The sequence below is a fragment of the Ammospiza nelsoni genome, chromosome 14 (genome assembly GCF_027579445.1).
Source record: "Ammospiza nelsoni isolate bAmmNel1 chromosome 14, bAmmNel1.pri, whole genome shotgun sequence".
NCBI classification, from domain to species: Eukaryota; Metazoa; Chordata; class Aves; order Passeriformes; family Passerellidae; genus Ammospiza; species Ammospiza nelsoni.
The window spans coordinates 15,666,525-15,781,933 of NC_080646.1; the positions used below are offsets into that span (position 1 = coordinate 15,666,525).

The following is a 115,409-nucleotide window of genomic DNA, read 5'->3' on the forward strand; positions in this document are numbered from 1 at the left end:
TAACGAGCTTGTAGGAGTTATGATTAAAAACAGGCTCTGGAGACGTGAGCAGCCCTGAATAACTGGGAACTTTCTTCTTACAGGCTTGAAGCTGTTCTCCTAAGCTTCATTTGCAGTCTGGCATGACAGAAGTTCCTTTCTTTAATAATTTCAGTGTGGAAGCTTTACCACTTGACTTTTGTGAAGTTATAATAAACTTACTAGTGCATGGGTAAATTCCTATGAACAGAGACTAGAACTGGTCCAGGGTGTTAGTTTTATGGCTCATTGTTGAAAGTGCAAAGGCCAAATTGCATTTTGTGAGTCCTCTTGGATTTAAAAGCCTTCAAATCTAGGCAGTAAAGGATTTGGAGTGAATTTATTGGCGAAAAGCCTTGGAGTTGTCTCCTGCTTTTTTTTTTTCATTGCTGAGATTAAGCTCCTTTGGGAACATGGATGTTGAATAATGCCATGGCAGCCAACAGTGTTATCCAATTTTTGTGTAAAAAGTAATGAATTCACATGCACACACACACTCCTAGATGAGGTGATGGAAGCAGAGTAGAGTTACTGTATTGTGTTGCATCCACAAAAATTAAGTTTCGTGATGTCTGAGTGTTAAATGGTTCCTTAGCAGAATGGGGTCCTGAAAGCTTCAGGTGGCTGCTCTCTGCACACAGGAGGGAGGGACTTCTATAGGCAAAGGTGCCTAAAAAACCAAAGGACAACGGAGCGCCTGAGGGTTACATAAATGGTTTGTTGATTAATTGATAGCATATGGATGTCTGAAAAAGGCCCCAGGGATTTCACAGATATTGTCTTCCCAATTCAAGTCAAAGTGACACTATCTGTGGCTCAGTTCAGTTGCTCAAGCGGGGACAGAGCCTGGCTCACAGTTACCTGTATCAGTGGGCAAGCAGAAACTTCCCCTGACTCTTCTGTGTTCTAAGCAACACTTTTGTCACTTGGGCTGGAAACCCTCTGTGGTTCTAAGCACTGACTGGTGACAAACCTGGCCCACCTCCATCTGGATGGCTGCTGATTGACCACTGGATGCATAAGCACCAACCCCCATCTGCTGTCTTGCACATCCCTGTGCCCTACAAGCCAAACTCCTGAGCTCTGCAGGATGATGGTGATGGCCAAAGGACTTCTGACCGTAGAAATGAATGCATGAGGGAACTTTCCTTGTGAGTGTACTACATCCTGCTGTTTATGTTTGAGAGCATTTCTCCACACAAAGGCAGCACAATACAGCCAGCTAAGAAGGTGAAAAGTCTTCCTCCTTGAAAGCTTTGCCTTGCCATTGTCTGAACAGTCCTTGAATGGATACAGTACAAGTGAGTATTCAGTATTATGCCTAAACATAACTTTCCACAGCTGTTTTAGATATCCTCTGTATCCAAGACATCTGCACAAAGCAGGCTCTTCAGGGGAGCTGTACCTTTCTTTGGAAGGACAGCAGGAGATCAGGGACAAAGCCTGAGGACATCACAACTGGGGTGGCTGTGACTGGGCAAGTGACTGCCAGCCCCTGTCCCTGCAGGCTTGGGACTGAGCACTGCCCAGGCCATGCAGATAAGCAACTGCTACAGGGAGACAAAGAAAGGGTTCTAGGGGTATCTGCAGCAACGTGGCACATGGGGAACATCTCACAACAACGAGTGGGACGCTAGGATCCAGTGGCCATGTTCTCTGCCCTAAGGCAAGAAGAGTTCAATTCAGGATTTTCCTTTGATTTTCTATACTTTATTCTTAAGCTGCTTTCATAAAACATTTATTGTTTTTCTTCAGGAAAAATAAACATTCTAACCAGTAAACAGATCAGACAGTGAAGCTGGAATCAAAATAATCCACAGTGGGAGACTCAAAATACGAAAAAAATTCTCAGCAGGAATGTGACACCGCATTGAATAGTTCAGTTCACAGATATCTGTCTCACCAGCTCTTTTTGTGTGGATCAGAGCTATCCCACTGCGTGCTGTATGCTCTGAAGACCTAGTGCTGCTTTAGCTCAAGTGATCATTTCTTGCACACCTGAGTGCAAAGGGAACATTTCTGCTAACAGGAAGCCCCAAATCCCACATGGCTACAGAATCCAGTCTTTGAATATTTTTAAAATACATGCTCTCTGAGCACTGCCATGTCAGAATTGGGACAATCTGATGCTCTGCCGATGTGATTTGTGGCAAGCACACAGTTCTTTGGCCATGGTCTCAGAACAAAGAGGAACAAGGCAGTTAAACTCTTACAAGCTTGAGTAAGATTTGCCATTAGAATTTGCTGTACAGTCACACACTGCAACCAGAAAAGGAGATGGTGAGGCTTGAAATGGTTTCTGCAACAGACAATACCACAGTCTTCTGCCAGATACTGCTCTCTCCTGCAAAAACCAGTGGCTCATGAGGAGAGGCAGTTCAGTTACTCAAGCAGAAAGGATGTGACAGCCTAGGTGACTGTCTGAACTACAGATTCCTTAAAAGCCCTGCAGATAATTATCTCAACATTAATCTTCACAGGATGTTCATGTGGAGCTGGAGGACTGATTTCATCATAAGTCTGATGAGTTCACAGAAAGTTTTCAAGGTGCCGAAGCTTTTGTGTCTAAGTAGCTGCTGGTGGTGGGAGATAAAGGTGCAATTGGAGCTGTAGTGTTCTTACAGAATTGCAGATAGGAACAGCTGTAGTGGGGCAGTGTAAAGGTCCTCTCTCCTCCAGAATTCAGTGCCTAAGACTCTTCCCTGAGGCTTCTGGGAGCCTGCATATCAAAGCTACTCAGAAAGATCTTTTGAGCACTAATACATAGTCCATGTCAGTGCTGAGATTCTGCTGCTTTTAAGATGCTGATGATTGCTGAAGCTATTGCTTTCCATTTCTCTTGCTGTAGCTGGGAGATTTTTTAATTGCTCCATATGTGGAAGTTTGTGTAGACCTGACACTATGCCATAATGATGTGTAGTGAGTCTGGAACATCTAAATAATGATATTAATTTGCATGATCCTCTGTAGGGTGTGCCAGGACATCAGCAATGACTGCAGTGAGAAAGCCTGTCTCTGAAGGAAGCACCTAATAACTCTTTTTGCAGGAGATTTTAACACTGAGCTTAGGCATGTGGCAAGGCTAGAGACTGGGAACATATTGCAGTTATTACAGAGCTTGAAGTCCAAGTTCCTTTTAAGACACGTCACTAGTAATGTGTTTTAATCAGAAGTATTTTAGTGAAGTAAATTGGAAGCATCTGGACCTGACTGGTATCCTGTTCTTTCAAGTGTGATTTACTCCATAATTCTTTTAATGATCTGGATATCAATACTATCTGATGAACAGGAAGAAGAAACAGCAAGAATCTGTAATGTTTTCCATTACAGGTTATACATTTCCAGTACAGGCTATACAGAAATGTTGCTGTTGTTAATTTTGTTGCAGCAACAAAAGAAATCTTTAATACAGGTCACAGGGCAGCTATGGGAATGGTCAGAGTGCTGTAAAAGGATCTTTTTCATGGATAGAGCTTTCTTCCTTGACATTGTTTAAGTAACAAAAGAATTAGTTAATCCACTGGTTTGCTGCCAATGTTTCATTGTGCTGGAACCTAAGAATATACTCCAGGACCTGGGATGGGGGACACCTTGCAATGTTTCTCCTGATCTCATAGTCAGGGTCCCAGGTGGTATGGGCACAAAACTGTGTTTTCAAGAAAGGGAAGGAGGAGGCAAGAGAGGTGTAGTGTGTGTTTGTCTGTGTGAATTAGCCATCATGCCACAGGACCTGATTTTCACACAGCTCTAGTAGCCCTAGCTAACGATGAACCTAGTGCTTGCTTTCTTTATCTTTCAGTTCATTGGAAAGTGACCCATTTTGTTCAAAAGTACCTAGTGCTTGCTTTCTTTATCTTTCAGTTCATTGGAAAGTGACCCATTTTGTTCAAAAGTTACTCACTTCTCCCTGACTGAAAGATAGAGAGATGGCATGACTGAAAGGCCTCCTCCCAGTCTTGAGAAAGTGGGCTGAAATACAATGAGACATGTACAGGTGACACAGTTTTAGTGACAGAAGGAACACTGGACACTCCTGCAGGTAGGGTTAATGGTGCTATAAAATGAATCATTCCATTATTCTCCCAAAGCTTTTTGATTTTGCCGTGGGGGTTGACACTGTGGCACACAAGATTTTCCATGTGAACACAAATAGCTCTTTCCCCTCTCACCAGAGCTAGCACTTAGTGTGTTAGTATGTCAGTGGGGAACTCTCTGCACTGTAATCACAGTCTAATAAATCTCAAATATAATACTTGGAACCATAGAAGGATCTCAGCATAAAGCCCTGTGTCTGTTCCAAGATAGGGAGGAGGAGGAGAGAAAGGGAATTTATAACTTCTTCTATAACTTTTTCCTTCTTGATTTTGTCTGAGAAACAAAATTTAAGAAAGAGTTTGGATACTTTGCCATAATTAAAAGCCTGGGAAGAGCTTCTTTGTAGGCTTTTTAACTTACAAGCATTTGAACAAATTGCTGTATAGCTCCCTAAACTGTTTGACATTTGCTTTTGTTAGGGCAAATTATGGCTACATCTACTTCTGACCCGGATATTTTTTGAAAGAGTAAGTTGCTTTCTACTAAGTTTAAACAATTGGATGTGCTAAATGCTTGTAATAAGTGCAGTGGCCTGTTAAATTAACCCTGAATTTATTCAGAATATGTTAATTTCATGAATACTTTTGAATAAGTAATTATCATTTTGCCTGAAGCCTGTCATTTGGATGCTGCAATAATTAGGGTGCCCATTAGCTGGATTTCATCATTTAATAACACAAAGTAAATACAGAGGGAAATTGAGGAGAGAAAGTTGGTATGTTGAAGAAGAAGATATTGGGATAAGAATTTAAAATTCATTTCTCTATAAACAAGACAGGAGTTAACTGTTAAGTTTCTGGAGCCGATTCAAGAGAGCCGCAGTGCCAGCGTTCCTGTGGCAGGCAGCAGCGTCACAGCTGGGTGGCTGGAGGCAGGGGCAGCCCCTGGGGATGGCAGGGGGCCACCACTCTTTGTCCTGGGCACAGCACCAGCCTCTGATGGCAGCCCCATAACAGCCAGCTGGTGAAGAGAACAGTTCTCGTAGCTGGTCCTAAACAGGAGATCAAGGAAAAGATAAGAATCTACAAACACCACGGTGCTCAGCAGCTGGGAATAGTGGGAATCTCCCCCTCACTCAGCAGTCCTGGAGGCACATAATCACCCTGTCGTACTGCACTCTGGGCAGCAATTTTGAACTTATTCCTATGAAGTTGCATTGTTGCTTTGCAAGAATTTTATTACCATAGTTACCCACATATATGTAAAGGTGCTTTTTAAAATGAAGTTTTCTCTCTGTAGTTTGGACAGAGGTTCCCAGTGGAATCCACTGAGTTTCTGCACTGTCCAGAGTTAAACAGAAGATGGAAGGAGCTAGCTGGCTTTGGAGGGTTATCCATGGCAACAAAATGTGAGAAGGGCTCATGGAGCAACAGGGATGCAATACACAGAGCCAGTGCCTTTCAGCAGCCCAAAACTTGCTTTTGGTCAAGGAAGCAGCTCTTGCTCCTCCTCTGCCCCTGCCTGATCAGAGTCAAGATATGCCTTTCTGCCTGAGTGGAGGAATGAGGCTCAGGAATGGAGGAGATGAGAGGAAGGTGCATGGTCAGGAATTGCAGCCATGAACAGAGGGTGTTTGTGTGGAATACACTTTTAACCCTTCAAAATAGATGCAAGGGTGTCCTTACATTTAAGGGCGTCTTGCACAGCTTTTTCACTGCACCTAGCTGAGGTTTCAGTCCTGCAAGTTTTGTTCAGTGCTGCTCACCTGAAAGGAAGATGGTTCCTTGCTCAAAGCTGCCCAGTACACACACTTCAGCGCTAGGAGATCTCAGTGCAAGGCTGCTCAGGGAAACCATGGGTGTAGGCATAAAGGATTTCTTTCAAAGTCCATTTGGAGAGTGCCAGCTGCATTTCTAACTCTAAAAATAGCAACAGTGCTTTGTCTTATATATGACTTTTAGGGCATAATTTGTCCTATATTGGTATAACTACTGTCTTCTCATGCATAGTGTTGCAAGAATAGCCAGAAGGCATTCAGCCTGCATGAGCCTTCACCAGAGATGTTTTCTCCACAACACATGGCAAAGTCCTCTATTGTTTCTGGGAATCTTTGTAGCTCGAATGCATTATTCTGCTGTCTTGTCTTCCATGTGCATGATAAACTGGGCATTATTGTCTATTGTTTTATGAAACTGTGGCTAAGAAAATGAAATGGCCTTTTATTTTATTTAGGCAGCAAAGTGATTTATGAAAAAACACATCCACTTCCCTGATGGAAAGTCCATGTGTGCTTTAAGCCCCCAAATGGACTGGGCTGAGGCCATGCCTTTGCCATAGTTGTTACCATTGGTATTACTGAGTGCACAGGAGGACAGAGCCCCTCCACTGCCCCCAACTCCACTGTGCTGTATGCTGAACAAAGATGGTTTGAGGCCCTCCTAAGCTTCAGCCTTTGTAAACACTCATACAATAGTCCTGGGGACAGAAAGACACGCTCCTCTTCCCCATGGGGTTCAAATGACCCACACGGAGGTTGTCATCTCTTGAATTTCAGTGGTGAGCTGGAAGGAAAGGAGGGGGATTTAAGCAGCACAGAAAAATCATTCACACAGCCTTGCTTCAGTGCCTCCCCTCTCAGCTCTCCCCGGAGCAAGGCCTCTCCAGAGCCACACCATTTTCACTTCACCAGGTTTTTGGCCTCAGTCTGTGTCTGGGAAACATTGTCCCATCTGTTGGGGTGTGTGTGTCTCAGGCAAGTCTCACTTGCATGAAATGAAGCTGTGCTCAGCTTTATCTGCAGTTACAGCTGGGTGCACCCACCTTAGCTGAGCAGCCACTGGCTGAGGTTGGCTGAGCCTCTTGGCTACATCTGGTGAAAGGTAAATGACTGAAAGGATGAAAACAGGGTTTTTAATTGCCAAGCCACTTAAATCAATAGGGAACTCTGCCTGCTACTACGAGTGGTCTCCATGGACCCCACATGAAAGATGAAGGCAGCTGTGACCGTGCTTCATCACCCTTGCCTCAATCAATAGCTACCAGCTTTTGAGGTCCCAAAAGGTGTGAGTAAATCTCTGCTGCACAAAGTTAGCATTTCCTAGCATATAGCCCATTGTCCTGACTGAAAGGATCTAAAAGCCCTTATTCTGTGAGGGTTAATGACCAGATGTCCCTGCAAGGAACCCCATCAGCCCTGGGCCTCAGTGCCAGAAATTACTACAGCTGATTTCATTTCCCTGTGCATCCATGTTGCAGCTTCAGTGGCAGCATGAAGCATTTCACTGTGGGTGCAGGGATAATCCCAGTGATGTCCTGGGAGAAGACTGGAAAGAGGCTGGTGTTATTCTATTATGTTGCTCAGTCTATGAGAGGATGCTTCAGAGGGATGCAAACTCACATCCTTCCACAGCTGAGGGTGTGGTAGTGCATGGTTCAAATCCATAAGTGTGACACTTTCTCTGCAGCAGTCCCTCTTATGGAGTGAGTGCTTGTGTAAATGTGACAGTGCCAGCAAAGTCTAAATCAGACTGTCCCCTTGTAATAGCAAGGCTTTAATAATGCCTGAACAGGACAATTGCACTGTCTGTGTAAAAACAATAAGGACAAGTTCATGGACTGCTGCAGTAGATGCTTCAGCACCTTTAACAGGAAGGGAATGGGCACTGTAGTTTGGAGAAATAAATAAAGAAAAAGTTGCCTCATAGGGTGTAGGTATATGACACATTTAGGAGACTATTATTGATCCATTGTTCTCAAAGGGCCATTTCAATGTCACCATTGTCACTCAGAAATCTAAGAGTACATTCTTTAACTTAAAAGAGCTCCCTGAGTAGGTGCGTTTCTTGTACTTTTCTTTCACTCTGTCTCATTGTTGATCCCAGAGCTCTGGAGGCTGTGAGGATGCTTCACTTCAAGGAAAACATTCACACTGGTATCCTGCTCTCCACGTGGTGTATTATTGACAGTACAACTGGATAGGGAATTTAGTTAGCACAGTATAACCAGGGTATGTGGTAATTACTGGAGCTTCATTATTAGTCTTTTGGCATGTTTTTAAAGTTACTAATTAAAGCTTTTATCTTCCTTTGCACATTTAGAATTTTGAAAAAATATTCAATACCATTAATAAATCTTTAGTCCTTGTAGCCAGCAGCAGCTTAGCTTTTGGAGAAAGAAAAGCCCTGGAAGTTCCTTCCAGGCTGTTGTGCCTTGCAGGTGAGCCTGTGTGCAAGCACAGATCATTAAGAATTTGCTGCTCTGGGATGGAGGCAGAAATAAACTTACATATGCACCGAATATGGAGCACAGATCAATCCAGCCATGATTCAGTCTGAGTGCAAGATTAGTTTCTTTTGAAATGCCATCAGAAAGCATTTGCTCAAAATGTAGGTCACAGCAACAAAGGCTGTGGGAGGGATTGACTGAAGGCAAAAGGAGTGAAGCTGAAATTGCCTATGTTCAACAGCTGTCTAAGTCTAAGCCAGATGTTTGCAGCATTAAATATTCTGTGGCAACAGAGGTTTGTAGCAATGTAGACCCTATAGTGGGGAAAAATTGAATTGTGCATTTCTATAAGTCCACACAGTGACTTCATAACTCTCTTACTTGTGCTAAAAGTCTCTGCTTCTCTTCATGCTGAAAGTGTGCCAAACACTCATTTTCACAGCTAGCTCATATTAAGTTTTTTCTAGTGCCTCTTTCCTTACCCTGAATAAAATAATTGCTCTTTGAGCTCAGTACCTGAACCAAACATTGAAAGAGATTAAGATGACCAGCCAGTACCTGAACCAAACATTGAAACAGATTAACATGATCAGCAGATGATGGGAAACAGAAAATGCAGCTAGACTCACTCCACATAAACAAATATTTTGAGGTGCACTGCTCAGGCAAACTGATTAGTTTGCCAGCTGTAGGTAGAGCTACAGAGGAAATTAAAAAGGTGGGGTATGCTGACAACTGCAGAGGGAAAGAAACTGCAGCAGGGTACACTGATTCATAATGCAGCAGGGAAAGAATGAGGTTTAGACATGAATCTGCTGGGTTTTAGGATTCTTGCTTCTTTGAGAGACAGTCTGTCTGTGAGACACTTTCTATACTGTCCCGCCAGCAGTGGAGCGGAAACTTCTTTTTTTAACAGGCAGGAGGAGGGGGGAAAGCCCTGCATAAAGCCCAAGCTCCCATAAGTGGAAAATATCATATGTACCTTTTTTAAATCCTTCAGGATGCAGCTGCAGATAATGAAGACAAATGATTCCTTCAAAATAAAGATAATAATGGAAACAGGCTCTGCCTAGAATTCACCTCAGCTTTAGATTCTGATGGCAACAAAGGTAAGAGTATAAAGGAGCCTATTGATACAGTAAGAGCCATAAATAGACAAAAACTGCAAGGATGAAGGGTTACTTAAAATCTCCAAGAGATGTATACAAAAGAGTCTGAGGCAGGAAATCATCACTGAGATCATGAAAGCATGAGCAGTCATGATGAATATCAGAAATACTTTATGACCTACCTTTATTTGCAGATAGAAGGAGTAGCATCTCTAGTGCCCTCTGCAAAATGAGATATTTCAGCAAACAGCATTAAGTGGAAAACAGTAAGAATGTTTTCAGAAACACATTTCTCTTTGTCAAGAAACATCAGTCAGGCCCCAAACTTCTCCTATCAGCAAGGAAGATTTACTATGAAAACTCAGTAGGTTTAGGGTAGTATTTCTACTGAAAAAGCAGCCAATTACAGAAAACATCCCAGTAATTTTGGCACTCAACAGTATTACAACAGACACAGAAAAGTTTGTTCCAAGTTCTCTTCCTGTTTAGATGATGCCATGAGCTTCAGTTGGATGATACAGAAAATGCCTGCATTTGATAAGAGCTTTTTGGCAGCCTGGAGATTCTCCTAATCCCTGAAAGTGATGAAAATGTCTGAGAGAAAGAAATCTAAACTATATGCACTTCTAAAACAGAATACTAGTCACCTTATCAGTTCACACTTAATGCTATCTGATAACACAGCAAGGCTGGAGTGTCTTTTTGTGTTACTTCCTCTGAGTTATAAGAAAATTTGGGACATAATTTAAATTAAACTAAATAGAAAAAAACCCCACATTTTGAGCCAAAAAGGGAACTGAGAAAATTCAAGGATGGGGTGAACCATCTGGGGAAGTAGGAAGCCTGGTTCATTTCTGTGGAACTCCTCACAGCATTCTTGGATGATAAGGCAGGAACCGAGGCCTGGTGAACCCTGAGCTGCAGGGCAGGCCTGCTCTATGTACAAAACATACCAAGCTGTCACTAAGGTCTGGTATAACAAGGCTCTAGGTGTAAGGGACACGCACCATTGGGATAGCTGTACTTAGAGATCAGTGCTGAAGAGCAGCTGGCAGCTTGTATTAATAAGGTTTAATCTGTTATCCAAGGAGAATGTACATATATCACAGGAGCCTGTGACCTCCCAGAGGGAGACCGAGTGCCAACTTCACTAGGATAGTTAGAAATTAGGCCCTTCAAGGCCTCTCCTCTACTGATTAATCATTTTAATCATTTACTTTTGAGAATCTATTTCACACTTGACCTTCAAACCTCAGCCTGCTCCTTTTTAAATTTGCCCTGTTAGCTCTCTTAGACTTTCACACATTTGCAAAGACCCCCAGAGCCACAGTATCACCCATCTTTAGAAAACCTGCCTGTACCAAGCAGTCTCTGACACACTGGGCAGTGCTGTGGAGGCAGAAGGGCTCCTGATGGTCACTGGTACTCTGAGCTCCCTGCCAGGTATCAGATGCTGAGGCCATTGCAGCAGGAGCAGTCTCTGTTCCATGTGCACAGTCCATATTGCAGTGGGCTCTGGGACTGGAGGCAGCAGTACATTTCTGCTAAACAGAAAAATACTGCTACTAAGAGAACAAAGACTTTCAACTGTGATTAAGATTTTATTGCCTGGGTAGTGGGTATCAAAGGGCTTTTTGGCTCTTCTGGAGCCACTTCAGCCCAGTTGGATTAAAATCAGCACAGCTGTTCCCCAACTGACTTTAAAAATGCTTCCAGTAAATGCCACTTCCTGCTGTTGCTGTCCCTCCTTCTGGAAGCTGCATCATCCTGCTTAGCTTAGCTCAAATGCCTGCTCTTCTACTCCCTCCTCCCCCTCCTCTTCCTCCTCCTTCCCTGTGTGTTTCCTTTGGACCCAACAGTCTCCATCCCTATACCTCCTGCACTTCCCAGCAACAACCTTCAGTACAATGATGAGTGGGATGGTGGGGGATACTAATAAGGAAATGGAATTGCTCACAAGAACAAGGGGGCTGTGAGTGTGAGAGATGCCAGGTTACTTCTGCTCTGCTCTCCCCTCTTACACTGGGCTTGGGCACCAGGACTGGATGCTCTCCTTGGCTCTGCCTGCACTGATAGACAGGTGAACTCTGCTGGAGCCAGCAAACCCCCTGTGTGCCAGGGAGCTGCTCAGCAGAGAAAGGACAGCTATTTCCTTGGACATGCCATGTGGAGGTGAAACTTTCAGACAGTGAGGAGAGTCAAACCAGAAATAACAGGTGTTCCTGCTGTGGACAAAGGGGTGCAGAAATCTCTGGCAGCAAAGTAGGGATGAAGAGGGGCAGGAAGACTCTAACTGCACTTGGAAGAGAGTGTAAATTTAAAAGAAAATAGTTCAGAGTGTCTGTGCAGAAGAAGCCAGGCCAGCAGAATTGGAGCAGCTCCTCTTCTGCTAAAGAACTGCAGATGGGTGATCCCAGTGGGATGCTGAACAACAGAGTGACAAAAGTAGGGTTCAGAGTTGTCTAAGCTCCTTTGATATCTCTCTAATGTGCTCCAGCCTAGATTTCACTCCATCCCTAGGATGCAGATGCCATCTGCAGGAGCCACTGGATCCAGCCTCCTACAAGCTCCAATAGCTGTGAAGGGAAGGTCTAATTCTAACAGTCTAGTCTAGGTCTAATAGTCAAAGAGATGACAGAAGAGAGACTCCACCTGCCTCCCTGCCTGCACCCAGGAAGGAAGCACAGCCCCTTTTTGTGAAGAGAACTGCCATGGTGGGTGGCATGAAAACTGCCTCTCTCAGCCAGGGTCCAGGGGTGGGGGAGATCAGTTTGCTCAGGTACCCTGCCTATTTTAAGTGTAAGTTGAAAGTCTCTCCTTGTACAGCTGAGGGCTTCCCACCTCCAGTAAAAGTGTGTTTGACAGTATTTAGGCAGAAAGGTTGGGGTTGTCTGCTCCCACAGCAGATTTCTCTCCCAGTATGCCTCATAGGTCTGTGGGACTCTTACCCAGTGCTGACTTGAGGACCATTTTCTTAGACAGAGGATACAATACCTGGCTCACACTGTTGGCAATTTGTAGGAAGGAGGGGTATGGTTTTGAGTGGTCATTAGCTTCAGGAGTTGGGGATTATCTTGCTAAAAGCCTCAAACACTTCACTATATTAAGAAGTCCTGAGTACACCTCCAACACCTCTCTATCCTTTGGGTCACAATGAATGAGCTCAAAGCACAACTTGCTGCAAGGCACATTCCAGGTCTCCAGAAAACAACCACAGGAAGTGGCTTGTCCTGCTGTGGAGGTTTCAGATGGATGGTTTCCATGGATGACTGAGGACTGTCAGGTGTGGATGAGCTGTCATCATATTAGAAGCAGTTATTAGCAATCAGGAGTTAAAAAGAGTTTTAACACCATCTATACTTCCCTTGTGCACTAGGGAATTGCAGTGCCTGGTGCTGAAGGGTGTTACTTAATTATAGTTCTTGCCAGCTGTCACTAAATCCCCCAAATTTCTTTCTTGTGGATGAATGCAGTGTGCTCCCTGCTGCCATCCCTCCATGAGGGGATGGAGCTCATGGCCTCTGCAGCTGGGATACACCCAACAGTGGTGCCCAGCATTCCACCTCTACTCCAAACCTCGGCCCCCATGTCACCTTCTTCCCTGCAGGTGTGAGAAAAGCCCCTAGTGATACTTGCCTAATGGAGCTTTCTCCTGCAGTGAGTGAGGAAAGAAAGCAATTTGGCTCCCCAGGGCATGTCTGAGCACATGGCAGGTGACCACTACCTTCCTGAGAACGAAAACAATTGTTCCCAGAGGTCAGCAGTGCCTGAGCTTGCAAAAAATCCTGAAGTAAGAAAGCTGAACTGTGCCTCCCATCTCCCTTTCCAGCAGCGTTGGGGAAAGAAGGCAACAGATGCCATCCATTTAAAACAAGCATGTCAGTAACAACCACAGCCTGAACCAAACCAGATGTGATCTCTAGGGCTGTTAAGCCTGATACTGCACAGACTGCTCTAAGAGCTGGGCAGTGTAGCTTGAGGCTCCCCAGTTGCTTGTTGCACTTCCTGAAATGAAGACCTCAGGCTCTCAACTCAGAGTTCAATTGATCTGCCATCAGCACAAAAGAGTCCTTCTTCTTCCTGACATCTCTGGGAAAAGACTTTGCACTCACTTAGACTCTGTTGAGTAACTAGAAAAGGCAAATTTTCAAGCTCCCTAATGACACAGAAGGCCCAACAGTGCTGCAACCTGAAAATAGGTGCCTGGTTTCAGATTAGCAAAGGTTCAGCAAACTATTCCTCTATTCCATGATGTAATTGGAAGTAAGCACGTTTACTGAATTTCACTTTTGGTCCTAATGAACTCTTCACAGCAAGGCTGTTCCCCCAAACACAGTTTCTTCAGGATCCTGTACACAAGCACTTCTCTCACATGTGAAAATCATCTAGAATACCTTTCCTCCACCTGGAGAATAAAATGTACTGAGCTCAAGTAATAAATTTTGAAAAGCAGCTTCCATGATACTTGAACCTGTTCATACATCCAACTTAAGAACAGTTCATGTGCTATCTCTAGATATTCACGAGACAGCATCATCATCTGATTTACTAAGAGTCTGCTGAATGCTAGAGAGGGACTTTTAGAGGGGTGTTAGAGTTGTGTACTTCTGTTTAAATGGCAGCTCTAGTAAAAAAAGACTGATTTTTAAATTTGTGTCAGCATTTTAGTTGAAAAATTATGACAACAACTTGAATTGCCAGCAGTGAATCAATTAGTAAACACCAGTGTGAGATAACAAATAGTCCAGGTATGAGAAATCTAGGTAGTTTTATTTCTTAGTGGAACCTTAGCATGAGTAAGAAACCTGGCTTTTAGTGTCTTTCATGACATGGGCTCAGACAGCACAGACTTGTTGCCATACCCTTGTGTCAAGAAGAAATGCTTTTTCCTCTGGCAAATATGAATCTACTTACTTTGACATAAGGGACAAAAAAGCAAAGCTTACATTCATATTCTTGAAGATAACATGGTAGCACTGAGGATACTGTATTCAAAAAAATTAATTTACAGAAACAAAGATTATATCTCAGACTATGTGGTGTCAAAACTTAATATTCAGTCATGTTCCTACTGAAGTATCCAGTCTGCCATGTTCTCAGTTTACAGCCTAATTCCTGTGGCTTTGCTGCTGTGGCACAAGACACAGGAGAATGTGACCACTTGATTTTCTTCTTACAGATTGTGCAATCTGAATTTTACAAACCCTTTCTTTCAGTTTGTTACTGAAATATGACAAAGTCAAAATATCTTTGTGATCTTTTTAATCAGCTGCCCCAACTTTGATTATGCATAGATTGCTGTGTGTCTTACCCGCTCTGTACCTTCACCTGTGGCTTTTAGACTCAATTGATTGGACTGACCTAAATTTCTTAAGTAAATATTCTAAAGAGGTTTCTCAAATTTTCTTTCTAAACCTCATGTATTCATTCAGTTGGAATAAAACCAGGCTGCTGTGTTATTTTTTCCATCGATGGGTAGTTAGGAACAGTTTTACTCCTTCCTTCTGAAGATCTCTCACTGCCTCACAAGAACAGTGTAAGATTTAGTGCAGCTGAGTTTCAAGTACAGCAGTCATATGGAAGCCAGGATTAGAAGCGATTTTATTCAAAGGGCTGTTTTTCAAACTCCTGAATCAACCTGCTTCTCCTGCAGAGGAATGGATGCTGTGGATGCTGTCTGGTTGTCACTGCTATTGCCTTTCATCTGTCTTTATGGGGAAAACAGAGGAAGACAAAAGAAGGGCACAACTAGAAAAGTGTCTTGCACTGCACTGTGTTCTCTCTGGCTTGCTGTGGAACACAGACCTGAGAGCAATATTTGGCTCAGCTTTTTCCACAGCAAAACTGCCTTCTCTGTTTGAAGCCTGAAATATGGTGAACAGCAGTATTGAAATTCTCTCTATGGAGTGACTGCCTTTCACACAAGTAGCACAACATAATTCCCTCTACTCGCATTCTCTTCTTCACTAAGACTCTGCTTAGCCTGCTTCTGTCAGCTCTAATTACAAACCAGCAATACCCATCCCTGCTTTCTTCTGGATAAGCTCTCCCTTGAATTTGACTTATTTCAGGACATTGGATGCCAGCTGGGAAATGGAAAATACATTCTGGAAACTGCAAAACCATCTTTCTTCCTAGACAGTTACACATTTCCTTAAGGGACTAAATTCTAGAAGAATCACATAAAAAATTAGTAAGCAGAACAGTGCAGTAGCCCAGGTGGTAATAAGCAAAAAGAAAGAAAATGTTCAGTATAAATTGAAAGCCAAACATTGTGTTAAAACCAAATATATATGCAATTTGCTTTCCAAGAATCTGTCTGGTGTGTAGGAAGGGCACAAACCTCTAAATATTTGGGGTTAAAGGATTTTACATGTGAGCAAGAAATACTCCATGCTCCCTAAAATTCCTTTCCCTGGATGTACCTGATACACTGAAGTCAGCCTTCAGCCAGCAAAGGGAGATAACCACCGCTGTTTATTCACTGGCATCCTGAGGACTGAGCCCTGCAAGACTGGGGTGTCTTTGGCAAAGGAAAACGACCAGTGAGTGATGATGCAGCATATCCCTGGAGATGCTTCTTAGTGGAATTTGTCAAGAGACAGAGCTCCAGCATTTGTCTGCCAACACTTCATTTGCTTGTCACCACAGCTGCCAGCACCAGCCCCAGCCACTCCTGCCCGGTTCCCATGGAGCTCTCGTGTGGCCAGCATGAGAGGCAGCCTCGTGTGCTGGGGTCTGGGCCGGGTTCTGTCATGGGAAAGGGCTGCACTGATCCAGCCAGGGTAAGCTACCTCTGAGATGTCACACATGAGTGATCTCTTCAAAGACATTCAGCTTTGGGCACCCTGAACGTGCTTTACACAGCAGAATTTGGGGAGCCCCTCTAGACACATCTTGGCCACATTCTGCACCACCTTCCCACCCATCCCATCTTCCTGCAGTCTGTCAGAGATAGGTCAGGCATCATTGCAACATGGAACAGGAAAAAAGTGGCCAGAGTTAGGGTTGCTCATGTAGTTTTGAGCATAACTATTGCAATCAGTGTGTCAAGTCCCTCTGTCACTATTCAGGAAGGCAGTGGCAGTTTAGGTCAAAAGAGACACAGGCATAAAGGAAAATTGATTGATTAGAGGCTGAGATGGGGACATCTTTTTTGTAATCTTCTTTTCTGCCTGAGCCTGGTGATGAGTTCTGGCTGCATTAGTGTCTAAACCCCAGGTATTATCGATGTCTTACAGCCTGGAGAAATGACTATTGCTTGACTCATTCACCACTGGGAGTGTGGCCTCATGTACTATTGCTGCTGTGCTAAAGATGAAGGCAAAAATAAAATTCCACCATCCAGCAAAGAAAAAACCCTTTTATTTAAGAGAAAGAAAAGAAGAAAGATCACAAAGGAAAAATTATTGTGAAGGAATCTAGCATCAGAGACTAAAAGCAAGAGCCAGGTCAGGCTCAGCTGTAGAAGCCTGAGCACACGTTCCTGCTCTCCAGCTCATGGAGACTTCTAACGGCGTGCCCTGGGACAGCTGTGCTAGCACGAGTTTATTTCCTTAAGGACAACCCTTTGCCTTCGGTGCAGGGCGAGGCAGGAGTGCCATGAGCTGTGCCGTGTTCCGGGCGCTGCTGCTGGGCCTGCAGGGCTCTGCTGGGCGCTGCCCACAGCCCCGGCTGCCCTGCCCTCAGTGCTAGGTGCCCACAGCTCCGGCTGCCCTACCCTTAGTGCCCGCTGCCCTTAGTGCCCGCTGCCCATACCCCCGGCTACCCTGCCCTTAGTGCCCGCTGCCTATAGCCCCGGCTACCCTGCCCTTAGTGCCCGCTGCCCTGCCCTCAGTGCCCGCTGTGGGCAGCGCCCGAGCTGCTAGAGCAGCTGCGGAGGCGCCACGGGGGCTGGGAAAGCCGCGGCCCGGGAAAGAGAAGGTTGTGTGGGAGCTCGCAACGCGTTCCAGTACCTGAAAGGGCCCTACAGGGAAGGTGGGCAGGAGCTATAGTGATGGGACCAGGGGGAATGGGTACAAATTGAAAGGGGGAAATTTAGATGAGATTAGGAGGACATTCTTCACTGTGAGGGTGGTGAGGCACTGGAACAGGCTGTCTGTCCAGTGTATGCCTCATCCCTGAAAGCGTTCAACGTCAGCTCAGATGGAGCTTAAAAAGGGAGCTTATGATCTTTAGCGCCCATTGCACCCCTCAGCCTCTCACGCTGCGCTGGGCTGCGGAGCCCCTGCGCTGGGGGACCGCGCCCGGGGAGGGGTCAGGCCCGGGGAGGGGTCAGGCTCGGCCCCGGGGGTGCCGCCCGGGCCCGGGACCAAGCCGCGCCACCAGGCGGCGCCACCGCGCGGGCCTACGGCCCCGCCCCCAGCATAGCCCCGCCCCCAGAATAACCCCGCCCCTTACAGCACCGGCCCACCATAGCCCCGCCCCCAGCCCGACCTCGCCCTCAGAGTGGCCACGCCCCATCGTGGTCCCGCCCCCGGCGCGTCCTGACCGGCAGCTCCGCCCGCGCGTCCGTCATTGCTATCGCGAGAGCAGAGGCTGCCCGCTCCTGGCTACTTCCGCCCTCTCCGCCAAGCCTCGCGCGATCTCGTGCCCTTTCCTCCCCGGCAGGGTCCTCGCAGTCTCGCGAGCGCGGCGCGGGGTGCAGTCTCGCGAGAGCCGCGCGGGGGCGGGGCGCGGTGCAGTCTCGCGAGAGCCGCGGGCCCGCCGGCGCTCCCCGGCCCGCTCCCTCACGCTGACATGGTCGCCGGCGATGGACCCTCCCAGGACAGGTCGGTCACTGCGGGGACGGGGCCGCCCCGCCCGCCGGGACACCGCGGCCCGGACACCGCCGAGCCCTGTTCGCCGCCGAACGGCACCGTCCCGGGCCGCGGGAGTCCCTCCGGGAAAGAGCGGCCCCGTCCCCGCCCCGCTGTCCGCTCCCTGCCGGGGGTTATTTATTCCGAGCGCCCAATGGTTGCTACGAGCTTTATTTTGGTGTCTTGTTCCCTTGGCGTTGGCTTGGCAGTCAATGCTTTGTGCTTCCTGCTGTATTTAAAGCCGTGTCTCTTATCTGCGCTGGTGTCTTATCCTGTGTGTAGATGGCAGACTGAGACAACAAAGGTCAGGTGTGTTCGGGCTGTGCTGGCGACCTGCATTGACCTACATGTATTTACTATTAGCGATGCTTTTAAAGTTCACCTTAGTCACACATCTGCATCACGAGATGTCTCAATCCGTTTAGAAACCTTTCCGTGTTGCATCTAATTACAGTCTAGAGGAACGTTATTTCTGGCGGAATCAGAAGTAAAATCTCTTTTTGTGAGTCCTCGGTCAGTGCTGGAAGGACCCGTTGTTTTGTGGCTGTAACTTTGTTTGTTTCGTCCCGCAGGAAGCCCTTACCAGCCCGCCATTGAAGCTTTGGAAAGCCACCCAGAGAAAAAGTTTTACAATGTGTCGAAGCTCGGAGGCGCCAAGTATGGTATGATGCTCTGCGGGGGTGGTCGGGCGGTGCCCGCAGCCGCTGCACCTGCGGAGCCGGGACATGCAGCTGGAATTTCTAATGGATGTGTTGGGAGGCTGATGAGATCCCAATTCCTTAGTGCTTTATGGAGTTTGCAGGGGTAATACTTGTAAGCGTTTTTTACTAAGGGAGAAAGTACAGGTGTTTCTGTAGTTTCCAACAGTGTTCCAAATCAGAAGAATTACTCACTTTTGGAAAAAAAAATGAAGTGACAAAAAACTCCTATTTAATGCTTCAAAAATAAATACAGCTTTTCCTGTATTTCTGTGCAGCTTCATGGTGTTGTAGCTTCCCCTCCCCAGCAGCCTCACACCGTGGGTGACTGTTTGCCAGAACATGGCTCCTGCTGCAGGCTGAGTGTTTGTGCTGCTCACGCTGTTGCTTAATCTCAGCCTGTCATTAGTATGCGGTGGCTGTCTGTGCCAGGGGACCTTCCTCGGGGCTCTGTCCAAGTGCCTTTCACAACTTGCACGTGTGGTGGGAGGGGAGTGCACGCAGGGGAGGGAGCTTTGCTGGTGCCAGCTGGAACAGCCTTCAGTCTTGCAGGTAATCAAAGCATGCTGGCATTGTTCTCTCCCTTTGTCTTCATGTTCAACTGGAATACTTACATGGGCTACCAAGTAGCCTTGCTTAGTTATGCCTTCCTTAGTAAAAGATTTGGGCTATTTTTTTCAGTTTTGCAAGGTCTGAATTCTTCTGTATTCACAGAATTCGTAGTATGCTTCTTGAATAAAAAAAAATCAGTGGATATTTCACTTTAAACCCATATTTGACCACAATTATTAACTTCATGTTGTTTAAAGAGAAGAGAGAGAGGGGCACAGTGTGTGCTGAAACTGTGCAACGGCTGTGTGCTCTTGCAAATTTCCCCTGCTTGTAGTAACAAAGTCAGTTTTTCAGATAAGCACACAAGGAGGAAACGGTGCTTCTGCTGGTGGGTTGGTCCAGGGAGGAGCAGTGCCCTGCTAGTAACAAGACCAGGCAGTTCTACAGCAGTTTTGTGAAAAACCTTATGACAGGAGTGAAAATAAAACAACAATATACAACTTTCTGCTAAAATGTGCCACAAAGCTTGCAGCAGCAGTGATTTCCTGAACATATTCTCAGGAGTCTAAACAGGCTACACTAAGAGGGTCTTTGTCTTGCAATAGAAACTTCTGTGCAGAGGCTGGAAGCCTCATGTCAACTTCAAGGTAGAAAAATGCTAAATAACATCTAGACAGTCTGGGACAGCACTGGTAGCAAATTGAGCATCTGGAATTGCTCACTGCATTTGTTGCTAGAACAGTTTGAGTTTTACCTGTCTGGCTGTAATTTGATATTAATTGCCAGCTGATATTAATCAGATTACTAATGTAAATGTTCATTGGTTTAGATATCAGTTTCCTAGTGTTTTACTGGGGAAATGAGAAGAGTTCAGAAGGATTTAGGGCAGACTCTAATGTGGAGATTCAGACCAGGCTCTTGCTGGGGCTGGAGCTCATGTGGGGAAACTTCCATGGTGAAGCTGTGGCGGTGTGGGAGGACAGAGATGGCACTGCCTGCCGTGATGCTGTGCTTACCCTGTGAGCTGCTTTCCCCTTGTGCCCAGCCCCGTGTCCCTTCCTGCAGCCTGGGGCATTGCTGAGCCTGGCCTCCCTGGGCTGCAGTGCCCAGGAGGTGCCAGCCCTGCCCAGCCCTGCCCACAGCCCCTGAGGCTCAGGCAGTGCCAGGGGGCCCTGTAGTCTCATTGCTGGAGCTGTCCTGCTCCCTGGAAGCCCCAAACTGCAGATGGGAGCTGCTGGTGCCTCATGGAGAGAAGCAGCTGCTTCTCCAGAGCTGGTGCTAAGCAGCCCCTGCCTGGGGCAGTGAGATTTGTAACCCACAAAGCAAACAAGTTCTTCTCTGGGAATCTGGCTTTTAAATCAAGGGAGTGGTGGCATGAAGGTTCATGAGACCTTTTGGATGACATCTTCATACTCAAATAGTTTATTAAGTTTATTCAAATCTTAAAATAGTGGTTTGTCTAATTAGACAACAGTGGATATTATCTCAGAAAGACAGTGAGAACAGAGTCAGCAAGTTCTGTATTAGTAGTTTGTGAACAAACCACTGGATTTGGTTGAGACCACCAATTTTTTTTATTAAAGCCTGAACTTAATTGTTTCACCTTCCTCCAGCTAACTTTTTTTAGGATTTCTCACTGTTCTTACAAAGCTAGCTGCCTGCTTGAATTATGCTGAAAATAGTGGGAATTGAGCAAGAAATGTCAATCAATCTTGATTTTTTTTTCTTAAGTGGTTATTTTGTTTTGTTTGCAGTTGGGGAGATTTTTCTCTTCCCTCTTATTTAATTCTCATTTCCATTTCCCTTTTTTTTCTGTGAAGGAAACTGCTGCTTGTCTCTACCTTTATTCATATCAGTAGCAAACTAACTCAAGCTGTATTTAATGAAATGTTCTTTATATTTTAGGGAGTGTGTTAATTTTAATTGGGGTGCATGGCAGAATAGTTTCTGGTCTTTGTATCAGTGTTTATTGATAATAATATTCTGGCATTGGTTGCTTTGGCTCGATAGCTTTAGTTATGGAATGGCAAAATTTGCAGTTAAAATGGTTTTCAGTATTCCAGGAGTTGTTGCTTTTGTCCTGCTCTCATCAAGAATCCCAGGTCTATATTCCTGGCATCTCTCCCCTGCCAGGCTCACATCCCTTATTGTCACTGAGCAGTGTACACAGGCCGCTGCCATTTCCCATTAGAATCCCATAGCACAACGCATCAATCTGTACATTTTGCAACTCTCTGTTCCATATTGTGTAGGGAAGATCAAACCCAAAGGCAACTGGAAAACAGGCTCCTGAACCTCTCATCCTTCCAAACCCTAGAAAAGTGGTATTCCTCTGAAATGTGAGATTGTAATTTTAAATCTGTGTAAGCTGCAAGTGCTGCCCTCACGGTGTGTGTCCCTTGCCTCACGCAGATACCCTGCCTTACTCCATCCGCGTGTTGTTTGAGTCCAGTGTCCGCAACTGCGATGGCTTCTTGGTGAAGGAAACGGATGCTATGAACATCTTGGACTGGAAAACAAAACAGAACCATGTTGAAGTGCCCTTCTGTCCTGCCAGAGTTGTTCTTCAAGACTTCACGTGAGTGTGTGGGTGTGTGCAAACCCCCAGAGGAACCCGTGCAAACTCACTGAGTTTGTGTTGAATTCTTTGGCGTGAGAATAAATCACACTTCCCCTCTTGATACCCAGGTAGAAACCTCTGCACTGCCTCTGCTGTGCAGTGGATTTCTCATGATAATTCTGCATGATGTGAGGGTAGGAGTTGTTCCCTAGGGTGCTCTGGCTTCAGGACAGGTTGGTGAGGCTGAAGCTGCTGGCCTGCAAGGAGCATCTTACAGGATAAGAGCCAGAATACAAAGGGAAGTGGTGATGTTTTGGCTGTAGCCACATGGTTGACAGTTCACACTGTCACTGACAGTTCTTCCTTGAGATAATTGAAGATTAGATATTGCTTAGTCCACAATGACTAATCCAGTCGAATCCATGAATGATACTTATGTAGAAAAAGCAGCTCTTTGGATGTTAGCTTTCTTAGTGATTTGACTATGGCATAGCTAAAAGGGCAGTCCTTCAGCAATTTGCAAATATTCAATTTAAGCTGTCTTGCTGACTCTGTATATTTGTTGAGATAATTAAGAAGGAATTATGATGATAATAAAAATGAGGTAACATTTGCTTAGCAGGCAAAGCCAATAAGATTTATGTGCTACTGTGTTCCATAAACATTGCCTCTGTTTTGTACAGCAGTATGAATATTGTGAAATGCTGCAAGCTTCAGAAATAGCTCTGTCAGACAAATGATACAGGCTGAGGTGTTAAATGTATAGCACAAGCTTTGATTGCATATCAAGGTTCTGTTGTAAAGGTAAGGAGTACCTAAAGATCACTTCTGTACTGAAGTACCATCACACCTGAGAAGCAAAGCAAGGCACAAGACAAGTGTGGTTATCTTTGAGATAGTCCCATGGTACATGGGACGAGACAAGTGTGGTTATCTTTGAGAGGTCCCATGTTCTTCTTTGGTACATTGCCTTCAGACATGCTGTTGCTCCTTGAGAGGGTATACCAACTCCAGTGGCTTCAAAACTGGTTCAAGTCCTTTAAACTTGAGAGAATAACAGGTATATTTTCTGAAATAGGATATAGCTACTTCTAGACTTGGATAAAATGAAAAAGAAGTTTTTGCCTCTCAGTGAGTTAATGTCTCATGATGTTTTACTATTTTGTTTTTCTGTCCATCAGTGGAATCCCAGCAATGGTGGATTTTGCTGCCATGAGGGAAGCTGTGAGAAATGCTGGAGGAGATCCAGTGAAGGTCAATCCTGCCTGCCCAACTGATCTCACTGTTGACCATTCTCTGCAGATTGATTTCAGCAAATGGTAATGTACTTTTTTTTTTTAATTTTACAAGCCTTACATTTCTGTCTGGCACTGAAGTGTGGATTTGTTCAAGTGTTGTTACTATCCCATCAAATCATTTGCCATATGTGGATCCCTAAAACAAGATGTGGTGGCATATGAAAATGGGCTGGATAAAAATGGATAAGCACTCTTGGGGGAGAGAAAGAATGTTTGTGAGGCCTTAAGGGTGAAGCTGACTGATAATCCAAATTCTGGGCAAGATTTTGCTGAAATAACAGGATCTGGCATGGTTTCCAGAAAATAGCATGTATCAAGAGAATGAGGCAGAGGGCGTTTGTTGTTTTGCTTTGCTCTGATTTCATTGTTCAAGTTAAACAGAACTTTGTTTCCAAACGTGGCTGCCTTGTCACAGCTCCAGAGAAGGGGCCTGCAATTCTCCTAGGCATTTTGAAAGACTGTCATTGCACCCCATGGCTTGTGACTGGTCTGGGTTTTTATGGGCTTTGCTTTAACACCAGATAAATAAAGCTGTGGATATTTTCAGAGAGAGAAGTACACTTGGAGAAGTCTGGAAAAGTAAGGGGACTGGAAAGCTACCAGCATGGTTTTCTTTGTCTGACAGGCAGTGATGTGATTAATACAGCCTGGGGCTGCCTTTGCTAGAAACATAAATACTACACAAGAGGAAAAACTTGGAGCTTTTGTTTAGCGTTTGCTGAAGTAAATACTAAATAATGCAGCCTCCCTTCACCTTCTCCCCTGCCTCTCAATTGTGGAACCTTCCAAAACCCATGCAGAATTGCATAAACTGTTCAGGCTCTTTGAAAATTTTAAAAGTTTATGGAGAAAAAGCCTGTGGTCAAAGGATATGGATGTGTGAGTCATTTCTGTCAGCCTTCCAAATACTCACAGGGTTTCAGTTTACTGAGTGTCAGAAGAGCAAGAAACTGCAGCTGATGTGTTGTGCTGCATATGTGTTGTGTCAGTTCTGTGCTCTGTCCATTCCTGTGTCCAGAGGGACAGCTGATTCCTTTGCAATTAGGCCAGCCTAAAATTATCAGGCAGACCAAGTGCTGGCAAGAGGTCTCTGTGTGCTGCTTTGTAATGATAAATCCGCCTCTGGAGCGTCCCTTTGGAGAGCTGTGGGGGCTCAGCAGCTGCTGGCTGTGATAAGGAGCCCTTGGCTGCAGGGTGGTTTGTGCTGCTTATGCAGAGAGCTCCCATCTGTGGGTTACAGCCTGCCGTGGGATTTAGACAAGGTATCTGCTCAGGCCAGGCAATACCCTGCCCTTGGGATAGCTGAGGGTCTGGCTGTGCTACTGAGGCAGAAGAAAGCAGTGGCTTTAATTGCAATTTTGTGATTTAATAATTAGAGAGGTGAAAGTCATTCGTTTTTCACAATAAGCTTTTTTTGCTCTCCTGCAGAGACCCAATGTTGTACAAATAGAAGTTAGTGTGCTGTGTGGATTTTATTTTTTAAAAAACCCTGGCTTTTCTCTCTTACTTCTGACTGGCTTGAATAGTGTATACAATTTATCTGTGCCTTCAAGAATTTGTAAAAGAAACCTAATTATGATCAGGTTATGTTTATTCCTTGAGAAAGCTTTGCCTGCAATCATTCCTCTGTGGTTTTAATAGAACATGTACAGCACTGTCTTAAAAAAAAGGAAGTAAATTCAGTCTACCATTTGGATGAGGGTCTACCATTTGGATGAGGCTGTCCCACAACTTCCAAGTGTAAAACTCAGAGTTCAGCCTTTACAACTCTGTTTAGAAAGATTTCTGGTCTGTTGCAAACAAAGGGAAGGAGTTGTTTGGTGTTAATCTTTCAGACAATCCAGTTCTGGTTACTTCTTACCACACCACACTACATTACTTAACTAAGTTTATCCAGCGACAGTTTACTTTGCAGCAAGGTTGTAATAAACGAATTTTCTTTTTTCAGATGCTATTTTATAATCTGTTGAAGGGGTTGCAAAAAGCACAAGTGGGGGGGTGCGGGGCGTGTACACAAAGCACAGTTGGGCAGTGTCTCAGTGGTGCCGTGTTTGATGTTGCAGTGCAATCCAGAACGCTCCCAACCCCGGCGGGGGCGAGCAGAAGCCGCTGGCCCGGCTGTCCCCGCTGAAGCCGCCGCTGCGGAAGCCGCCCCCGTGCCGGGGCCACAGCGGCTGCCGGGGCCCGTGCGAGGCCGGCCGCAGCCCGGGGCCCTTCCCTGCGCAGATCGAGAACACGCCCATCCTCTGCCCCTTCCACCTGCAGCCTGTGCCTGAGTAAGGAAGCGCCTTTGCTGAATTGCCTTGTACCTTTGTGTTGTGGAACGCTGCCTGTGACAGCGCAGGGAAATGGGATTTTTATTTAATAAGCATCCTTCTGTAGTTTTCACCCATGCCATGGATAAGTTGTTTCAGTATCTAGAACAAGGTCAGATGCAGCAGATAAAATTAGTCTACAAATTTTGCTTTTTACACTCTGCAGATGGCCACCTATTGACTCGTGGCTGTGACTTTTAAATTAAATATTGCTACTTCTCTCATTTCTTTACAACAACAACTAAGCATAGGAGTAATTCTCAGTCTGTTGCAAAGCCAGCCTGATTGAGTAACTCAATGAAGCGTTAATTAGTGTCTAAAAATAATTAATAGATTTTTGTAATAACTTTTCAGAAGTCTCTTGCTCTTAAAGAACTAACCTGGACATCATCCCCCAGCCTGTACAGGATCTGACTGTCAATCTGTCAGTGATTTGAAATTCAGTAAATATCCTGCCTGTGTGGTAGCCCAGGGGAGCCTCATGTCTGTGCCTCTCCCAGATTTCTGTGTTACTAACACAGGTCGTTGTGCACTGTTCCACCGGTGCCAATTAGGTGTAATTGTCCTCCTGATTCAGCTGCTGCCTCTTTGTCTGCTGGGCTGTTGAGATCCCTATCTGCCTGTGCTGGACAGGTGGACAATTAAAGAGCTGATCAGATCTGTATGCCCCAGTGATATTGTGTGAATGCTGTGGTATTGTTATGGATGTGGACTGTTCCTGATCAGCACAGGTGTAGGAGTGCAGGAGCAGTGATGTTTCCAGCAGCATTGGTGTTTGACAGCACACCAGCCGTGGAATTTATGAAGCTGCAGGTGAACACTGACTGTCCCTTGGGGCTTGGTGAAGCAGGAGAGCTGCTGACCTGCTGCAGAGAAGAAAGGGAAGGGTCATGACTTCCAAGTGAAATACACTTCTAGGAATTGAGGACTCCCTTTCTGGTATTAAGCAAGTGTGTTCCCTTCCTTGTTAAGCTGCTCAAAGCAGAGGTTATTCCTCTTAAATTATGGATTACTCTGTTACAACAAGTATCACTATCTTAATAAATAACACATGCAAAGAAAAGATAGTTCATTTTATGAGACTGTACTGATGAGTACTGGTGAAGAAAAACTTGTGGCTTGGAGGGAAATACAAAAATGGAGGATAGTTACAATTGAACTAGTGAACATCTTGGTTCTTTAATGTATGGAGTTTTGAGATGTGCAGCCTGTGAGTTAACTGCTAGGGAGCAAAACTTCTGTGTACTGTAGTACATGCTTGGAATAGATCTCTCCAAGTACTTTTGAGATCACACACTTCAGATGAACCATACCTAGAATAAACAGGTTCTCAGACACAGCACATATGAAATCAGCTGTATCTCATTGTTTACAGAAAGCTTGCTGCAGGGAAGCAATTGTCTTTGTTCTAATAAACCTCTTCAAAGAGTTCTGCAGGCTTAAATAAGTCTTTCATCAAACAAACTAAAACTACAACTTGTTCTTCAGTAATTTGAAATAAATTATAACAGTACTTGTAAACTTGTTTTCCTTCTAGGCCTGAGACAGTATTAAAAAATCAAGAGATGGAATTTGGCAGAAATAGAGAGAGGCTTCAATTTTTTAAGGTATGTCTGTGTACCCATAGGTTTTGTGGTTTGAGCTTTTTTAAGAGTCATTTGTATGTATTCAGGTTTTAGATGATAAATGTAATCATTTGGAAATGTCAGGTTTTCAAATCTGAAATTAAACAAAAAAAGAAAATTTGCTTTCTAACTTGAAAAAAGTTTACTCTGATTTGGTTCTTGTCAGTGGGGATTTATGAAGCACTGGTGTTTTTAGTGCCTTTCATGAGCTCAGTGCCTTAGGTCACAGTGAGTTTCTGGCTGAAAGGGTCATTTATCCATAACTGTGTTAACAAAAGTTGCTGAAGTTGGGAGTGTTGAGTGGAGACCAGTGTTCAGCCATGGCTGCTCGCTGACTGGGCAGCAGAAGTCCTGTGGTGAGCATCAGCTTCTGTGCTGCTGGGCAGGGCTCTGCCACATTCCTGTTTGATCCTTATCCTCTGTTTTGGAATTCACTTCAATGATCTAGAACTCTTTTCATGCATATGGACTAGAGGTTTCTTTCTGAAAGTTGCAAATTAGCTTTTACATTATTAAAGAAGGAAATGGCCAGGCTGAACCTTGTTAGAAGTTTCTGTGTCAACTCTGTTAAATGTACCATCCTGAGTTTGCAAGTGGTTTCACCCTGGAGTGTCAAACCTAAACTCAGTTGTGCTATAAATATAAATTCTGCTATAGATACAAGTGCTTAGATTTTGTTGTCTGAATATCAGTCTTAGGTGGGCTTGTAATCAGTTGTGTGAACTGGAAGGTAAGAGATTTCTGCAGCCCTGCTTTTGAAAGGAGCATGAATTACTGATTTCAGTCTCCAGAGGAATTCAGTGGAAGTTTTTGTTGATGACTAAGAATGTATCCAAGGAGATGACACATCTCTGTTTGACAAAGGGACAAAAGCCACTTGGGTAAATAGCAAGGACTCTTTTATTGTGTCTTCATTTTGTCTTTTTAGTTATGTTCTTAGAATTGAATATAGCTTTGAAAAAAATGCAACTTTTATTCTCCTTTTGGAAAAATTACAGTGGAGTTCAAAAGTTTTTGAGAATGTTTCCATAATTCCACCTGAGACTGGAACAGCACATCAAGTGAACTTAGAATATTTGTCCCGAGTGGTTTTTGATGTGAAGGATTTCCTGCACCCTGATAGCGTGGTTGGCACAGACTCACACACAACCATGGTAAATGGCTTGGGTATCTTGGGCTGGGGTAAGTATGCTCACAACTTCATTGCTCTTGGAAAGGCAACTAAAGCTTCACTAAAAAATATTTCTTCCTACTGGGTGTTTGTATCTTAAGCATAACAGACTGTCTTTAATTATTCTTCTGAATCTTTTTTGTCTATTAGTAATCTTGAATAACATTTCTTTCCATTCAGAATTGTAATTAATCCCTCGTAATTTAAAGAGAAACAAAAAAACAGCTGATATTCAAATAGGTGGTTTGTACAGCTGAAATTTATGTGAAGGTTACTTTTCTCGCAGAAGATTAGTTATAGATATAAAATATTTTCTGGTTGACTGTGATGTTTAACTTGAGCAATATTTTGCTTGATTCTATTTTTGATGTGCAAATGTTTAATGGAACTTGTAAATTTCTCACTGTGTCCTTGTTGGAAATGGAGCACTGCCCTTCATTTGGGAGAGAAAAGCAGCAATATGTTTATTGTCATGAGTCTTTAGGCTTTGTGTGAAGGGGTTTATTATTTTTTGGGACCTGAGCACACGGAGGGAGGCTGTGAAGGTGTGACAGGCCTGTCCCCCTGTCCCTGCAGGCGTCGGGGGCATCGAGGCGGAAGCGGCGATGCTGGGAATGCCGCTCACGCTGCCCCTGCCCGAGGTGGTGGGCTGTGAGCTCACAGGCACCGTCAGCCCCTTTGCCACTTCCATAGACATCGTTCTCAGCATCACCAAGGTAAGAGTTCAGTGCCTTTCCAAACAAAAGAGGAGAGATTAATGCAAGTGCTACCAGTGTTGCTTGAGAAATGAATTAAATGAGGGGAGTGTTTTTAGTATACCTTTATTTGTACCTTTCTGCACTGCCACAATTAATCTCTAACTATTTTTATTTGCTAGTCCTTTGAAGTGGTTTTTTTTTCTTTCCCCTCTATAATGGTTTGCTTATAGACCCTCTTTAACTAAAAATAATTCATAATAATTTTTTTTTTCCAAACATAGGTATTAGGGTTTCAACTTTGTTTCAAATGCTCGTGACTTGTGAATTATGACAAACACAGCTTGCAATGTACATCTTCATATACCAGGTATTGTGTGTTCTTTCCAACAGCATCTTAGACAAGCTGATGTCGCTGGAAAATTTGTTGAGTTTTTTGGGAGTGGTGTTTCCCAACTGTCCGTAGCAGACCGAACCACAATAGCAAATATGTGTCCTGAATATGGTGCTATTCTGAGTTTTTTCCCTGTTGATAATGTGACATTGAAGCACTTAAAGCATGCAGGTAAAATATTAAACTAAAGCAAGGATTTAATTGTGTTGTAGTGGTTTTACTCTGTTAACCAGTGGTAAGTAGACTGTTTTTGCTTAAAGCTCCTTCAAATCTACTCAGTGTTCAAGAACTACTGGATTTAACATTAATTAACTTGTGCTTGTGTTTATATCAATATTAAATGTAGCTAGATTCCTCAATTACCAACATGACAATCATTTCCAAGCGTCCTAGACGTCTGGTTTTTGGAAGCATATGTAAGCCTATAAAATACTAAGGAAGTTTTCATTTATTTTGAAATATGTATGGAATATAACTCTTCTTGATTTGAAATTAATCCCATAACCACCTGGAGATTCCCTACAAAATCAAAACTAGAAATAAGTGAAACTGCAGAACAAATCTGAACATGTCTCTGATTTTTCCCAGTGGTTTATGTTTCCCTTTGAAGTGCATGATTTCACTGGCATCTCAAGCTAAGCAAGGAGATGTCAGTTCCTAATCAACCTACTGCAAACAGGAAACCACAGGGTGACAGATGCCAAAAAAAGCTCATTCATGAGTGAGACTTTCTGAAACCTGTCACTTTCAAATAAGAGTTAAATGCTTTCAATAGCAAATGTTTTTGTCTGATCAGTGCAGAGCAGATGAATGGGTTTGGAAGAGTAGCCAGCAGTACTGCCTATTGTCAGCTAAGCACAGGGTCTGTATTACACAAGGAACCCTAACACAGAAAAGCCTTATGGACTTCAGGGACACAACTGTCAATTTAGTAAGTTACCACTGCTAGAGTTGGAATAGCTTATTTTATTCCTTGACATAAGAAGACAAGATAATTTAGGAAAAAATGTAATGATTTATAAATGTTTTAATTAGTGTGTCATTCCTGAATAGAAGTTGGGATATGGAAGTGGTGTACTTGAAAAAAAAGTACTTTAGATATTACACTTAAAACAATCTGAGTGTCTGTGAGTTGTGTGATTTATTTTATTTATGTCTTTACTGTGACTCCTTTCATGTTTGACATGACTTTCCTTAGGTTTTGATAAGGCCAAGCTTGAAGTCACAGAAGCATATCTTAAAGCTGTGAAGTTATTTAGAAATTATGAGAGTTCTTCCAGAGAGCCTGAGTATTCCCAGGTATGCTTGAAAGGAGTTGTTTGATTCTCATAAATAACTGCTGATGATTTCACAGTCTTATCTCCCACTGTAGCTTTCATTGCTTTCAGCAAAGTTGTTTTTATTAATTCAGAGTTTCGAGAAAGCAGAGTTTGTAAAACATAGAGGGGGTGGGATAAGAAGGGAAGCACAGTAACATTATGTCAGTACAGAGACTGAATTCCAGTCATCCCAAGGACTGTGAATAGAAGAGTTGTGGTAGAAAAGTTGTGGATTATGTTAAAACATTTAGAATAAGAGGAATGGCCTCTTGAGTGAGTGGTGTTGAAAATGGAATCCCAATGTTCTAGATGTCTGAGAGCATTCAAATTTGGAGCAAGAGTTCCTGGGTGTCTTGGGAATAAATTCCATGCACTGCTGGGCTGGGGTTGTAATGCCTGCACTTTTTGTTTCTTTGTTTCTTTAGGTAGTGCAAGTTAGTCTAAGTTCTATAATTCCATATGTCAGTGGCCCCAAGAGATCCCAAGATAGAGTGGCTGTTAATAACATGAAAAGTGACTTCCAAGCCTGCTTAAATGAAAAGGTTTGTATTGCTGATGCTTGCTTCAAAAGGTATTTCCTGTCATTCACATGAATAAATATTGTGTTACCTATTCCTTGTGTACCTACTGAGACCTCCTTATTGCTACACAGCTGCTTATCCAGGGTGTTCTGGGCTTGCTTGACAGGCATCCCAAGAGTAAATCATAGGTGTCTTTGGCAGGAGCATGAGCTTCCCAAAGTCCTTGATTTCACAGTTTAGATTGCTAGGGAGAAGGAACTTTAGGTAATCCATAGTGTGAGCTTAGCAAACATTTTCACTTTTTCAGGGTTTTTTTAAACAGTTTTATATTACTTTATTTCTGAAACAGAATTTATCCTAGGAAGACTCATCAACCCTTAAAGGAGATGCAGAAAGACTGCCAAGATTTGTAGCTGAGTGTTCTGAGTTCTTACATTAGCAAATGATTTTTCCTTACGGCTTAATTTGTCTTCACAGAGTGAATGTTTTTACTCTGAAGGTTCTGGTTTTGGTTAGGGGTATCCATGGGTATCTGAAGAGTGCAGCTAATGTAGAAATGTACCTTCATTTTCATTTCATTTATCATCAATGTTCAAGACTTACAGCAGTATTCAAAACAGCTTCTAATGAGGCCTGTGGTACCCTGTGTTCAGTCTCATCTGTGGTACTGTGGTTCACTTGTGCTGGAGGGAAATCATAGCTGATGGTGGAAGAGAAAGGGTGAGGTTGAAAGGGACCTCTGGAGGATGTTTGAGTGCTGAAGAGCACTCAGGTGAGTGGGGAAACTGCTAATGGACCTACTCTGGTTTAGTTACCACGCTCTTGCAATTAAAATCTTGGACATGCTTCTAATTCAGGAACAAGTATTGTGTAGACTAGACATGTATGCTTAAGGAGATGTTCTTCCATATATACAAGGAAGGTGAGCTGTGCAACAGCCACACACAGACTGACCTTTGTTCACAACTGCTGCAGAGTTAAAGCAGTTGTGAAGGAAGAGGGCTGAGACCCATGTACAGACAAGGACATGAACTGAGTGCTGCTTTTAAAATCATGTAAGAGTTCCTAGTGGCACAGCTGAGTATTATTTGAAAACCAGTGTTCACTTGGTCTTGTTGTAATGTCATCCTTTCTGTACTCTAACAACTGCTAACATGAATTTTTGTCATCCAGTCTGGTGTTAAAGGGTTTCAGATTGCAGCTGAGAAGCAGAATGACATTGTGCCTGTTCAGTATGAAGGAAATGAATACAAGCTGTCCCACGGCTGCGTTGTCATTGCTGCAGTCATCAGCTGTACAAACAATTGCAATCCATCTGTCATGCTTGCTGCAGGTATGTTGGGACCAGAGAGCTCAGCGCCTTAATGGTGCTCCCATGCTTCACAGCCCTCACCTTCACTTTTGTAGGCTCTCCTTACAGGTTTGAAACTGCAGACTTGTAGCCTTAGCTTGTAGGTTCTGGCTAGGTTATGTAGGGAAAGTTGCTTTTCCATAATACATTTTGAGTTTGTCCCCTAAAGCAGTATTAAGGAGAGCAATTATAAAATCTTTACACTTGGTAGTATGACAGCAAGTAGCCAGTTCTAGGGCTCCTGTCAGTGCACAGTGCCATAGTGCTGCAGGAGATGGGCTTTAGCTTCAGGCCTGTCCTGGATGATGAGCTGTCATCCCCAGCCAGCACAGGAACTCTGTATTGCTGAGCAGTCCTTCTGTCATTGCTTGGGGGTATCTGCCACACCTTTGCCAGCTGCAGATGGTTTTGCTGGAACAGCTCATCTGTCAGACCTTGCTCTCCTCTTTTTAAGATCCTCTGTGGCCAAGGTGAGCATCCTCTTAGGGCTGTGTGGCCTGTCTGTGGAGGCTGAATGGATTGGCACTGTGAGCTAGAACATGGTAAAGAGATTTGTCTTAGAGAAAGTAAAATGGGTGTCTACCTGCCAGGAATGGGAATAAAATAATGGTATTGTTCTGCATTAAGAAACTTTATTCAGGCCAGTGATTGCTTGAATACTTTAATAAACTGAAAGTTGTCTAATCCTCAGGGGGTTTTTATGCTTGATTTAACTAAGGTAGAACCATACAGATGTCCTATGAAGGGATATACAAATCATAATCTGTGTCCTTTTTTCCTTTTTGTTTGGTAGGACTGCTGGCCAAAAAAGCTGTTGAGGCTGGCCTCGAGGTGAAGCCCTACATCAGAACAAGTTTATCCCCTGGCAGTGGCATGGTCACACATTACCTCAGTTCCAGTGGAGTGTTGCCATACCTCAGCAAGCTTGGGTGAGTCTGGGCAGGTGCTGCATACAGGGGTTGTATGGGCTGATCAATAGGATTGCTGTTCATTTGGGGCTGGCTAGTTCCTAACTTCATAGATTGCTGGTTTGCTTCCTTGCTGACTTAAAATTATTCTGCTTCATTGTATTCCCACTTCAGAATTTATTACATGTAGCTCTAATACATCAGAGCTGTTTTTCCAGTCACAAATTACTTCATTTTAAGTGATTTACAGGACAGGATGTACTTGATGATGTATTCTGAAAGTGGAAGCTGGATGCAAATTTGTCAGGACAGTCTGTATTTGTCTTCTGTTATCATTGCTGCTGTCAGGGGTTGTTTAGTTAATGGTTTTGGTTGCTCTGTAGCAGTGACAGAATATGTTCAATATTCTGTAACAGTGCCCAGCTGTGGTTTGCATCAGTGACATATAGTGCCTGTTGTTAATTTTCTAAAAAGTCTTAACTATCAAGGGACAAAAAAATTCTTGGAGATTGTTAATAAAAGGAAAAGCAGTTATGTTAACAGATTCCCCATGACCATGTGTGACTTGATTGGTTTTTCCCATGCAGGTTTGAGGTTGTTGGTTATGGGTGTTCCACCTGTGTTGGGAACACGGCCCCTTTGCCAGAAGCCATCAGGAATGCAATAAAACAGGTAAAGTTCTGGCTGGCTTGTTGAACACAGAAATGTATTTCTCACCCAGTTAAGCAATCAAGAAATACAGCAATCCATGCAAAGTACACTTCAATTTTGGTTTGGGCTTAACATGATTGTGTTGGTGTATTTGCTTGTTAGAGGGAGACCATGCCAATTCATTGCTGTGTAAAATAAATGTAATAAGTGGTATTTCTAAAATACAGTTATAAATTACAAGATAAGTTCATATGATCTAATCTTGCAGAAGATGCATTGTGTAGATTTTGTATCATAAGTGGAGGGTTTTAGAGACCTATTTGCTTGAATAATTTTAACCAGCACTTTCTAAACAGCTACAGCTTTTTCTCTTCTGAAGCAGAAGGAAAATAAATAAATGGCAGGAGAGGAGTTGAATGAAGTGACAGGAGAGCACATCAGAGGGTCAAAAAAGAAAATGAGAAGGGTAGTGAGAGAGAGCAAAATGCCTTTCAGTTGTTGTGTCAGAGTAAATATTTGAAGTGCAGTGCTAAAAGCACATCTGACCTAGTCAATAGAAATAGCATAAGCTGTTGAAGCACTCCAAGCTCTGGAGCAGTGTGTGTGGGTCTGCCTTTCAGGGAGATCTGGTTGCCTGTGGGGTGTTGTCTGGCACCAAGAACTTTGAGGGCCGCCTGTGTGACTGTGTCCGTGCCAACTACCTGGCGTCCCCGCCGCTGGTCGTGGCCTACGCCATCGCGGGCACCGTGCACATCGACTTCGACACGGAGCCCTTGGGTGAGTGTTCTCCTACAGCTTCTGCTTCTGCAGCTGCTGCACATGGGCACACATTTCTGCACATGATTCCAGCACCCAGAGCCAATACATTTGAAGAGAAAGCACAGCCATATTTGGTTTGCTCGTGGCTAAAGCAAAGCATTCACTTAACCGATCAAATTCTTTGCCTATCTGGTACCATCTCTGCAGGCCTGAATATATACACATCTATATCCTAATACAAATCTCAAGTCTAATAGCTTATTGTGTTTAAAATCTTACTCAGGCACTGGCTTTAATGGCAAGAGTATTTACTTACGAGATATTTGGCCCACAAGACAAGAACTTCACACAGTGGAGGAAGAGCGAGTGATATCATCCATGTTTAAGGAATTGAAAGAAAAGATGGAGGTAAGGGTGGTCTGTTCTACATAATTTAAATGTTGCATTTCATTGTAGCTGTAATATCTTGCAGTTGAATGTGATTGGTTTGCCATTTATTTGTTATAGTAATGGAGGACTTAACTGAAATGGGTACTTGTATTTAAAAGCAATTCCTAAGTAATGCCCAGTGATGTAACCTGTAATAAGTAATAGAAAATTATTTACTAAATAATAGTAATTAATAGAATCACCAGTATGTCTTTAGTTTTTGACTGTAAAAATACAATAAACTAACTTCTGTTCTTCTTTATTAATTTTCTTTCTTGTAGAAAGGAAACAAACGATGGAATTTACTGGAAGCACCAGAGTCGACTTTATTTCCCTGGGATTTAAAATCTACTTATATTAGATGTCCTTCCTTTTTTGATAAACTTGTAAGTTGAGTGGATCTATCCACTAGATTGTATGCATTGCATTTAAGTAAAGGAATAGCTATTACATCAAAGCTTCAATGTTGAACTAACAAATTTAATTATTGCTCATATTTCTCAGTTTTTTTGAATATTTGTGTCTCTGGAATGAGTGGGGCCTGTCCATCCAGGGGCCTTCCTATACTGCAGATATGTTTTATGTCTGTAGTTCCTGGAAGAAACTGTTTAATGTTCCTTTTGTTGTTCCCTCCCACCTGCCAGGCCAAAGAAGCAGCTCCCCCGCGGGCGGTTGAGAACGCGCACGTGCTGCTGTTCCTGGGGGACTCTGTCACCACGGATCACATTTCCCCTGCTGGGAGCATTGCCAGGAGCAGTGCTGCTGCCAAGTATCTGACCAGCAAAGGGTGAGCCCTGCTGAATAACTGACCAGCATTGCCATCTTCTCTAGAAAGGCCTGTCTGCAGAAAGGGGAGACTGCACGTGGAAAAGCAAAATACTTAATCAATGTTAATAAATATGCTAGTAATGGTAAGAGGATTAGTAAAGTGGGTTGTTTCCTACAGCAGTCTCCCAATAATTCTTCTGTAAGTACCACACTGCTTGCAGCACTTCATAAAAAATAGTAGAAAATTAATTAAAAATTGTGGCTTTCCTCATGAATAACCTAGCAGTGATTTGCACATCGTTCATGATTTTGTTGGAGGTCCAGTTCAACATTTGTTGGAGGTCCAGTTCTTTACATCTTCCACTGAAGACTTTGATATGCTGCAATAATTATAAGAAAAAATCATAATATCCTTTTAAATCAGTTCATCTTTAACTGATTTCTTTCAATTTTCTTTTTATTTCAGACTCACACCTCGTGAATTCAACTCTTATGGGGCTCGAAGAGGTAATGATGCTGTGATGACAAGAGGTACCTTTGCAAATATCAAGCTTCTCAATAAGTTCATAGGAAAACCAGCTCCTAAAACAATTCACTTCCCATCAGGACAAACGGTAGGAATATATTTGTTTGCACAGCTATTCTTGAATGGGGAGTGCAGGTTTAGAACTCACTCAAAATGTGTCATTTTATCATTCCACAGCTAGATGTGTTTGAAGCAGCAGAGCTGTACCAGAAGGAAGGCATTCCTGTCATTATTCTAGCAGGAAAGAAGTATGGACTGGGTAGCTCAAGAGACTGGGCTGCAAAAGGACCTTTTCTACTGGTACTGCTGGTTTGTTTGGGTTTGGGGGTGGTTTTGTTTTTTCTGGAAATACCTAAAAACACATTGTATGATTTCTTTGTTGGAATCTTCATGGGACAGAATCACTAGTCAGGATAGGTCAGAATTTCCTCATTATGTAATTTACTGTCTTGGATACCAGACTTTGAGACAAATCAGGCATTTGTCTATGCTGACCTACCTCTGTTGGGCCTCAAAGGGGTGTTCAGTATCTCATTGTTGGAGGCTAATTTCCACTAATACTGAGAATATATTCCAAGTCAGCCTCTGATTCATGTCCCCTTAACCCCAGCATGGTCACTGTAACAAACTCCATTTCACACTGCATGGGCCTGCTCTGGCTTGTTTGCTTCCATCTAGCTGGGAAACTACTAAATGATGTTACCAAGGTACTTAAAGGACTCAGTGCAAAGCACTCTTGAGTTTGAATTGTGAGATGTTGGACATATCTGTGTTTGAAGGTTCCTGCTGTGTTTCACTGTGCTTGTATCCTTGCAGGGTGTTAAAGCTGTCCTAGCAGAGAGCTATGAGAAGGTTCACAGGAGTCAGCTGATTGGAATTGGCATTGCTCCACTTCAGTTTCGTCCTGGGGAAAATCCAAGTACTCTGGGACTCACTGGCAGAGAGCAATTTTCTATATTGTTCCCTCCAGACTTGTTGCCCAGAATGACATTGGATGTTAAGGTATCTTTGCAGTGTTTTAAATTTCTCTGTTGAATGTTCTGATGCAGAGAAAAAAACTTTAATTCTGATGATAGAAAGCACAGCGAGAAAAGACAGAACTAAATTCTCTTGGAAGGTAAGCTTATAGTCCTGCCTGAAGTTTGTCATGGCTGTTGGAGTTTCCCAAAGTAGATAGACATGTGTTCTTTGTACACAACTTTGTATGCAGCCTGATATTCTTGATCATTCTTAGGGTAGAATTGAGTTTGTCTCTCATAAGTGTGATGATTTGAGAGAGGCTTCAGCTCTCCATGCTCTGTAAACAAGCCCATAACACAATTTGTGCTGTGCTCCCAGCTGCACCACAACAAGCCTGCCTTCCATCTCAGCAGGCTTGGGGCACATCAGAGGGCTGAATTTGCTTGTGTTCAACACTACTTGGGGTTAGAATGTTGGCTGAGAAATAAGCACGGGGAAGTGAAAGCAAAGCTTAATTGGTTTCTCTTTTTTGCTTTTCTTTTGAAGACAAGCACTGGAAAAGTATTCAGCGTGATTGCCTTGTTTGAAAACAGTATGGAGATAACTTTATACAAGAATGGTGGAAGTCTGAACTTTGTGGCTCGAAGATTCTTATAGTAGCTACTGACTCTCTGGGTACCCTACATAACTGGTAACTCAGCAAAGGCCTTGTGTGAACCCAGGAATCTGTACTGTGGAACTGCAAACAGTCCTAGTGTGCTCAAAGTTACTTCGTCCATGGATGTAAAAGATTGTGAATCATTGTAACTGCAACGAGATCCTTTCTGATTTTAAATAATATTCTAATGGTGCTATTAAACATTGCTAAAATCAACATGTGTATTGTGACAAGAGAGCTGTAAGTATGGAGGGGATGTTTTATCAGACCATTTTGTAAATAAACTATGCGAAATTGAAACTGATTGTGCTGAAGATTATTATGTAAGAAGATTTTCTGCAGTTGTTTCCACTCATTTTTTGCAACTGTAAATCTGTGTACTGCTGTTTGTTGGTTTAAGAGTAGCAGATGGCATAGAATTTTAAAGGCCAAACAGATTTTTTATTTTCCTCAACCAGAGCTTAAAAAAGATACCGAGTTTTCAATTTCTTGAGGTTATGGGCTGAATAAAAAGCAGTCCACATGAGGCTCATGGTATCCTGTATCACAGATGTTGACTTCCTTACCTTTATGGGATTATATTTCCTCTGGATCCAGATTTAAACTGCTCAAGCTATGAAATATGTGAAATTCTGTGTGCTTAGAAATATGGGAAACATTTCTGCATTTAAAGACAAATCTCCCAGTTGTATCATTCATGCAGGTTAAGCTATGTTTCTTCATGCTCTTCAATTGAAGTTTGTCACATCTGCTTCAAGGGATGCACTTGTCATTTGTGACATCTGTTTTTATTGTGCTCTCTGCAATATCATCAAAGTACCTCCTTGTAATGTTTTAACCTTTAAAGCCTTTTAAAACATTTGCTAGGGCTGTTTAAATTCCTCTGCTTTAAATACAACCTGTCTAATACATGACACGTGTCAGATGTCCAAGAGCCAGATGGCCACGCTGCCTTTGAGTGCTTTCTCCTGTGCTGGCAGCTCCCAGCTCTCACAGAGCATCCCCTCCTGAGGAGGAGCCTGGAGCACTGAACAAACCTGGCTCTCATGGCACTGCAGTAGCTGTGGCTGGGATTGTCAGCCCCTGTTCACAGCCCTTATTGGAGGAGCTGCAGCATGGCTTGTGCTCCCACTTGCCAGAGCTTTGGTGCTGTCTGAGCTGTGCAGTGAGTGCAGCTCCAGCGGGCTCTTCCTGTGCTCCTGTCTTGAAAAGCTTCATAACTCCACTTACAGTTTGTGTAGAGTTTAATTTCTGCTGAAGAACAAAACTGCAATATTTGCCTATAAATTGTCAAGATTTTGCTTTAAGGATTTTTGTTGTTGATAAATATTGTCTTAAATATCAAAACATTCAAGAGGACTATATTAGCTTTATTTACATGTACTTTTAATTTATAACCAGATACTGAAATAGTTGACTTGTGAACTAACAGATGAACTGTTCAAATCTTTAAATAGTATGTTTGACATTCCTTTAAAATAAGCCCTGAACCCAAAATACCCCAAACCTCTTGCATAATTATATCAATACAGTGTATTAATTTTTTGACATTTCAAAAGCCAAACTAATTTGATTGACATAAATTTAATACCTATTTTTCTGTTTTGTTAGACAAAGTTCACTAAAGTTTGAAGTTCTGTTTAATCTGTTTTTATATTTCACTAGTTTGATGTGATTTTCTTTTAGGTAAGATGAGAACCATTCCGGTGACTCCTACCACTCCTAAGGGGGGATAAATCAATGAATATTCTATTCAACTGAATGCTGAACGAGTTCCTGTTCTGTGGTACACTTCCATTGATTCTATCCAGAGTGACTGGGCAGATCCTACTTCTTGTACAACAGTGTCTAATGCTATTTTATCCCAGCTCAAAGGTATATTCTTGATTTAGTTCAAGGAAATGTTACTGGGGAGAAAATGGAAATTTAGTGCTGATACATAATGGTGCCTCATGCAGATAATACAACTGCAACTCCATGCCTATTTACTAATGCTTGAAGGAAACATAGCCCCCTGCCCTTTCTCCATGCTTCAGGAGACAGGAATCCAAGCCATGTCAAGGCAGATTGATGAGGTGAAATACAATTTCAGGGCACGTGACTTACCTGCAAGTTGTCACCAGTAAAGCAGGTCAGTTCCTTTTAGAGAAATGGGGCTTCATTACCTTAGCAGCTGCTTTGATTCTGCTGCACTAATGTCTTGTAGTCCATGAGAGAGAAGTTCTGAGCTGTGCCTGGGCACAGGGGCTGCCCAGCTGGAGGCTCCTGTTGTAGCTGCAGCAGGTGCAGCTCTCCACAAGCCCAAGTCTGGCTTCTCTGAGGTGTGCAGGCTGGCTCCTACCCTTGGGCCCGTTCCCTGTGGGGCGGGGGGGCTCTGTGGGACAGCTCTGCCCATGCCCCATCTGCTGTGAGCCGTGGGAACAGCCCTGCTCCCTGTCCCCTGTGCAGAGTGCAGCTCAGGGGGCCAGCAGCCAATGAGGACATTTAACTCTGGACACATTGCTGGGACCCTGAGGGCCAGAGCTGGGCAGGAGCCCTCTGGCAGGGCCTGGGACAGTCAGGATTGCTGTGCTCACACACCAAACGTTCACTTAGACCTCTCTTTAGTATCCTGAAGTGTAGGAGGATGTGTACCTGTTTGAGAAGTGACTCAGTGTGTTAGATGTATTTAACCTAGACCTCTCTCCATTTGGATTTGGGGGGAGAATCTTGTTGAAATTTTTGTAAATGTTTTCTCTTCTTGCTTCCCTCTTCCTCCCCATCCCAAACTACAAAGCTTTGGGATAGTGTTGATGTTTATACATTTTACACCTAAGTATGAGGACAAGAAGCTATGTATATTAATCCTATTTAAGCAACTGCAAATCATTGTCTGCTGTTTAAAGCCAACAGAACAGTCTGTTTTAAGTTCAGTAAGTATTGCATAGATATATCTTAAGTTTAATTGATGAAAATTGTGCATACAATGTTACCAATGTTGTAAATTATTTTTAATAAAGAAAATTATATGACAGTTGTTGTATGTTACTGTCTATTTTGAATAGATAGTAAGAAATACACTTAAAAGGGTACTGTATGTGAAGGGGCAGGGTGAATAAAAGAGGGATAATATTGTGTGTTATATCATAATGCATGTTCCATTTACTTGTTAGGAGTGAGTGTGGGCTCACAAGCACAAAGCATGCTTAGCTGCTGTAGGAGGATGTTCTCTGGCTTAGCTGTGCTCTGGACACCCCTCTGGATGTTATATCAAATGCTTTTTAAATAAATTTTTGTAGGGGAATACAGTATGGGTAAATGAATGTGGTACAGAATGTAATCTTGTCTCCTAAAGAGTTGCAGCTGAACTAATTACCAAAGATTAGGAGCAGGCCTGATGTTAACAGGCCACACCTGTAGCCAATAAGAGCAGTGGTATAAAAGAGTGGGTTGGTGGCATCTGCAGTCAGTTGGCTGCTGTAAGGACAGGAACAGTCCCTGCTTAGAGGAGGTGCCTACGAGAAACATCGAGGTGGTATGAAACTGGTGATATGGAATCCTTGCACCATAATGATAATAGACCTCTTGCTATATAAGACAACAACTTTTCCTTTCCCTTCTGAAAAATGTCTCATTTAGAATCTAGATTAAATTCTGTATTAAAGCAAGCTGTTGCCCAAGGTTGCAACTCTGATAAGATCCTCACAAGCGATTTGGGGTTGTCCACCACTAACCTACTTCAACCCTCACTTTCAGCACAGGCATTAGACTGTGGAGTTCAACTCATGGATGCTAAATTATTCTTTCTTCAGATAATAAGACAGGCCAAAGTACAACCTTCAAACCCTGCCTTGCCTCACAACCACAGTGAGCTCCCCCAGAGTACCAGGCAGGCAGGAGAAGCACAGAAGTTTATGGGTCTTTGCTTTTGCAGTTTAGGCTGGCAACTGAAGCAAGAGTCAGGAGTACAGCTCTGCAAAGTGCATTGTTATCTTGTTTGCAGAGCTCAGGAGTGCATTTCTGTAACCAGCTATGTTAAACACAGCAAGAATGCTTTCCCGCTGTATGGATTTTACTCCAATGAGCTAAAGCTTCAGGGCCTCAGATATCAGGAGAGGGAACCCTAAATGTTTTACAGAGCTCTATTCTTTGTGGAAAAAAACCCCTTAATTTTGTGATCTCTGGTGAGAAGGGTTGGTCAATTACTTTTAACATCTGTTCCGAAATTGCAGAGAAAAAAAATTGTTTCTTGGGAAAATAGTTTCTGTTTTCTAAATTCCCTATTTGATTAAAATAAGCATTTGATGAAGATAATGTTTTCAATTGGGGGTCCCTAATATTACAAACAATACTGAAATTTTGTGATAGAGGCTTTTTAACTGATTTACCTAAGATACCTTAGGTGTTGTTTGGGTTTTGGGGGGAGGCGGTTTGTTGGGTGTTCTTCAGCATGTCTTTCCTAAATTCCCTTTTCTTTAGGTTCCTGATTCTGTCACAGCAGGACATCAAATATAGCAGATTACCTTTGTTTTTTAGGAGTTTCAGAAGATATTTCTATATTAATCTTAAGGTTTGTCATTATTTTCATTAAGGGTCAAATTTTCTAGGAGTAGACCTATTGCCCCAGTAAAAACTTTCTCTGGGACAGTACAAAGGACATCCTGAGCAAGATGCCTCAGGTTTGTTATATATATTTATATGTAGTCGTCAGTCTAAGCATTTGGCAGAGATTTTGATGTGGTGTGATGATAAAAGGGTTTAAAGAAGAATAAAGCGGACGTCTTCCCTCCTGCCCGCTGCGGATACAGGATTTTTTAAGCGTTTCGCCTTTGTGACAGGAAGTCGTAGCTTTCCTCCTCTCTCGTGCCGTGGAGACAAACAAAGCTCACGGCCTGGGGCGGCGCTCCGGCGCTGCGGGGACGCTCCGGTGCCGCCGGGAGGCGCGGCCGGGCCCGGGTGCAGCGCGGGAGCCCCGGGCGCGCTCGGAGCGGGCGCAGCCCCGCGTTCCGCGGAGCACGGGGCGCTCCGGAGCCAGCGGGGCAGGCGGGGGCCGGCCCGGTCGGGCCCCGCTGCTGACGGCGGCTGCTGCAGCCCCTCGGCCTCCCCGGGCTGGGCAAAGGTTGGCGCGGCTCACAAGGAGTCCAAGGGTTGCGCTCGTCTGGGGAGACTCGAGATTCCTGCAGCTGGGCAGGCGAGAGACGAGCGAGCGTCTGCAGGTTTGTGCTGCCTGTCTCAGCACAGGAATTTGCAAGGCCGTGACCAAGCAGAAAGATTTAATCAGCTTTAACGGTATGATTTACTAAAATAATTCTTGCCTTTTGCAGGCACGAATTGAAGACCGCCTGATCAGGGATTCAGCAACTCTGCTCCTGAGGGAGTCATTCCTAACCATCAACAATACCAGGTTAGGCTGCTGCTAGAAATGAGAATAAAAGCTTGGTTAATAAGCACTTCATGTCTGCTATTCTGAACAGATTGAGTGCATCTCTCTAGCAGTCTTTCTTTGGAGGGGTTGCAGCCTAAGTATTTGATAAGCTATGATGTAAGAAACCTGAGCTGGCACAGGAGGTTGGTTTTCTTTGCTTGTTTAATAAATGAAGGAAAGTCTTCCCCAGTGGCTGAATGCATTTTGTTACAGTAATTACTGCTTCTGGTGTCAGAATACAGATCAGATCATCCAGCTTTTCTTTTTGTCCTAGAGACACAATGTCTTCTGGAAATGACTGTCAGCCCCAGACCTTGACCAAGCCCACGTTTGATGAGAGAGGGGCAGCTGAATTGGTTGACAGGGTGTTTGGCTTGAAGGTATCTTGGATCAGCTCACTCCCCAGCTATGACGATCAGAACTTCCACGTGCGTGTCTCAGCTGGAGGTGCTGATGAGTATGTCCTCAAAATCACCAATTCAGAAGACAGCCAGGAGCCTGAGCTCATTGAAGTGCAGACCCAGGCCATGATGTTTCTCAATGCTCAAGGCTTCCCTTCAGCTACTCCTTATCTGACAAAAGATGGTCAAATAATGTCTCTGGAATCGGGAGGTGAGCCACCGTGGGCACCTGTACTGCCCCACTCTCACCCTTAGCTGGCTGTAGCTTGTCATATGGCACACCTTGTGTATGCTAAAGGGAACTCTGGGCTTGTGTTTGAATACCAGGGATATGCATCAGGTGACCTGGATTCCAGCCATAACAGTCCAAAGTTAAATACCTGAAGCAAAGTAACTCAGAGAGAATAATAATTAACTAGGAGAACACTTAGGAAAACACTTCAGCTTAAGGAATTGGAGAAAACATTTATCTGACATGTGTCCATGCACAGGAAAAGTTAAAAATGCCTCATTAACTACATGCTGCTTGAAATTATTAGCATTCAGAGTGGTGTAAAATACAGTTCTAGCCCACCTCTGAAGCCAGAATAAATTGCTTAAATAGTGCTTGGAAGAAAAATTGTGTTGGCATTTAGCTTTTACTGTCACTGTAACTTCTGAGCAACATTTGGGATTCCTGAGACCTGTTCTGCTGCAAAACTTTATGTGGGAGTGTGCAGGCACTGGAGCAACCCTGCTTGGTGCTGAGTTTTTCTCAGCATAGATTTTCTAAGTGTGTTAAGGTTTGTACATTATTACACAACATTCTGGTAAATGAAATCTTTGCATTTTTATGAGTTACATCTGACAACTTCTACACTGGGGTACACCTTTTTTGCCTCTTGCATTAACTGTTACTCAGCACACAGCAGAGTGACTAACTGCATCTCTCCTTGTCAGGTACTGGACTTGGGAGCAAGAAGTACATGGTCAGACTGCTGACTTACCTGCCAGGCACACCAGTAGCAAAAATCACTACCAATGCTCAGATTCTGTATGAGATTGGGAGGCTTGCTGCCAGTGTGGATAAAGTGCTCTCAGAGGTGAGTTCTCGTGCTTTAGCCTCACACTTCTCTCTCAATCCCTGTCTCTGCAGCATTTGCTCACGTGCTTGCTGCCTGCCTTCAGACCTGCAAAATGCAAGTTGGTGACTGCAGGTGTCAGTGACCCATGGCTCAGCCTCCAAGCTGGCTAAAGCCTTTCCCCAAGTACATGACAAGTGACTGGTACTGGTGATCCTCCTGCAGTGCATTTTTGTACCACGAATAGGGAGATAAGGAGTTGTTTTTATATATGCAGAGCTCACCTGTTAATGTTTCAAACCTGGCAAATAAAGGAGAATAACCCTAGGGTGTTTGAATTAGAAGAACAGAACACCAAGCTTGTGTTAAAGGATGTTTGTGTAGTGCTCAGCTGGCTGGCTGATCTATTATTCTGAATTCCTTTTGACTTGCTGACTTTCTTCTCTTCGTTAGCACTGTGACTGTTTCACATTGGTACCCTTCCTACAGTGCCAGCAGAGATCTGTGACACTTCTCATTTGCATCACTTCCACTCAGTCTTAATGCAAACTAAGTTATTTACTCTGTAGTTACACAGGATAATAAAGCTGATCAATCAGCCAGTACTGAGTTTGATACATGAAAGACCTCGCATTACTTATTAACCTTTCATTAACCTTTCCTTCTCATGTTCTGGCTGCCAGCTTCAGACAGTTATGAAATGTGAATTGCCAGTTTTACTAAGCACATTCTTAAATTACAAGAGCATTTTCAATTGTGATAGATAACTTACTGTTGCCTTCTGACACACTGGTCACACTCTTAAAATGTGGTTAAATGAGCTAGTCTCAAAATATGCTGTGACTGATCCTGCTAAGGAGGAAGTAGTTAATAAGAAGAAATTCTGATAGAAAAGGCTCTTTATTCTCTTAACACATGGATTATCATCCACCAAGGTGGTTTAGGCTTAGTCTTGTTCTTTACTTGTTCATACACCATCAACTTTTGACTGTCATTTAGTGATCTTTAAGAGCTCTAATTTCAAACATAGTTATTGTAGTTTTTTTCTTAAAAGGAAGCCAGCTACTCTTGTGGGAATTATTTTTTTAATTTGCCCTATGCACTGATGCAGCCTGGCCCAGGGTCACCTTAATAAGCATTTGAGGAGTCCAAGATAAGCATGGCGTGGGAGAGATGCTTTTCCTCTTTGAATGTCATGTTCCAAACCATTTGCTAGGGAGATGGGGTTAAGGACCTTGTATGTTTAAAGTAGTGAGGCCTGGATGTACAAAAGCAAATTTTCATGAGCATAAAGCCATGGTCAGTGTCTCCATAAACTGCTGTGCTCAGGATTTTCCACACACCAGCTGTTCCCAAGGCTTGTGCCCCAAAGGTCCCACCTTAAAGCACAGAGTGTGCCTGCTCCCAGCATGCTGGCAGGTTTTGTGTCTCTGCTGCTCCCACAGCTTTCTGCAGCACCAGCTGTGCAGGCTGAGCACAGCTGAGTGGGACTCTGGCCTTGAGAGAGTCTCAAAGTTGCCACTCTTACGTCACCCTATGGACAGTTAACAGCAGTTTTACATTATTCAAATTACTTTAGATAACCTTTATACCTAAACCATGGGGAAAAACCATCCAGGCTGTATGTAGATATTGAGATGCTTGCTTTAATCATTCTTCAGGTTATTCTTTTACTTGATAAAAAACAACAGTCCAACTCATGGTGCTTTTCAGTGAGTCTTACTAGAAACCTGTTAAAATTAACAGAGGTTTTGAATCAAGCCCTTTAATCATATAGTCTGCAATTTTTCTTATGCCTATATTATTGTGTGCTTTTTCCAAAGAAATTCCAGCATCCATCAGTAAAAAGTCTGCATCGAGGTCAGTTCATTTGGAATCTGGCAAATGTTCCTCTTCTAGATCAGTACATTTATGCCCTGGGCCAGAACAAATACCGTGCAGTGGTGGAGCAAGTTATTGAGCAGTTCAAAGGCAAAGTAATACCCAAGCTCAGCAGTTTCCGAGCATGTGAGTATTTTATTCTCCTTGTAATTATGTTGAACGGAGACACAGAAATTTCATACAGGAGTTTGGCTCTGTAGAGAAGGAAAACAAAAACAGCAAAAAAAGTAAATCTCTTTTCCCTAGCCTTGACATGGACACAGCACAGAGTAAGCCAAGAGGAATGTTCTGTCCAGTCAGGGTCAGTTCTTTATTTTTCTGATGAGTTTCCTCCCAGTTAAGTTTATGGTTTTCATGCTGTCATATCAGCTTACTAAATATATTTGGAGTACAGTGCTACCTTTCATAAAGGCCCACTTAATCAAAATTTTGGAATTCAAATGACATTGATACTGATGATGATGTGACAGTTTTTCTAGTTGCTGCTGTCGGTTATCTGGCAGTGCAGGAGTGCTTCATGGGAAGCAGTAAATGTGTGACAGGCAGCACTTGCTGCAGGGGACTAGTGTGGTTTTGTAGCTGAGTGTTAGTTTGACATGCATCTTCCCAAAGCTGTTTCAGCTGTTTAATAATTATTAAATACTGTTTCTGTTTCTTCTGTGTTTAGGTATCAATCATGGAGACCTTAATGACCACAACATTCTAGTAGACTCCTGTTCTGCTTCCCTGGAGAATCCCCAGTACAGAGTGTCTGGCATCCTGGACTTCAGCGACATGAGTTATGGTTGTTACGTGTTTGAGGTTGCAATAGCCATCATGTACATGATGATTGAGAGCCCAGACCCTCTGAGTGTTGGGGGACATGTTCTCGCAGGGTTTGAAAGCATCCTGCCGCTCACTGCTGAGGAGAGAGGTGCCCTCTTTCTCCTGGTGAGTGGGAGGTTTGCACAGTCCCTCGTCATCGCTGCCCACACAGCTCTTCTGTACCCAGAGAACAAGGCGTACCTCACAATCACGGCAAAAACTGGCTGGAAACACTTAATGACAATGTTCGAGGTGGGCCAGGAAGCTGTGGAGAAGAAGTGGTTTGAGACTGCCCAGGCGTACACGCACCACGCACCTGCCCCGTAGGTCCGAGGCTGCTGAGGTTCTGGGGATAAATAAAGCAATAAAGGCGGCGCTGTCTGAGCTGGATGTCCGCGGGCAGGGCGGGACTCCGGGAGAGAAAGCCCCGCCTCTTTTCCCCGGGAGAGAAAACCATTACCGCCCCCACGGCGGGCGCAGGGCTGTGGCCATTACCGCCCTCACAGCGTGGGGAGGGTATGTGGCCATTGTGCACCCTCATGGCAGGAGCCGGGCTCTTTCCCGCCTTCGGGCAGGGGTGCGGTGTGGCCATTACCTGCCATCACGGCACGGATGCGGCGTGACCGCTACCGGCCCTCACGGCAGGAATGTGCTGTAACCGTTACCGGCCCTCTTGCCGGAGGGGCGGTGTGACCGTTACCGGCCCTCACCATCGTGCGGTGTCACCGTTACCTGCCCTCGCACGGCGGGCGGGGCCGTTTCCCGCCCCTTTCGGCGGAGCCCGGGCACGCGCACGTGACACTGCGGGCTGCGCGCGCCAGCGCCGCCCCCGGCGGCAGGAAAGGGCGCGGGCCCCGCCCCGGGCCGGCAGGCGGCACCGCGCAGGCGCGGCGGCCATTTCCGACGCAGCGGTGAAGGTTCGGGCGCGGCCGCAGCGCCCGGTTCTTGCCCGCCGGCCGGGCCTCGCCGCCCCCCGCCCGGCCCAGCGGCTGCCTCCGGCCCGCCGTGAGTGAGGACGGGCGGCGGGTGGGCGGTGGGGCGCGGGACGCGTCTCTGCGCGGCGCGGGAGGCGGCGCGGCCCTCGCTTTGTGCCGCCCTGAGGATGACTGTGCAGTGCGGGCGCGGGCGGCAGCGCCCCCTGGGGCCGTGTCGGGTGCGCTCGGTGCCGGTTCCCGGTTCACGTGCCCTGTGCTCTGTTGCAGGCCCGGTGCCGGTTCCCGTGCCCTGTGCTCTCCTGTCGGCGCGCTGCCCTCTGCCCCTGGCGCGTCCCCGGCATCATGGTGAGTGAGCCGCCTTCCCCGGAGCTTTGCTGAGCCGCGGGTGCTGCCGAGTCACGGCCCGGGCGGGGGCGGCGGTCACACTGCAGGGGCCGGGCTGCGGGCACCAGTGACCAGCCCGCGGTCACCGGATGGCTGGGTCTGTTATATAGGGGCTTTATGGCGTTGGTGACAAGAGACTGGTGATACTTACTGAGCTATTCCTTTTACAGTCTCGAAGATATGACTCCAGAACTACCATATTTTCTCCGGAAGGTATTTTTTTAACCCGACACTTTCAAGTCAACTCTGACTGTTCTGTCTTCTCAAAACTATGAAAACATTTGCACAAAGGGTGGTTGTTAGTAGCATGCTTCTCTCTGAATATGAATTACAGATACCATATTTGCCCACACCCAGTTCTGTATGGACAGCAAGGGTCCAAAGTGGACACTTTCAAATTCATTCTGATGGAAGCAATAATGAGACTGAGTCCCACTAGTGAGTAGTATCACGTGCCATGTTTTTGAAATAACCATTTGTCTCTCGTTTGAGCATGGTTAGATTTTGTCACTGTCCCCTGAGAATGGATAATGTCCTGCACGTGCAGTCACGCCTTTCCTTGTTATTCTTGCACATGCTGAAACAAGTATGTACAAACCATGTTTTCTTACTTCTTAGATGGGAAGAACCCAAGAAATCCAGTATAAAATATTTTCTTTGTTTATTGAAAATTTGTCTTGGGTTATTCTACTGCAGCACAGACTTCTTTAATTTTTTTTCTTTTTTTTATTAGAAAGGTGTGTTTTTATTTTATAGAAAGGGCTTTTTTTCCCCCAGTGGCCATGTCCAGTATTACCTTATTTTCCTTCTTTGATTCCTTGCTCCTTTCAGCCAGTTAATTTACAATTGACTGGTAAGAGACTGAAGGAGTCGGTGGGACAATGAGCACTTGTAACTGATTCTTGTACAGATTCTTGTAACTGTCAGTCACCTTGTGCAGTTGGTGTTGTTCAGTGTCACTTTGATGACAGGAGCTCCAATCCTTTCCCAGGTCGCCTGTACCAGGTTGAGTATGCCATGGAGGCCATTGGCCATGCAGGCACCTGCCTGGGGATTCTAGCAAACGATGGAGTCCTGCTGGCAGCAGAGCGGCGCAACATTCACAAGCTTCTGGATGAAGTGTTTTTCTCAGAGAAGATATACAAACTTAATGAGTAAGTTGAAATGGTGATTAAATGTCCTGTGATGTAATTAACAGCAAAGTACTGATTAGCATATAACCTGGTCTTATTTTATTTGAAGTGTTAATCTTTTTGTTTGGTGTTTTAGACAAGTATGACTATTCTGTCATTGTTCATTTTAGTAGTTCCCCTTCTAAAGTAGAAGTATTGCTGATTTGGTTTTTTTTTAATCCCCAGGAGAATTTTCTAGGTGGAATAGCCTGTTTGTTGGTACTACACTATACAAGATAATGGTACTGTAGCAATTAAGGAAACTGGGAAGTCTCAGCTTTACAAAATACCATTGGAGGGCAGAATAAAGAGTGCACACAAAAATTACCAGGCTATTTCAGCTCCTTTTCCACATCTGTTTTTCTTTGGTGGCTTGAAAAGTCTCAGGTAACTGGGTAAAATGTGCCTTAGGCTTCTTTGTCACAGCTGTAGCAGAGATAATATCTGTCTATTATCATTTTCATTCTAGCTCTTGGAAGTTAAATTTGTGATGTCAGAGCAAAGAGTTTTAAGGATTATGCTTTTTTGTTGCAAGGGAGGTAGAGCTTCATCTATGACAAAAGCTGCAAAGGAACACATAGTTTTTTATCCTGTCTTCCTCCCATGCCATGTTGATCTTGAAAGCACCTGGAATGGTAGGAAGTACTGGATTTTCAAGGAGGCAGTGTAACAGCACACTGGAGTAGTCACCTAGAACAGTGCTTCCATCTTTTGAAAAATTGCTAATTTCACAAATCTTTTTTTGTGTAGCAAAAGGTTTGTAGCACATCAGATTGAGCTAAAGAGATACTAAATTAAGATCCAACAAAACAATCAAGGATTAAAGTGCTTATTTTTGTTAGGGCCCTACCAAGACCATGAAGTTTCAGTTACTCAGATGGCACGTGTCAGCCAGCAGCCCCCACTGAAGGCCTGTCACATCTGTGTGCCTCCTTCTGAGGTGTGCTGTGGCAGGTGGCCTCCTGAGAGACACCTGTGTGGATGTGCCTAATGGCTCTTGTAAAACCTCTCAGAGCTGAATCATCCTTGGCATGGCCCTCTTCTCAGAACTGTATGTACAACTAACATACTGATTTACTGACTTTGGCTGTCTACCTCTGCTCTTAGCAAATGGTTACTGATATTTTTGGTGCACCCTGAAGGCAGGAGCTGAGGAGCCCATTTTGTATGGCAGCTGTGTAGCTTTGATGAGAAAAGCCCAACAGCAGGTGCTCTGCTTGAACCTCTGTATGAAGATGTGAGTTGGTTGCTTAGTTGGAGATTGACAGGAATTCAGTTAATTTGTATGCTTTTCTTGCAGGGATATGGCATGCAGCGTGGCAGGAATAACTTCAGATGCCAATGTTCTAACAAATGAGCTGAGACTGATTGCACAGAGGTGGGTCTGCTGACAGCTAACATGGTTTTACTCACCTGTGCTGCCACATTCAGCTCTCTTCATGCATTATATCAGAATGAACATGCATTTAGTAGATCTGAAATAGGTTGAAATAGAACAGCTAGAGCACAGATACTCTTAACTTGAGAACTTGTTTCCTCTTAAATGTTGTGCAGGATATGGTCAGCAAAACAAGTTTTGAAAACTGTTTTTTTTCCTCTTTGATATTAGGTATTTGTTACAGTATCAAGAGCCCATTCCTTGTGAACAACTAGTAACAGCACTGTGTGATATCAAGCAGGCTTACACACAGTTTGGAGGTAATGAAGTGTGATGAATCATTGTGTTACTAAATGTCTCAAGAACAATTCTCTTACATAATGTGAAGGATCTAAGTCTGTGGACAGTTCTACTGAATTCTCTTAAAAAGTTATACTTAGGAAAAAAAAATTCTAATTTAAGAGGGGAATGGGTAGTCATGGTTACTGTTTTTTGCTTCTGAGGCTTCTCCTTTTTATGGCTTGGGAAGTTGATGGCTGAGATGCTGGCTCATTGCATAGAATGCCTTGAGTGCTCTTGCATTGAATAAAAGCCATCAAAAGACCAGCCAAAAATTGTTTAGGCAACCTTTCAACATTTTGGGCCCATCCAGCATAATGGCACAATGAATCAAAAACAAGGCTGTGTGTAGGGGTATCAGTGGCTCAAGCAACATGTTAGAAAATGATATTGTGAGTAGTGTTCCTTAGTATGTGAACTGATGATTGTGTTGTTTTATTGTTTTACATATATGTAGTGAGAGAGAATTACCTTTTAAATTACCTGGCTTTTGACTTTGCTAAGTTAAATGCTTTAACAGCTAAGCTACATACTTGAAATACTACATTTTGATTTAAAGTTCTGAGATAGTAAATTACAATCTGTGGAGACACAAATGAACTGCTTTTAAGATTAAATGGAATAAACCTCTGCTGCCTTCCACCCCATGACTTAGGAGGAAATGCTGGCGTGCTTATCTCAAGCAACAGAAGTGCAGAACTGTGTTAAATCCTAATTCACAGGAATAGATTGAAAAATTAAATCAAAGAAAATAATTGTAACTTGTGACCAATCTTGTTACTAAATTTAGGTTGCTAATAGCCTTCTTTCCAACAGGAAAACGTCCTTTTGGTGTTTCATTGCTCTATATTGGCTGGGATAAGCATTATGGATTTCAGCTGTACCAAAGTGATCCTAGTGGAAATTATGGAGGGTGGAAAGCCACATGCATTGGGAATAATAGTGCTGTAAGTTCTGGTTTTTTTCTTCTCAAAAAGACAAGTTAAAAAGTGTAAATTGTACTGTATTAATTAAGCTGAGTTGTTGATTATTAATGCAGGAGAGATTTACAGGTAATTGTAGGAATGCTGCTGTCAGCTCAACTCATGTGTTATTATCTGGCAAAACCCCACACCCTGGCTGTGTGGTTGATGGCCCAAAGTTTTAATTTCTGTGAAATTTACAGGCAGCTGTGTCAATGCTGAAGCAAGACTACAAAGAAGGGGAAATGACCTTAAAAACTGCCCTGGCATTGGCCATTAAGGTTCTAAACAAGACCATGGATGTCAGCAAGCTCTCTGCTGAGAAAGGTGAGCGTTCTCCACACGGGACAGCACCTGCTTAAAGGGAGTGGTGAGTGCACATATTCCAGATGTGGCTCACTGGAGTGTCAGTTGTCACAAAAAAGTGTTTTCAGAAGATGCAGCAGTTGTCAGCCTTAGCCCAAGAGGCATTCAGCTAGCTCAGTCCAGGCTGATGGGCCCTGTTGGGCAGCTCCCGAGGCGAGGCTGCAGCTTGGGGATTGGAACGCCTGCGTGTCTGGGGGCAGAGCCCTGAGAGGAGCTGCCCTGCTGCTGTGCTGTGCTGAGCTGAGCTGTGCTGCAGCAGGAGCTGGGGTGCTGCCTCCAGCCAGGCTGCCTGGCACACAGAGCTTTGGAGCCTTCTGTCACTTGTCATCTCAAACCTTGCCCTGCTGATGATTGCTCTGCCTAAACGCTGCTGTCTGTTCCATGTGTTTCAGTTGAAATTGCAACACTGACAAGAGAGAACGGAAAGACAGTAATAAGGGTTCTGAAGCAAAAGGAGGTGGAACAATTGATAAAACAACATGAGGAGGAGGAAGCAAAAGCTGAACGTGAAAAGAAGGAGAAAGAACAAAAAGAGAAGGATAAATAGAATATGAAATCAAGTGTTCTCTAGATAATAAAGGACCTGCTTCAGCAAAAGATAATCTGGATTTTTGTGCTGTAGAAGCCTTACAGCCATGCCATGGAGGACCCAGAAGTACTTTTGATGAACCAGGTCCTTAGTCATCATTTAGATAATTAGTTTACTGCTCCTTACATCGACCAATAATTGCTTTAATTCTTGAACACTCTTTCTTTCATCTTCTATTTTTTATTATGGAATAAAAGTTAAGAAGAATAGTGATGGGTGTCTTTATTTCCTCAGTAATGCCTGGATATGCACAATCTTGAGGAATTTAATCGCTTTAAACCATTAAAACAAGGTATATGCTAGTTGGTAAAGAACAAATATGGTGTTAGAATTGTTAGAATTTTGTCTGTATGTGTGGGTTTTCCTTTAAAGGTAGTGAAAAGAGCTCCTAAGTTTGACAAAAGTCATTTCACAAATACAGAATTAAAGTGTGCTGGCATGCCAAGTTTTAGTTTTGGCCTATTTTGTTCTATAGCAGGCTCTGTCAAACTGATGGTCTTGCAAGCAGTAGTGTTTTAAAAATGCCCTGTAGCAAATGTGTTCAGTTTATCATAGCCTTCACAAGTGCATGTGTTTTCTAAGGAATTAATCATACAACACTAGTTATATTCACACAAACTAGAAAGACATTTTACAAAGGCCATGTGAAAATGCTTTATCTTGTCAAAGTACAAATAGGTAAGTAAAATAGTGCATGATTTTTAGGCCATGTTGACTACTTCACATTTTATCCTGAAAGGAAATTAAGATGTTTTATGTTTAGTTGAGTGTTGCTGATACTTCCCCAGTGAATTTGATTCCTTTCTCTGACACACCAGTCAAAAAAACTAACCAGTTAACCACCAATTAATTGGGCATTAATTAGGAATCAGTCATTTTTGTCAAGCTTGCCCCTGTACTGAACGCAAAAAAGTATGATTGTCAGATTAGCAAAAATCTCTTCTACTTCTGAAAAAAAAACTGATCTGAAGTGAACAAAGGAAATTAAAGTTACTGAAAATTGCTGTGCACCCATTCAGATATCAAAAGCAAAGTGAAAAGCCTGAGTGCTTAAAAGTGAGGCCTTGCTGAATTTCAAACCATAGCAGCAGTGATCCAGCCCATTTGTGCCCACCCTGGATTGTATTGATCTTGTAAAGTCGGTTTGATTTTCTTACCCCAAAGGATAACTGATGTATACAGGATTTCATATGACCATTTAAAGAAACAGTGTTTTGTTGGTTTATTCCATCTCAGACATTTTTTACTAAAATGTACTTTGTCAACATGGCCAGAAATGACCCTTCCTCCTGACTAAACCCATTTTTGAGTTCACTGCTGTAAGAGTCACTGTGGAGAACAGAGGGAAGGAATCTGACTCAAGATGTCTGTGCTGCAGTTTGTGTAGTTGTCCTGCACTCACTCTGGCAGCCTCTGTTCAGAGAGGGGGGAGGCTGTGGGTTCTCTGCAGGACCTGCTTGCTCATTCTCTGAGCCTTGGTGCAGCCCAACTGCTTCAGTCTTTAGCACTGAACTTGGATAGCACTTTGTTAATACACAAATTTTATAGCTAATGAAAGTTCTACTGACTTATTTACACCTTGTGCTACAGTAGGTCTTCCAAATGACAACATGGGAATGGTATTTCATGTAACAATTCCTGAATAGTTACAGACAACATGCAATGGGTAATATTTAATCTCCATTATAAAGGATTGTATAAATACCTCAAGCTCCATTTTATGTAAAAAATCAGTGCTCAATCTTTCTATTTTTTGATACCATGAATGCAATATATCAGCATCTTTTGCAGATTTCTGGATTGCTGATGATGGTTATACAAGTACTTGGAAAATGCTCTAAAAGCAGCAATGCCAAAATGGAGTTTTTTCTCACTTCTCAAAGATTACTTGCAACAATAGGTGATAGATTCCAGCAATGCTTTCTGTCTTCTGGGAAAGTGTTAGTGCATCTGAGATTGTGTTCATCAATGTATATAGTTCATAAAAGGCAGTTTGTTTGTGTAATAGTGTAAGCATTATCAGGTATCTTAGAATATAGACTAGGTAAAATATTTTTCTTAGAAGCATTTTTTCTAAAAAAATGGGGATAACTCATATATGCATATTTTGGTTGAAAGAATTACCAACATCATTTTCTTGCCAAACATGGCATCATTTGCTGGTAAAGGAGAACTTTTTAGATACTGTAATAATAAAAAGTTGGAATGACTTTAATAAATGTATTGAAGCATTGTAATAAGTTTTAAAAGATCTATTTATTTAAAGGTTTTGTTTGCACAAAGTGGAAGAAGTATTGTCTAATACTTCTTGAGTATAATCTTTGAACAGTAATTACCAATTTCATTTCAAAAACCATTATCTCTCCTGAGTGCCATTAATAGCTGATTGTGAGCTGAGCCTCACTACTGCCTTGGAATAGGCAAGTAACTCTAGCTGGCAGTCATGTCCAAGATGTACAGCCAAGTTCTCCTAACCAAAATTTAATTTGGGATTAGTTTCTGCATTTGAGCCTAGGGCAGTAAGCAGATGCTGGAGATCTTTCTTTATTAGAATCTTCCTGAGCCATCTGGACACTAATGCAAGTTTCTTTCCTGTTCTTCCTAGAAATAAGAGCAGTGTTTGACTGCATTGGCCTGTTGTATTGATTCTGGCTTTGTGTGTTTAAAAAAAAAAAAAAAAAAAAATCACCACCAACTGTGCCTTCTCTGGGAGTGGTTTGGGGATAAGTCGTAAGAACAGAAAAATGATTCTGGCGATACATTTGAGGTATCTTTGCTAATCAAAATGATCTTCCTGTTCTTTGTATGTTTTTTTTTTTTGTGTATGTAGTGTTTACATAGAGTTTACAGTGTAATACATAAGTATTTAAAATATTTAGCTATTGCTGTGGATTTAATGTTATTTTAAAACAAGATTTTCATGTGGTGCTGTGGAAGGTGACAGATTTTTCCAGTTAGGTAAAAGTATTTACTTAATATTGTTTGCATAATAGGATGTTTGTAAACTTAAAAAACTGGTTAGCTTATATCTCACTTGAGTGCATGATAGAACTTGTTAGGGCAAATATGCAAATATACACAAATAGATTGTCCTAAGAAATTGTAATGTGGTTTGTTATTCTAAGTAGTTTAGGAGATAATGAAACTACTGCTTCTCCAATAATTACCTGTGCTGTCTCTTGCATCTGTCAGTGTTTAACAATAGTTAGCTTGTTTTCTAGGTGACTGTATTCTGTTCAAATAAAGTCAAATTAACTTCCAAGACTGCTTCTTATATGACCTCCTTTAGGTATGCTTCCCTCTTCATCCAAATATTTTACTTGTCAGTTACAAAAGCATCTGAATTAAGAGACAACAAAAAACTCCTGATGTTAAATTTGACAGCTGCTTCTGCTTTCGTATGTATTTCCAAGGTAATTATTTATTCTTTCTCTTCATAACCTTAGAATTAGGAAAATTTAAATAAAGTGTGTGAAGATTTAATAAAATGTGTTGTGAAAATGAATATAATTATTGAAAGGTGTTCAGTGGTTTCAGAGGCCTCAGGACTGTGATACATGGATAACACAGCTCAGTATACAAGACATGTAAGTCCAAGAAGCTGGTGCACTCAAATACTTCATACATGAGAGAAATTGTTCCATTTTAGACTGGTGGAGATCCTAAGACTTATTTAAACGTCTTTCATTTTCTTTAGAGAGTGTTTTCTGCTATGTTCTTCTGCAGTAAAAATGATCCTAATTTTCACATTTTAATTGCAGTTATTTCTACTACAATATGAAAACCCACTGAAGTTTACCCACTCTGGATCTAAGAGTACCATTCACTGGCTTTAATCTGGAGAAAATTCAGCTTCACTAAGTTTTTAGAATGTTTCTCATTTTACAAATAGAATTGAACAGCTGGCTATTTTTATCCGGGTTTAATTTGGCATTTGGCTTTCCAGTTAAACTACTCTTCAGTGCACAGTAAAAGCTGCCATCAGCCAATTTATTGCAGATTCTCAGAGTGTACTTTAGCAGGGACCTTCAGATGTCACCTCCTGCTGACAAGGGTCCTTTGAAAGGCAGCATTACTCATGTAATTGTTTAGGCTTTCATTTAATGGTAAATAATAAACTTAACATGCTGCTGATACTATTGACATTCTGCTCCAAGTTCAAAGCAGCAGGAAAAACATCTACGTATTTACAACTAGTGTTTTCTAAACAGTAATAATACAACATAATTAACATGTGCCAGATGATGCTACATAAAATATTTAGCAAAATGTTAGGCATGTAACCCAGACAGTTTAATCCTTTTATATCCCACAGCATCTGTTTTGCCTAGTTAGGACCCAGCTGCACACAAATCCACAGTTATGTAATAAAACCAGTTTCCTATGTCCTGCACGTTCTAGTGGCAGCTATGTTCAACATTGGTAACAACACATTATGGCTCTAAAATGCATCAGCTGCACTGCTCAGAAATACAAATTTCACCTGATAATCTCATGTTAGGAACACCAGGTGCAGTGTGGTAGTGAACCAGCTTCCATCAAAACTACAGAGTTGCAATTTTAGTGCAAATATTGCCCAGTAATTCTTGAAGCCCTCAGAAAACAGCAGAACTGGAGTGTCACCAAAAAAAAAAAAAAGTGGGTGTCAGTGCCCTGTTTTTTGGCTAAAATATATTTTTCATTTACTATAAAGTCTTGAGTTGACAACTGCATATACATTAAGCATTTCAAAAAAAGAGCATGCTGCATCCTTTATATGAATACTTTGACTGTAGAAGATATGCCATATACAAATGGATTCTTAATATATAAAATGACCATATTTACTGCAGAGCATTCAAATCAATACAGCCTGTCACTAGAAGTGTGCTGGGAGAAACTCCTGTGTAAGCAGCCTTTTGTGTGTGCTTGTGCAGCCTGCATTATGTCTTGCACAGACATGCACAACCCAAATATGGCTGCAGGAAAAGATAATACACAAAAACATGAGGCTAAAAATTAAGAGAGGGATTGAAATGCTCCAGTATTCTGTTTTGGACATTGAAAAGATTCACTGTTTACAGAGAGATGCAGTTTTTCTGTAAAATAAACAACTGGTATAAAAGAATTTTGAAAATCAACAACATTATTAATGAAATTGCTGTTTGGGTAGTGCTCATTTTAGAAAGGTATAAAGTTGCTAAAATTATTTGAATTAAATAAGGGATATTTTTCTGAGGAATGCGGTATCTAGCACTTTTCATGTACAAGCTGATTAACACACTAAAGTCATTTAGCCCTTCTTTCCACGTCTTTTCTCTCTATGAACTACTAAACACTGTCTTAGATGTAAAAAATGTGTTATTGCCAGCTGCTTCTATTTTTTTGGCAATGTGTACACTATACATTTCCATTAAGACGATTTAGGAAAAATCACTGATTAAATTCCACCGTGTGTGTGTTGGAAGTTGTCTTCTGTAACAGAATTTATTTACCTGATACAGAAAAATTTATTATATATGTTATATATCTGTAATATACCTAAAGATGTGGAAATATCCTATGTCTTTTTAGCCTGCATTAGTTCATCTATTTTAGATTAAAAGTTCCAAAACATTCTAAATTAGAAACTTCTAAAAATCGTACTGATTTAGAAACTTAAAAAAAAAAAAACCTACCGAGTGTTTCAAATGCAATGGAAATTAAAAGATTATTTTCTCGCCAGAGTCACTTACGCTCGCACCCTCCCAGCAGCACAGAGCAGACGCAGCAGGCGCTGCCCGGGCGGCTGTGCCGGGGTTACCGAGCGCGGGTGCTGCTGCAGCGGCCGCGCCGCGCTGGGCGCGCACCTGCTCGGCCCCGCCAGGAGCCGCTCCCGGGCGGCGGGACGGGCACGAGGAGCGAGCCTGAGGGCGCAGCGCTGCCGCCTCCTCCCCGCGGCACTGCCGGCAGCTCCTCCGGCCGCACCGGGGCCGAGAGCGGCTCCCGAGGCCGGGGGGCGGCCGGCGGTGGCGCCGGGCCCGCGCGGTCCGAGGCTCCCGCCCCCCGCGCCTCCTCACGGCCCCCGCGGGGCGGGGCCAGCGCCGCCCGGCCCCAGCGGCTCCCGGCTCCCGCCGCGGGGCTGGGAGCGAGCGGGGGCCGTGCCCAAGCCATGGCCGGGCGCGGAGCGTGGCCGTGCTGCGGCCGTCCTCCGGCCGTGCTCCTCCTCACCTGGCTCTGCGCGCCCCTGCTCGGCCAGCCCGGAGCCTCACACGCGGGTAAGGCGGCTCGGGGCGGCCCCAGGGGTGAGGGTCGGCCGCTGGGAAGAAGAGTGAAGGGTGAAAAGCGCTCCGGTGAGGAGCCAGGAGGGTGGCGGAGGGGAAGGCTCAGCCGGCCGGGGGTTCCGAGCCCTCCTGGCGCTGTGTGGGGCCGCCGGGGACGGGGCGGGCGGTACCGTGGCCCGGGGGTCTGCGGGCGCCGCTGCCCTGCCCGGCTGGGAGCCGCGGGCAGCGGGAGCGCTCCGTGAGGGGAGGGCGTGAGGCGGGATTGTGCGGGGAGGGGGGAAGCTGTCGGAGATGGGCTCTCTGCGCCAAAGCTTCGTTTTCCGCGCCGTCAACTTTTTCCCGGCCGAGGTTAAGGTAAGTCTGGTGCCGGGTGCGGTGGCGGCTGCTGAGGGAGGATCGCGGGGCTGCGCTGCCTTTGGGAGAACGAGCGGGACCTGCGGGGAGCGCTGTCAGACGGGCTCACCAGGGCTGTCCCCTCACCGGAGAGGGGGAAAATGCCTTTGCTAAACTATAGCTTTTCAGGTGTGTTATCAGTCCCGAATGCCTCACATTTCATTACCTTACATTACGTACACTTGCTAAATGTGCATGTATATAACGCTTTAAAGATCTCAGCTGCCGCAGCTTTCAGGTTTTTATCTGCTCACTTTGTGAGGGGAGGTGCAGTTGTAGGTTTGTGGTGCATCCTCTGCATCTGGTACAGAGGTAAACTTGCAGAATATGTTTTAATAACTGTAATTTCGCATAGGGATGTGTCTGCCCATGAAAACAACCCTCTTAAGAATTTATAAGACAACTGAAGAATTTATAAGACAACTGTCTTTAGTTTAGTCATGCATCATTTCTTTGACTTCAAAAGAGGCAGTCTCATAATTCAATCAGGATTTAACTTTCCGAGTTGAAGGATGTAAAACAGCATGTGAAGCTGGATTGTTTATAGAATTATACAAAGATTAAAGGAGCAAAATCACCGCTCTTCCGCAGATTTATTTAGAAACAGTTGCTTCAAAATGTTGCACATACATAATTTGTAAGTACATTCCCAAGAGTCTTGCAGAATGTCTTGAAAACATAACTACAACAATTAAAGGCAGACAGAAAATTAATGAAAGATAAATTTGAACTTTTTTTATACTAACTGAAAATTGAAAAAGTGATTGTAAATATAGTTTATTGAAAGTTGATTGTATCAACATCTAGGTTTTAATTCAGCCTACAAATACTCAGTCTGTTATTGCTGAATGTGATTTAAAAGACTATTCTTTGTCCCAAAATTTGGAAAAGGAGTGTTTTTCCTGTTCTTCATGACAGAAGATGCAAAATCATTATGTGACATTACATGATTTATATGACTGCATGGAATTACCTGCAGTCAGGGTAAGCCAGGTTTTGCCTTTTGGCACAAGCCAGCAGTTTTGACTTCACTGATAACCAGTTTTATACAGTGAGGCTAAAGTTTCTTTTCATAACTTGTTTTTTCTAAAATGAAATGAAATTTGCTATAAAAGTGCTTGTAAATTAATTTAGTGTTTCCTTCAACTAATAGTGAACGAGTATTTTATCTTGGCTAACTCTGAATTGTCAGGAGAAAATACTTGCTAATTTAAAATACAGTCAAAGTATGTCTTGTTCTTGCTCTGAATTTTTAGTTAACAGGTGAGACTCGAATGCCCAAATGGAGCTGAGGTTAACAACAACCTCTAGCCTAGCCCTGCTGTGCTGCAGACCTGTGATGGTGTTTCCCTGGCACTTCAGGCACCCAAGCATTTTCCACTCAGTTTAACGGATCAAATCTTTCTCCCTACCCAACAGAAAGCTGCAAACCTTTCTGCCTGTATGGGTTTCTTGTGATTTTTCTCTTAAAATATTTTGAGAACCTTAAAATATTTTAAGAACCTCTTTCCTTAGAGGTTCTTAAGGGGATAAATGTGAGCATTGATTCGTGGAGAAGTGCCTGTGTTGATTTGTAGAAGGAACTGTGGAAGGAAACACTTGCATAGTTTCCCACTTTTTAGAAGGGTAAAACACAGGGTTTGTGTGATATTATAGGTTTTGAAATCTCCCCATCTGGTTTTGAGCAATGTAGCTGATTTCTGTGAGCTGTAGGATTCTGTGTTCCAGTGTATCCAAGACTGGAATGGAGCTGAGTGTGCAAAACCCTCCTGAGGCAGAAGGTAAGGCTGGTGCCCAAAGCCTGCAGCACCCAGGGCTGCACTGGCAGCTTGTGAGAAGCACTGGCCTGTTTCTTATTTCCATAAGGAATTTTTAATGTACATTTCAGATTTGTGTTTAATTTCATGACACACAGCCTCTAAATTTATAAATGGTTCTACTTATCAGGTTCTACATCTTGTTCTTCCTTGTGCTATCTGCACTTCTGCACACCCTTTTTGCTGCTTGCTTTCAGCATTCCTCGAGGCTGACTTCACAGTCCATCCTCAGTGTCAGCAATCAGTGGAAATGATGGAATGATTAAAAGGGGTACAAAAAGAGATGACAAAATCCTGGATCTGTTACAGGAATGTCCTCCTGCCTTCAGCAGGACAGGGTTTTCCCTGATGTGAAAATCCTGGGAGGAGGATCCCAGTTGTGGCTGTGGAGCTGAGTGGAGCAGGCTGGTGTCAGTGAGCTGGGCAGGAGGGGCTGGGCAGGCACAGGCTGCAGTCACTGCTGCAGGGCACTGTCACTGCTGCAGGGCACTGTCACTGCTGCAGGGCACTGTCACTGCTGTGCCAGCCGTGTCACCAGGGGCGTCAGGAAGCTCTTTGGCACCTGGTGTGGACTTGCCCTAGAATCCATAGCACAGAAAGGAATGGTTGGTGGTCTTAATCTAAAGACTGACTGTCAGTTCACATCTGTTTCTGGTTAGTTTACAAACTACATGGTCTGTTACAGTTATTAACCAAACTTGTAGGTGTATTCAGAAATATGTGCCATAGTTATACCTTGTTGCTAAGCTGTTAGGGGGTAGTTTCATTCTCCTTTACAACCATCAAGTTGTACCTTTAACATTGTAAATTTGAATTGAATGTGAGAAACAGCTTCCCTACTTTCTGTGAGCAGCTCTAGTACCTCTGTGCATATTGGTAAGTACTAAGCAGTATTGCAGTTCAAAATTCCTCACACTTTCATGTCCATTATATGTTGTTTTATTTTGCTCCTGTTTGGCTGGAGGTTGATGTGCTAGGTAAAAGAGAAGGCACATATCTTCCCAGTAACTCTAAAGCCACCTTTTCCATGCTTGTAGGTGTGGTGATAGGGTTTGCCTTTATTTTTTAAACAGGGGAGGAAAAGATAATTCTGGAAAGTTCAGAATGTAATCATTGGCTTTTCCGACTTCTATTCAGTAAATAGAATAAAGTTAGTATTGCTGCTTTGACTTACATCCTAGTTAAGATGATTGTGATCTTTCTGAATGCTTGTTGTTAATTAAATGCTTGACTGTGATTGGATTCTGGGCAATTGCTAATGCATAGAAGGAAAAGTAGGCCAAAAAATTAAAGAGCATGCAGGAAGTGTAACTCATGATCTTTTTCAAAGGGTCAGAGGAATCAATATCAAATAAAACTTCAATTTGATACATTACACCTGTCTTTTCCACCTAATGAAGTAATGATGGGAGATCATCTCAATAGATATACTAGAGTACTGAAGGCAGGGATACTGTGTATATTCCTTCACCTTCCAGATTTTTAAGGAAATTATTAGTTGTTAGATTTGTGGATAAGTTTGTGTTATATACCCCAGAGTTAAAGAATATAAGGTTAACTGCAAAGTATGGATATTTTGCAGCGTTTATTGTCCTTAGTAGTGTTGTGTTTGTTTTTTTTTTTGCTGTAATGGTGGATGATTAAAAATATGCATTAGTAATATGTATTACTTCTGAAAATGCATGTTAGCATTACACTTCTAGAAAGTGACCCTTCCCCTTTCCCCATGGGCCTCCTTTTGCACCCAGTAGTGATGTAAAGAAAACCTGAAATCATTAACACTCAATTCTGTCAATTAGAAAATGCTTTGAGTTACACTGTTTAAATTAGAAAATGCTTTGAACTGCGCTGTTTAATGTCTAAGGACCAGTGTTACACCTGCACTGCCAATCTGGCTCTTAGACTCTCTATCTGAGGAGGTGCAGAGGAATACAGAGTTCAAAGGAAGCTTGTTATTTGGAGAAACATGGACTGTGGTGTTCCCCTATTTAAAAACAAAGATTTATGAAAATACCTCTGGGATCAAGCCTGTAACACTAAGTATTTCCCTGGTAATTCTTATAAAAGGAATAATGTTGCTAAATCATATTAAGATGCTAGGGAATTTAATCCCATAATGATACAGTAAATTACAAGAGTGTTATTCTTTTTTAAAACCCATCTTTTGTTTCTTATCTACAACATTTAAAAAGTTAGCCATTAGCAGCCCACGTGAAATTATGACTTGAGAACGTTATCAAGATAAATGGACATGTACATGTTTCATCATGCTACTCATGCATCTGAGGCCCATGTAATGTTTCACCCTATTTTCTAAATAGTTCTTCCAAAGTACTTTAATAAAAAAGTTTGTTAAATACCTATGAAGGAAATGGTAGAACTGAATTTTTAAATACAATGTTTTCAAGGTCAAGCGTTTCATTAGAATTTTTACTTAACCTTTGTCCTCCAGCTACTTCAGAGTTAAAAAAAAATGGAATAACTTGTGCATAAACATTTGTCTCCTTTGTGCAGAATTAAAATTTAGGCCATCCAACCTCATATGTGATTTAGGTGTAGGTTTTTTGGGGTTTTTTTGTTGCTAAATGTGGACTTACACTGAGGGGCAGTGAGAAGAATTTAAGGTGCAGATAATAAAGCAAATGCTGTCATTGGGAGTTGCCACTGACCAGCAGAGAGCTGCCTTTGGTTCAGCCTGCAGGGGTTCCCTGGCCTCAATAGAAATGGAGCCACACAAATACAGGCCAGCTCAGAACTGCCCTTCAGAGGCTACAGATCTTTTCAGTATTTTTTAGTACTCTGAGCTGGTGGCAGGGGGGAGTGTTGCCATAATCTCTTGCCATCTGATTTAGGATGAGATTGTACTCTGAGTTGTTTGTTTGCTAATCTTGCTAGTCATAGGTTTTAACCTCTTTCTGCTTTTCCCCAGCCAGCAGAGCTACTCTGCTGCCTTAAGCCACTGAAACTGTTTTACTTGTTTTCCTCTCTTTACATTTTTTCCACTTGTCACCAGCTCTTCACAATTTTTGTACTGATGTTAATACAAGGAGTGACTAAGAATCACAGCCCCTTGTTGTAATCTTAAAATCATAGATCCATGGAAAAGAGATACAAAACATACGCAGTCTGTGTAACAAATTGTTTGAATGGCCATGTTAAATAAAATGTACAAGGTAGGGGTGATTACTTATTTTGTCTTTGCCAAGTCTTAATATACTCATACCATTCCCAGCCCCTCATGGAGCTCTCCTTTGTTCAAGAAGTCTTTTCTAGACCAGTTTGCCCCAACGTGTTAATAAAGAGAATAAACTAGAAATATTGAAAATTGTGGATACATCTGTGATCAGACAAAGAAAGAAAGAAAGAATTGAACTATATTGTTAGTAAATAATGGTCGTTGTAATAGATCAGTGAGTATACTATAGGTCTGAGTACAAAATGTTTGAAAAATAATCTAAGTATAGAAAAGCAGTAAAGGAACATGTCCCCTTTGAGCAGAGCAGAGGAGATGCTGTGTTTTAAGAGAAGCTTGATCTGGAAACAACACGTACCCTGAGGATGCTGTGTCGTTGCACAGGAGCTTGTCTTACAGGAACACAGAAATGGTGAAAGTGCAACTTTGCCTCTGCATTGCTTCAAGGTCAATTAATTGAGAGGTAATATCCAGCTGCATAGTCAGTCTTAAATTCAGTTGAGAGTTGTAACTGGAGGAGGGAAATGTAATTAATGCTAATATAAAAATCAAGTATTTATGAAATATTAGGCTGAAATATACACAAAACCTTTCATAATTCAGGAAATAGGGATATAGAAATAGAGAAATTAGATTGTGTCTTCAGGAAGCATTCTTTTGGATGCCTGTAAAATGTAGGGCTTGGCAAATCTGGCTATAGTTACAAATAAGAAAAAATCCTTGGCCAATGAGAATATACTGGACCAGTTAAATATATTTTTGGCACTCGTACATTTACAAGATAACTTGTACATGTGCAGCATTCTGTTGCTGGATCCTTTTTGGCAGCAATTCTTATGTCCTGTGAGTTTTTCTGTATCCACGTGAGCTGTCTCAGTGGTATAGTGTAAGTTGCCCATCAGTTCTTTGCACATCCCACAAGTCAGAAAGATTTGTATTTTGAAACAGAAGGGTGACCTGTCTTAAAACCCAAATGTTGATTTGGCCCACAGCAAGAACCATTCAGCAGCACATTAGTGTGGGGTAAGATTTGTAGGAAAAAGTGTGATGGTGTTCACAGGGGTCTGAGGAAGAGGGAAGGGATGAGGATCTGACTCCATGTTTCAGAAGGCTTGATTTATTATTTTATGGTATATATTATATTAAAACTATACTAAAAGAATAGAAGAAAGGATTTCATCAGAAGGCTAGCTAAGAATAGAAAAAGAATGGAATGATAACAAAAGCTTGTGTCTGGGACAGAGAGTCCGAGCCAGCTGACTGTGATTGGCCATTAATTAGAAACAACCACATGAGACCAATCACAGACCCACCTGTTGCATTCCACAGCAGCAGATAATCATTGTTTGCATTTTGTTCCTGAGGCCTCTCAGCTTCTCAGGAGAAAAAATCCTAAGGAAAGGATTTTTCATAAAATGTGTCTGTGACAAAAAAGGAGTCCTGCTCCCACTGTGCTGATCCTATTTCTTAGGCTACATTCTGCTTTTGCTGCTCCTATGGCACTTCAGAGAAATCTGGTTAGTGTGTAAAATAATGATATTCCTACGGGACTTCCCCACAGCTGCAGTGCCAAAGGCAGGGGCCTGCCTTGCTGAGCTCTGCAGTGCTTTGGCTGCTTTCACCAAAGGACCTGTACATGGAGCCTTTTGTAGCACAGCAGTCACACTTCAATGAATGCAAGGGAACTTAAAACTTGGGCTGCCCATCTCGGTTTGTCTGGGCTGCAGTCATGTGGGACTGGGTTAGGTCAGTTCAGTTAATGGCTGAAGTGGGGTCAGCCTGGCCTCTGCCACCAATGCCAAGTCATGGAAGTGTTGGTCACACTCTGAGGGAGCTTTATCCAGTGTTGTGGGAACGAGAGCTCCTGCCCCGTGCAGGTGTGACACTGCCTGGCATACAGTGTAGTCATCCCAGGCAATTCTAAAATCCTAGTCCTCTTCAGTACCTATGAATTGCTGATTTACTGAATGTTGATGGTAATGAACTTCAAGCAGACATTATTTATGCTGCCTTTAATTGATACTTTGTTTCCTTTAGCTTATTTTATGAGAAAGATTAGATACTACCAATGTTTTTTCTGCTTGTATCATTCCTAGTTGATCTACTTCTGTTATGTTGAGTAAATTCACCTCCTCTCCAAACAAAGTAATGTTAATCTTTTAAATCTCTCCTTGTATGGATGACTGTCTCTGGTTTTAATCTGTTTATGTCATTCTCTGGTGATTTTCTGCTTCTGATACATCTTTTTTTAGATGGATGCTGTTAGTGAGCACATGATTTCTAGAGAGGTTGTGCCATAGATTTATGTAATAGCATAATATTATAAGTCTGCATTTAAAAGAGATGGTGGTGAGCTCCTTTCTTTTGGTTATGCTGTCCCTTAAACTGATAACAGTTGCTAGGTCTTTTTTTTGGCATAGTTCCCTTTTAAATTTCATTGGTAAGTAGTAAAAATCTTTATCTAGAACATGTCTGGTGGTCATTCTAACTTATGTCTGGGGATTGGAGACCCTTCCATGCAAGGTGATGTGTGTAGTTTGTGCTTCTCGAGGCAGCAGCCATCTTGAGGTCTTTCACAACACCTTTGAAAGCTGTTCTTATTCAAGTTCTTTAGCTAGACTCTGATCTTCCCTTTTTTTCCTCCCCTCTCTGTTAATCTTCCCCAAAATGATCCCTTGAGAGCTGTGAAAAAGAACTGGAAAGGTGCATCCCAGTCAGTGTAACATTAGAATGGGTAGAGAGTCAACTGGTAAATAGTTTAGGAAAGTGCTCTACAAGTGCAGCAAAATATATACATGGTAAATGTGCCCAAACATTAGAAGAGATACATTAAACAAAGAGACTGAAGTTTCAAACTGAATTGCAAGTTATGCAGTATTGCACAGGTGTGTAATGTGGATGTAGGTTGACAGAACTTCAGTCCCTCATGATCAGCTTTCTGTTTTAGAGGAGTTCCATAGTTGCATGGCATTGGGTAAATGATATAAGAGCTTTTTGCCTGCTGAGATTATCTTAATGTTCTTGAGTCATCAATTTTAGAAGCGTGATAATGGTATGAGGATGCCAATAAAAACAGATAACTTCATAAAATTCTACTTCCATGACCTTGGTCATGCTTCTAGAGAGAAGGGGATGAGATGAGAAATTGAACTCTGCATAAAAAAACTGTGACTGTTTGGACATAAGAATGCAGATGTACACTGCTCATTTGAATCAATGTTAATATTTTTTTATTTTAGCTGTATCTGAACCTTCTTTTATTGCTAAAAGTGAAGATCGTTTGTTCAAGCATTTATTTGAAGACTATCAAAGATGGGTTCGTCCAGTGGAACGCTTGAATGACACAATAAAAATCAAGTTTGGCCTTGCAATCTCTCAGCTAGTAGATGTGGTATGTATTGCAAATAAGTTGGTTTTCTTTTCCACTAACTTTAAAAGGAACATAATTTCATGTGAAATAATTGAGCCTGTTAAACATAATAGATTAAACATCTTAAATTATTATCTGTGTAATAAAAAATGCCCTGTAGATGAATATATAATGTTCTCATATAAACATACTTAGTGATTAGAATGCTTTCAGCAGTGTGTTTTGTATTTTAAGTTACAGACCTCTGTGAACTAAAGCAGCTATTTCCTATGGATCGATTGTTTTTTGTGATATATGCATTATTTTACAGGATGAAAAAAATCAATTGATGACAACAAATGTATGGTTGAAACAGGTATGTGTAAATATTTATGAAAATTTCTGAAGATTTATAACTGCAAATCAACATTTAGGAGAAACTTTTCTAGTTAATTGTATATTCAAAAAACTGAGCTCTTGCAAGAAATTTTATTTCACATAGTATCTTTATAGAATGTCCCTGAAAATGCTTTAAAGGATTAATTGTGACAAACCTCTTAAGAAAACCATAACAAGGTAAATAAAAGTTCACCAAATTAAAAGTAATATGATATGGCATTGCATGACCATTTAATATACCAAGGTGTATATAACCAACCATAAATTACTGCTTCAGTATGTAAGTTTTTATACAAAAGCTTTATCAAGAAAAGTATGGTTGGTGTATTATTCTGTATAATATTTTTGAGGTCTTTTTCCTGTAGGATATTTGAAATTATTGGATATACATTACTGTGAAATTCCAGTTTCAAAGTTAAATATGCTTGCTAGAAGGAAACACTTTTTTCTCTTAAGAATATTTGGGTTTGGGCAGGAAAAAGCCTCCAGCTTTGTAATTGTCAGAGTCCAGTACTAAACTTAATTGCCACTATTTACTCAGCTAATGCTGCTCACAAATCATTCTTGATTTAACTGAGAAGAATCTTTGCAGATGCTGGGTATACTTACTAGCTTATGGAATTATTTTTGTTTGGGCTAATTCTTTTCTGTTTGTTTATTTGAGTTTTTTTCCTTTTGCTTCCCATTTTTTTTCTTTTTGGTAACTGTAATTTTAGGCCAAGTTTTTATTTTTAGGAAAACTTTGAGATTAGTCAGCAAATATGAGATGGCCACGTGAGCTGATGATTCTTTGTGTCCTCTTTAATAGTTTCTGCAGGTCTTCTTGAAGTTTTAAGAGTTGGAACATGATGAGGTTTTTTTTGTATAATGAAAATGTTTAAATTGCTTCTGATTAGCTTCCAGTCATTGGTATTCATCCAGAACAAGCTTTTTTTCAAATTTAATTTATACAATTAAATTACATTAGAATAGCTCTTACTTATAAATGCATGCTCTGAAAAAGGAACATCATATCTTAAGTTCTGTACAGAAACATTGTCAAGCAGCTCTTAAAACAGAAAACAAATACTGAATGAGGTAACCACATGCCTGTTCAGCAACTTCATTGTTTGATGCAAATTTTAGTTCACTTTGATTGTTGTTAATTGCCCTGTTATCTGTTTTCATCTGCTATCACCCTGCTGAAATCCACTTCCCAATAATGATTTTTATGTCTCACATATCCACAGGAATGGATAGATGTAAAATTGAGGTGGAATCCTGACGACTATGCAGGAATCACATCTATCCGTGTCCCCTCAGATTCTATCTGGATTCCAGATATTGTGCTGTATGACAAGTAAGGTTTGAATCTTTTCATACAAAATGCATTTACTTCATAACTTCTCTGCCCAAACTGCTTCTGGGAGGCTTATTTAATGGACACAATGTGTACATTTAGTGGGCTAAAGAACCTGTGGAAGAACCTGCCTCTGAATGCAGATAGACTTTGTTGCCATGTTAAGTGCTCAGATGTTTTGCTTTACTTCCAAATGGAATTTCTAGTCCCTTTGAAAAGATTATTTCCATTTTGTTGTGTGAACTTTTTTCTTTATTGGAGAAAAATGTCTTGCACAGTGCTGGGTATAAATAGTGTAGTGTGATGGGAGGGAAGCAACTAATTTATGCTGTTGTAGATCATATTCAGCATGGAATTAAAGTCAGGCACATATAACTGTAAGGGGAGGTTGGATCGGTTTTGACTTTTTTCTTTTGAAAATTAACAGATCTCAGAAACAAGAACTTTTGAATTAACCTTTGTGCACAACCCAGGTGCACATACAGTGCTTTTACATTTCAAGACTTGTTGAGTCAGGAAAAAAGGCTGTAGCAGTGATTGTAAATTCAAGTTTGGGCACAAGTATTATTTTACCTGTTTAGTGACTCTTTTTCTTCAATAATTATAGTTTGGCTGAATTTAAAAGTACTTATTCTGTCTTACTAATAGAAACACCAGAGCTGAGTCATGCTGTTAAAGATTAGGATTTTACAATCTTTTCATAAGATTGGGACCATAGAAAGTTGCACAGATCTTTTCAGGACTTGAAAATATTCTTCAGTCTTCCAAAGCTGTTTACCTATGTTAGCTTCAGATTTGAGGGGGAAAAGTTGACTATGAAGACAATACAAAATTTTGGCTATCAAGGGATAGACAGCTGAAATGACAATAACAAATTCTTTAAATACATCCCCACAGCCCATTGTAATTGGCTGTAATTTATCTCTTCTTTCAGTGCAGATGGACGTTTTGAGGGAACATCTACAAAAACTGTGGTAAAATATGATGGCACCATTGCTTGGACTCCACCAGCAAACTACAAAAGTTCTTGTACTATTGATGTAACATTCTTCCCCTTTGACCTTCAGAATTGCTCAATGAAATTTGGTTCCTGGACTTATGATGGCTCACAGGTTGATCTAATTCTTGAAGATTATGATGTTGACAAAAGAGATTTTTTTGATAACGGAGAATGGGAAATAGTGACTGCAACAGGGAGCAAAGGAAACAGGACTGATGGATGCTGCTGGTATCCTTTTGTTACATATTCATTTATAATTAGACGTTTGCCCCTTTTTTACACTTTGTTTCTCATTATTCCTTGTATTGGGCTTTCATTTCTAACTGTCCTTGTCTTCTATCTTCCTTCAAATGAAGGTGAAAAAATTTCACTCTGCACTTCAGTACTGGTATCTTTGACTGTTTTTCTTCTTGTTATTGAAGAAATTATTCCATCATCTTCTAAAGTGATCCCACTCATAGGAGAGTACCTGGTGTTCACCATGATATTTGTGACCCTGTCCATTGTGATCACTGTGTTTGCCATCAACATCCACCACCGCTCCTCGTCCACGCACAACGCCATGGCGCCCTGGGTTCGCAAGATCTTCCTGCACAAGCTGCCCAAGCTGCTGTGCATGAGGAGCCATGTGGATAGGTACTTTGCTCAGAAGGAGGAAACAGCCACTGTGAATGGCTCAGAGTCATCCAGGAACACCTTGGAAGCAGCTCTGGATTCCATCCGTTACATTACGAGGCACGTGATGAAGGAGAATGAGGTCCGTGAGGTGGGTGTGTCAGTCCTGCTGCCCTCATTTTGTACAAGTGCAAACTAGAAAACCAAGGGCTTTACTGGGCAGCTGCATTTTAAAGATGTGCTGCAGATTTCCAGCTTTTGTACTTCGCTGAAAGTTGTGGAGTTATTTCCACTGGAAAAAAAGTGCAAATATGGTACAATACTGAGACTGTTTGGCTGATACAGTGCAGTACTTGGGGTCTTCAAAAGTCTTTTGCTGTTTTCTATTAGCTCTTATCATTAGTTACACATTGTGAGACACTTGTCTGTGACAAGAGCATGTACTGTAACTGTTCCCTACAGCACTGCTGAGATTACAGAAGGAGCTCTTTTCCACTTTAATGTTGTACCCAAAAGGCTGTCTTGAAAAATGCATTTGCCTTATATTTTCCAAATAAATACTGCCAAGACTTGTCTTGCAGCTTTCAATTTCAAATAAAAACAGTTTGAGTGCTCTAACTTATATTAATTTAAATACAGGCTATAGCCATATGTTGACCATTTTGTGCTCAGATGAAACGTGGACTCAATGACTTCCTAAGTGTTATCTTCTATCCTTACTATTATTTGTCCCTAAGTTTATCAAAAGATGTCAGAGGCTTTTTTTCAGTGTCAGAGTGCATTTTCACTCTGAATTATCCTTCATGAATGTTTACAACATTTCTGTAAGAGCATTAAAATCTGTTTTCTTTACATGCTCTTTAAGCTAGCACCATTGGTACATCAGAGATTTAAATGCTATTTCCAGTCTAACACAGAACTTTGTAGAAGTATAGAAGTCTGTGGTGTACTGTCTGTTCCTGATGGCAAAGGCTGGGGTTCTTCCAGTCTGGGAATTGCTGTCTTCAGAAGGCTCTGGTTGCTGAGAGTGTGTTCTCCCATAGGAGACTAGGAGTAATGTGCCTCCTCTGCTGTGCCTTCTCAGGACTTGATTCTGACATTGTCACAAGGGATGTGGCCTAGATTTATAGTAAATGTATCTGCTGTACTGTTACAGCAGCATCTGCATTGTATGAACAACAGAAATAGAATAGTTTGCTGTTAAATACATAATTTCCTGTAAAGGGTTCACTGTGAGAGACAAGTAGTAAGTATTTTGTTTTCCAAGTGTAATTTTGTTACTATAAACCTTGGAAATTAATATACAGCTGACTGGGGATTCAGTTGTTTTGTTATTACTGGGCTCCAGAGAATGCAAGCTTTAATTGTAAAAGTTCTTAATAAACACTAGACAGCTGGTGCTATCATGGCCTTACATCTTAGGAAACATTAGGCTTGGGAAACATGGATAGCTCCAGTTCAAATCCAAGACAATTGTTTGGCAGGGTTTTAATTTGCTTGCACAATTATATCTGCAATACTTGCAAAACTGTGTATAGATAAAAATAATTTTATCAAAAAAGAAAAAGTAGTCTTGAAACTCCTGTGAGTATTCTCCCCAGTGTATAATTCTTTGCAGCTTTCAGCAATTGTTTGTAACAAGACAGCTGCTCTGTACTAACAATTTAATTTTTTTTTTTTTTATTTACTGCTTGGGAGGTTTGGTTTTGGTTTTCTGGTTAGTTTTTAGTTTTGGGTTGGTGGTTTTGGTTGTTGGGAGTTTTTTTACAACTTTTGCTTCCAACTCCTGCTTGGGAATTCCACGTTATGGTGTCATGTGCCATGTATCCTGCAGTATGTTAGAAAATGGCAGGCCAGTCTCATCTCTATAGATGAGGATATTTGGTGCTTCTCAGGGTCAATTTCTGCATCAAAATCTACATAGCTTATCCATCTTCACAGAGGGAAGCTTGCTTCACTTCTAACTCCCAGTGTAATTATAAAACATTGCTCCAGAGGGTTTTCTAGGGACATGGTTGGATAAAGCCTATCTTGAATTAACTAATAATTGCAGGATTTGGTGCTGTGTTTTTACCTGTTCTTGCACTCACTGACCAACTCATGTGCTCTCTGTGTTTTAGGTTGTTGAAGACTGGAAATACATTGCTCAGGTGCTTGATCGAATGTTCTTGTGGGCTTTTCTTCTGGTTTCCGTAATTGGATCACTTGTGTTATTTATTCCTGTTATTCATAAATGGGCAAGTATAATAGTCCCTACCCATATAGGCAGTACAAATGCATAAAATATTTTTGGAGCTATCTCCTACTGATCTGGCTCTAAGTTTTGCAGTAACTCTGTTTCCATGCATGTTCTTTCTAGGCATGTTTCTGGTAGAGTGAAAAAAAAAAATAAATCCAGAACTAGAAAATTAGGTTTATTTAAAGCATGGCATTCCCAGGACACACAGAAGTCAGTCTGCTTATTGCCAGTCTAATGAGTTACTGCCAAGCCAGGTCAGAATTAAAAGAACCTTTTCTAGCCATGGCATGTATGATTTATTAAAAAAGCAGACACTGACAGCTACTGTGATATAGAAGGATTTCAATTTTTAATGATAATCACTGTAGTCCAATTATTAAATTACTATATAAATCATTATACTGAATATTAAATAATTGCATTTACACAGTAGAGTTGCTTATTTCAATTTAGTGCACAAAGGTGAATTTTCATCAGTTTCTCTTCAGTGTGTTGCAGAAGTCTGAAATTTCACCAGAATAATTTAAAATAATAAAAATATAAGTTAAAGCTCCTGTATATATAATATACAACTAAGAACAGAAATTTGGCCGTGTTTGACCTTTATAAATTTTCACTGGAATTTGCTGCTAAATTTTAAAGCTTGTTAATTCTGTGATACCAAGATGAGCATTTAATAAGCCTTAAAATGCCTAAAGGATGTGTGTATATTGATGTCTCCATCAGCTTTGGAAAGGAAGCCAAAGGCAGTTATTCTAATGGGCTGGAGCATTCAGATTTCTTTACTCTTGATGAAGAATTTGATACAGTGTGTGAGTTTGCAGACAGGTTCATTATTTTCTGTGTCTGGATGTTTCTCAGAATTAAGATTTTAAGCACAGGCAGAAGGAATTTGTGGAGCATCTTTCTGAAGGAAATGGATTATAAATTACTATGCTGTGGAACCAAACAGAGATGATAAATGATTTTTACATTTGTTTAATTGAACTTGAGAGCTGCCTTGGATTAGTTCTTTCACTTTAAATACCATATGTAACTCTAAGCAGCAAGGGCTTAGAGTTTTCTGAAATTCTTTTTTCCTAAGATCATTGAAAATGACCTTGCAATTTTTCAATTATTCCATTAAAATGCATTCTTTACACTGATTCCAATGCCACCTCTCTTCCTTTCTTAATAGTTTTATTTCTGGAAAAGACTCTAAAATAGTTGGGTGTTTTCCTACATTAAAGTTTTTTCAGTGTTGTTCATAATATAATTGCATCCTGTAGGCCTAATACAGGAGTAGAGCAAATCTTAGGAAGTTTTTATTTGCTTGAATTACTACATGAATAATAACATGCTTAGGTGAGAAATTTTAATGTAAACTGTGGTATCTTTGATAATTTTAAGTTTTTCTAGTGATTATAAATTTGAACAATGGATACATATTTCTCCCACGCTCCCTCCCAGATCTCCTTTAGAAAATCCCTGCACTAATTATAATAGTGATTACTTATGTCATAATTTATTTATAATTGAATATTTATTTCAAAATGTTTTAATCTGCAGGACATTCTTGGTTTTGTGTAACATCTAAAGGCTCACAGGTAGGGAAATGATATCAGGCAGACCTTTTTTTTCTTTTTTTTTTTTAATAATAGCAGTTAGGGAATTACTCTTCTTCAGTTGCACAATTACATCTGATATTGGATTTCCATTTTTCCTCTATTCCCATCATAACTTTCAAGGTGAATTTGCAAAGATTATCTGTTTTAATTCATTAATATAAGAGCTTTAATTTCTCAGCATTACTGAGGTTAAACAATGCATCAGTGACTTTCTCTGTGTGCAAGTTGCAGAAATACTTCAGATAGCTTGTTTCCTCTTCAAATACAACATTTCTTTTTAAAGTCTTCCATAGGTTTGAATTATTGAAATTTACATTTACCTGTAGAGAAAGCAAAGTGAGTACAACTATACATTAGATATCTGTCTTATTTTTTTAACTCTCCATTTCATCTCTTTCCCCTTGTTGAATGATGTCTCCAGGCTGCCCAGTTACATCATGATGGGCAGCAAGCACATTGTCCAGTGGAGTCACTCCCTTTATTATAGTAGCTCACAGTTTTTGCAAATGCATGAATTTCTTTTAGGGACTTCTAGTCTGATCATGATAGATTCAGGTAACACAGCTGACACTGGAATCCTTGGGGTCTTCTGCTTATCAGGTGTGTCTGAAACAAAAGAATGTTACTGTACTCAGAAGCATGGACTTTTACTTCTGTAACTTACTGCTGAATGTATTGAACTGTAGGTAATACTACCTTATATAGATCTGTCACTCACTCACAATAAATGAAAAAAAGGCACAATTTTCAACAGTTTGATTCTCTTTATTTTCATAAATGTTACATCACTTGATACATTGTATTTCCACAAATCTTTTGGTTTGCTACAGAGAGAACAGTTCGTATTTTTGCAAAATATCATCCAATGACAGTGTTTTGTTGCATTCTTTATTCATGCTCTTAAATAATCTGCAGTTACTGATCAAAAAAAAAGAGAGAAGATATATATGCCTAAGCAACAATTTTAGCACACTTTACAGGACTATTTTTGTCTACCTGCCTTACCTTGGCATCAAACACTTCACTACAGCAGGATGCCTCTGTATCCAAACTATCCTGTCTGAGTTTTTGATTCTTTGCATCACTTGCAGACTGTCTTATTGTGTGTTTTACTTGTACACAATTCTGAACATCATCAGGTTTGAGCAGGTTTTTTTCCTGACAGCCTTCACATACATTGCAGTCTAGGGATACACAGAGTTTACTTTATGGCTGCTTTATTACCACCATCTATTATTTACCTGTTTGTTCTCCTTTTGTACTAAAGCCCTCCTCAGTCCTTTCTTGCATTGTGTGGGTCAGTTTGTACAGCAGGTGGCAATGCCTGCACTCCAGCTGTTTGGTACTTGTGCTTCCCACCCTTCTGTCCTTGTGAGGGTATTCATGGAACTCCCTGTGAACTCCTTCCAGAAGATCCTGGCATGCTCTGAGGAAGCTTGGGACCAGACTACAAAACAAACCTAATAGCCCAAAGCATTCAACCCATCGTGACATTCCAAATACTCATGTAATTTTCCATTTCTTTATTAACCCCTTCCTAAATCACTCCTATAAAATTTCACATACTGCCTCCATCTTCTCCAGTTATTGCAGGAAGTAGCTGTAGAGCATAGCTTGTATTACTTTGAGATTAGCTGTCATAAAGGTTCCAAATTCCTTTTTCTGCATTTTGAACAAAGCTGCCTTGGTCAAGTGAAGTTGAAGCCAAGAGAGATTCTTGTTCTACTACATGGAAGAGACAGGAGGTGCTGGGAGAGGGATGCAGAGTTGATTGGCAGTTTTATTTGATTTCACCATGTTTTAGTTAATTTTTACATTTCATCTCCAGCCATCAGAGGTTGTAAAAACAATCCTGCTGTTCCTAGAATACATACCAGGATGAAAACCCATAGAAAAATACGATCAATTACCATGGCAACATATTTCCAATCATCCTGAATCTGAAAAGAAAAAAGAGAATAGCAAGTTGGCATGTTTATTAGGTGAATAAGTTGCATTAGCAGTAATACCATTTCATATAAGAAGCACAGTTTTTTCTCTAGGTAGATATCCTTATGAATACACAACTTACACATATGTTTTCACTGACAAATGAATTCATCTTGAAGAAGCTTTATTTGAATATGCTCTTTGGAGCAAAGCCAAAAGCTGCTGCTTCAAATCCAAAAGGTTTTCACCAAGACACTGGACTTGAGGAGACACAACTTCTCTATTCCAAAAATGAAAGTGTAAAGCTTTACTTTCTTAGATGAACAGGTTTGTCCAGAAAATGTTCCTGAAACAGACTGATCCTACTGGCCTTTAGGTAGTATGTAAAAAACAAAGATTAATTGGTATATAATTATTTGGTACTTTGTTATGTTGTACTGAAATTTGACCATTTTCATGCATGATGTAAAATGCATCTCTGTACCTTTCATGTAAAGAGGGAACCACATTTCAAAAAAACCCTGATTTTTCTAATTTTCTTTTCTTGCAGTGAATTTTATAGCAAGAGTGACAATGAAGTATTATATTTGTTATATATTAATAGTAATCGGTGATAATTTTTAGTTATTATTGAGATTACAATTCAATTTGTTTTGTTTTTCTTCAAGAATGATAAGAAATGAATTTGTTGGTTTTGAAATTTGTTCTTTTTAGCTTAGAACTTATTTGTTAAGGGAAACTTAAAAACCCAAAGCAACCCTTTATTTTCTGTACCAACTAAATCTAAACCTAAATAGAGTTCTGATTTAAGTATAAACAAAGTGAAGTTAGAATGAAGTGTATAGTTTGGGATTGTAAAAACTGTGATGGTGTGGCTACTGCTCATAGTATGTTTGAGGAATGTGGTAGAAAAAAACCTTTTCATTTTTTTTTCTCCTTTATTGTATTAAGATGCAGCTTTATGAAAGATGCCAGTCCCTGTCTTGCAGCAGTTTCCTCATTTAGCTACAGCACTTTACTCTGCAGCAGCAACAGAGTGAGCACCATCATCACTGTAAGGGACATTCACTCAAATTTCTGTTGGTGATGGTAAGCTGTGGGAGGGAGAATGTAACTTTCTAAAGGCCATAGGGTCAGCAAATTCCACTATTAAGATTACAACTTGAAAAATCCTAACTTCAGCTCTCATGGGATGGGTGCTTTGGTGTGTTCCCTTTAATGTGCCTCACTCAGTATATATATTGTCAATAAAGAGATCACTGTGCAGCAGAACTGCTTCTCAATTATATAAGTTAAAAATTGCACATATTTGTAATACAGCTTGTGTAATTTACTTGCAAAAAATAATGGTTTCTTTTATCTTTTTTGTCTGTTTGAGATCTTTTTCTTACCAAACACTCTAATGACAAAAGGTATCTGCAGTTTGAGTAACAGTAAAATATGTTCTTACCTCTTTTGCTTCATTCTGCATTTTCATATTTTCTGCAATGTATTTCACACTTTCAATAGCATCTCTCATTTCTGGTGACAGAACTGAAAATGAAAGCATAGGATCTACAGACTCAGAGCTTGAACTTCTAGTGAGATTGCCACTGAAATCCGAAAACTTGGTGTGCTGATACTGACAGCAGCTGCAGGCCATGTCTTGACAAGCAAAGCCATCTTTGCAGCATTTGCTTTCAGAGCCGTTGATGCAATTTAAGTTTGAAAACTCAGAAGTGAATAATGGTTTTGGCTTCTGATTATTCTCTTCATCATTGGCGGGCCTTGTCATGAACATGATCCGGGGAAGTAAGTTCAAGAAAATGGTTCTCACCCACACGGGCATTGTGTGTGTCTTGGGTGTTCTGTAGTGCACATTCAGTACAAATACTGTGATGACAATCGAGAGAGTTACAAATATCATGGTGAAAAGGAGGTATTCCCCAATAAGGGGAATTACCAGGGAAGTAGAAGGTATGGTTTCTGTGATAACAAGAAGGAACACTGTTAAAGAGAGAAGCACTGATATGCAGAGTGTCACCTTCTCACCACAGTCTGAGGGCAAATAGAAAACTAATACAGTCAGAAAAGAAATCAGCAGACAGGGAATAATCATATTGATAGTGTAAAATAAAGGTAAACGCCTGATGTAAAGAGAATATGTGATGTCTGGATATATCTCTTCGCAGCAGTTGTATTTGATATCATGTTTATACCCAGGAGCTTTAATTATAGCCCATTCTCCACTCTCCCAGTAATCTTTGAGGTTCATTGTCGAGCCAATTAGAACTAAGTCAATTTTGGCTTTGTCGTAAGACCAGGAACCAAACTTCATGGTGCAGTTCTGATAGTCAAACGGGAAGTAGGTTACATCTATTTTACATGAACTCTTAAATATAGCTGGAGGTATCCAGGTCACATCACCTGTGTATTTTAAAAGGGCCTTTGTCTTGTCATCAACCTGGAAATCCCCAACTGCACTGTAAAGCAAGTAAAAATAGCAAAAATTAGAATTATCTACTCCAGGTAGTTTCATACATTCAGATCATACACATGAACTCTTTTATCTTTTTTGGGGAAGTCAGCCATTACTTGTTTACTTGGAGCTGAATTGCTCATGCAAGACTGGCTCAGTCACCATCATAAATTCGTGTGGTTAAACTGAAACAAACAGCTCTATAAACTCACCAGGAGGAGTTGAAAGCAAATACTCTCCCTTATTAATAGCATGGCTTGGTGCAATCAATATTCAAAATGGCAAATAACAGTCTGACTAGATGAGTCTTGTAGGGCCCTTCCAACTGAATTATTTCATTCTATTCTATTCTAGATTGATCAAGCACATCAGAACTCAAGGGCTGATAAGAATATTGCTGGTATTTCCACCTCTTCCATGGACAGTGCAGGTAGTAACTATGGAAGGAGGGATTAGGGTTGGGGTGTATCTTTGCATAAGGAGTGTATTTGGTAAGAGGTTATTTTAAGTCCCACTTTGCTAACTTATATGATCCAGCTGAGTATATGAAAAAGTAAAATTAAAGGGTAATTTGAAGTTTTAAGGCCCCAGTTAGGAAAGGAGTGGCATCACTGTTGATCCATAGACCTGAGTTTTGAATCTGTGTAGCTGAGTCTATTTCTATGAGAATTGCATTCTTACAGATCCATTTAGTTATGGTTTGTCTCTTTACAGTCTTAGAAATTGACATCTAAAGTAAACTTTATCTGTGGCTTTTATTTGTCAAAGGTGTCAAATTGTGAATTTGACTGCTAAAAAGCTAGAATTTGCACTCCTTTCAGTTAAAGTTGTGACTCGCAGGGGCTTGTGGAGGCGAAAAGCCAAGTTTACTTTGCCTGCTCACTTGCAGCTCCAGGTTAGAGCTGGCATGAAGGTGAGAACAGCAATGGAGGGAGGCAGGACATGTGTGTTGAAAAGCAGCTTTTCAGTGCATTCTGTGAACTTGCTGCTGATTTTTTTAGAGCTGGTAACATCACCCCTCTCTCCCTGAATTAAGAAGTTAAATACACAAGAGCCTTACTTGTTGTATAAAACAATATCTGGCTTCCAGATCTGGCCAGATGGAACTCGGATGAATTCAGCACCTCCATAGTCTGCTGGATTCCACCGAAGCTTGTAATCATTCCAGATCTAATTATGGTAGAAATGAGTCCATGTTAGGTTTGTGAAGAAACTGAAATTCATTGGACTAGATCTGAACCATGTGCTGTCATATCACTTCTTGGGTTGATTTATTTTGGACACTACAGTGTTTAGATGTTTCTTTAACAAACACCATATGTGTGGTGTTTGTTCATATGCAGATTGTAGGGGGGCTTAGATATCTAGATGTTATATACATTTATGACTTAAATATATGTGGCTGTCCCAGGAATGCCTACCTAGTAGCTGGAACAAGCTGAAAGAAAGAATAAGACACTCTCTTTTCAGAGAGTGTAGGATTGTAATAATAATTTTGATCTCAAAAAAACAGGTATCTATGGGACAGTGAAAATAAGTTCCTGGAGGCCAGTGGCACAAGTTGTGAGCATCAGTTGAGGGTCAGAGAGCTCAGGTAACAGCCTTTGTCACTAGCGCTTGTTAAACCCCATTATGAAGAACTTGAGTATCAAGCTAAAGGTGGGAACTAAGTTGGTTACTAAGCTGACTGCAACAGTGAGTAACTGCATTTTTAAAAAGCCTTTTTAACATGAAGTACACATTTTTCGTTTGTTGTCACTTTACGGGAGCTAACCAGCACCAAGTGGCGCTGTGCGCGACCTCCGAGCCGCGGTGCTTCCTTTGCTTTGTTATCTGCCAAGGCAGCGATTTGGCATCTCTGAGCAAAAATCTTGTATTTAGCGACTGCAGCAAGTGTACCAGCCTTGCTCTCCTCCCGTCCCGTCCCGTCCCTTCCCTCCCCGTCCCCGCTGCTCGGCTCCCGTTCTGTCCCCGCCTGCCGGGCGGGGCGGCGGCCGCTGGGCGGCAGCAGCGCCCCGGGGAAGGGCTCGGGCGGTGCCAGCGGAGCGGGGCAGCCGGGTCTGCTCTGCCGGCATCCTGTGAGGGCTGCTGTGCAGGGATCCTGCCTAAGGATGCTCTCCCGGCCTCCTGTCCAGGGATCCTCCCTAAGGATGCTCTCCTGGCATCCTGTGCAGGGCGGCTGTCCCGGGGATGCGTCTGTGCCCTGAGGGAGCCGAGCCTGGCGCCGACCCCTCAGGCCCGGTGCTGCCGGAGCCCGCGGAGGCCTCGCTGGGCGGGCGGCTCCTGTGGCCCCGGGAACACTCCCGCGGCGGAGGGGCGGTGAGCTGGTGCCCTCTGGGCTGTCACTGAGCGCTACTTACGTGCTTCAGCCACAAGTTGGTTTCCATTATCTGGTTGACTTCGTCCTGGAAAAGAGAGGTGTGTCGGGAGAAGCGCCGGCCCTGCCGCGATGCCCGGCGGGGCGGTACTCACCACCTTCACCAGCTGCGACATGGACACCTCGAACTGGATGATGACGGGGTCTGAGACGTTCTTGACGGGGCGCACGAACTGGTTGTAGCTCTCGAACAGGGCCGCGTAGAGCCGGTGCTCGGCCTCGGAGCCGCCGCAGCCTGCGGATGGCACGGGGTGAGCTCGGGGCCAGCCCTGTGCGGGGCAGGGCTGTCCCGGTCCTGCCCTGGGTGCTCCCAGCCCCGAGCGGGGCAGGGCTGTCCCGGTACTGCCCTTGCTGCTCCCAGCCCCGAGCGGGGCAGGGCTGTCCCGGTACTGCCCTGGGTGCTCAGCAGAGCCTCAGCCCCTCCTGAGCGGGCAGCACTGTGCCATGAGGGCATTCGCTTGGACTGCGAGGAGGAGAGCAGTGAAAGGTAATGCTACGGCGCAGGTTTTCTAACACACGTCTGCAAATGAGTTAAAGTAACAGTTTGGGGTAATTACTAAGGAACTGGGAATGCAAAAGCACTTTCCCCTCACAGTCCCAGTCCCCCAGACCTGGCAAAGCCACAGGGATGTGAGGAAAGTGTAGCCCAACAGACCAGGCCTCTGGTAAGGGGTAAGGAGCATTGCAGTAGGAAATGAGAAGTTTGCTTTCTAGTCTGAGTCATGATTGCGTGAGTACAGTGAGGATAACAGCCTTCTTCTTGAAATATATTTTTAAAAGGATTAAAATTTGATTAACTGGTACATTCAAGGACTTTTCAGCACACTCAAAGAAATCTGCTATTTACCCCTTTATTATTCTAGGTAGTTTTTATTTATAATAGATTCCTATTTGTCCTTTTGCCACTCATAAATTCTGTTCATCCTACCCCGTGGCCAACAAAAAAGCTGCAAACTGAAATTCTTAAACAACAAGGCGCTTGACCTGTTTCAGGATGAGGTGTGAGAACCTGTAGTTTACACTGCAATTTTACTATCAATCTAGGCAATAACTGTCCCGACACTATTAGAAGCCAGTGGCCTTTTATTTTTAGAGGGCTATCTCTTAAACTCTCTTCTGGACAACACATGCTCATGAATTCCAACTGAAACACCAGAAAAAGTGTTTTGTAATTAATGTCATCATGCAAATTTGACGAAGGCACAAACTGAAGTCTGTTGAACATATTCTACAGTTCCTTTGAAACAGAAATATGGATATATATATGAAATATGAATATTTGCAAGGACACATTTATTTTCTACACGTTGTTTTTTAGTAGAGAAAGAGGGGAGGCAGAATTATCTGCAGGTGACAGACTACACAAAGCAGGTGTTACTTTTGAATCTGAGACCTCACGTCATCTCACCCTAAGACAAGGGTTTCCCTCATGTTAAACTATTCAGCTAAAAGGTCTTTTGTTTGCTTTTGGTTTTGTTTGGTTGATTTTAACCCCTTGTGCTTTCCCTTGTTCACTTGGAATACAATTTTGTTTTCAGATTAGTGAAATCATTCAAGACAACTTGCTAACTAAAAAATGAACACTTTTAAACTGCCAGTCTTGGCCATGTTACTTCTTGATATCTTCTATCTCTTAGATGGAGATCTCCTGGAATAAATACCCCCCAATCTTTTAAGTAAATAATTTTAAATCTAGGTCTTAACAACTATTATAGTCAATCCCAAACTGCCAGCCTTTTTACATGGTACCAGCACTCTAATTAAATCTAGCCTCTGCTGTTTCTAGAGAAGAAACAGTGCATTCATGTGGGGTTTTTTGTTTAACTATTTTGTGCTTTCCATATCTGCAGAGATGTGCTGTTTGCAGCACATGCTTAAAGCTCTTTAATGTTGTCACTTTCTTGTCTTCTCTGCAATATGTGAAACCACACCTTTATGTGTGAGGTGTGGTTTCACATATTGCAGAGAACATTTTAACATTTCCTTCATGTTAAAATGGCTTTATGTGTCCTGTTTGGCATTTTTAATCAGGACTACTTAACTACTTTGCAAGGATAAACTTAAACACTCCCTCCCACTGAACAACAAGCTATGTTGTTGAAAGAGCTGTACCACAATTCTGTACATTTGCCCCTTAGGCTGGAGAGCGCTTCTGCACTTCTTAAAAATAATTTGCACCAAAACCATCTCCTGCTCCCCTTTTCAACCCTCCCTTCACCATCAAAGAATAACAGATGAAGGATCACTCACCTTGCCAGAGAAAGCAAACAGCAGCAGTTAGAAGGAGAGTGTTCAGGCTCTTCATGGTGTAGTGAATGACTGCCTGTGGACAGAGGCTGTTGAGGATGAGCTGCACTGCCAGGACTGGAGGAGCAGAGGCAGCAGGGAGGGCTCGGCTCCCCCGATGCATGAAATGCCTGCAAGCAGCAGCCAGCAGGACCCTGAGCACAGCTCTGCGCACTGAGCTCCCATTAGCTTTGCTGTGCTGCCCCCTTTCAAGCTGCCCAGGCTGTCAGAGCTTTGGGAACAGCAAATAAAGTGCAGGAAAAACAGATGTTATTGTAGGCAAAGAGCAGCCTTCTGGCACAGATAGTGGGCGAGAGTCCTTAAAATGGTGCATAAATGAGCTTGGTAATCTGACAACACTGGAGAGTTTTCCAGCCAGCTGCTATACAGGATCTTAATCTAGCAGAAGATCATGCCAACCTGCTAGGGGAAGTTTAATTAATACAAATCTTGTAATTGAATTGTTCTGAAATGAATATTGGCATTAGGGATGCCTGATTTAGCAGTGAATTGAGATCATGGGACCTGATTTCCAATTAGGCTGTTGACGTTTTTTTCCTGCTTGTGTCTCATCTTGCAAGAGGATGTGCTGGGTGCCTGACCATGTGAAAAGGATGTGCTATTCCCAAGAGTAATTAAAGGCATGTACAATTGGTGAGATCTGATCCCAGAGTGGTAAACAGCAGCTGGGATCTGGCAAGAATCTGGGGGCTCTGAATGGAAGTCAAACTTGACCAAACCCTTGAGAGTAACTCTCTTTGGACCATTCCTATTTTGTAGATTAGAAAAGTGAAATTTGAGAAGAGGAATACGAGCACAGGATCCCAACTTTATCCCACAAGACCTTATTGTTCATGGGAAAGGACACTAGAAAGAAGGAGCTGTTTGAAGTTCCATAAAATCACGATTTGCAAAGTGAGGCATTTCCCAGGTGCCCATCATCTTCCTTGTTAACTTACAGGTCACCTTTTGCACTGCCCTCCCTATCTGAAATGGCCAGGGGATGGAAGCTCATGCAGTGGCTGTTGCATGCATCTGTGTGAAAGGAAAAAGCAGGGAGACAACAATATGGGATTCTACCCCCATTTTTAGAACCGTTGGGAAGCTCTGTGGACAAGAGCTGCAGCTATAGGTGCTTCACTGTGTGCCCCTAGGGAAGGATAAGCAATGACCCTGCTTGGTGCTGTGTTAAGAGGAACCAGACTGGGTTCAGTTCTTGGCACTGAGCTTGTTTATCCTGTTAGCCCTATCTCTCAGAGCATCATTCACTTTGTCCCCAGACACATGCTCTTATGATAATTTCTGTAATTCTGTTAGTGTGGAGGAAATAGGCTTTACTGTCCATTTGATTTTATTTCTTTTTTTTTTTTTTTCTGAGAACTCAGCTGCTTGGTCTTTTAGCTTAACCCTTTGTGGATACTTTTGGTTTTGCATTTCCAGGGCATTGAGGCTAAATGGTTTCCCTTTCTGTCTCCTTGCTATAAGCATCATTATAACTGAGAATTTTGTTTGTTCTTTTTAATGCCAACAAGAAATGAGTTAAAGCTTCAAAGATCAGACCATAATTGGTGTTCTCCAAAAGTCGATGTTTAACCTGAATAATTTGGAAACACTGGTCTGCAGAGGACACGAAGAGCCATAGCATCAAGAGATACAGATATTTTAGCTTAATTTGCCTCGTTACTGACACTTTCAGTGGTATTCTTATGGCACAGATATTTTGTTTCTAACATCTCATGCTGTATCTCCTGGTGAAATCAGCTAGAATTGTGGTAGAATTTTTTTTAGGACTGGGGAGGGAGATGTGATGAGAACACCATGACTGCATTGCAGAACTACACAGAAAAAGAATTTGTCTGGGTAGGGGGAAGCTGATCTACCAGGAAGATCTGAAACAATAACCTATGAAGCCTTTGTTCTTTGACAAACATGCTGCTATTAGGGGGGTTTTGCTAAGATTTGTTAACATCAAATCTTAATCAGTTCAGATGATGAAAAAAAGAACATTTTCCCACCTTTGGTCTAGGGTATCAATGCTCCCAGTTGTTCCCAGTTTGCTGTGGCTGCAGGGGTGCAGAAAGAGTCCCCAGTAAACGTATCTGAGTGCAGGTGGTGCGTGGTGGTGTTGGAATTTCTACATGTTCTGATGGAAGGCAAGATAGGTTCAGGATTAAAGAGTTTTGTAATGGTAGGGAATGGAGAGAAACTAAACAGAGATTTTTCCTCACTTGTAGGGAAGCAAAGACTGGTTGCACAATACCATTAAAAATTTTAGTGTAAAATACATTTTGAATGTCCACTTTTTTTTTTTTTAAATGGAAAGCATTATGGTAAAACCCCTAAAAAGTAGAAATGTTGAAGTTTATTTTGTTCAATGAACTGGGACATTATCATATTCATATTTGCCTGCAAGACATTTTTGATATTTCCTTTTCTCTAGTCTTTTAGTTTTAAAATCTTGCCAAAAAATAAAAGCAGAAAACCCTGTAATTCCTTGACAAGTTAAACTGGGAGCAGTTCTATCTATTATGTAGGTGGTGCTGTCGAGAGTTAGGCAAAAATAGGATTTGCCAGTTGGAAAATGCATTTTTAGGAGGTCAGTTTTTCAGAATTTTAGGAGTTTGGGGGAATTTTTTCATTCTGAAGTTTGCTATGGATTAAATTAGATCTGGAAATGCTAAACCTACAGAGGTGGTTCCCATGAACATAACTAGGAAAGAGTATATTGTTTCACTCATGGTTAAAAAGGAGTAAGCTGGCCACAGTGTATGAAAAGCACCAGAGCCCACCATTTCCTGGATGAGGAGCTTTGGTTCTGCAGGGATCTCCCTGGGGCCAGTGATGTGCCTCTTGAAAGCTTTTTCTGGGTTTGTCAAGTCTGAGGACTTCATCTGCCTGGACTCTGTGATAGCTGCTAACTGAGCTGCCAAATCCTTTCTAAAACTTTTGTCCATGCTGAGGATAATTTAGCTGAAGGCTGCAGTTACAGAGCCAAGCATTTTCAGTCTTTGCTGCTCATAGAGATAAGGGCAGTTCTGAGATGGGAGCACCTGGGGCCTCATCTCAGATGCATTCAGGCAGTGAGGGGGAGGATAGGAGGGAGCTGGCTAGGAGAGTAATGGGGTAAGAGTGGGACAGAGCCCAAGTGCTGTTGGTGCTGAAAACAACAGAAAGGGGTCTGTGCTCTGCAGGGGGGGGCTGCAGCTGCATCCATGGCTGCTTGGCTGGGTGAGTCCCTCTCCCTCCTGCCCTGAGGGAGTGTGCAGCAGCTCTTGCAGTGTTTAAGTCTGCACTGCCTCTTTCAGAGTCCCTGTTCAGCATTGGTTTGATATTTAAAGGGCTTTCACCTTTACACTGCCTGCACAGTGCTGGCAGCTTCTCTGGCTCCCCAGGTGCTTTCTCTGTAAGCAGAAAAAGCTGTTCAGCAGCTGGGGCATGTGTGCACCTGTGGTTGGGATGTAACCTAACATACAGCAGCATCTCCTTGCCTGGGGAAAGCAGCACTCTGCTCCTGGGGCTGTCTGTGCCCCATCTCACCTCACAGCTGTTGTTACAGCTGCCTGCAGAGCAGCAACTCTACTCTCCAGGTCTGAAAAGGAGAAGGAAACATTTGAGGTGGGGAAATGCCGTTTGACCCATTTAAACTTTGCACCACCCAGTGGTCATCATGGGAGTGTCCAGAATAGTTCATGTTTGGGGAGATGCCAGGGGGCTGCCCCCCTGTGCCAGGAGGATCTGGTGATCCCAGGGTGTTCCTGCATCACTGGGGCAGGCAGTCCTACAGTTATCCCTCACCTCCCTGCCCTGTCTGTGTGAGTGACACAGTGCTTAGAGGAAGGGGAATGGAAGGGAGGGTGACAGTGTGAACCCTTCCTCCTTCTAACGTGGGGCTGAAGACAGCCTCACCCACCCCACTTGTGATCCTTCTCCCCATCTGTCCTGGATTGCCAAACAAATTGTATTCTATTTACCATCTGTATGGCAGTTCTCTTCTGTTAAATGGGCAGTTTTCCTTATCTCTTCCACACCCACTCCTCCCTTTCACTGCATGTGAAACACTGCATGGCTGATCAGAACTACAGAATCCCATTGGGAGATGTAAGTCCAGAGGAAGGAGCCAAGCATTGCTACCTGGATATAATCTGGAGATTCTGGAATACCAGCACAGCTTTTCTCCTCTGGATTTCCCAGAGGAACAGCTGCCTCTTCCACTACACCTTTCTACAGGATCCCTGGTCCAACCAACCACCCCTGACACTGCAGGAGGGCTGCAGCCACAATTCCAATTGGACTGCTACCAACACCCTGACCCACAGGGTGTCAGGTTGCGTTCTGACTCTGTCAGGGTTGCTTTGGTTTATTGCATTGTTCATTTTATCTTTTTATTTTCTTCCTAGTAAAGAACTGTTATTCCTGCTCTCATATATTTTGCCCACGAGCCCCTTAATTTAAAATTTGTAGCAATTCGGAGGGGGGGTTAACATTTTCCATTTCAGGGGAGGCCTCTGCCTTCCTTAGCACAAAGCTGGCTTCCAAACCAAGACACCATCTTCTCAGACTGCCAGGCACCCAGCCCTGCTGAAGTGCTCCAAGGGACCCTCCCAGGCCTCAGGGATGGGGTGTGCCACTGGTGCAGGAGGGGTTCAGCCACTTTGGGAGGGAGTGAATGCAGCCCTGCAGCTGCTCAGAGAAATTGCAAAGGTGTGAATACACAGCTAAATCTTTGTACTTATCTGAGGCTGCCTGGGAATGGCAATTCTAGGTAGAAAATGTGGCTTGGTCTTGATGAAGTCAAGTAGGGCTGGAACTGTCTTCAGCTGTGGCTTGTTGAAGAACACAGGTTTAGGTGTCAACTAATTCCCCTGGGACAGGTGAGCCTCAAATCCCCTTCACAAGTAATAGTGGATTTCAAGTTCGTTTACCAGGTGTTAGTTGTACTTACCAATGGTGATACAATTGTTGTGTGTCCACAGCACCCCAAGGAAAAACTGAGGTTGATTTCACTTGAAAAGTGCAAGGAGCCCACTTTTCTTTTTGTAGGTTACCTGGAACAAACTGTGGTGGGATTGTCCTGTGATGGGGGTCTAGGGCCTCAATCTGTCCTTTGCCAAAAACTTTACGACTCTTTGTGCTTCCCTAGCTGATTTGTTGAGGGTTATACTTAAATCCACATTAAAATCTCTCCAGAAGAGCACACAGGTCTGTGTGTGCTCACATATCCTCTCATTCTTGCTGCCTTTCACCATTGTCTTCTCCCATTGCTTTCCTGTGCTCGTAGCCTTAGACTCATTAAAGTGTGCTTGTGCCCCAGATACATGAGCTGTTAAACTTGCAGGCAATTTGAGGACTAAATCTATATAAAGGAAAATTTTATGGTTTATTTCTATTTCATCACCAAACAGAGTGTTATATACATGTTTGTTTATCATACATTAATTCGGCCTTTGTTAATCCATCAGGTACCAGAGATGGCAACCAGAGAAACCTTTCAGGGCTACCTCAAAAGTGTTTCTGTTTCTCAGTTCAGTTGTAAGTATCAAACCCACTTGCAAGCTCTTTATAAATCAGACAGAAATAACTTTGATGCATTTGAAGAAATTTCATAGCAGTACCTTCTTTGTAATATGGAACTTGCAGTATTCTAAGGAAAGAAAATATCCTTCCTAAGGCAATGTATTTAAAATACATAATAATGTGATGATGATAATGCCAGGATGACATCTTGTACAGCAAAAATCTCTCACTGTAATGTTCAGACTTCAAATAATTGAAAAAAGGGCAAGATATCACCAGAAGTACTGGACTCACTGAAAAAAAAAGTTTTTTATTTGTTTTGGTTTTTTCCTATCCCAGTAAGTCAAGTTCTATGTTCCTTTTCCCTACTCTAAGGGATGTAAGTGCAACTCACTGGGCACCTTTGTGGAGTTAACAAAGGGGAACTGAGAGCAGAATGAGACCAAATGTCTGTGTAAGTATTGACATTTAAAATAATAGCTAAGGGTTTATGGCAGCAGTGTGGTTTTGAAAAAGTGGTTGCAGAAATAATCCAACAGTCCCCAGGACACAAACAAGGACAAATATCCAGAGAAACAGCCTGTCCACTACCATGGCAACATATTTCCAATCTTCAATGACCTGGAAGAAAAAGCCAATTAAAGATATTAGTAATTTGTCATATTCTTTTGGTCTTCCTCTCGCTAATGCTGAGTTTTTGTTTATCAAAATAAAAGGAAATTATCTCAAAGTTCAGGGAATAAACTGGCTTTAGGCTTGCTAAAGGATTTTTCTCCTACAACACATCTGAGCAGTGGAGAAAAATACAGTAAATATTTCTTAGCTTTCTTGGATGCATCAGATACTGAGTGTGTCTGCCTGGTGTGGTGCCAGCCCTGAAGGACCCACACTATAATCCAATTAAGGAATTTTTTTTCTTCAATTTTAGATTGTAAATGCTATTAATCTGAGTGGGCAAAAATAGATGGTGTTTACTGCTGTTAAACAAGGTTAGCTTCAGAGTTCTTTTCTTATCAGCAGTCATCTTATTCATGGGGTTTAATGCATATTAATACTGTTGCTTTTTTTAAAATGCCTTTTTGCCCTGCATGTCATGGCCTTAGATTCTGCCTCAGACTGAAGTGACCAACTGAGGGAAATATATCAATCTTCATTTGGAATAATTTTTCCTCTCTCATTGATTCTGGTTACACAGGGAATGTCTTCACATCAGTGACTTTATCCTCCTTGTCAGTTGAATCATGTCTGATATTAGACCATTACATATTTTTCCTTCAGTGCACACTTTTAATTCCCACTGCTGCTAATGGGAATTGAATGCTTCTGCAATCAGACCATATAAATGTATATGAACAGTTGTTATCACACCATTGTGATGAGGCAAGGAAGCAGAGAATAAAGTTATGAATCTAGAAAAATTGTATGTAATATCAGAGGACCCCATATGAAAAGTAGTAAGTGGATTTTCAATATATAAAATGCTCTTGAAAATTGTTCTTACTACCAAGTGAAAGCTTTGTAGATCCTTTAGTGTGCAATACATCCTTGCAAGAATTTCTGAGCTACTAGAAAACCTTTTCCTGCACTATGAGTCGGCTTCTGTTCAGTCAGTTTCAATGTTTACAAGCTCATGTCTAATGTTAATAGCTGAACTTCTTTATTTATATTGACAGTAATTTCAGTTAATAGAAAACATGAACTACTCAGCAGCATGCTCCTCTAGGGACTGCTGCAAGATCAGAAACCAGACTTTATTTAATCTGTTTGGCTGAGGGAGGGGAAGCACAACAGGAATAGAGAACCTGGAGTCTCACTGTGGTCTGGATTAGAGAGAGGACAATGGTAAGTATGAGGATGATTTTTCCCAACTGTGGGTGCTTGTCTAAATAAAACCTGTGACCCACCTGAATTTTCCAAGTGTTATTCAGTGTTTCTATCCACTCTATTGTGCTAGTTACAGGCCTGTGAGTAGGGCAGGGGAATAGAGCAGCAGCACAGCTTAAATAAAGCACGGCTTAAAAATAAATTTCTCCTAACCTAATGAGTCTGGTATATATATAAATAATGAAAGAAGTATCAGCTCTGTTGAGGCTTTTAATCCTACCCATGGTGTTTGCCATACACAGGCAGGTATCTTAGTCTAGAGAGGGTGTTTGCAAAGGGCTTCTACCAATTTTGCTAAATTCTCCTTCTGTGCATTCATTAGGTAAATGAATGCATGAGCTGCAGGAACATTGAACATTGTTTTCGGTTAGCTTGGCCTGGCCATGGATCGAATCACAGTCTTACTGATTCACAATGTTGAAAAATGGTCTATTTCTAACCTGGAACTGAATATTGTTTTCTTCCTCTGCCAATCACCACTTGAATGTGACAACAAAGCTTTTTTAAGAGTGTTTCATGACTTACTGGGCAATCAGCAAGCTCTTTTTGTAGAAATAGCCATGTTATTTATCAGGAGACTATTTGCAGTTATCAAATTGCTTTTCATTAATTGCATAAATTATTTCCTCTTATGAGCTATATCTAGAATCTCTCTAAAATCTTGACAATAGCTAGAGGGTTCAAATATGCTTTCTGAGGAATAGCATGTTACAGAGGAGGACAGAAGATGAACTTTGGAAGGACAAGGATTTCTCATTTTTACTTACACTCTGGTCGTTGTCATCGCTTTTCATGTGCTCTGCTATAAAACTGACTCCATCGATTGCTTCTCGCACTTCAGGAGAAAATTTCGCACCTGTTCTTAACCTAAAATCCCGATGACTGCTGACATTGTCGGGTGTCTCAGAGAGTTTCATATCATATCTTTTGGCAGAAGCTGTATTCAAAAAATAGGTAGAGTTCTTGTAGAAGTCAGATGGCTCCATACAAGGATTCTCTGCTTTTGTCTTTTTGCAGTTGCATGGCTTTTGCCGTGGAGAATGATTTTCTGGGCGCTTCATGAACAGGTAGGCCGGGAGCCTTTCAAGGAAAACCAGCTTTACCCAAGGGGGCATAGTGTGAGTACTTGGAGATCTGTGGTGGACATTGAGCACACAGACACTGGTCACTATTGAGAAGGTCACCAGCACCATTGTAAACATGAGATACTTGCCAATCAGCGGAACATCTAGAGATGTTGGAGGGACAATTTTGGAGATCAGCAGCAAGAACACAGTCAAGGCAAGCAACACAGATATGCATAAAGTCATTTTTTCACCACAGTCTGAAGGCAAGTAGAATACTAGGATGGCTAAGGATGTAATTAGCACACAGGGAATGATAAGATTGATGGTATAAAAAAGTGGTTTCCTTTTAATAATGAAGTCATATGTCACATCGACATAATTGGGGTCCAGAGGGTTTACAGTCCTTCTTCCTGGCAGTGCTACAATGTCCCACTCTCCGCTTGGTGTGAAGTCGTCCATGCTCGCCGTGGAAGTCTTAAGCACCATATCAATTTCTGTGTGGTCGTAGGTCCAGGAGCGGAACTTGAGGGTGCAGTTCTGTTGGTCAAATGGGAAATGCTTCACCTCAATCTTGCAGGCACTCTTGTAAATGGCTGGTGGCAGCCAGCGAATGCTTCCATTGTTCAGTACAATGGCATTTGTGTACAGAGAGACCTCGTACGTGCCGTCTGCACTAAGGAGGGGAGAAAAGAGAAAGGGGAGAAAGTGGTAAAATATTAGGAGGAAAAACAGTTCAAACCAGAAAAGGTCTGACATTCTTGATCTTGTGGGCCCCAGTTGTTCTGAGAATCAAAGTTTAGTAATACTATTATTCTGAAATCTATGCTGTAAGGAGCTATAACTTGATAGGGAGATTAATGTATGCATTTCTCCCAATCAGATAGTTGATTTTTGATCCATTACTTACAGAAAAAAACTTATAAAATTATTATTCAATACCAAATATACACCTCTGTTTCATCCAAAGAAATCAATGTGTTTTGTAAATGTTTGCTCAAATAATTAAAGCTTCCTACATGTCTGAAGGCTAAGCAAAAATGAGATCATCCTATGTGAAAACAGAGGTACCTTCGATTTGGAGTGTTGCTGCTGCTAAGAACACAGAACAACATTCCTAAATGACTTGGACAAGGAAATAAGGATGAGCTGCATTAGTTAGAAATGCAGGGAGAGTGTAGGCAGAGGAAATGTAATTATATGGCTTATTTATTACATCACTCCAGTTAATGTTTACTTATTACAAAACCAGAACAGACAAGCCACAGCGTTCTTAGTGCCCACAAATAATCTTGGCTTTGTATCTCTTCCAACTGCTGAATTTCCACCAGGGGAGTCTTCTATGTACTGATGGGCCCTTTAACTTAGGGAGAAGATCATTATCAATCAGAAGTATCTTCTGCCCAACAGTGTGGGCCAACAAGGTAGAGCTGTTTAAGCCATTAAGTATCCTGGGGTAGTGTTTGTTGACAAGGCATCATGGAAAATCGTTATTTCAGTGCTAAGGGTGATTTTTTTTTTTTTCCTAAGGAGGGAAATGCTACAAATATCTAAGGCTTGGCACATGTGTCTGAGTCAGTTAGGTTTGACTCTGGAAAGGGCTCACCTGGGTGAGGCAGTGAGAGCCTGGCACTGAGCTGAGACCTTTGCAGCTAATTCATGCAGACAGTGAAACAACCAGATGTGGAAGTGAGTGGCTACAGCCACTAATAGGGGTCATTAGTTCATTGCCAATGAGATAGCTGTTTTTTGAGAAATGAATTGTGTCTTAGTTCTGACATATCTGTACTCCCTGAGTTACCTTTGCCATCATGCCATGCCATAGGCTGGGCAGAGTCCTGGGCTGGGAGTATGTGAGTTGTGGTGCTGACTGTCCTGTCTCAGTGGTGGGAAGAGGCTGGGCTGCACCCCCAGAGCCCTCTGCACAGGCCCCAGACAGAGCTGTGGGCATGGGGAGCTTTGTGTTTTCCTGAGCACCTCAAACTGTCTGATGCCTGTGAAACTGTGCTCCAGCAGCAGGAAGTTACATGGGGCTGTCCTTCAGCTAAAATTTAATTGAAGCTTTGTACTAATGTAGAAATCCAATACAATGAGGCTTGTTCCTGTGCATTTAAGAAACCTTTTGAAACTATTCCTTTCTATTTTTACAAGCTATTAAACGGTATCAGTTGGCCAGTAGGAAAAAGAAGCAGAGGGCAGAGGCACAATTTACCAGAACAAGCTTTGAGCAGGCAGAGTACATCCTAATCCACTGGCTGAATTATTTTGTGACTCATACATTAGATTTAAGTGTTCATCAAATCTGGTTTCCAGTAGTAGGATTCCAAGGACTTAACTCAGTTATATATAAACTTCCTGAGTTTCCCATCTGTATATGTTCATAAATCATCGTGTGCTCATGAATTCGTTGGTTTTCAAAGTATTATAAAAGTATAAATTTTGATTATTTAAAAAAAAAAAGTTTATTATCCACTTCAAGGTTTTGCTAGAACTTAAACCAAAGCAAAACAAAATTGTCAGTTCCTTTGTTTGAAAGAGGAACTGAAGTATGATATTTTTCTCAGTACTATAAAGCAACAGGGTCAAATGTTGACAGATTTATTATGCATTCATATAATGGATTTTTTCAATGCTTTACGAAAATGGAATATAATTTGGGTTTTCTACATGAATATGAACTCCTGGAGTTATGGTATGTATGAACTTTGTAACAGATGTGTGTCCTGGGGTCTGTGGTAGAAGAAGGAGTGGGGAAAGAAGAAAACAAAACTGTATCTCAGCCCCTAAGATGTCTGATAGGATTCCAGATGTCTTCTTGCAACTGCACTTATACCTACAATTTATTCTTTCCATACAGTCTATTTTCATAGAAATCTGTCTCAGTTGCGAGCCTTGGCATGGATCCTGTGCTGTAACTGCTCATGTTGCAGACATCTTCCAGCTCTGCTGGAATTTCTTTAACCAGAGCGCTGATGTTGAAAATTATCTTTGAGCCCAGTAGCCCAGTCAGATACACTTGCTACTATCTAAAATTCAGTTTTAAAATTTTACCAGACCTGCTTCATCATTTCTGATGTTTGTTCCTTGGTTAAAATTTTGTTCATTGTCTGTGTAAACCACACCAGTTTTACTTACTTATTGTAAAGCACAATGTCTGGCAGCCAGATGTGCTTTGCAGGTATTCTCAGCTTATTTATTCCTTCATAGTCAGAGGGCTTCCAAGCCAGCCGATAATCAATCCACTCCTAAGAGAAGAATTGGACAGTAGTGATGGGAGTGTCCAGAGCAGCACTAACAAAACAATCATGTGGTGGAGTGAGAGCAGTTGTATTTGTGCTTTGCAAGAGCCATTTCTCTGTGGGTTTGTTACCTGGTTCAGCCAGACGTTCGTAGTCATGATCTGCTCCCGTTCATTCTGCAGGGAAAAAACAGAGACAAAAACTGGCCTCTAAAATGTTTCACTTCATTGCAGTAATAAGATTTATTCAGTGGGTTTTTAAGCATGATTTTGTCTAGTGTATTTCAAGACAGACATTTCTCTGAGGAACGATGGCCAGTCTTGTACACATACTGATGATAAGTAGTAACCCCATAAATGCAGAATTCCACATGCCTTTTAACAACAACAGTTATGGCAGGAGTGCAGTTATTTGGAAACAATAACCACCACCTTGCTAAGCTGGTTTCCTATCCCACCCCACCCCTCTTCTCCACCCTTGATTTGAAGCAGAAGGGACAGTTTAACATCGGGGAGGCCTATATGAGGTTGTGTGAGGTTGGTGTAAGGTTTGCCATGTATACCATGTCTCTAGACAGCAGTCCAGAAGAGAAACCTCTCTGTAGAAGATCTGTCAGGATGATTTCTGCAGGAAAATGAGTTAATTCTCTGATCCTGAAAATGCTGGAGGTTGTTGGAGCCAACAAGATGCCTAATTTTATTCTGCTCAAAGAGTGAGGCTATAGAGGGATAGGGACTGAGCTGTGCTGGTCTTGGTCTTTGCCCATTCATCCACCTTGCTTAGGCTGTTGATCACCAGGGCCTCTGGAACAAGACACCTCCCTTTTTATGCCCAGAATCTGCAGTCTGAGGGGACACTGTGCTCATGGTGGTAGTGCAGGATGTATGGTGTCCTGTCTGTGTCCAGATGGAGCTCCTCAGGAGAGAGAGCACTTAACTAGATTCATCTGGTATACATGGCATTGAATCCTGAGTGTATATGTATTTACATCTATGACTATCTATATATATTATATCCAGTCTGCATGGGTGTATGAAACTTCAGCTATTTGTACAGTTTCCCTTACCTTCCAACAGAGTCTTTCTCATTTCCTTTTGAATTTCAGAATATGCATTCTTTATGTCTCTAAAAGTTTGCAGCAGCCCAGTCACAAGCCCTTACACAAATTCTGACAGGAGGCAGTCATCTGTATCTTCTCTGTCTCTCTCAGGGAGAGCAGCAGAGTTGAAAGCCCAGTTCAGGAAATTATTCCCACTTATATACTGGCTCTCATTCCCACTGCAGTTAATGCTAACTTCTCTTAGTAAAGATGTGTTTATACCTTGTAATAACTGTCAAACACATACTAACCTTGTGGGTGAAAATGTCTTTTAGACCCACTGAAGTAATTGTTATTGAATATGAGGAGTTGCTTTCATGAGGATTACTTTAACCATGTGAAGCTGTTCCAGCCAGAACTAATGTGTGTTTTTCTTTACAACACTCCAGTGTTCTTTATTAATATGCCTGATATGTCATGTGATTTGGATGTGGCTTTGTAGCTTGTTTTCAGGCCATTGAAGCACTTCAGTAGAAGATGGATTAGCATTCCATGATGGTGGATGGTGAGCACTGTCCAGGATAGGTCCTGACCTGGGGTAACTTAGAGTAGCTGTACTGAAATCAGTGTAATGATTTTGAATTTAGCTAGATGGAATTCTATTGGATGAAGGTCTGGGACTTCAAAGCTTAGGCACAGACTGATTTCCCCATTGTAGCTCCATTGTGAGGTCTAAAACCAGGAAATTGTGTGTATGGGCTCTGCCTATTAATAGTGTTACACAAATGAGAAAAGAGCAGAGATGTAGCAATGCCAGTATAACTATTAATTAGAGAGCTGTGCAGGTAGTATTGAATGTAAAGGCATAGCCTAATTTGAACTTACCACACTGATGAGCTGTGCCAGGGAAACCTGCAGTTCTATGGATACCAACTGGGAGGAGTTGACAGCTGGTCGAATTAACTTATTGTACCTGTCAGGACTCAGCAGGTGGTTCATTAGTTTTTCTTCAGCATCTGCTGCCATGCTTCCTGTAAAGCATCACAAAACAGGATTATGGAAGGGACACTAAAGTGACATGAGGAAGGGCTCACAGAATATCTGTGCATCAGATCATCTTTGGGAAATAATGACAGCTTTTGATTTTCTAAAGACTTGTGTGAACAGGAGGATACAGTGCTTGCACTGATATCTGTTCTGCTGAAGTTGACTGTCTTTCACAGAGCACAGATCAAAGCAGATCCCTTTCAGGGTTTTTTGTAATAAAATGTGGAGCTCAAATTGGTAGATCCTTTTGGGATTACACTCAGAAATAGAAACTGGCAGCAAACTACCCTCTGGATAGCAGGGGAAGAATTATTCTATGATCCAAAGGGGGGATCCAGCTGTGACTTCTCTCTTTAGTGCTGTAGGAGACTGAGTTGCAGGTGCACATACAAATTTAAAGACTCTGCTTTATGTAGAGAAAACCAGGGGATAAGCTTTAGGAGTCATAAAGAACTTTTTAATGTCTGGGGACTCTCTAGTAGCTAGTGATGTTTCTGTTTCAAAATCTGAAAACCCTAGGCAGTATATTAGACTTACTTTGTGTGGAAGTAAAACCTGATTTGTGGACCAGCACAAATACTGTAAATCCTTGCCAAAGCTGGAGTCCAGTGACTACAAAATACAGTATCTACAGTTTACTATCAAACAAGCTTGAACATTCCCTGTGGAGCAGAGCAGCTTCTGGCACAACCCCAGGGTCATTTATTCTGTTCTCATGTTCTTTGTGTGCTTTTTAAAGTCACCCCAGTGGACTTTCAAACCGCTGTTGACCTCCTGACCATGCTGATGAGCAAGGTCCTGGTGACATCCTGCTGACAGAGCTGAGACAGACACCCTGTGCTCTGTGTTGGGCAGGTCTGGGTTGTGATGCTGATGAAATTACTGTGTTAGTGCACACAGGTTCCAATACAATGGATAGAATACCTCTTCCATAGAAAAGGTCACCTAATTCAGCTCACCTAATTCACCTCTAGACATTGTAGAAATCAGGGCAGTGTCCTTACAGCATACATGCTTCATTATTTCCCAAAGCAATTTCACACAGTAAAAAACACTGGCTATGCAAGTATTTTAAATTTGTGGTACATTAATTTGTTTTGGGTTTTTTTTGTGTTGTAGCATATCCATGAAATCTGGGGAAGGGCAGACACCAAAAAATCGGGATCAAATAAGCAGCCAAAGTTGTGTGCATGTCTAGAAGGTGCCACATTTCCTTGAGAACTGGGCTGCAAGTTGAGAGGCTGAACAAGTCTCTCTTTAAACTTCAAATTCTTCTGAATCCAACCTGGGTTCAGAACCTAAATACCCTAAGACCTTCTTGTTTCTGATCCAGTGAGAGAGTGGAGTGAGGCAAAAGGAAAGATTATCAGAGATTTCACGTCTAAGCACAACTTTGACTCAAGCTTTGTGGAAAGGTTGAGGTTAACACCAGGCTTGATTTAATTCTTGTAAGACCAGCATGGACTGTGGCCTGGTAGCCCAAATTCTTCATCTATACTTAACTCTAACATGGTTCTTCAGAATAGGTTTTTCAAGTACTTTCCAAGGCATTTGGGAAAACAAATTTGGATGAATGTATCTGTGTTTGCTAGGTCAGTTTGTTTTTTGATTTATACTTGCTTTGTACCTCCCTGCAAGTCATTATAAAAGCCCTATACCACGTGATATTTTAATATGACATTTGTTCTCAGTGCAAGGTGCCTAATCAAAAGCTTATCAGGCTAGAGCTATGCTGAATCTTGCTAAGCTTCAGATTCTGGGGTGGTTTCCTTGTGTGTAGCAATCAAGAAAAAGCTAAATTTGATACTGTGAAGAAAAGAGGGCCATGTTCTAGGAATGAATCTTGTGGTTATAAGGATAGGTTAGAAATCCTATGGTAGTTCAAGAGAGAATCCCTGTAAAAGTTTTTTTATTGCGTTCTTTGGTGGAGTTTTATGTTGGATTTATTTATAGTAGATTTTTTTTTATTAGACATTCCCACTGTTGCATATGTAAGTGATGCAAACATAAGGCTATAATTCAAATATAAATTGTCAGTTGGTTTGTTTCATTCAGTGGTCACTGAATACTGTCAGCAAAGATGTGAGTTCTTGTTTGAATTGCTAACTGTGTTTTCACTGCATTGCTGCCTTTGTCTGGATATTCCAGCACAGACAGTGTTTGCTAAATGGGGAGTAAGGAGTAGGAACTGTAGAATATTTGCAGAAAGCTAATTCTGGATTTGTAATTAGTTTTTACTCTGAAACGTGCTTTTAGCAATCACAGTCATCTGGTCTACAAATCCAAACATGGTGTGGGGTCTGCATGTCTGATGAGAACAGCTTAGATTTCCAAGTACTCACTGTTAATAAACTTTGTGTGGGTTAATGACAAACCATGACTTTAGTTATAAAAAATATTTATTCAACAATGAATCCCTTTGAGAAATTATTATCTGCTCTTAGTGAAGGCATTCCTTCTCTAGGGATGATCCTCTATAAAATTCCAGCCTTTGTAACTTAGTAATCAGAAATAAAGGGGCTGCTGTCACCTGTATCATACACCACTAGATGTCAGCCCTGCACTGCCTTGAAACGTGTTAAAACCAATCTCTGTAAATACTGGCGAAAAATGAGTGTTTCTTGTCTAATTTTTACAGTCTACTTTCCATTAACAATCTACATATAAACCAGATGGCAATTAATGAGAACAAAATTACCAGGCATCCAGTTTCATCTTTATGTGCATTGTGTGTCAGTAGCCAGGCCTTTGAAACGTCTCTTTTTCCTCTCAGGGTTGGAAGAAATGGAAGTGCAGTTTTCCCCACAAACTGGTTTTATTTCTTTTTTTTCCAAATAGCAGTAATCACCAGAGATGGTGCAGATGGTAGACTGATGCTTTTAGAGAAATTATTTTAACAACAATGATCAAGCAGTCCTAATTTGGGAGTGGAGCATCTTTGTGTACTGAAAGCACTAATAAATAAAGCCCATTGGGGTGAATCCTGAGCTGTGGAAATGATTTTAGCTTCACTGAAGCCACTACACATCTGCTCTGTTTCAGGGAGAGCAATCACCACATACCTTGCAGTACACATTCCTCAGTAAGTTTGTTTGCTCTGTGGGACTATGAGCATTAAAAAAAATTGCACCAAGATGCTTCCAATTTCACAGCAAAAGAAACTAAACTTGTGGAGACTTTCCTTTTTACATAGTCTGATTTTAATACATAAAATGAAATAACTAGACATCCTGTTTGATTCTAGCATAATAACACATTCATTGGAGTGATTTCCAGAGAAAAGAATAAGGAGCAATGCTGAGAGATATAGGCAAGTTCACTGTTGTTACTGTCTACATTTCAAAATGTAACATAAGACGTATTTCTAGTGTTTCTCTGAAGTCAGTTCTCATAATAAATGTTGAAATAATATTTGTTTAGAAATAACACTGTAGCATGTGTTACCATTTTAATCCTTTACTCTCTCACACATAAGTGACATACCAAGTTCCCATCTGTAATTAGTAAAGAACAAGTAAGAAGCAGCAATGAAGCAGTCCCATTATCTTCTCTGAAATAACTTCATGATGTTGTTACTTCTCAACATACTGTCAAGCAAAAAGATTTTCATAATCTCTTAGAAGAACACATGCTGATTTGAAATATTTTTGTTCCAATGGAAGTAGCAGTGAATTTACTGTATTTTAAAGGTTTTTAATTTTTACACTGCAATTAATGCAAATAAAAAAGGAAATACTTAGGGGTTTAGAAATGTATAATTTAAAAATCTAAAGTGGGTCCTCACTCTTCTTTTGTCACAAAGCAGAGGTTTTCTGAAGTTGCCTTTCAGAGACAGAAGAAACAAAACAAGTGTGGAATGAATAGACAAAAATTGGAAGGGTGTGATCTGAGGATCTTGGTTTAGTTTCAGCCAGTTTCTCTCAGAGCACTTCAGAGGAGCCTCTCCATGGGAAGAAGCTCCCATGCTAAATGCACTATTTCATGCTGCTGTCAGGCTGTTGTGTTGGCTAAAACATATCAAAGAAATCCTGACAGACTGAGGGAAATATTCTTGTTTAAAAGGCATAACTATTATATTTTTTGTAGCATATATTTACATATGACAACTTAAACTGTTTCCATTCTAATTTTAAAAATTAGGAAGTATGATCTTGGCAAAATATATGAACTTGAGAAAATAATGGTAGAAGGATGAGATCTGTCATATTTACGGATCATGTCATGGTTCATTTTTTCACCTTCAGTACAATATGCTGCTTTTCCTATCACAGATGATCCTGGGAGCATCTAAAGGGATATTATTTAGTCATTATCATTGTCATGTCCTACAGTTATGTCATTTTATATCCAACCTTTCTGTCCATATTTGTCATAGTGCATGTGCTGATACCAAACAAGCCCAAAACAGCACTAAAATAATCAATTTTATACATCCTCTTAAAGTCAGCAACCTCCTGAGGTGATGGTTATGAATTGTCTGTGAGCTCATGCCACTGCCCTGCCTGTTACCCCCAAAAGCTCTGACTGTTCTGAAACTGTAGGAGAAAGAAAAGGTCACTTACCGTTCAGACAAAAGGAGCCCACCACAAAGAGAACGAGGCTGTACATTTTCCTCATGGCAGTAAGAAGAACTGGATTACTGTTCTTCAGCTTAGACAGCTGGCAATAGGCTCTGTTGGCAGAGATGCACAGGCAAGAGATGTAGAAGCAAACCTGAATCTTGGAGGTATGAAATGCCTGGAAAGAGACAGACAGTAGGACCTGACAGAAGCATTCTGCAAAGTGCAATTTTCGTGAGCATAGTGGTCCCTCCCCCTTTGCAGCTGTTTAAAGAGCTTTGTGAAGAGGAAAAGCAAATAAGAAGAGTGAACATAATGTGATAATGTTGAAAAAGGGGAAATGAAAGAGCAAGCTGAGGGACGTGATGTGCAAAACACAACTGCTTAATTCTTGCTACTAGGTAACATTTAAAAGGCTTTCTGATTAATGAGTGCAGTGGGTGAGAATAGCTGTGTGGGAAGAACTGGTTAAACTTCGTGCCATAAAACCTCTTAGTGTCAATGAATTATAGCCCCAGCAGAGGGTTATTTTCTGTGTCAAGAGAGAAAGTTTAGTACCTACTGCCAGCCCTTTTTGACTCCAAGGCCCACACATGTGATCTCTTTAAACTAGAGCTCCAAAAAGTTTTTGGGAGCACCGGGAGAGGAACAGAAAACTTGTTGTCATTTGCATGCGATATGATTTTTAAAAGAAAGCTAAAGCAATCTGTGGTGAAGTAGCAGTAGGGATAAAGACACTCCAGAGGAGCATTAGAGAAATTCTGTGGAATTAATCTTTTAGAGCTAAAGGGTTTAGGACTATAGAGTGTCATGTATTTTGGGACTTGCAATGGGAAGATTTGGGTAGAAGGAGGGGGCAAGAAGATCTTATGTGCCCTTTGCAAGCACTGTAGGACAGGCTGAAACCCCATGGGATAGAAAAAAAACCAAACCAACTTTGATCCCCTGTAACTTCTAAACTTTTCTATATGTACATGTAATCAATTTTGTTTAGAGGTGCATTTGTTGTATTTATGCTGTGCAAATATCTCAGATGATAAAAAGTTCTGTGGATTATATAGTGGAATTGATGATTGATGACTTCTGTGCACTCAAAAGATTTCTCAGCACATTGTTGCCTTATTGTTAAACATCCCAACATTAATGTGCTGGGTTTGCTGCAGATCTTAGTTAGTAAGTTGAGCCTCGTATCAGGGGTCACCTGATACCAGGTGCAAGTTCCAGCCTTTATTTTCAGTCTTTTTTTCTGCTTTCATCGCTCCCTTTTCTCTCTTATTGACCATCCATTAGCTAGAATTGGTTTAAACTGGGACTGTTTAGCCTGGAGAAGAGAAGGCTCTGGGAGACCTTAATGTGGCCTTTGATACTTAAAGGGGCTTATAAGAAAGATGAGGACAGATGTTTCAATAGGACAAGGGATGATGTTTTTAAACTAAAAGAAGTGGATTCAGTCTAGATATAAGGAATTTTTTACAATGAGGATGTTGAAACACTGGAACTGGTTGCCCACAGAACTGGTAGATGGTAGAGCCCCCATCCAAGGAAATCAAGTCAGACTGGACGAGGCTCTGAGCAATTTGGTCTAGCTGAAGATGTCCCTGTTCATTGCAGGGTGGAGTTGGACTTGATGACCTTTAAAGATCCCTTCCAACTGAAATTATTCTATGATTCTAAATAGTGTGAGACCTAAGAGGGATTGTGAATGGTTTCAGTAAGACAAACAGAACAGTCACGGTGAGGAAATCTACTTGACTTTAAAAAAAAAGTGCAGTCCTAATAAGTACCTGTAAATGGACTAACTGCATGAAAATTTGACACCATTTCTCTATTTTTCTCATGTTTAATCAACAGCATGTAAAAAGAGGCTATAGAAAATTCTTCTCTTGCAACAGTCAAAAAACCTAGGAGGTGTGTCCCAAGCAAAGTCTTTATGCTGAGCCTTCCACTTTGCTTCTCCCGACAGTGTGCTTGTCAGGTATCTTGTCAGAGGCTTGTGTATCAGAGACATGGCTGCACTCCTGAGCCTGCTGGGCAAGATTGTCTCTCCTAAGGTACAGGGAATTGCTTTCACAGAGCTGAACCTTCACTTAATAAGGGTGTGTTTGAGCAAAGCACCAGTGTGATGGGGAAGAAAGTCTGCATCTGTTTCTGTGTTGTTACATTCTGATACCTGACCTGTTTCTCCCCAAAGGCAAATCTTCCATCTGCCAGCACAGCCTCTGTGCTTTGCAGTGGCTGTAGAAGGAACAGATGTGTGGCCCCTGAAGTCACCATGCTTGTACCATCTTACACTGCTTGGTGCTTGAGAGCTGAGTAGCAGTTCAGGGTACAGCCAAACAGGATTGCTTCTCCAAAGAGCCAAAGGGTCACAGACCATGCACTGATTGCTCGGGTTATCCTGCCGAAGCTGAGGTGGAAGGCAGGAATTACCACAGCTGGTTTTCACACACCTCCCTTTGCCATCCCCTTTCAGTCATTCATTCTGACAGAGCACTCAAGGCCTTCCTTCACCACTCGCGCTCTGCTATTGTTTTCCCCACAGTGATGCTGCAGGATTCCAGTTGTTCATTAAGCTGAGGTCCCGAAATGAAATGCCTTTTTAGCAGGCATTAGCATACGTGCTATTGTGGATTTGCATGTTAATGCACTGTGAAAGCGTGGGAATGGCGGGCGGGGAGCCACCCCCGAATTGGCCGGGGGCTGCTGGTGATGCTTTGCATGCCGTGGGTATTAGAGCTCTCAGATGCATCAGGAATGCAAGATGTTCAAGTGTCCCGGGAAACTGGCAGTCCCCTCATGGGGATTTATCGTGGTGATTTCCAGCTGCTGTTTGCATTAGGAAAGAACCTGTCAGAAATGCTGGAGCTTTCAAAGTGGAAGCAACCTAGGGTAGAGCCAGCTTCCTTAATGACACAAGTACAGGTACAGGGAGTTTGCTGCAAAAATAAATGCTGCTGGGTGGAAGGGCACAGGTATTTTCAACAGTTATGATGCTGAGATGAAGCTTCAGAAAACATAGAACTGACTTAATGTTGCACTAACAGAACAGCTGTCACTTTCTGCTTGAAAATTACTACAGAAAATGTCAACTAATGGCAATTTCCCCCCCTAGCCCCTTTTAGGTGTGAAGGTAAATGATATCTGCCAAAGTCCTGGCTCATGTCATCAGCAGCAAGGGTTACATTGCTCTCTGTTTGGTTGAAACATGGAACTTTTTACAGGTAACTTCTGCAAATACCCTTACCTGCAGAGGGTTCTGCAGGTAAAATCCTGGTTTTCCCTACTCACTACTACCTAGATGAGCTCATTAGAACAGCTGTACTGGAGCTAACATTTTGCATTTCTGGAATTTTTTTCATTACAAGTGCACTTACAGTCCCATTAGAAAAGTGGGATGCCTCAGTCATTCTGGTGCTGATGTTTTTGGGTTAAATTGTACTGCTGCAGCTTTGTTTCACAGTGCTGTAGTGTAGCCTGATTTAAAATCTGCAAGGCAAAACAAAACCGTGGCACTGTAGTTCCAGTAACTGTCAGCTGGATGAGCTTAGCTAGGTCCTCACAACTGTTAGTAGAAATTAGTGGGAAGGGCACGGGTATGTGAAACATTTAGTCTTCTGTAATCTAAAGCTTTGGAATTTAGGAAGCTTTTTTTGGATTAGTAGATGCTTTATACTGGAGAACTAGTTTTCATCCAGAGGCTTACTCTACAGTGATGGACTCTGTCTATGTGGGTAATTGTGTCACAAAGTCTGTTTCCCACAGCATTTCTGTTGATGCATTTGCCTTCCCAGATGAGGTCTAACCATTTTGTACAGATATTTGTAATAAGCTGCCTTCAGGCAATACAAAACTCCATCAGGATTTTGCAAAGGGCAGTGCAAAACAGCTGTGGATGATACCAAATGATCAGGTAAATAACACTCCTTTAGGATTTCAAATTATGATACTATATGTTATCCCATCAGAATCTGCTCCAAACCCCAAAATATTCCAGAGAATTGCCATTTATAGCACAGGACGATGTTACTAACAGGAACAACTCGGTAGCAATGGATGCAATTCCAGCTTTCATGGTTAAAATACAAATTATTATGGATAAATGAAAAGCCACCTTTCTGCTCTGGAATATGCCTGATGGCAGACAAGTCACTCCTGAAAAGCAGTGCTTTCCTTTCCTGGTTAATTTTGGAAGTTGTTACCATGTACTGTGTGAGCTACAGGTGTGTTGGGTTGGTAGAGTACTTAGGCAATAATATTAAGCCTCTGTCACTCACTGATTACCTTCACCATTTTAACCTTCAAAGTGTACAAGTGTAACAAGTCCAGAGAGCTCTCCAAAGCAGTGCAGAAGCATCAGCTGGAGGTGGTTATGCTATTTTGGAGCTGATATTCTTATTTTTATTAGTCTTCTTTTTCTTCCTCTTACTTGCTTTGAGATTTACTGCAGGAAAAGCTGCTGAGTGCCCACAACATGACTGGCCAGCAGTCATGAATTCTTTGAAAACATTGGAAATGAAGCTGCAGCTTTTCTTGCAATGTCTGTATTTTGTATGAAGTTAATTAAAAGGGGCTAAATATTTGCACATCTTTGGCAATATCAGTGTGTTCTATATACAGCATAAGCATTTTTGTGTGTTCTTACTTTCTAAAGTAAAAACTCTAAATGTAGATTCCAGGGAAACTGTGCTTGTTTACCTGCCAAATCAATGTAGTTGCTGTGCAGTTTCCAGCTTTGGTGTAACCACAGAGTGTATTACATCTCTTGGTAAGGTCCATTTATAAGTTTTTAGTATTCACAGTGTTTTCTAGATTCAGTAGAATTGCCTCTTTTAATCCTCATCACTTTCTTTATCAAAGCCTAAGAATCAGTTACTAAGAATTTATTTCCAGCTTTTTTAGTATTTACACCTTTCTACTGAAATATGTGGAAAGCCCTATAGCAAAAACCTACAGCAAAAAACTATTTACCATGGGTGTCAAAAATTGTAATACATATAACATTGCTGTGAAATAGGACATCATGATCCCAAAAGTAAAGAGTAAGCAGCCTGTGCTAAGGCAAATGCACAGTCAACTATGCAGATTGAAATTTTAGTACCCTTTACTACTGTGTTTTCTGCAGTAATTGGTAAGCTATTGAGAAAAGCTCTACTGTCTACCAGAAATAGATTCTATGAATAAATCAAACATGATATTTTCAAGCTATTGTGAATTTATTGTTGCAGGGCCAGACCTGCACATCTGCTTGGACTATAGAGTGATGTAAATTTTATCCATGAGGTTGGCAGATTTTGTACTGGCCAGACTTGTATTAGAAGGGAAACTTTTTTGGCAGTAAAATGATTTTCCTTCTCAAGATGCCTCTCTGTGCTGCAGGATGTTAATAGCAATAGATAAGAACATACCTGGTCATCTGGAAAAGCCAGCAGTGCTGTGGTGCAGAACACATTCACTGCAAAATTGGGCAGAGTTTTACTTGAATTCCTACCACTGCTCTTCAGTGAGACAGACCTGCCCACTGCTGCCTCCTTCCTTGCTTTCATGTTGGGCCCCTGCCAGGGTAGTAATGGCTCTTCTGTACACTGGGCTTTTAGGATGAGACATGGGCTTTTGTGGATTAATCTCCTGTTACTGAGATCACTTGTGTGCCAGGAAAAAAAAGAAACTCTCAACTGTTTGTGGCACAGTGCAAAGGTTTCTCTCTTGCACCCATGGTGGAGGGAATCATAACTTCTGTATCAGCATATCCCTTCAAATGGAGAAGGAGCAGGAGAGTGAAGGGCAGTTGTACTGGTTTGAGCTTGACCTTTCTATTTAGAACTGCTACATTTCAAAATGAGAAAATAGAAAAAGTGCACTGAAAAAAAGAGGGCTTTAGGATACAAGATTGAGAGCCAAAAGACATGGGCTTTGCTCTCAGCTCTACCATGAGTCTCTGGGGCTGTGTTTAATCAAGTGCCATCCTTGCTCAGAGCTTCATTGTCCCCAGGTGTAAAGCAAAGATAAGGATTTCCAAAGAATTAACTAATGTTTGTAAAGAGCTTGGATGGCAAGGAATGAAAAAGAATCATGAAAACACAGAAAAGCTGTGTAGTAATTTGGCTTTCACACTTCTACTACTAAAGAGGCTTTTGCTTTTCTTAACAAGCAAATGAAATGGACACTGGGCTTGTCTGTTGTGAAGTTAATTTGGTGTCTCTAAACTGATTAATTAAACATGTTAAGTGTAAAGAAATGTGGCTGGGACAGATTATCAGGGCATGTGGTTCTGTGGGAGGCCATTGTACATAAAATATGGCCATTGTACATAAAATATGGCCATTATACATGAAATTACATAAAGTTTTCAATATGAGAGACTTTCCTCAAGGTCACTTGAAAGTGTTTGGGTACAAGTCAGATTGTTCCTGCTGCACTGCAGAGAAGCATGGAACTGAAAACACTGGTGGAAAAGGTCTCACAGCTGGAGAGGCAGGTGCAGCCCTAATTTCTGTCTAGAGAGAAACGCCCAAATTAATTCTTTAAATTTAGACCTTTTGTACCCTCTCAGTTTGGGAAGCAGAAGGCACTGGGAGAACTGGAACCCAGAGGTCTGATACCAGAGCAGATAGCTGGGAGATGGAACTCTGTGTTGGGTGCAGAGGGTAGTGGTGCAGAGCTGGAGTGGAAGTGCAAGCAGGATCTTTTTAGTTCTGTGCACAGCCAGGTCCAGGACAGGAGCAGGGAGTGCTGCAGTCACAGTGATGGCAAGCACAGGGCTGGCCACCAGGGAGGCAGCCCTGGCAAGGGAGGTTTCATACAATGCCCTGGGCACCAAAGGATCCACAGCCAGTCCCATGGATCTGCTGCTGCCAACCTGCACTGGCCACTCGTGCTGTGCCCTGGGGTTTGGGAGGGCACAGGTTGCTGTCCCTGTGAGCAGCTGGGCCCAGGCTGTGTTGGGGCAGCAGCTGTGCCTGCTCCTCACAGCCCTTGCAGGCTCCTTGCCTGGCCTAGCCTTGCTGGCAGAAGTGGAGACGTGCAGGAGCAGGAACAGCAGATGGCAAGCAAGAGCTTGGCTGCTGGTGCATGCAGGGCAGTAATGGAAGCATAATAAAGGGATATTATACAGGATAACAAAGCAATGCCCAGGTCCTGGATTTGGAAATTCAGTATCTCTATCTCAAGTAACAAAAAAATGTATAAAGTCATACGTCTGACAACGTGTTGGATTTTTTTTGTTTTTGTGGTTGTATCACTTGATCTAGTAAAAGATCTTATTATTGCCTGCAAACTTTGCAATGTATGGAACTTGTGAACCTGCCCTTCCTTCAAGTGTGGTATACTAAGAAAAATTAAAAGAATAGGAGGCTGTGGGGGGATAGAATGTAAGAAAATAAAGATAGTGCAGGAGGCAGTCTCACCTCTGAGGAGTTGCAGCTGTACTCATCACCAAAGATTAGGAACAGGCCTGTCCTTAATAGGCCACAGCTGTGTCCAGTGAGAAGAAGAGTGCTACAAAAGAGTGGGGTAGAGGGGAGGGGTGCTACAAAAGAGGGGTGAGGGGAGAGTTGGAGTTTGTTGGCTGAGCTGTGAAGGAGTTAGTGCTGTGAGGAACTGTCCATGAGAAATCACCAGGAAAGCATGGGACCTTTGCAATAAGATTACAACAATCTAGAAAAAACACTCTAATTGCATATTCATTGTTTTTCAAAGCTGGAAATAGAGCTCCTTGGTTTGCTAGATAATACCCCAGTCTGAGTATTACACATCAATATACATTTCATGGAGAGACATGAGAATTAAGCATAGGCACTTCCAATTGATGGGGATTTTGTTGTAATTTAGAGCAAGAATCCAAACTAAATTTTTAAGTATGTAAAGCTTTTGAAGCTCCATCAGTGTCCCAAATTAAAGGTTTTTTCTTTTGCCTTATCCCTCATACCACAGCAGAATTTGTTATTTCCAAGTCAAAGGAAGCAGTTCCTTCTCTCTCTTCACATTTGGCTTTTGTGAGTTTCTTTAATGCCTCTGGTTCTATCATCTGCACTATGTGTAAAGCAGTAATTTGTGCTGACATCATCTAACTGCCCTGAAGAAAAAAATATGTTGCATATCACCAAGGAAAAGGAAAAATTTATCCATAATTTAGGGCAGTAATGGTGTTTAATTCATGGAGTCTCATAGCCTCTCACATACTGACAGACTCTACTATCATTAGCAATGTCTTGGGATGCTGTTGTATGGATTTAATCAGTTATGACTGAAAGGAAATCATTACAAGGGCCTCTGTCTTGTAACCACTTCTGGGCACGTTATTATTCTTTGTAGCAGTTATGCTTATGAGAACTCAGGAGATGTTTATTTTTCCAAGCAAGGAAACCCACATAAATTGTTGATGTTTGAGGGGGCTGGTGGCAGTGAGATGCTGGTGCTGAATAAAAAGCTGGCTCCTCCTCCCCAGCCACAAACTCCTGTGACAGCCCAGATGGATGGATGGACATTTGTTGGTTATTTATAGTTCTTAACCTGCCAGGGCTGTGCTGCTGGCCCTGCCCAGCACACCAGCGTGCCAAGCAGCAGCTGCAGTGCCCGAGGGGGGCACCCTCCTCTCTGTGTGCTGTCCCTGAGCTACATAGAGCTCACTCACCCAGGCAGCTCCACCCTGCAGCATCTGTGACCTTATCCTCACCTTCCATGTGCACCTCATGGCTTTTGTGGCTTTTCTCAGTGGGTGGAAGTCATGGTATATGACATGCAAGGCAATATGTTGCCTCTAGTTTAAGAAACTGTTTCTGTTTGAAGAGATGAGGGGTCTCATCGAGTAGTAAAACATTTGATTCAGCAGGTAATAGATCTGACTCACTGGGTCATTTATTTGTTTCCTAAGTAGTCATATAAAGTGGTTAACAAAACATCTGGCTTACTACGTGTTCTGGTTTTCTTTTTTTTAATCCTGCATAATTAACTTATCTATGTCTGTGTGATTCCTCTCCTCTCTAGCAGTCCATAAAATCTCTGTCAAATTGGGTTTGAGGACATGCCTACTCCAGTGTGTGGTCAAAAACAATAGTGGCCCTGTTGTGACATACAACTCACCAGCAGTCACTCTGAATGTGGCCATGAGCTAAATATAAACATGGGATACATTTGCTTGTCAGTAAAGGTGGGGTATTTTTAGAATTCAACTGGAACCTTACAATTTCTTATATATTATGAGAGGCTTCAGAGGCGACTGTGTCTTCCATAGCCAAAAACCTATTTTGAGTTGTACCCAGTGCAGTCTGTATTCCATCTGCTCCTTATTTATGGCACTCTGAAGCATGCCAGCATGCAAGGGACAGAAGCCATCCTGTTTTGACTAGGCTGGAAGTGTGTCTGTGATATTCTTGTTACAGTCCCATTTGAGGCAGTAGGAGTAATTGATTCAGTGGGACTGGCACAAAACCAGACAGATCAGGTCAGATCAACACTGAACTAATTTTGTGAGGATTTCTCTTGCTGAAAATGTTTTTAAAAATATTTTGTGTTGTCATCATTCCAATCAAAATGTTCTGATTTTGAATAAGCTGTAAATATTGCAGGCACTGAACTGGAGATACCCTGAGGTGAAATGCTTCTGTCTCTGACTGCCACTTTCCCAGAGTCTTAAAAATACTGACATTCCTCTTTTTAAAATTCTTTTCATTTCAATGGCCACTTTCCACTGGGAGCAGGAAGATGCTTGGTTTGAAGCATGTGCACTCATTTGAAATTCTGAGCTAGGTTGGATATTTCTGCCTGCCCCTACCTTGTGTCTGACAAATGTGTCTTGACTTCTTATGCTTTATGTGACTCTTTTCTGCCTAAATACCATTTTGTTAAGATTTCAGTTAGTTCTAAGACCAATTAATTTTTGTAATAGCTGTCAGTGAGGAATTTTCACCTGAAGACAGCTGCTGAATGTGAGCACCTGAGAGAAAGCTGAATCCTTTGTCATTGGAGCTGAGAGATTTGTCCAAAAGAGGACATCCTCCCAGTGACCTGAGTTTCTTTATCCCTGCATTTTGAGAGGATTATGTCCCTGAGGCTGCTGGCATTGAAACAGAGGTAAAGAAGTCTTAGAATGTGCCATGAAAGCAGTTGGAAGTCAAGATGTTGGAAAACAGCTTCTTCAGGGTTCAGTTCCACTGGCTGAGGAAGGGGGACAAACTGCTCAGAGAGCTTTAATGCTTGATCTTTATAAAGGCTAAATAAGGGACAAAGAAATTTGAATTGCTGTTTGTTAAAGATTTATCATAATCCCTTAGGCCTGTGGCCTCTTTATTAACCATTCCCATACACTTTCATAGTGTCTTTAGCAACATCAAGGGAAGATAGCTTTGATAAAGTGTATCATCCCAAGATCCAGAAACTTCTCTTTCAGAGGAATCTCTTGGGTTTTGCCTAATTCTCTCAAGAAAAAGCTCTTTTTTAACATACAAAATTTATGATCCCCTTATAATTAAACTGTCTTGTGTTTCTCTGAGCCTAGTGGCTCTTTCAGGGTTGGGCTCCCAACACTGGGATCAGGGAAGCTGCAGAAAGGGAGTGACTGGCACAGGAGAGCAGAAATGTGTGGATTATGAAGATAGGAATATCTGTGCTGGGAATGAAATTGGATTTTCAAGCAAACAGGATTTCCCCACTGCTCTCAAAGCAGATCTCTAGGGGTTTGTTAACTGGAGCTGAGGGGAGAGAGAGGAAGGAGCTGTTCATTAGTGCACAAGGCTTTCAAGAGGTGGCTTTGGGAAACTCATGGTGTATGGAACTGTTCTCTGCCTACAGAGGAATCAGAGAAATTGTTCCAGACTTTCTGTCACCAGCTGGTTCCCTTGGTAAAACAGTTGCAGAGAAGGGTGATCATGAGGGAGCACAGAATATTTGCATGCCGTGTATTAGCTTTTTTTTCTCTCCTTACATTCCTCTCTGTCTGACTGTAGTCAGCTGCTGTGTGGTGGGTAGGAGGAAATGTCACATCCCCCAGCTTTCCCAAGTTCTGCCTCTGCCAACTTCTGTTCAAAGGACTCTCCTGCCTGATGTCTTACTTCCCACTACCCATCCCATGTCTGAGTGGGTTCCCTTGCCAGGGACACCTCCAAAGGTGGAGCAGTAGAATTGATTTGAGCACACACACCGTTGGTGTGGAGTGCTGCTTGCTTTAAACCAAGAGCCAGGCTGTTTATGTTCCAGTTATACTTTCCACAGCACAGTTGTACTGGAAATGTCAGTGCAGCCCATTTGTCCTGGCTCTTGTATGGTGTTTGAGCAGAGGGGAGCATGAATGTGAGCCTGTAGGAAACTGCAGATCCCACAGGTCTTTTTCTGCCTTATGCTTTGCCAAGTAATTATTGAAGTTTATGTTGGCTTCAGTGCTTTTTAAAAAAATTATCTTCAGGGTGTTCCATATTACCTTATTGTGTACACTTGGAAAATACTTCAATTAAAGCAGATTAGTATTTTATTAATATGATTTGTACAGGCTGTTTTTAGGCAGCTGCAATAAAGAGATAGAATTTCATAGAAGAGAGATTCCAGAGGATAAACAACTCCCAGCTGGGAAGGCTATGCCTGATACTTCACTTTACATTGCAGTCTTCACAAAAGATAGCTTTGAACTAACTAGGAACCACACTCCAAAACTAGAGATACTCTGGAGTGCATCTGTGTGAATGTGTGGTAAGTGCTGGAAAGGATGCTGCACTTGTAAATCCACTTGAAGGGCTGCTGTGCCACCTGCTCATGGCTAAGCTGCCATCAGGAGCACTTTGAGAAACAGGGATCTAAACCAGAAGTAGAGAGGAT

At 42.0% G+C, this 115,409-nt stretch overlaps 6 protein-coding genes across 16 annotated transcripts; 4 read left to right on the forward strand and 2 right to left on the reverse strand.

Moving 5' to 3' along the window:
• The first annotated feature begins 17,973 nt into the window (after positions 1-17,973).
• Positions 17,974-41,355, forward strand: IREB2 (iron responsive element binding protein 2). 3 transcript variants are annotated; one of them, XR_009419400.1, is made up of 23 exons: positions 17,974-18,157; positions 18,757-18,846; positions 21,847-22,012; positions 23,176-23,313; positions 25,356-25,568; positions 27,145-27,214; positions 28,231-28,414; positions 28,980-29,119; positions 29,492-29,663; positions 30,691-30,791; positions 31,237-31,353; positions 32,506-32,665; positions 33,477-33,612; positions 34,179-34,263; positions 34,863-35,019; positions 35,285-35,409; positions 35,712-35,816; positions 36,075-36,217; positions 36,665-36,812; positions 36,902-37,024; positions 37,541-37,726; positions 38,231-38,582; positions 40,029-41,355. XR_009419400.1 is itself a non-coding variant. In XM_059481958.1 (22 exons), the coding sequence occupies exons 1-22, from the start codon at positions 18,139-18,141 to the stop codon at positions 38,339-38,341; spliced, it is 2,889 nt and encodes a 962-aa protein (XP_059337941.1). In that variant the 5' UTR covers positions 17,974-18,138; the 3' UTR covers positions 38,342-41,355. The 3 variants fall into 3 exon arrangements, 2 of the variants coding, with proteins under 2 accessions (XP_059337941.1, XP_059337942.1); XM_059481958.1 differs by having other exon boundaries at positions 38,231-41,355; XM_059481959.1 differs by lacking the exons at positions 17,974-18,157; positions 18,757-18,846; positions 21,847-22,012 and adding an exon at positions 22,961-23,054 and having other exon boundaries at positions 38,231-41,355.
• HYKK (hydroxylysine kinase) lies at positions 38,538-48,267 on the forward strand. 5 transcript variants are annotated; one of them, XM_059481960.1, is made up of 7 exons: positions 38,538-38,582; positions 40,029-40,217; positions 43,646-43,725; positions 44,021-44,358; positions 45,087-45,229; positions 47,032-47,215; positions 47,757-48,267. In XM_059481960.1, exons 2-7 carry the CDS (start codon positions 40,104-40,106, stop codon positions 48,218-48,220), a joined length of 1,323 nt encoding a protein of 440 aa, XP_059337943.1. In that variant the 5' UTR covers positions 38,538-38,582; positions 40,029-40,103; the 3' UTR covers positions 48,221-48,267. The 5 variants fall into 5 exon arrangements, with proteins under 5 accessions (XP_059337943.1, XP_059337946.1, XP_059337945.1 ...); XM_059481962.1 differs by lacking the exons at positions 38,538-38,582; positions 40,029-40,217 and adding exons at positions 41,823-41,853; positions 42,801-42,891; XM_059481963.1 differs by lacking the exons at positions 38,538-38,582; positions 40,029-40,217 and adding an exon at positions 41,812-41,853.
• Positions 48,268-48,742: 475 nt separating this feature from the next.
• Positions 48,743-57,280, forward strand: PSMA4 (proteasome 20S subunit alpha 4). Of its 3 annotated transcripts, XM_059481965.1 has the most exons (9): positions 48,743-48,898; positions 49,096-49,173; positions 49,383-49,425; positions 50,204-50,366; positions 51,685-51,762; positions 51,994-52,082; positions 52,918-53,048; positions 53,267-53,390; positions 53,822-57,280. In XM_059481965.1, the coding sequence occupies exons 2-9, from the start codon at positions 49,171-49,173 to the stop codon at positions 53,974-53,976; spliced, it is 786 nt and encodes a 261-aa protein (XP_059337948.1). In that variant the 5' UTR covers positions 48,743-48,898; positions 49,096-49,170; the 3' UTR covers positions 53,977-57,280. The 3 variants fall into 3 exon arrangements, with proteins under 3 accessions (XP_059337948.1, XP_059337949.1, XP_059337950.1); XM_059481966.1 differs by lacking the exons at positions 48,743-48,898; positions 49,096-49,173; positions 49,383-49,425; positions 50,204-50,366 and adding an exon at positions 50,607-50,771; XM_059481967.1 differs by lacking the exons at positions 48,743-48,898; positions 49,096-49,173; positions 49,383-49,425; positions 50,204-50,366 and adding an exon at positions 50,608-50,626.
• A 2,868-nt stretch (positions 57,281-60,148) lies between these two features.
• CHRNA5 (cholinergic receptor nicotinic alpha 5 subunit) lies at positions 60,149-77,092 on the forward strand. 3 transcript variants are annotated; one of them, XM_059482094.1, is made up of 6 exons: positions 60,149-60,254; positions 68,903-69,054; positions 69,344-69,388; positions 70,641-70,750; positions 71,685-72,516; positions 74,486-77,092. In XM_059482094.1, exons 1-6 carry the CDS (start codon positions 60,149-60,151, stop codon positions 74,645-74,647), a joined length of 1,407 nt encoding a protein of 468 aa, XP_059338077.1. In that variant the 3' UTR covers positions 74,648-77,092. The 3 variants fall into 3 exon arrangements, with proteins under 3 accessions (XP_059338077.1, XP_059338079.1, XP_059338078.1); XM_059482096.1 differs by having other exon boundaries at positions 60,206-60,254; positions 71,685-72,507; XM_059482095.1 differs by lacking the exon at positions 60,149-60,254 and adding an exon at positions 60,551-60,614.
• CHRNA3 (cholinergic receptor nicotinic alpha 3 subunit) lies at positions 76,956-85,385 on the reverse strand. The gene is made up of 6 exons (XM_059481852.1): positions 85,226-85,385; positions 83,071-83,210; positions 82,959-83,003; positions 81,659-81,768; positions 79,591-80,602; positions 76,956-78,151 (listed from the first exon to the last, which is right to left on the reverse strand). The coding sequence occupies exons 1-6, from the start codon at positions 85,383-85,385 to the stop codon at positions 78,023-78,025; spliced, it is 1,596 nt and encodes a 531-aa protein (XP_059337835.1). The 3' UTR covers positions 76,956-78,022.
• A 5,804-nt stretch (positions 85,386-91,189) lies between these two features.
• On the reverse strand, positions 91,190-103,665 carry CHRNB4 (cholinergic receptor nicotinic beta 4 subunit). The gene is made up of 6 exons (XM_059482106.1): positions 103,611-103,665; positions 98,887-99,032; positions 97,094-97,138; positions 96,859-96,968; positions 93,427-94,399; positions 91,190-91,396 (listed from the first exon to the last, which is right to left on the reverse strand). The coding sequence occupies exons 1-6, from the start codon at positions 103,663-103,665 to the stop codon at positions 91,256-91,258; spliced, it is 1,470 nt and encodes a 489-aa protein (XP_059338089.1). The 3' UTR covers positions 91,190-91,255.
• Between the last annotated feature and the right edge of the window lie 11,744 nt (positions 103,666-115,409).

Excerpts from the sequence above, each read along its gene's own strand:
- CHRNB4 (XM_059482106.1), bottom strand. The coding sequence starts at position 103,665 with ATGAGGAAAATGTACAGCCTCGTTCTCTTTGTGGTGGGCTCCTTTTGT. Across the intron at positions 96,969-97,093 it reads CGAACGTCTGGCTGAACCAG|GAGTGGATTGATTATCGGCT; the intron begins GTAACAAACCCA and ends TTCTTCTCTTAG. Across the intron at positions 91,397-93,426 it reads GCGATGACAACGACCAGAGT|GTCATTGAAGATTGGAAATA; the intron begins GTAAGTAAAAAT and ends TTTTTCTTCCAG.
- CHRNA3 (XM_059481852.1), bottom strand. The coding sequence starts at position 85,385 with ATGCATCGGGGGAGCCGAGCCCTCCCTGCTGCCTCTGCTCCTCCAGTC. Across the intron at positions 83,004-83,070 it reads TGTCGCAGCTGGTGAAGGTG|GACGAAGTCAACCAGATAAT; the intron begins GTGAGTACCGCC and ends TCTCTTTTCCAG. Across the intron at positions 81,769-82,958 it reads CCAACTTGTGGCTGAAGCAC|ATCTGGAATGATTACAAGCT; the intron begins GTAAGTAGCGCT and ends TACCATAATTAG.
- HYKK (XM_059481960.1), top strand. The coding sequence starts at position 40,104 with ATGCTGAACGAGTTCCTGTTCTGTGGTACACTTCCATTGATTCTATCC. Across the intron at positions 43,726-44,020 it reads CTAACCATCAACAATACCAG|AGACACAATGTCTTCTGGAA; the intron begins GTTAGGCTGCTG and ends TTTTTGTCCTAG. Across the intron at positions 47,216-47,756 it reads GCTCAGCAGTTTCCGAGCAT|GTATCAATCATGGAGACCTT; the intron begins GTGAGTATTTTA and ends TTCTGTGTTTAG.
- IREB2 (XM_059481958.1), top strand. Across the intron at positions 27,215-28,230 it reads AGAGGCTTCAATTTTTTAAG|TGGAGTTCAAAAGTTTTTGA; the intron begins GTATGTCTGTGT and ends GAAAAATTACAG. Across the intron at positions 35,410-35,711 it reads AATTGAAAGAAAAGATGGAG|AAAGGAAACAAACGATGGAA; the intron begins GTAAGGGTGGTC and ends TCTTTCTTGTAG.
- CHRNA5 (XM_059482094.1), top strand. The coding sequence starts at position 60,149 with ATGGCCGGGCGCGGAGCGTGGCCGTGCTGCGGCCGTCCTCCGGCCGTG. Across the intron at positions 69,055-69,343 it reads TCTCTCAGCTAGTAGATGTG|GATGAAAAAAATCAATTGAT; the intron begins GTATGTATTGCA and ends ATTATTTTACAG. Across the intron at positions 70,751-71,684 it reads GATATTGTGCTGTATGACAA|TGCAGATGGACGTTTTGAGG; the intron begins GTAAGGTTTGAA and ends CTCTTCTTTCAG.
- PSMA4 (XM_059481965.1), top strand. Across the intron at positions 50,367-51,684 it reads AAGATATACAAACTTAATGA|GGATATGGCATGCAGCGTGG; the intron begins GTAAGTTGAAAT and ends CTTTTCTTGCAG. Across the intron at positions 51,763-51,993 it reads CTGAGACTGATTGCACAGAG|GTATTTGTTACAGTATCAAG; the intron begins GTGGGTCTGCTG and ends CTTTGATATTAG.